The 142,099-nt window shown below is 44.7% G+C and overlaps 5 protein-coding genes across 10 annotated transcripts; 4 read left to right on the top strand and 1 right to left on the bottom strand.

Annotated features, from left to right (window-relative positions):
• The first annotated feature begins 76,191 nt into the window (after positions 1 to 76,191).
• Positions 76,192 to 88,349, top strand: LOC308647046 (dehydrogenase/reductase SDR family member 4-like). 2 transcript variants are annotated; one of them, XM_081290819.1, is made up of 9 exons: positions 76,192 to 76,420; positions 77,975 to 78,152; positions 82,588 to 82,689; positions 84,997 to 85,067; positions 85,166 to 85,217; positions 85,503 to 85,637; positions 86,090 to 86,145; positions 87,827 to 87,970; positions 88,065 to 88,349. In XM_081290819.1, exons 1-8 carry the CDS (start codon positions 76,290 to 76,292, stop codon positions 87,939 to 87,941), a joined length of 840 nt encoding a protein of 279 aa, XP_081146945.1. In that variant the 5' UTR covers positions 76,192 to 76,289; the 3' UTR covers positions 87,942 to 87,970; positions 88,065 to 88,349. The 2 variants fall into 2 exon arrangements, with proteins under 2 accessions (XP_081146945.1, XP_081146944.1); XM_081290818.1 differs by having other exon boundaries at positions 76,193 to 76,420; positions 88,077 to 88,349.
• A 737-nt stretch (positions 88,350 to 89,086) lies between these two features.
• CARMIL3 (capping protein regulator and myosin 1 linker 3) lies at positions 89,087 to 105,820 on the top strand. Of its 3 annotated transcripts, none has more exons than XM_081293223.1 (40): positions 89,087 to 89,256; positions 90,828 to 90,922; positions 91,188 to 91,238; positions 91,326 to 91,385; positions 91,471 to 91,586; positions 91,772 to 91,869; positions 92,105 to 92,175; positions 92,275 to 92,348; positions 92,572 to 92,647; positions 92,723 to 92,811; positions 93,316 to 93,410; positions 93,634 to 93,720; positions 93,931 to 94,040; positions 94,183 to 94,260; positions 94,796 to 94,872; positions 94,952 to 95,056; positions 95,147 to 95,216; positions 95,658 to 95,739; positions 95,838 to 95,934; positions 96,084 to 96,138; positions 96,219 to 96,391; positions 96,587 to 96,655; positions 96,843 to 96,936; positions 97,030 to 97,128; positions 97,492 to 97,620; positions 97,784 to 97,897; positions 98,342 to 98,517; positions 99,269 to 99,356; positions 99,483 to 99,620; positions 99,880 to 99,943; positions 100,083 to 100,291; positions 100,811 to 100,911; positions 101,526 to 101,841; positions 102,191 to 102,319; positions 102,983 to 103,049; positions 103,158 to 103,247; positions 104,820 to 104,938; positions 105,017 to 105,197; positions 105,330 to 105,440; positions 105,554 to 105,820. In XM_081293223.1, exons 1-40 carry the CDS (start codon positions 89,217 to 89,219, stop codon positions 105,577 to 105,579), a joined length of 4,119 nt encoding a protein of 1,372 aa, XP_081149349.1. In that variant the 5' UTR covers positions 89,087 to 89,216; the 3' UTR covers positions 105,580 to 105,820. The 3 variants fall into 3 exon arrangements, with proteins under 3 accessions (XP_081149349.1, XP_081149348.1, XP_081149347.1); XM_081293222.1 differs by having other exon boundaries at positions 89,159 to 89,256; positions 100,808 to 100,911; XM_081293221.1 differs by having other exon boundaries at positions 89,159 to 89,256; positions 100,808 to 100,911; positions 105,551 to 105,820.
• A 1,876-nt stretch (positions 105,821 to 107,696) lies between these two features.
• Positions 107,697 to 114,979, top strand: CPNE6 (copine 6). Its single transcript, XM_081292347.1, has 17 exons — positions 107,697 to 107,782; positions 109,088 to 109,259; positions 109,688 to 109,867; positions 110,992 to 111,066; positions 111,235 to 111,309; positions 111,477 to 111,560; positions 111,658 to 111,747; positions 112,111 to 112,215; positions 112,452 to 112,538; positions 112,780 to 112,839; positions 113,106 to 113,239; positions 113,313 to 113,367; positions 113,456 to 113,507; positions 113,819 to 113,952; positions 114,096 to 114,332; positions 114,508 to 114,682; positions 114,781 to 114,979. Exons 2-16 carry the CDS (start codon positions 109,092 to 109,094, stop codon positions 114,643 to 114,645), a joined length of 1,674 nt encoding a protein of 557 aa, XP_081148473.1. The 5' UTR covers positions 107,697 to 107,782; positions 109,088 to 109,091; the 3' UTR covers positions 114,646 to 114,682; positions 114,781 to 114,979.
• A 1,175-nt stretch (positions 114,980 to 116,154) lies between these two features.
• Positions 116,155 to 132,435, bottom strand: NRL (neural retina leucine zipper). 3 transcript variants are annotated; one of them, XM_081291631.1, is made up of 3 exons: positions 132,392 to 132,435; positions 118,898 to 119,305; positions 116,155 to 118,136 (listed from the first exon to the last, which is right to left on the bottom strand). In XM_081291631.1, exons 2-3 carry the CDS (start codon positions 119,276 to 119,278, stop codon positions 117,804 to 117,806), a joined length of 714 nt encoding a protein of 237 aa, XP_081147757.1. In that variant the 5' UTR covers positions 119,279 to 119,305; positions 132,392 to 132,435; the 3' UTR covers positions 116,155 to 117,803. The 3 variants fall into 3 exon arrangements, with proteins under 3 accessions (XP_081147757.1, XP_081147756.1, XP_081147758.1); XM_081291630.1 differs by lacking the exon at positions 132,392 to 132,435 and having other exon boundaries at positions 118,898 to 119,420; XM_081291632.1 differs by lacking the exon at positions 132,392 to 132,435 and having other exon boundaries at positions 119,213 to 119,420.
• PCK2 (phosphoenolpyruvate carboxykinase 2, mitochondrial) lies at positions 131,508 to 140,331 on the top strand. Its single transcript, XM_081291619.1, has 10 exons — positions 131,508 to 131,826; positions 133,855 to 134,100; positions 134,520 to 134,704; positions 134,790 to 134,993; positions 135,337 to 135,524; positions 135,829 to 135,991; positions 136,254 to 136,472; positions 138,946 to 139,083; positions 139,366 to 139,461; positions 139,729 to 140,331. Exons 1-10 carry the CDS (start codon positions 131,798 to 131,800, stop codon positions 140,181 to 140,183), a joined length of 1,923 nt encoding a protein of 640 aa, XP_081147745.1. The 5' UTR covers positions 131,508 to 131,797; the 3' UTR covers positions 140,184 to 140,331.
• The last annotated feature ends 1,768 nt before the right edge of the window (positions 140,332 to 142,099 follow it).

The raw sequence follows: 142,099 nt of genomic DNA, 5'->3' as shown, positions 1-142,099 counted from the left end.
TCAGGCGGAAGCTGCTGTCTGCTACCAAAGTAGGAGAATGGCATAGGAGATGTGAGCCATGTTCTCAGACCCACAGAGTTCAGAGGAATCTTTGGGATTCAAAATTCTGGAGCACATTTACCCAGCTTTCCCCATGCCTGGTTTTAGAATCATACTCCTTCCCTGTCAGGATACAATTTCAATGTGAGAGATTTGCTAAGATTGCAAATTTGTTCTTCTCAAAAGATCTATTACTTTACAGTTAACTCCTATTTCTAGTTTCCACCATTATCTGCCCTCCAACTACAAGAGTTGAGGCTCTCTTTAAAAATTGTCAAGGAGAACTTTTTTTGCCGTGCCTTAAATTAGTATTTGGCTGACCTGAGCCTGTCATTTTCTTTCTTTCTTCAATACATTAGTAGCAACCATCAATAGTCAACTAATTCCACGGTAATTATAATTTATATTTTCCCCATAACTCTCAAATACTGAAAAAGTCTTCCTTCCTTCCTTCCTTCCTTCCTTCCTTCCTTCCTTTCTTCTCTTTAGTCTTCCATAGTATTTGTTTATCACTATTTACAGTTCTAGATCTAGGCCACTGTGTGTTAATTTATAGGCACTTGGTAAATATTTGTTAAATCGGGTAAATAATAGAGGATGAAGGTGTTTGAAGTAAACATGCCCCCTTAGGTACCTTCCAATTCTATGTAAGCAAAAGCCCATCAAAGGCTAGCTGAGCCAAAGTCAAGAGAAGACCATTTTAGCCCATATCTTGGTTCAACATGTCTCCTGGGCCTGAACTCACATGATTCTGTCTGTATTCCACTCAGCTCCTTGTACGAGGCAGAGAGAAGACTTCAGGTAACATGAACACACTGTGATCAGTTGAACAGCCTTGGCTCTAGCAACTCAGAGAATATTCTCTTGAACCAAGTAATTCATTACAGCAAGAAGGTACAACTATGGGCTCATGACCACAGAGTTTGTAGATAATGCCATATTCTCCATCACCCAAAAGCACCCAGCCTGATAGAATGAAAAAAATAATCTGTTGAAGAATCAAATAAAGAACCAGTTGTAGACAGCACTCTTTGAGATTGGATGTTGGACTCCAGGTTGTAGTATACACACCAAACCAGCAGCTGTATAGTATTTCAAGCTATACTCCTACCAGCTATAATATACAGGTCTGAGAATCAAAGGGTAAAAATAAGAATGGCCCCTACTCTCTCCTTCCATCTAGTAACCTATTTAAGAAACATATTGTTCCCATCCTTATGGCTCAAATAGATTAGTGGTCCTGGTTTCTGGAAAGGGGAGGAAATACTTCCTCCAGGGGATATGAGTTCCACTGAACCAACAGTTGAAACTGCCACCTAGTTGCTTCAAGCTACTCATGCTAGTGAATCATTGGACAAGAAAGGGATTGCTGTTCTGCCTTAGATGATAGACCCTGATTAATGAGGAGGGGGTCTTCACAGAGAAGGAGCTATAAAAAACTACATGTTATATTTACATTGAAATTAAGACCTAGAAAAGAACAGTTTCTAGGGGACTGTGATCTAAACAGAGGTTCTAGAGCTCACATCATACTGAAAAATATGGGCATTTTAGACATCAGGGTAAAGAAAAACCTCAGGAATACATTTAAGACACCCCCCCTCCAAAATCCATGCCTTCATTGTATGGTTACTCTAGACCTGCCCAAAAGAAGTTTAACTCAAAACCTTAACAAGCTATTCTGCCACTAAATTATTTTCCAGAACAAAACTAAAGGAAGACAACAAAATGCAGATGTTCATAACATAATACATATTATGTCCAACATACAATTAAAAAATTACTACTCATAGTTCCCAACATAACAATCAAAACATACCAGAAGTGGGAAAATGTGATGTATACCAAAAAGAAAAAAGAAAAAATAAAAAGAGCCACATTTTACATAGATTTTGGAATTAACATAGAAGAACCTGAAAATTGATTGAAAGGAAATGTATTCCCTTAAGGTGTAGAAAGGAAATGATGAACATAATTAATGAACACAGGAGAAATAGAATGAAACAGAGAAATGAAAACAATTAAAAAGAAGTGGAAATTTACAGTTGAAAAATACAATGTTGGCCTGGGGATATAGCTCAGTTGGTAGAGTGTTTTCCTTGCATGCACATAGGCCGTGGGTTCAATCCCCAGAAACACTAAAAAAAAAAAAAATACAATGTCTGAAATAAAAATTTCACAAGATGGACTTAATAGTACATTTCCTACATCAAAAAAAATGAACATAAGAACATGTAAATAAAAATTATGCAAATTAAATAATAAAATACAAATGTCTTATGTCAGTCAGGTTCTCTAAAGGAACAGAACCACAAATCATATACGTGTATATATATATATATATATATATATATATATATATATATATATACACACACACACACTCATACACATATATATATACACACACATATATGTAAATCATATATATATATGATTATAAAAAGAGGATTTATTAGATTGCCTTATACAATCAGATGCTGCATATTCCCACAGTGGCCATATGCAGGTTGGAGAGCTGGAGGAAAAAGTAGCTGCTCAGTCCAAGAAGCCGGGGTCTCAGAACAAGAGGGATCAATGATGCAGCCCCCATCCCAGATCAAAGGCCTGGAAACTCCCTAGGAAGTCACCAGTCCGAGTTCACTTTGGAGGAGTAAAGGAGCTAGAGTCTGATGTCCTCTGGTGATCACAGCAGCAATTGAAGCACCTGCTCAAGGAGAATCAAGCTTGCTTCTGCTTCCTCATTCTTTCACCATTTTTGTTCTATCCAGGGCCCCCACCTACTGGACTGCTCTGCCAGCACTTAGAATGGTCTCCCCTCAATTTGCTGTCTCACATGCCAATGGTTCCTAGAAACACCCTCATTAACACACCCAGAAGCCTCTTGATCTTAGGCGTCTATTAATCCAATCAAGTTAACAATTCAGACGAATCATTACATGTCTGAAACAAAATAAATATAGTCCCAGTGACTTATGGATCAAATCAGGTGATCTAGGTGAGCACAATTACATACGCCTGTAATTCTAGTTACTTGGGAGACTAAAGCAGGAGGATCACAAGTTCAAGGCCAGCCTCAGCAACTTGGGGAGACCCTGTCTCAAAATAAAATAAAATATATTTTTTAAAAATGGCTGGGGATATAGCTCAGTGGTAGAGTACCCCTGGGTTCTACCTAGAAATGAAAAGAAAAAAATCAAGTGATCTCACCTATGTACACTTGGAGTCCTCAAGGAAAGAAGAGAGAGATAGAGGCAGAAAAAAATACTTGAAGAAATAACAACTAAAACCTTTTTCACATTTAATAAAAAATATTAACTCATATGTCCAATAATCTCAACAAGGCTAAAGTAGGATAGGTATAAACACACTTGGATACCCTATAGTTCAACTGATGAAAATCAAATATAAATAGAAAATCCTAAAAAAGCATTAAGGGGGAAAAGACATATGATGGGCAGCAATTTTTAAAATATTGCTAATTTATCACAAAAAGTGCAACTCAAATTTGTGTTTCTGCTTGGGAGATACAACACGGAGGGGAAAATAACTTTTCTGGAGACCGTCAGAGAGTTAGTTTCAGGCAGTCATGAAACCTGAACCAAGCTTTCCAATAAGAGATGGAACATCATCCTGGATCACCCAGCTGCTGCCCAGGATGGTGGCATGGCTACCATTCATACAGGTAGGTAGAAATCAGCTAAAATTTAATAAGTGGCTAAAGGTCCAGTGTGGGCTGCCATGTCAGTCTTCAATGCCCAGAGACCTTAGACTCAAGGTTTCTTTTTCATGAGCTTTGGATGGGAATCACAAGAAAAACTGGGAAAGGGTTAGAAAACAAGAGTGATTCCCTGTGGTGGCTAGGCTTGTGGGAGATGCTCAACAGTGGCTGGGAGAAAGGCCCCCAAACCCCTCTGACTCTTTGAAACTGTTCTCTTCTATGAAGCAGAAGCCTTATGCTGCTGGCAGAGAGGGAGAAAAATCTATTTCTTCCAAGACACAAGCAAAAACCTGTCACCATTAAGAAGAGCAATATGAGAAAATTCCTCCAGTCCTGGAAGAGGGGCAAAAAAAAAAAAAAAAAACATTCTGGGTCAGGACTCTGTACCAATACCAAGCCAAAAAATATGTATATATATGTTATCATATCAGTGGGGGAAACTCAAACCCAGCACCAACCTCAGATCTGAGTTTGGTTACCACAGGGAAGAAGAACAGCAATGTAGAGCAACCCCAACCCCTAGACCCAGGTACTCAGGCCCAAGCCTGAAGCTAGACCAGAAACCAGTCTCCGTCCCCCTACCATAAGCCAAGAACAAAATAACAAACTATAATAATCTGATACTCAGGAAGGGGAAAGAGTGTTGAAAGAAAAAAAATCATTTGTATAAGCAAATAGGAATGGCTAAATGCTGAAGGAGAGATGAGGGAAATCCTCTGTCCCCCTGACCTTAAGCAGAAGGTAATAGTAACACAGTATTAGAGGAACTTAACTTAAATAGAGAACAGAAAATAAAGAAAACAGCAACAAAACTCAATCACCTCAAATTCTGACTATAATGACACGACCTTCCTCATCAATTGCCTGAATAAAGAAGCATGCCTTTTTAAATACATGAATACTACTTACCTCAATGTGTGCATTTACACCCATGTTCACTATTTATTTAATCAAAATTATTAGACCTACAAATATCAATTAAAACAACTTCTGCAAGGAGATAAAGCAATCAACAGAACAAGACTCAGAGATGATCTAGAAGTTGAACTATTAGGTGAGGAATAACCCAAATGTCTGTCAATAATAGAAAGGATAAATTATTGTACAGACATACAATGAAATAAATATGTGTTACTTTTCAACTGTATACAATAATCATCCCAAAATGTAGTAACTTAAAAATAAGTTATTTAGCTCACAATTCTGTGGATCTGAAATTCAAGCTGAGCTCAGCTGAGACGTTCCGGTCTCCACGGAGCTGCCTTGCCCATTTGATCAGCTGTGAGTGAGCTTCGCTAGTCTTGGCTAGACTCGTTCACATCCCTGAGTCCCAGGCTGGCTCCATATCTGAACTATTGAGAATTGCTCTACTATAAACATGAGTGTACACATATATTACAGTGTACTGACTTAATTCTTTCAGATAAATACTGAGAAGTGGTATAGCTGGGTCACGTGGTGGCTCCATTCCTAGTGCCTGACTTACTTCACTCAGCATTATTATGAGAGTCCGTGTTGGTGCATATAGTAGCAAGTTATGGGTTTCCAGTTCTAGGATAGTTTTCAGTGGTAGATTAAAGTAATGCCTAAAATGCCTTGCTTAATGGAACATTAGTTCTCCTTCCACCAAGAGATACAGTGTAGCTCCTTTTCTGGAATCTGGATGGCATTGTGGCTTTCATTGATCAATAGAATGTAACAAAAGGGACCAGGTGCCAGTTCTAAGTTTAGGCTTCAGGGGCCTGTGTGCTCCTGACTTTGCCATGTGAACAAGCCTGGACTGGACTGCTGGAAAACCATACATGTGGACCAGAGCTGAGTAAGCTTTGTTGTCTGAGCCGAGGACTCTGTTGCCAACAGGTGAATGGATAAAGTCAATATGGTATATATACAATGGAGTTTTATGCAGCATAAAGAAAATATGAAACTATGCCATTTGCAAGAAAATGGAACTGGAGAAGATCATGCTAAGTGAAATAAGCCAGATTCAGAAAGTCAAAGATCAAATATTTTCTCTTGTATGTGGAGGCTAGAGAGAAAAAAAAAAAGCATTTAAAAAGGGAGACCTGTTAAGGAGCAGGTGGAGGGGGAGAGAAGGGAAAGGGAGGTAGTAAGCAATGAAACCCACCAAATTATACGTGCATGTAGGAATATATCACAATGAATCCCACTATTTTGTGTAATTATATTGCAAAACAAATTTTTTTAAATAAGTCAGGCAAAAAAGAATGCATACTATACAATTCTTTTTATATAAAGTTCAAAATCAGGCAGAACTAAAATATAAGATTTATAGATACATGCTTAATAAAGTCTTCTTAAGTAGGGAATTAGTTATCTTAAATGTCAAGATGTAGTGGTTTGGGGAGGATGATTACTTTAAGGATAATGGAAAGGCATTATGATTGGGAAGCTGCACATGGGCTTCTGGGCCATCAGCTGTGTTTCGTAACCTGAGTGGTGTGATGAGGTGATCATTTTAAATCATTAAGTGGTAGTTTTACATTTTATGCATTTTTCTTTGTGTTATATCTTATGATAAAATTAAATATTGTATGATATTGGCACAAGAACAAAAAATGGACAAATGGAATAGAACTAAGAAATAGTTTATACCCATACATGAGAATTCGATATACAGTAAATGTTGCGTCATAATTTAATGACAAAAGAACACATAATTTAGAAAATGTGCTGGAAAACTGTCTCATTAGAGGTTAAAAAAATTTAAACTGGATCCCTACTACCAGAGTATACAAGGAGAACTCCAGAAAGATTAAAAAAACTCTAGATAAAAGGTTATACGTTAATACCATTTGACTCAGCTATCCCACTCCTCAGTATGTAGCCAAAGGATTTTAAATCAGCATACTACAGTGATGCAGCCACATCAGTGTTTATAGCTAATCTATCACCAACGGATGAATGGATAAAGAAAATGTCACACACACACACACACACACACACACACACACAATGTAGTATTACTGAGCCATTAAGAATAATGATTTTATGACATTTTCCAGTAAATGGATGGACCTGTAGACTATCATGCTAAGTAAAATAAGCCAATCCCAAAAAACCAACGGTCGAATGATTTTGCTGATATGTGAAAGCTAACTCCCAACAAGGTGAGGGGGGAAGAATAGAAATTCAGCAGATTAGACAAAGGGAATGAAGGGAAGGGATGGAAATAGGAAAAAGAGAGATAGCGTAATGAATATGACATAATTTTCTTATGTTCATATGTAAATACACCACAGTGAATCCCACCATCAGGTACATCCCCAAGACTGGGGTCCTAATTGGAATAAGATATATTCCATTTTGTCTAATTATATCAAAATGGACTCTACTGTTATGTATAACTAAAAAGAACAAATAAAAAAATAAGTTAATGGTAAATATGTGGGTTAATATCTTCCTGACATCATGAGGCAAGATAGGAACTATAAAGAACAAGTCATAAGGTCAAAGCTGATTAAGTTAATTGCATAAAATTAAGAAAATCTGTTCAATGAAGGACATCATTATCAAAATCTTTAAAGAGCAGATAACAAATTGTTGTGATGGTGAAGAACTAAAGGAAATCCAGACATCTATCCAAGAGGCAGACAGGGGAAAAAATGGGAATATCATGAAGCAGTTAAAAAGAAATAACATGCATTACTCTAAGTGAAAAGAGGAAGAAAAGGGTAAGAGCAACAATATTTGTCACTTTATGTGAATTAATAAAGCAGATTTCTGAAGAACACATACAACTAAAAGCGCCTATATTAAGCAGAATGATTTCCTGTAAGGGGAAAGGAGGCAAATGAAAGTGGGGAATACTGAAAACATATGATCCCCTGTGTCCAAAATTCCTTAAGAAGAAGGGGGAAATGTAAAGAGAAGAGGAAGGTTTGAAATAGAAAAAAATAAAATCGTCCTTCCATGGCTTTTCTCTCCATGGCAACTGCTACCGGGTGTGTGTGTGTGTGTGTGTGTGTGCGCGCGCGCACGTGCGCGTGCACACACAGGTGCACGGGTACATGTGTTACACATTTCCTCAAAAAATGCTGAGTGCATTTACTAGCATGTGTTTTATAAACACAAAATATTTGTTCATATCCAGTTGTTCTGTACATTGTTCTCTTTGCTTCACAATATACTTTGGACATGTTTCCCTTTCAGCACTTAAAAATCTACCTCCTTTTTTAATAGACGTCTTATTTTTATATACTCCAACTTAATTTTCCTACCAATAAATATTTATTTGCTTTTCAAGTTGTTTGCTATTAGACATATTTGCTTTTTAAATTGTTTACTATTAAGCAATGCCCCTGAAAATATTTTTGTATGTTCATTTATGGGAAATTTTATCAAGTATATTCACAATGTAAATCCCAAGTGGTAAAATTTCTCAGTCAAAATATGCATTCATTTAAAAATGTGATAGATACTTTCAAATTATCTTCCCAAAGGTTGCAATAATATAAAATCTCATCAAAACATCTTACATCTTAAAGTATCTATTTCTTTGTATTTTGCTAGTTTGGGATATTATAAAGCTTTGTTTTATTTTTTATCAATCAGGTTGATAGACTGTTTCTTGCTGGTGTTTTGATCTTCATATTTTTAAATATGAGTGAAACTAAGTATATTTCCATAATTTTCCAAGCCATTTATATTCTTCCTGTGAACTGTCTGTTCTTATAACTTGCCTATTTTCTTCTGAGTTGTTTTACTTCCTCATTCATCTGTACAAGGGTTATTTTTGCAAATTAAGGCAATTAGCCATTTTATCATATGTTCTGCAATTACATTTTCACAGTCTGTCTTGTCTTTTGCCAAACAGAAGTTTTAAATTTTTACACAGTCAAATTTATCAATCTGTTCCTTTAAAGCTTCTGGGGAATATATATTTTACATTTTATTTTGTGGGTTGAAAGTTTAAGTGCTTTTTTGAGAGGAGTGATTAGAATGTCTGGGGTGAAGAGAGGGAGAAGAGTAATTGAAACAATTGCAATTTACAAGCAGAATAAAGAATTTAAATGAAGAGGTGTCAAAGGTGCTGGTGGCAGTAGCCCAGCTAGACCAGATCCCGGGCAGCAGCATCCTGCCACCTCTTGTTATAGCTTTCTACCTTGGGGGAGCTCTTAGCTACACCAGTGAGCAGCTGGTCCTGAGACAGGAGATACCATGCCTAGTGCTTTCTGGATCGGCACAGAAGGGAGCTCTCCAAGGTAAGTGGACTAGGCGATTATTTGAGCTTTTGAGGATATTTCAGAATGGAATGTCTATGTTATGAAGTTGATAGAAATGAGCATACTTGTAGTACAGAACGCCACAGTCTGGTTTCCTCCACTGGGGTGATTAAGGTTGAAAGAAATTTTGAGCTTGCTGTTTTTATTTCTTGGTTAGTCTAGCTAAGGTTTTGTCAACTCTGTTTATCTTTTCTAAGAGAAAAATTAAAAAACTCAAGAGTTGCACTGGTCTTTTCTAATGTTTTTATATTTTTGCTTCATGTATTTCTTTTTTTTAAAAAAAAAATATTTCTTTAATTGTCACTGGACCTTTATTTTATTTATTTATATGCAGTGCTGAGAATTAAACCCAGTGCCTCCTCACACATGCTAAGCAGGCGCTCTACCACTGAGCTACAATTCCAGCTCCTGCTTCATGCATTTCTGTCCCAATCATTTTGACTTCCTCCTTCTGCTAATTTTGGGCTAAGTTTGGTCTTCTTTTTTCTAGTTCCTTGAGGTGTGAGGTTAAGTTGCTAACATGACATCCTTCATGTAGGTGTTTATAAACTTCCTTGTAGAGCTGCTTTTACTGCATCCTGTAGGTTTGGGTATGTTTTGTTTTTCATTTTTGTTTGTCTTTTAGATTTTTTTATTTCCTTTTTTAATTTCTTCTTTTACCCATTGGGTTGTTCAGGCATGAGTTGATTGGCTTCCGTGTATTTGTGAATTCTCCAATTTTCCTCCTATTAACCTAAAAAAAATAGACACATTCCTAGAATTATTCATGGGTGAGAATGCTAACACGCATTTAAAGGAGAATTAATGCCAATCCTACTTGTACTCTTTCAAAAAATTGAAGAGGTGGGAACACTTCCAAACTCATTTTATAAGGCCAGCATCACCTTAATACCAAAGCCAGATAAAGACACTATAAGAAAATTACAGAACAATATCCCTAGTAAAGAGATATAACAATGCTAAGAAAAAACTAGCAAAGATGAACAACACACTGCAAGGACCATTCACCATGATCAAAAGAAATTTATCCTCAGATGCAAGAATGTTTTAACACATGCAAATCAATAAGTGTGATACACCATAGTAACAAGAATGAAGGATAAAAGTCAAATGATCACTTCAATAAATGCAGAAAAAACATTTAGCAAAATATAACTTCCTTTCATGATTTAAAAAAACTCCCAGTAAATTAAATACAGAGGAATGTGCCTCAACATAATAAAGGTCACACTAGAATTATAATCAGCAGTGAAAAAATTCAAGCTTTTTCTCCAAGTCAGGAAAAAAGACAAGGATGCCCATTCTTGTCACTTATTCAATTTAGTACTAAAATCTTAGCCAGAGTGAGTAGGCAAAATAAATAAACAAATAGAAAAGGAAAAAGTAAAATTATCTGCTTTGTAGACTACATAGTCTTACATATAGAAAATCCAGAAGACTCCACCAAAAACTGTTATAACTACTCTACAAATTCAGTGAAGTTGCAGGATACAAAACCAATGTACAAAACTCAGTTGCATCTCTATACACTAACAATGAATTATCTGAAAAAGAAATTTTTAAAAATCCCATTTAAAAAATAGCACATATTCAAATGGTCAACAGTGTTCTGAACATCCTAAACATCAGAGAAATGCAAATCAAAACCACAAGGAAGGCCAGGCACAGTGGCACATGCTCATAATCCCAAGGACTCAGGAGGCTGATATAAGAGTGTTGCAAGTTCAAAGCCAGCCTGGGCAACTTAAGGAAATCCTGATCAAAATAAAATAAAAAGGGCTAAGGATGGAGCTCAATGGTAGAGTGCCGTGGGGTTTCATCCTCAGTGCCAGAAAAAAAAAAAATGAAATGTCATTCCTCACATGTCAGTCTGGCTATTACCAAAAAGACAAAAGGAAAGTGTTGATGAGGGTACAGATAGAAAGGAATCCTTAAACACTGTCAGTAGGAACGTAAATTGATACATCCATTATGCAAAGCAGTGTGGCATTTCCTCAAAACATCAAAAATAAGATTACCATATGATGCAGCAAATCAATGAAATTAGTAGCTCAAGACGGTCACAGTGGCACACACCTGTAATCCCAGCAATTTGGGAAGCTGAAGCAGGAGGATCACTATTTATCAAGACCCTAAGCAACTTAGCAAGACCCATCTCAAAAAAATAAAATAAAATAAAAAGCAATGGAGATGTAGCTCAGTGGTAGAGCATCCCTGGGTTCAATCCCCAGTGAAGAAGGAGGAGGAGGGAGGGGAACAGGGAGAGAGAGAAGGAGAGGAAGAAGGAAAAGGAGAAAAAGAAGAAGAAGAAGAAGCTAGGAGAGATACTTATACTTCCGTGTTCAGTTACAGCACTTTTCACAATAGCGGAGACATGGAAACTACCTAAATGCTCATCAATGGATGAATGGATAAAGAAATTGTTTTGTGGGAGTGTGTGCCACTTATAAGGTAAACAAGCTCTGGGGATGTGTTAAATAACTCAACTGTGATTTGTGATAATCATTACACACATACCTATCTCAAATCCTCATGTTGTACACTTTGGATACACACAATATAAGTTACCAATTAAATATTTTAAAATAGAAAGAAAAAAAGTTGAAAAGTAAACAATGCTTTTTTAACCTCACTGGATGAGTGATGTTGAAGCTTACCAAAAATGGGTGGTGACACAGTAGCCCCCTTAGCAGTTTCATTAGAGACCTTCAGCCCCAGTGTGGCAGAAGATGTAGAACTGTGTCACTGGGTTGAGTCCAGCCTCAGTTTTTAATGCAAGGCAGTGGTGAGCACTGTCCTACAGAGAGGGAGGGAACGAGGCTGACAATATCTCCTCTTCCTCTGCTTTACCTCCCCGGCCCTCCCTGACTGCCTGACAGGAGTGAGCACACTCCACAGGGTTAACAGAAAACCAGAAGCAAACTTTCATGCTTCCCACACACTTGCCCCCCCCAGAAGCTTTGCTGTATGTAAATGTTCCAGAACTTGAACCATGTAAGCTAGAAGTGAATTGCACTGTAAAGTTTTTCTATGTCTCTCATTGAGTCACTGTGCCTTTCTCTTTTGTGTTCTATAGGCATATGTATTTCACAGACAAATCCAACATGACAATATTTGAAGCTAAGGTGAGAAGGAAGAGGAAACTCGTAGGCCTATGGACAATATTAATAAAGCCATAAGCCATATGGACATTTCCTATTATTGTACTAATTTCGCTACCTCTCCTCGCCTTGATCCACCACTATTTGTATGTTGTAATAAATTGGTGCAGAATTATTTAACAGAGAAATTTGCTTATGACTGACTAGCTAAACTACTCAGGCCAGTCACTTGCCGTCAGCATTACATCTTCAGGAGGTTTAAACCAATTTCCCAGTATATTTGGCCACCAATGTCAGTACTATAATCTTACCAACAGTGCCAGCATTACACCATTCTGCAGGATGGTAGTACATGTAACTCTGAAAAATTAGAGTCAAAAGATCCTGACACATTACCAGAGTACCACTCACTATCGTCATGGCCCTCACTCTATCATCATTTCACATGATCAAACTGTCTCCCCAAGCAGTACCACTGGGTTTGCAGACTTCCATCCAATCTTGTCAGGTCTCATAGGAAGGAAAGGTTTTTTTTGTTTTGTTTTGTTTTGTTGTTTTGTTTTGGGGTTTATTTGGGGGCTTTGTTGTTGTTATTTGTTTGTACATGGATTGAACTCAGGGGGACTTAACCACTGAACAATATCCCCAGCCCTTTTTTTGTATTTTATCTAGAGACAAGGTTTCATTGAGTTGCCAAGGGCCTCCCTAAATTTCTGAGACTAGCTTTGAACTTGCAGTCCTCCTGCCTCAACCTCCCAAACCACTAGGATTACAGTTGTGTGCCACCACACCCTGGGGAAAGTACTTTTCTATATGCGGTCTCATCTCTCAGGTACCCCATAGGAATTGGGGTAAGAGACAACACTGACTCTTGCTCCAAGTCTGTCTTGAGACATGAGCATGATACTGGATTTCTTTCATTGCATAACTCACATATTCATTCAGTCAGGCTCAGCTACTATTCTTCCATCTCTTTACTTATCATTGTACCCAAATTTTTCCACCTTTGGAAGAAACATGAGGTTTGGCCACTTTTCTGGCCCAAGCTGCCAGCAGCAAGACTGGCCTAGCAAGTGTCCCTACCTCAGTTCCGTCTCATTCATAAAAGATAGTGTTACCTAGGTACCTAGGAGGAGTGGGCTTCATTACCACTAGAAAATAGAGCTGCAACCCGAAGTTTGCCAGATGAGGTGAGGCACGACCTACCCCATCAAGACCCAGGAACTCTGATCTAAAAGTCTATAAGTATGGTTAAACTTTCTTCTGTAGAGCTTATCCCTGCCTCCAGAACCTGCAGTTGAAGCGGTGGCCCTGGGATCACTGCATTGAGTAGGAAAAAAAAAGAAAGTTGAGGTGATTTGGCAAAAAAAAAAAAAAATCTGAGGTGATGTAGGGACGAACTGTAATCAACTTGCCAAGGCCTATGTGAGGGCCCCTGGGAATCTGTTCCATGGCTATCTGTAGTCTCTCTCTCCCTTATTGGCAGATATATTTCCTGTTGGTATTTTGTGCAAGAGGAATGTGCCTAGATTTAGTGCTCTGCATTGATGAAGTACCCCCAGGTCCACTCATTTCATGGACCCACATGGACATGTCAAAAAGCACACCAGGATACACTCTAAAGAGCTCTCATGAGTAAGAACATGTCTGACCTTCATGCTCCCATTAAGTTCCCATAATGATTTCCATAAGGTTGTGCCTCCTTCAGTAGCCATCTCTTCAAATCAACCAATGTTCCATTGACCACCTGATCATAAAGCAAGGCCTTGGTCAATGCCCACAATTCACTAATAACCCATACCAAGGGGCTTTCATTGTTATTCAACTCTCTCATCATTGCAAGGAAAACAGCATACAGCTCAGCTATCTTCTTCAATCACCAGCTTTCCATTTGTCCATTAGTGTGGTGACCTTCCAAATGAGGTACTATCCATCCACCTTGGAACTGGCATCCATAAATTAAGCAGCTTTTTGTTGGTTAAAATGAGTCTGTTAACAGAGCACAATGCAGGTGGCAATAGGATCCAAAAGCTCTTGAGGTGGTTCCAACATCAGTCTTACAAGTAGAGGTTACCTGCTTGTGGATACAATGAGTACAGTTTTGCAATCCCCCAGTAGCATGTTTCTGTATAAATACTTCCATTTTATTCTGGATTTCTCCTCAGGGCACTGTCTTCCTTTTTAGAGTGTTTCTCCAACATGACTCAAGCCATTAGAAGTATTTCAGGTTTCAGGAGTATTTTATATGTTCCAGTCATAGAGGTCATCTCTATGAATGTCCAGGAGCAAGCTAGTAGTTGTCTATCAAATGGTGTATATTTTACTGTACTATCCAGGAATGTTCTGGTACAAAATCCCATTGGTCACCTCTGGGTGGCACTCATAAGCTTTTGCAATAACCTCTAATCTACATAACTATGTGTCCTATACAGACATTTCCAAAATAATGCATGAGTGTGGGTCATAAGGGCCCAAAAAAAATCAAGAAAGAAACTACTTTTTGCAATTTCAACATGGCTGATTTGGGGGAGTCCAATTCAAATGCATTCAAATTGGGGGTATTTTTATGGATAACAGCTAGCAACATGTCCAATGTGAAATATGCCAACTTCAAAACCCAAACAGACCAACCAAACATTAAGCTTCTTGTTTAGACCTAGGGATACATGTTGATAACAGTTGTTAGTTGCCTGTGTAATATTATATGTGGCTCTTGTCTTTGTATTCCTAAGAATTCCACCATTGGGTCAGTCCCTGGACCTATACTGGATCTATCAGCCAGCAACTATGGGTCACATATGTCACCCATGCATTTAAGTTAGTTCTCATTTGGTCTTCAGTTTCAGATATCAGCATGATATCATCAATATAATGTCATTAATCAAAAATCTGAATCAATCTAAATTTCTTCTAACCAAATTATGACAACAGCTGGTGAATTCAAATAACTCCATATAGTATAAGCTAGACTCCTTCACATATGAAGGCAAACTACAATTGGCTATTTTCCAAGATCAGGATAGAAAAAAATATAGCCTTAGCAACATCAATCACTGAGTACTTCCCTCATTTGGCCTACTGTACTTTGTGTACTATTGATCTATATCAGGGACTGCTAATGCTATGGTTGGCACTACTTTATTCAAGCCTCATTCTCTGCTACTACTCTACCTGAGCAAGCCCTGCTTTTCACAGGTCACATGGGACTATTGTACAAAAAATTTACTGATAGCAAAAAATTCAACTTCAGCTTCTAACGTATCATTGATTTCTTCTTGTGTGCCAGATATCCTGTATTGTTCCAGTTTTTTAAAATTTGTTCTTGCCTTCATATTTTTATTTATGCATTATGTTATACCTAGTGGTGGGATTCATTGTTATATAGTCACACATGCACATGATATAACAATATAATTTGGCCCCTGTGATTCCCCAGTATTTCCCCTGTACTGTTTCAGATGAACAAATGTGTGGGCTTTAGCAGCTCTAAGTGGTTCTGTTTAGTGTATCCAATCAAGACTGGCTTGAGGGCAGACTTAGATGTCTTCAAGTTTACAATACTAGGAGGGGAAGCTTTCCCCAATTAGATGGTACCCACCCATAATGCATTCAGGTGGAGGAGACAAATAAAGTCCCTTCAGACATTCTAATTCTTGTCCCACTTCCACCTTAATCCCATCAACCACTGCATGCCCATACCCTCCCCATCTCACTGTGGCCCATTAGGACTTCACCAAAAGATCACAGTTCATTGGATCCCTTATCAAGGACTTCCAGAAAACTCTACATTCCTAGCCACTTCATCCACACACATGAGTTACACCTTGAGCTAGGGGATCTGGTCCACACACATTTCACGGATGGTTCTTGACACATTGGTCCACCACCTCTGATATTGTTATATTAAGACTTTTGCATCAACCCAGGCATGTCATGTCCTTTGGCTTTCCCCTTAGTCTTTCCTCACTTTCATTGAATCATTCTAATTTTCTTTGCCTCTATAAAGATCATCCGGGCAAGCTAAGATAACAAATCTGACAGGACTTCTCTTACCAATGTTCTGTTTTGCAGCAGTAATGCTACAAGCAGTGTCCATGAAAAGGGGCTCCTTAATCTCACTCTTTATCATACAGCCTCTCTAGCATGGCCTTCAAAGAATGCACACCAGCCCCTTTACCTGGAGAGTTCCATTTGGCATTTGTCTAGTTCATTTTGCATTGCTATAACAAAATAACTGAAGTTGGCTGTTCTATAAAGAAATGAGATTTGTTTTGCCCACAATCTGGTGACTGGAAGTCCAAACAACCTGGCATATGGTGAGGGTGAGAAGTAGAAAGGGAGACAGCAGTGTGTAGATAGAGCACATGTTTAAGAGGAATTGAGAGACAGCAAGCTGAAAAAGCCAGACTCACTTTAAAACAAACCATTCTCAAGGGAACTAATCCATTCCCAGGAAACCTGACACACTTCTAAGACACAGCATTAATTCACTTGTGTGGGCGGAGTCCCCATGACCTAATTTCCTTCCACTGAGTCCCGTACCTTAAAGCTTCCACCACTTCAGCACTGTCACTCAGGGGATCAAGCTTCTAGCACAGGAACCTTTGGCAGGACAAACCATACACAACCAGAGCAGCATTTATGGAGGATACCAGGAGGTCTGTGAATCACAAACCCCCTTCTAGACATAAACAGAATTCACAGCACTTTTTTTCCATGTTCTAATCTAGCAGTCCCTGGGGAGCAACTGCTGTGTGCCTGGACCCTCTGCAGCAACCTACAGGTCAATCGTGAGCTGTGAATGTGACAGGGCCCCAAACGTGTGCTCCCGTCCTGCAGTTTCAAAGCCAAGGATGCAGGCCAGGTGCGGTGGCACACGCCTGTAATCCCAGCAACCTGAGAGGCTGAGGCAGGAGGAATGCGAGTTCAGAGCCAGCCTCAGCAAAAGCGAGGCACTAGGCAACTCAGTGAGACCCTGTCTCTAAATAAAATACAAAATAGGGCTGGGGATGTGCCTCAGTGGTTGAGTGTCCCTGAGTTCAATCCCCAGTTACCCTCCTCCACTCCCAAAAAAAAAAACCCACACCCACTCCCAAAAAAAAAAACAAGAATGCAGCTCAGTAGTTATTCAAGCACAATCATTTCATAAAGGTTTTCCAGGAAGCTTATAATAATGATCCACAAAATAAGACAGCTCTCACACCATACCTCTGCTTTCAGTACTTTCTTGGATTCATCTTCCCCCAGCATAGAGAAATTTCCTGGTAACCACAGGAGTTTGCAGACAGGCTGTTTCTTGTCCCACCATAATTATTAGTGGCTTATTAGTGACTTAGTAGTGGCCCTGATACTGGCAGCCACAGTCCAGATTGGCTGAAATCAGAGTTGGGCCTGGCATCAGGATCCAGGATTGAGGCAACCCTCTCTTTCCCTTCACTTAACTATATCACAGATAACAAAAAACAAAATGTATATTTGGCTTATTATTATTATTATTTTGCATTTCCTGTGCATCCCATCAGTCAACTATGTGGGAGCTGAGTTCATTCAACACTTCTAAATTCTATGGTAACTTTCATCTCTAGTAAGAGATTCCTGAGCAAATACAGTACCATAGCATGAGTGGCCAGGCAGCACCCAGGAGTTGAAGGTTCACCAATCCCTGCTCTCTCCTCATTTCTCTTTCTAAATCACATGTTTCTGTGAATCAGGGTTGATCAGGTGAATCCCACTCACAATACTAACTGCAAACGTTACCCAATTGCAAAGTTGGAGGAGCAGTTCATAAGACCACTCTCACTTCTGACACCTACTACAAGCTCAGAGATCTCCAAACCACTCTCACTAGCCATCATTCATTAGGAGGACTCACAGAACTCAGTGAAAGCTATTATCCTCACAGCTATGGTTTCTTACCTCATACAGACTGAGATCAGCCATGGGAAGAGACACCCAGTGCAGAGCCTCATTGACAACATTACTTTCCTGGAATGGATTCATGACAACACACACAGAGTATTGCCACCCAGGAAAGCTCACCCAATCTTTGGTGTCTATGGAGTCTCTACTGGGACCCCATCACATGCTATGATTAAGATCCATGTAGCACAGTGGCACACATCTGTAATCCAGTGGCTAGGGAGACTGAGGCAGGAGTATCCCAAGTTCAAACCCAGCCTTAGCAATTTATCAAGGCCTTAAGCAATTTAGCAAGACCCTGTCTCAACGTTAAAAAAAAAAATTTAAAGGGTTAGGGATGTAGCTCAGTGGCTAAGCACCCTCTGGGTTCAATTCCCAGTTCCAAAAAAAAAAAAAAAAAAAAAAAAAAAAATTCTATGTGGCAGATCTCAGATCTCAGTTCCCAGCCCCTCGGGAGGTTGAGCTGACACCAGGTAAGGCAGAGGCAAAACCTCCATCTTAAATCACATTGTTGGTGTGGCTCACACCCACTCTTCCCACCATAAAGCACGGTGTTACCATCTGGCTGGCACCAGGCACAAGGCATACAAAGGCACACTTATCAGGCAGGACTCAGGGCAAAGCCAGACTTCCTTGGGGACAGGTTAACTTCCTTATTATACAGAAGCCTCCAGCCTTGTTGAAAACCATCAGGAAAGCTCAGAACAAATTTTAATGATATTTTTCTTTCACTCCACACAGCATATGGCTGGGTGAAGCATCCTGCTTCTGAATCTGGTGTCTCTGCTCATTCCAAAAACTTGACTTTGAGAGAAGAATTTTGTGAGTTGGAGTAAATCACATGCGATTCATTCATCTGCCCTAGAGAAGTTCTGGATTTCTGTGAAAAAAAAAAGAGCATCCTGCCACTCACAGGAAAACCTGAACTCTCTGCTCACATTTTCTACTTCTCATACGTATAAGCAAGCTTTCTCTTCTTAAACAACTATCCAGAATGGGCAGATATTGTTTCATTTCCAATAAAAATATAATCCATGTGTGCTTATCACAAGTTTGACCCAGAATTCAGTATTTGTGCATTAAATCAAGCACTACTTTTAGATGAAAGACATGAATTTCATTTTAAATTGTTTGCTTCAAAAATAACACCTTGTATGCATACGTAAGCCAATAAAATTGATCAAGAAATTAATATGGGCTGGGAGTATAACTCAGTGGTAAAGCATCTACCTTTTGTGCCTGAGTTAGATCCCCAGTCCTGGAAATTAAAAAAAAAAAAAAAAAGAAGAAGAAGAAAGGAAGGAAGGAAGGAAGAAGAAGAAGAAGAAAGAGAGGGAAAAAGAAACTAATATGTGTTCCTAATTATTTTGAACCTGCTAGACCTTTATTTGAGCCTCATCAGGTCATTCAGTGAAAAAAAATTTTTTTCAAAGTTTTAATAAAGCAATGTCTCATGAGTATACTCTTACTCATATTGCTTTAACTTATGACTAATTATTTGCTATTCAATACTGTAAACATTTTTTTCCATAAAAAAATAGCATTAATTAAAATAAATGTGTAACACTTATTTGAATAATTCCATCAGGCTGACCTTTCAAAAATTCAATTTAATTTTGGTTTAAGCAAGGTATTTAAGGGAAATATATGATGCTTGACTTAAGAGTTTTTAAAATTTATGAAAAGGAAAGAAAGATTAATTTCAAGAAAGGTTACCTAATCTTTAGCTACCTGATTCTATTCAAGATAGAGTGGCTGGAACAATCCTGTCAGTTCTAGGCAGGAGAAGGAACTGCTCTTGCATGTAGCATGGACCCTGTGCCACGCCTCATTAGCATTTCTCATAGAATAAACATGTGACAAAACTTTTAGGCCTACTTGGATAAGATGCTTTGAGAATCAGGTGGGATATTTTTAAAGGAAAACTGAAGTCTCCTCCTCCACACTGCTGACTTGAAGAAGAGGAGATTTCCCTTGTGGGGAGGGGAAGCCACACAAAAAGAGTAGAATAACAAATCAGCCACAGATCCACAGAAATGTAGCATTCTCTAGCCAAAAATGCCCCCACCTACTGTCACAAGCTTGAACCATGGCTTTAGGTGTGGTAGTGTTTGTGTGGGGATTCCTTGAGAACTACAAATTTACCTCAGGTCTTCCTTCAAGATAGAGAGATTTCCAATGGCCTCCCTAGAACCTACTGCCACTGTGTCGGTGTGCCATGGCTGTCTGTGCCCTCTTGTCTGCTCACTTTCTAATCCCTGAGGACTCTGAAGGGCAAAGTTTCACTGACCACTAATTCCAGGCCACTCAAATGGCAGAACCCATTATGAAATCATTTTGTACAACCTGAGCACCACAGTCTCCATGGGCATCTGCTGGACTGCAGTGTTGAAATGTGGTTTTATTAGTCAGCTTTCCATCACTGTGACAATATATCTGACATAAGCCTCTTAAAGAAGGAAAAGTTTATTTGGGCTTACAGTTTCAGAGGTTTTAGCCCACGGTCCATTGCTTTGGACCTGAAGTGAGGCTGAACATCTCAGCAGGACGTGACGAAGACAACTATTTACTTCTTGGCAGTAAGAAAGAAAGAGAAAGAGAAAGGGGTAAGGGACAAAATATACTCACCAAGAGCATATATCCTCTCCCTTCAGCTGGGCCCTACTTCCTACAATTTTCACCACTTCCCAGTGATCCATTCAGCTAGGAATCCATCAGTGGTTTAATCCATTGATAAGGTTAGAGCCTACACAATTCAATCATTTCCCCAAAGTCCCTCCTCTGAACACTGGGGACCAAGCCTTCAACTCATGAGCTTTGCAGGGCATTCCATATCCAAACCATAATAGTCGTGGCAAGTCTTCCTATATTCACATGAGCTCCTTTAGTCAAAAAGTGCATAATTGCTAATATGTGCTGACCCAGAAAGATCCCTAAGATATAACATAATCCAGTTATGTAGATTTCCAAAATCCAGTGTGTAGATACATTTATATAAACATCCTAGTTACATAATTATGTTCAGAGACATAGATGTGAAAGTAAAGTTATGATATAATAAGAAATACATATTTTTGTCTTTCCCAGGACCTGGCCCTAGCTCCTAAAACCGGTTTTAATTTCCTAAGTAATAAAAGTGATAGGGCATCTTTTGTTCTAATGTTTGGACTTTGTCCAAGTACCTGGCAAAAAGATCTCTTATTGTTTCCTAAGCAATAGGGGTGATTGGAGGATTTATTTATTTGTTTGTTTATTTATTTATTTAGATACTGGGATTGAACCCAGGGGTACTTTACCACTGAGCTACACCCATAATCCTTTTTCTTTTTTATTTTGAGACAGGGTCTCATTAAGTTGCTTAGTGCCTCACTAAATTGCTGAGACTGGCCTCCAACTTGCAATCCTCCTGCCTCAAACTCCTGAGCCACTGGGATTACAAGCATGTGCCAACATGCATGGTTTAGGAAGCTTATTTTAACAGAAAATAAACATCTGTGCACATCACATGCTCTTTCCCTAGCTGAATCTCAGTTTTGACTCCCTGTCTCAACCCACAATGCTCATGAAAACATAAGACTCAAGGCATCTACAGAAGACAGATATTAAGATAGGGGTATGATTTCTGAGAGAAACAAGAAATTGTAAATAAGAAATGACTGAATATAATGTGCAAAGTAGAGAAGTATAAAATGCTGAGTCTTTCCTTAACGTGCTCTCAGCCTAGTTAGGGTTGAGAAGGAGAAAGGATGAGAGAGTTTGGTTGAAGAGAAAGACACTTAAAACCAAACAGGTGCATCTAATGAGAGTTCTTGCAGAAGTAATTATTTCCAGAGGAGATGATGCTTCTCTGAGTCTTGAGGGGACAGAAGGAACAATCCAGAGAATGAGGAGATACAACATGAAATGCAAGTTGATATATAATCAGAGATATGATAAATTATGATATAATGGTGTATTAAGAATTGTAATGCAAAAATTAAAAAATAAATAGTAAAAAATAAAATTCATATATTAGAGAAAAAAACACAAAAATGACAATGATTGGTAATTTTCTTTTCTTGAAGTGATTTTTTTAATTGTTATAAAAAGCTTTTTTATAAAATAATTTAGAACATGAAAAAAAAAAGAAATGCAAGTTGATTCTTATGTTTATAGTAAAAGAAGTTTTGGGGGACAGAGGGAGATAAGGCTGGAGACGGCCAGGGACAAATCAACAAAATCCAGTGTGAGGAACCAGGAAATCAATACTTCATCATAAGAGCCGATGAGATGGACTTGATCAGCTTTTCACCTTGGGATGAGCACTGCAGATGGCTCTGTTCAGAAGGAAGAGCAGAAAAGAAGTTACAGCTACCTTCCAGGCAAAATTCATGCCCACTCCATGTGTTAACACAGAAAATGCACGAAAGGAATCAGGGGTCCTGGCAACTGATGAGTACATTCAGAGGTTTGCTGTGTACCACAGTGATAATTAAAGATCTTACAAAGGCCCTGCCTAATTTTCTGGCAAATGGATGAAACCCAAGAATATCATGCTAAGTGAAATAAGTCAGCCCCTCACCCCCACCCAAAAAAGGCCAAATATTCTCTCTGATATGTGGATGCTAACCCATAACAAGAAAGTGTTATATAAACGTTCATGGGATTACACAAAAAGGAATGAAAGGAAGAGAGGGGGTATGGGAATAGGAAAGACAGTGCTCATATATGAATACATGACCAGTGTAACCCCACATCATGTACAACCAGAAGAATGGGATCAAAATTGTAATGGGTTGCACTCCATGTATGTAGAATATGTCAAAATACACCCTAATGTCATGTATATCTAGAAGCAACAAATAGAAATAAATAAAGAAAAGAAAAATAATAAAGAAAAATCAATATAGGTAGCTAGATACGTAGATACATAGATAACAAAGGCCCCTCCTCATAGACAGATATGACTTGGCATCTTGCAATAGGAACTTAATCCTGGCTTGAATGTTTGATGACTCAACAATGTAAAGCCTGGAGAGAGCAGGGAGATCTCCTGGGTGTGTCCTTGAGGGAGGAGAAAGGAGTGGATGTCCTGCTTTAAGGAGCAGAAAGGAGCAGCAGCTGCCAGGACACCTGAGGACCTGACCAGCTTAAGAACTTCTCCTGTCCCTGGGATTCCCTCTTGGTCTCAGATGGTCTCCACCAAGGAAGGAAGAACTTACATGGAGTATCTTGAAAGATATATACATATCTGTTCTTCCAAACATCCCATGTCCCCGAAAATAGGTGTACCATCCCTTGGACCAAAGAATGCTATAGAACTGTATATATATGCAAAGGTTTTCCAAAAGGTAAGTAAGCACCTGTATTTTAAACAAATCCATTTTCTTATTCATTCAAAATGTTCATAAAAGGGAAATTTATAAAATACATATAGAGAGATAATAGATCAAAGTTACCTAGGGCTGGGAATAGGAACAGGGTTCACTGTAAAGGGAATGGAAATGTTCCAAGACTGACTATTAGTCCATCTTCTGTCCCTGATAACACAATGCCACGGACTGGGTACATTTTAACAAAAAGGAGTTTATTTTGTCCGCTGGTTCTGGAGGTCCAAGGTCAATCATCTACCTCTAGTGATGGCCTGCTTGTAGCAGTCTTGAGGAAATGCAGTGCCCTACATGGTGCGATAGTGCATGTGTCTGAGTGTCTCTGCTGGCCTCTCTCTGTCCTCTAAAGCCACCAGGGCTCAATTGAGGAGGATCCACCTGAATGACCTTGTCTAATGCTAATCACATTCCAGTGGCCCCACCTCTAAACACCATATGATCAGGTTTCTATCCTTTTAATATTCAAAATGGAGATTTTTTTGTTTTATTTATTCTAACTTATTATATATGACAGCAGAATGCAATTCAATTCATATTACACATATAGAGCACAATTTTTCATGTCTCTGGTCATACACAAAGTAGAGCAAAATGGAGATTAAATTTTAACACATGAAGCCTTGGTGATACATTCAATCCCTCTCCAAACCAGAGGACCAACTTAATTGTGCAGGTCACATGACTTGGTAAAGTTACTTTTAAAAAATCAACGAGAGGCTGGAGTTGTGGTTCAGTGGCAGAGTGCTCGCCTAGCATGCATGGGGCACTGGGTTCAATTCTCATCACCAAATAAAAATGAAATAAAGATATTGTGTCCACCTAAAGCTAAAAAATAAATATAAAAAAAAAATCAATGAATTTTACACTTAAATTTTATGAAATGTAAAATAGATTCTGACAACATTTTTTTTCTTAAAAAAAAAAAAAAGAAGAAGAAGAAGACAATGAAGAAGAAGAAGCAACTGGTTTTGTTCAGTTTTGTTTTCCCTGAAAAGGTACCTATTCATAGTTACATAAAATGCCCTGTCCCATTCCCCTTTTTGTCAGGAAAGTTCAAAAAGCAAGAAGGTCACCGTCTTTTCTTGCCCTAATTTTTGCAGTGGTATGTTGGCTCAGTGAAGAAAGCAAGGGGCAACAAAAAGATTCTTCTAAGTACCAGTGTGGGATGACTTCTTTAGTGATGGATGCCTTAGAGCTTCTTGTCTTCCTCAAACTGTCACTTAATTTGGTTAAGAGGGGAGCCTGGTATTAGAAATTAAGTGTTTTAACCTGTGTTGAGATGTCCTGAGTTCTGATATATTGTGAGAGAAGCAGGGATGTGTTGACAGTTTTCATTAGGCACCCCACCTTTCCACACCTTGGCTTTTATCAAAGAACACACATGGGGGTGCATGCTACAAGAGCCCAGCAACAGCAGCACTGACACAAAACATTCAGTGCTGAAACTAGCCTTCCTAGGTGTTTAGATGTATGTAATTCTTTCTGGCTCTCTCCAACACTCATCCTAAGTTGTGTTATTAGCCAGGGAAAAATCACCTTTGAACAGATGAAGCTGATCTGTTCAGTGACACTGCCCAACTTATCCAGATACACTGGATAAAAGCCACAAATAAAACTTTCACTTGCCATTGTCAGATTCAATACAAGTTTTTTAAGAAGGCAGTGAAAGCATATTTTATGAAGTCACATCATGAGATACATAATCCACGATCACTGATCTTAAGTGGGCCCTTGAGGCTGCCCATGTTCATATCTTTGGAAGATGAAAGCATCCCATGTCCCTGAGTTTTTGCTAGAAGAAAAGTTGCCTACAGTGTATTAGACTATGACATGAAAAATAAATTCTTGATAGACCCAACATGACAGCCGGCGAGGAAGCAGCACTTAGTATCTCCACATTAACGGGATCAGAAAGACCCATTAATACTCCTAGATTCTACCTACTGAGGAACTTCTAGCAAAATTCTGCTGAAAGGAGACCTGCCGGGAATTAGTAAGTTTATTAGAGGTGACAATTTGTCCCAGACGAGTGAATCTTGGCCACGCGGCACAGAGGTCCAGTCCTGCCGGCCACCACCGAACGACCACCGGCCACCGCCTGCCCGGCTCTGCAAACGGCCCCGCCCGCCCAGCTCAGGAGGCGACGTGAAGGGAATCTAACCAAGCCTTTATGAAATAGCGAACTGGGAACTAAAACCAGAGATTGAGTCAGACCAGAGACAAGCCAGTTCCACCCCTCCCTTCGGACACTCTGGCAAGGAGCCAGGGGCCCGCCATAGCAGAGAGGGGAAGTCACCAAAGTTCGGCCAACGTGATTCCTTCCCAGCAGAATCTACTTTAGCAGGTGTGTGACTCCCACCCACACCAGATACAAACAACCTGGAAACTTCAAAAATCTCTCCGTGGGCATGACCGTAAGGGCCAAGGACTCCCGACCCCCAACTCCCCCTAATGCCAGTGACGTGGGAGTGACTGTAGGGGCAGAGGGAAGCAGAGAAGACTCCCCACCCCCAACTCCCCCAACCGCCAACTGAGAGGGCGTGATGGTAGGGGCAGAGGGAAACAGAGGACACTCCAGACCCCCAACTCCTCCTACCGCCAGCAGAGTGGTCATGATTGTAGGGGCTGAGGGAAGCAGAGGGGATCCTCAACCCCCAACTCTCATTACCACCAGTGGCGACACCAAAGGTCTTAGCCGCCAGCTTCCGAGGGCGTGCCCACCAAAGGGGTCCGGAAAAATTAAACTATTGACTCCCAGACCAGAGTTCCATAGCACTGGGGCTTAGATGAATGATAGAGAGAGTGCTCAGTCGTTCGGGAAATAGGGCACGCGGGGGGGGGGGCTGAAAGTGTAACCAGATCCTTGGGGAACCGCCTCCGGTGAACAGGACCCGGCTGGCTGGCAGGAGGAAGGGGAGGAGGGGCCGAAGAAGTGAAACGGCTCTGGACCAACAGGATTGAGAGACTCCCAGGAGCTGCCTTACAGGGATTGCTGTCGACACATTGAATGCAAAACTCAGCTCAGAGGGCACAGCTTTGCCTACGGGAAGAGAAGAAATTGGATCTCTAAGACCTAATTTTATTTCTTATTTTATTTTATTTTTTCTCTCCCGTTTTCCCTCTTTCTTTCCCCTTCCAAGTTTTATTGTTCTTTCCATTCTCCTCTATGCTATCTATCTCCCTCTCCTTCTTTCTTTTCAAGAGCACCTTCCTTCCCCTTCTCCCCAACTTTCATCCCAAGCATTACGTCCTCCATTACGTGTAACTGTTTAAATGCAAATAGGTGAATGTTTGGAGGCCGTCTATAGTGCTCCTAAATACCTAGCTACTACCAACACCCTGATCCAATCGACGGTTAGTATCCCCCTTCAGTAGAGCAACCTTCTAAAGTAGCCAAGACATACTAACCCTTATACCTTCATAGCACCTAACCTAAAGTCCTAAGAACAAACAACAAATCACTATATGCATACAGAATCCGGAAGCCCTTTATAAATTGAATGAATCAGCTCTAAAGTACAATAAAGCCCAACATGTCTAGGCATAATCTCCCACCACAAAGGAGAGACAACAGAGATATACAAAGCCAAAACAAATGTATAGGAGAAAGCAGTTACAAAGCAGTCAAACAGAGCTGGAAAGTAATGTGAACAACATGAAAAAACAAGGGAAAAAAGGATTACAGATAATGCAGGACAACTTAAATCTACAGGAGGACCAAGAAGCATCAGAAACATGGACAGGGAAAGAAATCAAGGCATACCTAACTCAGATGGAACGGAATATTAGAGAAGACACGAGACAGCAAGTCCAAGCATTGAAAGTATATTTTGAAAACGAACTAAACAAACAAATTCAAACTGCAAAGAACGAGCTTTACCAGGAGATAGAGATCTTAAAAAAAAACCAAACAGTAATCTTAGAAATGCAAGAAACCATAAACCAGATTAAAAACGCTAATGAGAATATTACAAATAGACTAGATCAAGTAGAAGTCAGAACATCAGATAATGAAGACAAAGTTTATCAACTTGAAAAGAATATAGTCAACACAGAAAAGATGCTTAAATCTCACGAGCAATCTATCCAAGAGATATGGGATCTCATCAAAAAACCAAATTTGAGAGTCATTGGGATAGAAGAAGGCACAGAGGTTCAGACCAAAGGAATGAACAACTTATTAAATGAAATAATCCTAGAAAACTTCCCAGAGATGAAAGATGGAATGGATTGCCAAATCCTGGAAGCCTACAGGACCCCAAATATTCAAAACCGTAATAGACCAACTCCAAGACATATAATTATGAAGATAGCCAACGTACAGAACAAGGAGAGAATATTAAAAGCTACGAGAGAAAGTAGGCAGATTACATTCAGGGGTAAACCAATTAGGTTAACGACTGATTTTTCATCACAGACTTTGAAAGCGAGAAGATCCTGGAACAACGTATTTCAAACGCTGAAAAATAATGGATTCCAACCAAGAATACTGTATCCAGCAAAATTAAGCTTCAGATTTTACAATGAAATTAAAATCTTTCACAATAAACAAAAGCTAAAAGAATTTGCAGCCAGAAAACCAGCACTGCAAAGCATTTTGGGCAAAATTTACAAGAAGAGGAATGGAAAAATAGTGCCTAAAACTAACAGCGGGAGGTATCTCAGTAAAGGGGGAGGAAAATAACCAAAAAGTAAAAACTAGCCAAACTAAAATAAATAAATAAATAAACATGACTGGAAGTACAAATCATATTTCAATCGTAACCTTAAATGTTAATGGACTAAACTCACCAATCAAGAGACACAAGCTAGTAACCTGGATCAAAAAAACAAATCCAACAATATGCTGCCTTCAGGAGACTCATATGATAGGAAAAGACATACACAGGCTGAAGGTGAAAGGTTGGGAAAAATCATACCACTCACATGGCCCTCGGAAGCAAGCAGGAGTGGCCATACTCATATCGAATAAAATCAACTTCAAACCTAAGTTAATCAAAAGGGATAAAGAAGGACACTATATCCTGTTAAAAGGAACCATCCACCAACAAGACATAACAATTATCAATTTGTATGCACCAAACAATGGAGCTGCAACATTCATAAAACAACTCTCCTCAAGTTCAAGAGTCAAATACACCACAACACAATAATTATGGGTGACTTCAACACACCACTCTCGCCATTAGACAGATCCTCCAGACAAAAGCTGAATAAAGAAACTATAGAACTCAATGACACAATCAATAACCTAGACTTAACTGACATATATAGAATATATCAACCATCATCAAGTGGATACACATTCTTCTCAGCAGCACATGGATCTTACTCAAAGATAGATCATATATTATGCCATAGGGCAACTCTTAGTAAATATAAAGGTGTGGAGATAATACTATGAACCATATCTGATCATAATGGAATGAAACTGGAAATAAATGATAAAAGAAGGAAGGAAAAATCCTGCATCACATGGAAAATAAACAATATGTTACTGAATGATCAATGGGTTACAGAAGACATAAAGGATGAAATCAAAAAATTCATAGAGATAAACGACAATTCAGACACAACATACCGGAATCTATGGGACACAATGAAAGCAGTTTTAAGAGGGAAATTCATTTCCTGGAGTTCATTCCTCAAAAAAAGAAAAAACCAACAAATAAATGAACTCACACTACATCTCAAAACCCTAGAAAAGAAAGAGCAAAACAACAGCAAATATAGCAGAAGACAAGAAATAATTAAAATCAGAGCGGAAATCAACGAAATTGAAACAAATAAAAACCATTGAAAAAATTTATAAAACTAAAAGTTGGTTCTTTGAAAAAATAAATAAGATCGACAGACCCTTAGCCATGCTAACGAAGAGAAGAGAGAAAACTCAAATTACTAACACACGGGATGTAAAAGGCAATATAACAACAGACACTACAGAAATACAGAAGATAATTAGAAAGTATTTTGAAACCCTATATTCTAATAAAATAGAAGACAGTGAAGATATCGATAAATTTCTTAAATCATATGATCTGCCCAGATTGAGTCAGGAAGACACACACAATTTAAACAGACCAATAACAAAGGAAGAAATAGAAGAAGCCATCAAAAGACTACCAACCAAGAAAAGCCCAGGACCGGATGGGTATACAGCAGAGTTTTACAAAACCTTCAAAGAAGAATTAATACCAATACTTTTCAAGCTATTTCAAGAAATAGAAAAAGAAGGAGCTCTTCCAAATTCATTCTATGAGGCCAACATCACCCTGATTCCGAAACCAGACAAAGACACTTCAAAGAAAGAAAACTACAGACCAATATCTCTAATGAACATAGATGCAAAAATTCTCAATAAAATCCTGGTGAATCAAATACAAAAGCATATCAAAAAAATTGTGCACCATGATCAAGTAGGATTCATCCCTGGGATGCAAGGTTGGTTCAATATACGGAAATCAATAGTTATTCACCACATCAATAGACTTAAAGATAAGAACCATATGATCGTCTCCATACATGCAGAAAAAGCATTCGACAAAGTACAGCATGCCTTTATGTTCAAAACACTAGAAAAACTAGGGATAACAGGAACTTACCTCAACATTGTAAAAGCTATATATGCTAAGCCTCAGGCTAGCATCATTCTAAATGGAGAAAAACTGAAGGCATTCCCGCTAAAATCTGGAATAAGACAGGGATGCCCTCTCTCACCACTTCTATTTAATTTAGTCCTTGAAATACTAGCCACAGCAATTAGACAGACAAAATAAATTAAAGGCATAAAAATAGGAAAAGAAGAACTTAAAATATCACTATTTGCGGACAACATGATCCCATACCTAGAAGACCCAAAAGGGTCTACAAAGAAACTACTAGAACTAATAAATGAATTCAGCAAAGTGGCAGGATATAAAATCAACACACATAAATCAAAGGCATTCCTGTATATCAGCAACAAAACTTCTGAAATGGAAATGAGGAAAACCACCCCATTCACAATATCCTCAAAAAAAAAAATAAAATACTTGGGAATCAATCTAACAAAAGAGGTGAAAGATTTATACAATGAAAACTACAGAACCCTAAAGAGAGAGATAGAAGAAGATCTTAGAAGATGGAAAAATGTACCCTGTTCATGGATAGGCAGAACCAACATCATCAAAATGGCGATATTACCCAAAGTTCTCTTCAGTTTCAACGCAATGCCAATCAAAATCCCAATGGCATTTCTTGTAGAAATAGACAAAGCTATCATGAAATTCATATGGAAAAACAAAAGACCCAGAATAGCAAAAGCAATTCTAAGTAGGAAGTGTGAATCTGGAGGTATAGCGATACCAAATTTCAAACTGTACTACAGAGCAATAGTAACAAAAACAGCATGGTACTGATACCAAAACAGGCAGGTGGACCAATGGTACAGAATAGAGGACACAGAGACCAATCCACAAAATTACAACTTTCTTATATTTGATAAAGGGGCTAAAAGCATGCAATGGAGGAAGGATAGCATCTTCAACAAATGGTGCTGGGAAAACTGGAAATCCATATGCAACAAAATGAAGCTGAACCCCTTTCTCTCACCATGCACAAAAGTTAATTCAAAATGGATCAAAGAACTTGATATCAAATCAGAGACTCTGCGTCTGATAGAAGAAAAAGTTGGCTCCGATCTACATATTGTGGGGTCGGGCTCCAAATTTCTTAATAGGACGCCCATAGCCCAAGAGTTAAATACAAGAATCAACAAATGTGACTTACTTAAACTAAAAAGTTTTTTCTCAGCAAGAGGAACAATAAGAGAGGTAAATAGGGAACCTACATCCTGGGAACAAATTTTTATTCCTCACACTTCAGATAGAGCCCTAATATCCAGAATATACAAAGAACTCAAAAAATTAAACAATAAGATAACAAATAACCCAATCAACAAATGGGCCAAGGACCTGAACAGACACTTCTCAGAGGAGGACATACAATCAATCAATAAGTACATGAAAAAATGCTCACCATCTCTAGCAATCAGAGAAATGCAAATCAAAACCACCCTAAGATACCATCTCACTCCAGTAAGATTGGCAGCCATTATGAAGTCAAACAACAATAAGTGCTGGCGAGGATGTGGGGAAAAGGATACACTTGTACATTGCTGGTGGGACTGCAAATTGGTGCGGCCAATATGGAAAGCAGTATGGAGATTCCTGGGAAAGCTGGGAATGGAACCACCATTTGACCCAGCTATCACCCTTCTTGGTCTATTCCCTGAGGACCTTAAAAGAGCATACTATAGGGATACTGCCACATCAATGATCATAGCAGCACAATTCACAATAGCTAGACTCTGGAATCAACCTAGATGCCCTTCAATAGATGAATGGATTAAAAAAAATGTGGCATTTATACACAATGGAGTATTATGCAGCACTTAAAAAACAACAAAATCATGGATTTTGCAGGGAAATGGATGGCATTAGAGCAGATTATGCTAAGTGAAGCTAGCCAATCCTTAAAAAACAAATACCAAATGTCTTCTTTGATATAAAGAGAGCAACTAAGAACAGAACAGGGAGGAAGAGCATGAGGAAAAGATTAACATTAAAATGAGACGAGTGGGGGGAGAGAAAGGGAGAGAAGGGAAACTATGGAAATGGAAGGAGACCCTCATTGTTACACAAAATTACATATAAGAGTTTGTGAGGGGAAATGGAAAAAAACAAGGGAGAGAATTGAATAACAGCAGATGGGGTAGAGAGGGAAGATGAGAGGGAAGGGGAGGGGGTAGGAAAGGTAGCAGAATACAACAGACACTAATATGGTATTATGTAAAAATGTGGATGTGTAACCGATGTGATTCTGCAACTTGTATTTGGGGTAAAATAGGAGTTCATAACCCACTTGAATCAAATGTATGAACGATGATATGTCATGAGCTTTGTAATGTTTTGAACAACCAATAAAAAAAATAAAAATAAAAATAAATAAATTCTTATTGGGTTAAACCACTGAGATTTGGAGACTGTTGATCACCCAGCTTAGCCTAGCTTGCCCTGTACCATGAGTTAGAGTACAACCTGGAGGGTCAGGCAGACTGTTCCTTCCACTACTCACACCTCAATCAATCATAAATGGATTCATCAAAGCCCAGAAAAATGAAGAACTGGACTTCCTTGGCAGGTCAGGAGGCAGGACACTTCATGGCCCACAGCTCTCCTGTTGATTGTCTCTGGAATGGCCATGGCTTCTGTAGACATAAAATAACTCTGCTTTAAAGCAAATAAGAAAACGGTCTATTGTGAGCCAAATATGAGACTATGGCCTGGGAATATAGATCTGCGTTACCATGAATGATATGTTACACTGTAGAAAAAGTTATGTGAATTTTTATAGTCACAGAATAAAAGAAGCTCAGGAATCAAAGTGTTTACAAAACACATAGGTGGGGGTCATCGAGTAGGACTTCAACATGGTAGGGAAGCCCCTTCCATAGGATTCAGATGTCATCTATATCAAGGCAAGGAAATCTCTTCTACAGGTGCTGGGGATGGAACCCAGGGCTCATACTGTTCTGGGGAGACTGCTCAGAAAACACACCAAGTCCAAATTTGAAATAATTTGAAGTGTTTTTATTTCGCCACTTTTGTCAATTATATCTGGTCAGGGGCTGAGTCTAACAGAGTACAAAGTGGCTCTCTGAAAGAACAGCAGCCCCCCTCTGAGGGAAATTTGCTATTTAAGGAGGAAAATCACATCCTAAGGAATTTTTTAGTTAGCAAGCAAGCAAGTTACAGAAGCAAAAAAAGCTGTTAGCAGAACAACTCAGCCACATCTTGGGTCCGAACAGGTGTTAAACAACTGTCAAGCAGGTGGTTATAGGGGGCGAGAATCTACTTCAAAGTCATATAGGTCACCAAGACCACTGTATCCTGGATTGAGTACATTTTGTGGGGTACAAAGTACAGAAGACAATTTTTTTATTGTTGTTTAGCAGAAAATAGCTTTCATTTTGTTTTCTCGGAAATGGGTCCTGCAGCTCTCTATGTTTAAATCCTATGTCTTACAGTTGCGTATTTCTGTTATCTTACTTATCAAAGTCTTTATTCCTACAGTCTATAACCTATACTTATTGATTGTATTGATCAGTTCACACCATAACATTACATGATAGGCAACTGTTCTACCACTGAGCTACATCCCCAACATGTCCCCTGTGACAATTTTTATGTTTTCTTTATTGCAGTCTTAGCTTTAGGCTTGGTGGAGGCTAGAAGTGTGTCAAGCTTAGCAATACATTCCAAGAATTGTATCCAGAAGTCAAGAGATGTTAGGTCAGATACAGAGGTTGATATTAAGTGTCCAGTAATGGGGACTAAAGATAGCCCAAGATAACTTTGGCTCTTGATCTATAACATTCTGTCTCTCCAAGAGCATGATGTTTTAGTCAGCCAAGATCAAAGAGCCCATGTATCTTTAATATAGATGCAGCTTCTTCAACTTCAATTCCTGCTTCTCCTTCAAACAAAAGCTATCCTACTCAAGGGCTGGGACCTCACTCGGTTACCATAAGCAACTTCAGGAGAAAGAACAGCTTTAGGGAGAAATAAATGAAGAGAATCAGAAGCCTATAATACTGTAATGGACAGCTATGCACCTGGGCATTATATCTAGGAATCTACTTCCAGAGGTCATCTGGGATATGAATGAAGTAGATTTGCTTATTCCTTCTTTTTTTTTTAATTTGTTTGTTTGGTTTGGGTACTGGAATTGAACCCAGGAGCACTTACCACTGAGCTACATCCCCAATCCTAATATATTTTTTATTTTGAGAAAGAGTCTCTCTAAGTTGCAGAGAGCTTTGATTATTTGCAGAAACTGGATCCAACTTGTGATACTCCCGCATCAGCCTCTTGAGTCACTGGGATTACAGGCGTGATCTTATTCTTTCTCTTTAGAACTTTCTGGTCTCTTCCAGCTCCATTCTACCTATCCTGCATGCCTTCTAAGCATTGTAGCCATAAACAGATTCTCAGATGACCCTCCCATTCCTGAACACCTTTCTGATTTTTTCCACTGCAATAGTGTTGTTTACTAATGGAATATATACTTTCTAAGCCTAAGGCAATGTTAGATAATTTGGCCACTTGATAAATGTCTATTGAACTGAATTAATAGGAATGTTCCAGAGTGCGTGATTAGAGACATAATCTTAACATCTTCAAAATCAAATTTGATAAGAAGCTTGTGACTTTACTAATGCTAAAACAGAGAACTGCTTGATCCCATTGTGGACCAGGAATCACCAACTGCAAAGTCACGAAATTCCAGTTTAGGAAGAAGAGCTCTTCAGTTCTCCAGCCCCATACACCATCCAGTTTTGTTTCCCTGAATCTGAGCCAAAATGCTGGAGACGCAGAATCATTAACCTACCCCCAGTGCCTTGAGGATTTGGCACTCCCTGGGAAGAACTGACATTCCAGGGAAACCAAGAGACAGAGCCTGAGGGCAGCAACTAAATCTGGTAATGCTGTGGCCACCCCAGTCCTGGTTACAGGGATGTCACAGGATTTAGCAGCAGAGAGATTCATCCCCTTGTGAATTTCTTGTACAGGAGTGAAAGGATATTAACTGATGGTGGACCTAGGTGCAAACTGCAGCAAACAGGTCACATCTCTACTCCCCTGATGTGCCCACTGGAATATGACACAGTTCACCAGGCATCCAGACACACCCCAAAATTTCTCTTTCTCTTTCTTACACACTTAGATAGAAACCAAAGGACTTCTGAGAGGAAGGAATCTAAGTTGTTTGGACAGATGGGGTTACTATAGCATGCCTGAGGGGTTGAACAATCCCTGAGACCAGATGGCTGAACTAGTGCTGAGCCCCTGAGAGGGAATCCACGGAGAGGAAGAGAAGGAGGAGGGACCAGACAGCTGCCTCTGACTCCAGGGCAGTGTAGACAGAGAGCTCAGCCCAGGCTTGATATGAGAAGGAAACTTCCCAGAACAGCCCCAGGTTTATGTCCCACCACAAGGGCTCAGCATGGCTCTGAAGAGCAGTAGATTGGACGAGTGTGTCTGTCAATTTGCATGTCGGGCCCCTGAACTGAGTGCTGCCAGGAGAAGGTCGTTATCCCTCCATATCATCACAACACATATGCATGCATGTACACATGCACACGTGTGTGCGCGCACACACACACACCTTTTGTAACTCAAATAACCCCTGAAGATACAGCTCCTTCTTGGGGAGGCAAAGGGGATGGGATGAAGGACTGAGAAGTTTCAGGGTGATTATACTCAAATAGATTCTTCATCAGGATGCTTTGACTTAGAATTTAATTCACAAGTGATTCAAAGCCCAAAAGTAGGGAGCAGAATATTAACCTACCTGCATTTCTCGTCCTGGTTTCTATAGCATTCGTTCATTCTTTTCAAGCAAAAAATTTTGAAGACTAAAATTAAAATGGCTTATGAGACCACTTTCCAGTTACTTGCTATTAACTATTTATAAATGAAAACAACATAATACATGGTTAGAAAAGTCAAATATTATGGAAAATATAAAAATTTTTGTAAAATTTAAAATCTGCTAACTTCACTCCCCAAAGACAATCACTGCTGAAGAGAAGAAGAAGAAGAAGAAGAGAAAGAAGAAGAAGAAGAAGAAGAAGAAGAAGAAGAAGAAGAAGAAGAAGAAGAAGAAGAAGAAGAAGAAGAAGAAGAAGGATATTCCTCAGAAAAAAAGTGTTGTCTGTGTGCATATCAACATGTATATTTATTTTTTATGTTTATAAAGGGATATAATTTTTGCACTTACTAATGCATCTTAGGGACCAGCACATACAGCTCTACTTCATTCTTTTAAAACATGCATAGAGTTCTGTGATAAGGGTAGATATGTCATACAGTTAGCCAATTCTTTATTAACAAATAAATATTAAGTAGCTTCCAGGTAGCCATTTTGTTTTGTTTTGTTTTTAGTTTTACAATACAAATCATTCCAACATGAACTGTCTCATTTATACATTTTGGTATATTTTTGCAAGTATATCCACAAAGTACATGTCTATGTCAAAGGCTTATATCCATTTATATTTTAAGATAGTTCCCATATTGCCCTTTTCATGTGCTCCTCCCTGTTATAGCAGTTCTTTCCTGCTTAATAAGGGTCATTCAATCCTGTCAAGATGGTAAATCAGTGGTGCACACCTGTAATCCCTGCAGCTCAGGAGGCTGAGGCAGGAGGATCACAAGTTCAAGGCCAACCTAAGCAACTTAGTGAGACTGTCTCAAAATAAAATAAAATATAAATATGACTGGGGATGTAGTTCAGTGGTTAAGTGTCCTTGGGTTCAATCCCTAGTACCAAAAAATGATGGTGAATTTTCTATTTCCCTGCTGATCTTTGTCACAAGGAACTCAAAGTATCTAAATGAAGCCACAGCTTATAGTTCAATAAAATTCTTGCCTGTTCCCAAGTGAAAGAATTTCCCTTTGGGATCCAAGACCTCTAACTTCACAGACCCCCAAAGATATGGGGATGAGGATGAAATTTCCCCTGTTGGCCACTGGGAAAAATGACTAACAGGGCCACTCCTGCTTCCTTCCCCTTGATTCCTAGGGGAAAATGTGAGGTTCAAGATTCTGGGTGCATCAACTCTGATATGTTCTTTCCCACCCTGGTCCCTGGCGGGCACAGCAGACCTGCCTTAGTGGGGTTGAACCTTCTGTGGAGCTCCCCTGCTCTTAAGTCCTGAGTCTGATTCTCAACTGTCTCTGTCCTCTGGCTGCAGGAAGTAATAGCCTCTTTACATGCCCCCCAGGAGCTCCTCCAGCATTGACAACATTTACAATAAATGATTAATTACTCTTGGCTTTGTTACCCTTTTCTGAGCATCAATATAATAACCATATCCTCCATATTTCTCAAATGCCTGAAACCTTGCACCAGTTAATGCATTCCCTTCCACAAGAATACAATCACAGCTCATAACCAGTGAGCAGTTGCATGGTCACCTTCTTCAGGTTATGGGTGTCCACGTACCACCACTGATACCAGCTGGGTGGCTGATAATCCAGCTCTAAGACCTATCTCTTCATCTCCCTTCTTAGAACACTCCTGGTACCCATTATCCCCGCTTGGGTTTCTCAGTAAGCGAACTCTGAGGTACAGACCAGCATGCAGGAGTGCTTTTGGTATCAAGAGCTGTGAAAGGGAAGGTGTTGGATACAGAATGAAGTTTAGCTACAATGCAGCCCAGGGATGCCTTGGCCAATCCTGCAGGGAGCTCTGAAGATGGGATGGCTCTTCAGAGCCTCCTGAATAGGGGCAGAAGGGCCGAGTTCTGTGCCATCATTAACCAATCACTGAATGTGGGCTGCTAAGAAGTGGGCATGACCCTGGGCAAGACAACTGTTTCCAATTTAGAAAATTCCTGAGGTGTAATTGTTGAGGGCTTCTGCCAGCAGCACTCCAGCAGCTGGGGTAATAACTTCTCTAGTGCTGAAGGGCAATCCAATATCAGCAACCTCCAGGTAACCCAAGCTTTATTATCTGTTAAATAATAGTCAGACCTGTTATTTAAACCCTTAGCTACTGCTGGGCGTGGTGGTGCATGCCTTAATCCCAGTGACTCAGAAGGCTGAGGCAAGATGATTACAAGTTCAAAGCTAGCCTCAGCAACTCAGGGAGGATGTAAGAACTTAGTGAGAACCTGTCTCAAAATAAAAAATAAAAAGGGATGGGGATGTGGCTCAGTGGTTAAGCACCCATGGGTTCAATCCCTGGTCCAAGAAAAAAAATCAACCCACTTAGCAACTCTTTGTCAATATAAAAAAGTGTTTATGTCATCTGGTAGCCTATACCTTCACAGGGGGCAGAACCTAGTCCAGTTATTTCTTTACAGTTCACTCAAGGCTGCTGGCAGGAAGCATCAGTTCCTCAACACAGAGACCTCTCCTTAGGTCCCCTGGAGTGTCCTCACAACATGGCAGCTGATTCTCCCTAAGCAGGTCCTCTGAGAGAGCAGGGAAAAGGAAGAAGCCCCTACCCATTTCTGCCCTAATTTCAGACATCGTAAATCATCACTTCTGCCACCTTCTATGCCTTAAAAGTGAGTCACCAAGTACTTTCCACCCTTAAGGCAAGGGAAATTAGGCTTTGCTTTTTGAAGGAAGTGGCATCAAATAATTGTAGACAAGTTTTCAAACCACTACACAGAGAGAGAAAGATATTCCTTCAAATGAACAGCAGTAGGCACTTCTGAGAGAAGAGAGGATGAGTGAAATATAGGAGCTTTTGCTTTCTCTCTATTTTTTTAATGATAATATATTCTTATAATATTTTATATTAAAAATAAAAATATTTTGACAATAAATAGAATATTATTGAAAGTATAGCAACCAAAGAAACTAGGTAAGAAGTGAGATGCTCATCCAAGAGGCAGACTATGACTTGCTGCCCTTCTCCACCAGGGTTCCTTCTGCCTGATCCCACCCAACTAGACATAGATAAATGAGGAACACAATAATCACAGCTTCTCAGAGGAGTCATCATTTTCCTAGAACATAAACAAGGAGTCAGATGATTGCACTTTATTGAGAAGTGAAAGGTTGGGGAAAAACATTAGAACCATTAGTCTGTTTCCTGCATCTCCATCCTTCATCCATAATTTCATTTAATGCAGAAATAATCTTATTAGCTTTGATGGCTTGATTGCAGGCTCTGACTGGAACACAGACATCCCAGGAATGCCCAAGAGGAGAGAGCTGGAGATTCATCTATACATTGATGGCCCCTTCAATCCAGACCCAGGGGTCCATTCCCTTTCCTATATCCAACAGTCAGGGCCCACCCAGTATCTCCAGCCAAGTAGGGAACCCTGTGGGAAAAGCTGTCAATGTTCAGGCAGAGAAACCAGAAGCAGCTAGGCAGGAGCTATATCCTGGGGCCAGATGGACTCTTGGGAATGTCTTCCCTGGAGTCAAGATGTCTCCACCCTACCTGGGTCTTTGCTGACCCCTTCAGGCAAGGAATGGAACTTCAGTTGTGTCCACACCTGACCTTGCTCCCATCTCCCCAGGCTCCCACACCCTCCCTCACCTGACCTTTGCAGAGGAGAGATGACAGAGTCCCCAGACTCTACATTTTGTGAAGGAAAACTAGCCTATCAGAGAAGCAAGTAGGAACAAACAGGAATTTCTCCCCTGCCTTCAGGAAATGCTTTGTAAATGTGGGCTATCCCTCTCAATTTACTACTTAAAAACCATCCAGTAGATCCCAAAGTCATTGCTAGAGACACCCAAAACTCAACCACCAGCTATCCCAGTCTATATTCAAGTCTTGAGTCTCTTATTTGTTTCTCCCTCTTTTGGAGAATACCCAGTCTGGAGAAAGTTTTGGACTAGACAGGGCTGCTTCCACAAATGGAGCCTTCTACCAGTATAAGCCAGTTTAGATACAAAGTGGCCACCCTAGAGGGTGTGGGCAACAACAGCATTATTCTGATTCCATCTGCTGCCCCCACAGGGCTTCTTAAGAGGCAAAGTCTCCCTCCACCCTCATTCCCTGAAATAATACATCTTACCTCTAGCCTTCCCCACTCCTCTGAGAAAGATTTCCAAGACCAGGGTCTGGGGTCAACAAAACCCAAGGGTCTATCTGGATGTAGGAGTCAGAGCTCTATCTCAAAGCTTCCCCCAGAAGGGGCTCTACGTGTGGACCCTGATGCTTGCTTTCTAGAGAGTGATCAGGTGGTGAGGATTTTCCCAACACTGGTCAGACCAGGATTGTGATTAAAGAAGAACTAATGAAGGGGTAGAGTGCTGGGGAGTGATACTGGCCAAATCATATTGTTATTTTGTCTATCATGTGCATATACAGAAATATAACAACAAATTCCATCAGCATGTACATCTATAATGCATCAGTAAAAAATGCGGGGTGAAAGACATTAAAAGTGCATTGGGTATTATGAAAAAAAAAAAGATGAGTTAATGAAAGACAGATTGAATCTTGGAAAATAAAGATTAGCTTTAGAACAAATGTCCATTCTTCCCCCTGCCCTTTCTTCAGGAAAAAGCATCATCCATGTGAGAGTAGGCTTGAAACATATAGGCTGCTACACTGAGTTTGCTTTATAATTCTGCACAAGAAGTGGCACAGCTAATGAGTTCTGTACAGTGAGCTTTTTCAGATAGTATCCAACCTGGAAGTTGTTCTCTTCTCTCCAAGAGCCAAGGCTGTTTACAAATACCTCAATGCAAAGCAGAAAAAGAGATAAGTAAGCCATTCCCAGATTTTAAGCAATATGCATTTTCACAGAGTGAACAATGTACCATCTCTGGTAAGTTGAATAATGACCCCAAAGATACCCACATTAATCCCTTGAGCCTGTGAATGTTTTTTATGTGACAAAAAAAAAGGCTTTTTAGGTATGATTAAGTTAAAGATCTTGAGATGGGGAGATTATCCCAGGTTATCCGGGTGGGCCCTGAATGTAATCACAAGTGTATTTATAAGAGGGAAAAGAGAGGAGGAGGTGGTGTTACTAGAAGAAGAGAAAGTGATATACTACAGAGACTGGAGCTGATGCACTTTGAAGATGAGGAAGGGGGCCACAGGGCAGAAATGCAGGTGGACACTAGACGCCAAAAACCACAAGAAAATGGATTATCCCCTAAGACTCTCCAAAAGAAACCAGCCTTGTCAACACTTTGACTTTATGTCCACAAGACTAATCTCACACCTCTGACCTCCAGAACTACAGGAGAACAAATTCACATTGCTGTAAGCCACTAAGTGAGCGGTAGATCATTACAGCAGCAATAGAAACTACTATATTATCTTTAAGCCCTTCATTGCATGTTATTTTAAATAGTTTTTTGAAATAAAACTGACACATAATAAATCGAAAGTATTGAAAGTGCACAATTAGTGTTTGGGGTTTTGGTTTTGGTTTGGTTTTTCCTCTCTCTCTCTTTTATTTTTTATTTTTTTTGGGTTTTGTTTGTTTGTTTGTTTGTTTGTTTGTCTTAGGCATTAGGGGTTGAACCCAAGGGTCCTATGAATCTTCATGTAAAAATCCTTATAGGCATTCAGTTTTCTTGAGTAAATACCTACAAATGGAATGGCTAAATCATGTGGTAGAAGTGGATTTTCCTTATGTGTGTGTGTGTGTGTGTGTGTGTGTGTGTGTGTGTGTGTTACTAGGGATCAAACATCAGGGTGCTTTTCCTCAGCCCTTTTTATTTTTTATTTTGAGACATAGTCTCACTAAGTTGCCAAGCCTAGCCTTGAACTTGTGATCCTCCTGCCTCAGTCTCCCAAATAGGTAGGATTATAGGTGTGCACCACCACACCACACCTGTCTATGTATTTTACTCTTTAATAAACTATCAAATTGTTTTCCAAAGTGGTTATGCCATTTTATACTCCAAGCCACAACAATACCTTGCTTTCAACATTTTTCAAATAATTTAAGTTCTTCACTAATTGAAGCTCATCACCATCCCAAAATATGGTAAATAAATGCAATTTTACTTTGATTAAAAACATGGATAACCAGGCATGGTGTGGCACACACCTGTAATCCCAGAAACTCAGGAGACTGAGACAGGAGGATCACAAGTTGAAGGCCAGCCTCAGCAACTTAGTAAGACTCTGTTTCAAAATGAAAAACAAGGCTGGGCATGGTGGTGCATGCCTGTAATCCCAGAGGCTCAGGAGGCTTAAGACTGGAGGATGGCGAGTTCAAAGCCAGCCTCAGCAATGGCGAGGTGCTAAGCAACTCAGTGAAACTCTCTCTCTAAATGAAATACAAAACAGGGCTGAGGATGTGGCTCAGTGGTCAAGTGCCCTGATTTTAATTCCCAATACCAAACAAGCAAACAAGAATATAAACGACAGAAAGGGGGGTAAAAACAGAGAGAAACATAAAAAATAGTATCAATCAGTCCCAGCAAGAAACTAATAGCAAGCAAACTAAGTTAGTTGAGGAGATTTTAATAAAGGAACCTTTGCAAAGATGTGGGCAGGAGTTAAGAAATCAACATCAGAGAGTACATACAGTCCCTTGGTTGCCCTCACTAGGCCTGAAGGATCTCAGGGAAGGAATATCTGGGCTTCCAAAGAGAGCAGTTATAAGGAAAAGGCTACCCATTAGGAGTGGAATACAGACCACCCAATGCTTGCTTGCTTGCTTGCTTGGTTTTTCTGGTACTAGAAATTGAACCCAGGGCCTCACACACACTAGGCAAGCACTCTATCAGTGAGCTACATCCCAGCCTTTTTAAAATCTTATTTTCAGACAAGTACCACTAAATTGCCCAAGCAGGCCTTGAACTTGCGATTCTCTTGCTTCCTCTGTCCTAGTAGTTGGAATTACACACCCTGGCCACCCAGTTCAGACACCCATCTTAAACTGGAAGGAACTGAGCTATACTAATAAGTCCCTACTAATACCACCAATACCTCCACCTCACTTTGCACCTTGCTCCCATCTCCCACTGATGATTTCCTTTAGCCAAACCCAACCAGAAGCCAGAAAGCATGAGTCTACTGATGTCTGTTCAGGCCGACCTCACTGACCTGTGATGGATGCATAGAAAGGGCTCTGGAGGAGCAAAGAGAAAACCCCCAGGACAGGAGCTAACAGACAAAAGGGACAATGAGCTAAACTTCCTTATTGTCTACCTCCAGCCACAACATGAAAGGATTGAAAAAACAATACATGAAGACTTAGAAGTTGGGTGATGGCTCACATCTGTAATCCCACCTACTGGGGAGGCTGAGGCAGGAGGATCACAATTTCAAAGATAGCCTCAGCAACTTAAGTGAGACTCTGTCTCAAAATAAAAAACAAAAAGGGTTGGAGGGGTATCTCGGTAGCTCAGTAGCTCAGTAACACCCCAGGAGATGTCCCTGGGTTCAATCCCCAGTATAAAAAAAAAAAAGTAAGATTTAGAAACACGCACAGAGAAGATGGTGCCCTATGATGTACAGGGCTGTTTATTCTGTGCCCCAGAATTCAGACTCCATGTGTCAGTGTGGTTCTCTCAGGTCTGATGTCTATTTTGAAGGGCTAAATCACAAAACGTGGTGTGGTGGCTTTGTGCAAAGTGTGGAGTAAGGAAACCTGTGTCTCTTGGCAGATGACCATTCTTCCTCTTCATAGATGATCTGTTTGGGGGTTAATCATCTCCAATTTCTTCATCATTTGGACTGCTGAAAAAAAAAATATGATCAAGGGCATCCATCGGGTCTACTGAGAACTACAAATTCTTCTGTATCCTTTCTTTTTTTTTTTTAATCTCATAAAACCCTAAAATATATCTCTCTTGTCTTATACTTACTATTTCATCTTTTATGGAATCTTTGTGATGTCCATGAACAAGCCATTCATAAGATATTTTTAGAACACCTAATCTCAGGTGGGAATGCTGAGGCCTTTCTCATCTATTTTAATAAAAATTGACAGTATGAACATTTCAGTGCCTAATATGGATAAATGTACCAATCACTTTTTACAAAATAGTCACTGAAGGAAAAACTTTGAAAGATTAATAGGAATTTGAACCTCTGGATATGCAGTCCAGTTCCCTTTAATTGGAACTTTTGAGTGATCTAGATTCCTTGCTCTCTCTGTTCAGAACTTCTGAAGGGGAAAGTTAAGAAAAGTCTGGCTTACTGTTGTCAGTTATTTCTTCCAGTTTCTGCAGTCCAAGAATCAAATAAAGTGACACTAACAAGACAAGTAGTTTGCTATACATATAGACATGTTTGTGGGCAGGAAAACAGTCAACAAAATTTTTTATTCTTTTGCTCACAAATGGGACCCAATCCAAGAGAGCAGGAAGAGTTAGATATGAAGTATGGAGTTTTGGATTTGAATTCCAGTTATTTCATTAACTAACTATATGTTCTTGGGTAAAAATCACTTAGTTTCTCTGTGTCTATTTCCTTTCACAGAATGATTACTCATCAAGACCAATTATCCAACAGTGAGTAACCATCCAACAGAGACAACCCTGAGGTGGCTACAGCCCAGCAGAGGCCTGATGGGTTATGCAGGAAATATCACAAAATGAAAGTAATGAACAGCCTAGAACAGCAGGCAGTCAGCAGAGAAGGCTAGGACATGACACAAAGAAGCCAGCTTTTCGAGAGGGCTCAAAACAGAATAGCAACACAGAATCACCCCACTACAGAAAGCCAGAGCCAACCCAGATTTAAAAAATTCCAGCAGGCATTTGTACAACACATTAGTGTCCTCTGGAATCCAGCTGACAAAATTCCAGAAAAGCAAGCTTTGTGCAAGTACATGAGCAAAGGCTCTGACGTCAGACAGAGCTCTGTACACACTGGCACAGGACAAGAGTAATGAGACCTGGAGAACCAAATACAAGGGAAAGCCAGCCAGAGCAAACACTATTCTCCCAGCCATACCTGGATGAGGGCTTTTGCCAATTCCCTTGGGGAGAAATTGGAAACCAGTTGAAGTCCTTCAACAAAGGTACATTGAGTGCCCTCGCCCTCATAGGTGTTAGGGGCAGAGATACAACCATCAACACAAACAGCTCACCTTATACTTACAGCTAATAGGAACACCTCAGAGAGAACTGGGAGGAAAGGAGCTGTGGTGTGACAAAGCCACAAATCCAAGAGGTTGGGAAGCACCTGATCCAAGCACAGAGTAACAAGGACAGAAGCCAAAAGAGCAGGCCCTTTCCAGAAAGTAAAAGGAGTCTGGGCATGGTGCCTGTAGTCCCAGCTGCTCAGACGCTGAGGTGGGAGGGTCACTAGAGCCCAGGAGTTGGAGATCAGCGTGAGGTACATAGGAGACCCCATCCAAAAAAAGGAAGACGGAAGAAAGAAAGAAGCTGAAAGGCAACTCCTGAGAGCAAGGGGAGAGAGATGTGTCAGATGAGGCTCGATGCAAGAACAGGAGCCTGGCCTGGCAAGACCTGGGAGACCTGGTTAGGGGTTTTACTCTGTTCTAAGATCAGTGGGAGGCCACAGAAGGATTGCAAGCAGGGGCGCAGGACTGGACATGGGTTTTGAAAAGATCACTCAGCTCTAGTTTGCAAAACAAATCAGAGCCCCCTGTACAAGGCTTAAAGCTCACGTAAAAGCATGTCCATGTTACCTGAATTCTCTTGCTGTTGTACAGTAAAGAATTTCTCTGCTATTTATCCTGAGTTCCTGACACAGAGCTTCTAAAATCCTTGGAATTTCCCACGCAATAGAAGTGTCTTTGTTATTCATGAGACACCCCCCCCCAGGATTTATGATAATGAGGAGACTTATTTGGGGCCCCTAGATAACCTCAGGATGGGGCTATTCACCAGAGACACCGACCACATGATTAGAGCACTAGTATTTAGAGCAACACAATGTCAGTTGAACCTCAGGTGAGGGAAGAGGGCTGAAGCTTGAGTTCACTTGACCAATGATTTAATCAACTATGCCTACATAATGAAATCCTAATATAAACTCTGGACATATACCAGATGCAGTGATGCATGCCTGTAATCCCCGCAACTTGGGTAGCTGAGGCAAGAGGATCTCAAGTTCAAAGCCAGCCTCAACAATTTAGCAAGACTCTGTCCCCAAAACAAAAAGGTCTGGACACCAAAACACAGAGGCACTTGCTGGTTGGTGAACACACTGGTGTGCTGGGAAGGTGACATCACCAATTCTACTAGGGAAGGCACAGATGCTCCATCTCCTGAGCCCTCACTGGCTGGGACCTTGTGTCTCTTCATCTCCCAACCCTCCTGGCTGGGACCTTGTGTCTCTTCCTTTGGCTGTCCTAGTGTGCATTTCTTTTTTTTTATTGGTTGTTCACAACATTAAAAAGCTCTTGACATATCATATTTCATACATTAGATTGAAGTGGGTTATGAACTCCCAATTTTACCCCAAATGCAGATTGCAGAATCACGTCGGTTACACATCCACAATTTTACATAATGCCCTATTAGTAATTGTTGTATTCTGCTACCTTTCCTATCCCCTACTATCCACCCTCCCCTCCCCTCCCATCCTCTCTCTCTACCACATCTAATGTAATTCATTTCTCTCCTTGTTTATTTTCCCATTCCCCTCACAACCTCTTATATGTAATTTTGTATAGCAATGAGGGTCTCCCTTCATTTCCATGCAATTTCCCTTTTCTCTCCCTTTCCCTCCCATCTCATGTCTCTGATTAATGTTAATCTTTTCTTCCTGCTCTTCCTCCCTGCTCTCTTCATAGTTGCTCTCATTATATCAAAGAAGACATTTGGTATTTGTTTCTTAGGGATTGGCTAGCTTCACTAAGCATAATCTGCTCTAGTGCCATCCATTTCCCTGCAAATTCTATGATTTTGTCATTTTTTTATTGCTGCATAGTACTCCATTGTGTATAGATGCCACATTTTTTTATCCATTCATCTATTGAAGGGCATCTGGGTTGGTTCCACAGTCTAGCTATTGTGAATTGTGCTGCTATGAACATCGATGTGGCAGTATCCCTGTAGCATGCTCTTTTAAGGTCTTCAGGGAATAGTCCGAGAAGGGCAATAGCAGGGTCAAATGGTGGTTCCATTCCCAGCTTTCCCAGGAATATCCAAACTGCTTTCCAAATTGGCCGCACCAATTTGCAGTCCCACCAGCAATGTACAAGTGTACCCTTTTCTCCACATCCTCGCCAGCACTTGTTGTTGTTTGACTTCATAGTGGCTGCCAATCTTACTGGAGTGAGATGGTATCTTAGGGTGGTTTTGATTTGCATTTCTCTGACTGCTAGAGATGCTGAGCATTTTTTCATGTACTTGTTGATTGATTGTATATCCTCCTCTAAGAAGTGTCTGTTCAGGTCCTTGGCCCATTTGTTGATTGGGTTATTTGTTATCTTATTGTCTAATTTTTTGAGTTCTTTGTATATTCTGGATATTAGGGCTCTATCTGAAGTGTGAGGAGTAAAAATTTGTTCCCAGGATGTAGGCTCCCTATTTACCTCTCTTATTGTTTCTCTTGCTGAGAAAAAACTTTTTAGTTTAAGTAAGTCCCATTTGTTGATTCTTGTTATTAACTCTTGTGCTATGGGTGTCCTATTAAGGAATTTGGAGCCCGACCCCACAATATGTAGATCGGAGCCAACTTTTTCTTCTATCAGACGCAGAGTCTCTGATTTGATATCAAGCTCCTTGATCCATTTTGAGTTAACTTTTGTGCGTGGTGAGAGAAAGGGATTCAGTTTCATTTTGTTGCATATGGATTTCCAGTTTTCCCAACACCATTTGTTGAAGATGCTATCCTTCCTCCATTGCATGCTTTTAGCCCCTTTATCAAATATAAGATAGTTGTAACTTTGTGAATTAGTCTCTGTGTCCTCTATTCTATACCATTGGTCCACGCGCCTGTTTTGGTACCAGTACCATGCTGTTTTTGTCACTATTGCTCTGTAATATAGTTTGAAATCTGGTATCACTATACCGTCTGATTCACACTTCCTGCTTAGAATTGCTTTTGCTATTCTGGGTCTTTTATTTTTCCATATGAATTTCATGATTGCTTTATCTATTTCTACAAGAAATGCCATTGGGATTTTGATTGGCATTGCATTAAACCTATAGAGAACTTTTGGTAATATCGCCATTTTGATAACGTTAGTTCTGCCAATCCATGAACAGGGTATATTTTTCCATCTTCTAAGATCTTCTCCAATTTCTCTCTTTAGGGTTCTGTAGTTTTCATTGTATAAATCTTTCACCTCTTTTGTTAGGTTGATTCCCAAGTATTTTATTTTTTTGGAGGATATTGTGAATGGAGTGTTTTTCCTCATTTCCGTTTCAGAAGTTTTGTCGCTGATATACAGAAATGCCTTTGATTTATGCGTGTTGATTTTATATCCTGCCACTTTGCTGAATTCATTTATTAGTTCTAGTAGTTTCTTTGTAGACCCTTTTGGGTCTTTTAGGTATAGAATCATGTCATCTGCAAATAGTGATAATTTAAGTTCTTCTTTTCCTATTTTTATGCCTTTAATTTCTTTTGTCTATCTAATTGCTCTGGCCAGTGTTTCGAGAACTATATTGAATAGAAGTGGTGATAGAGGGCATCCCTGTCTTGTTCCGGATTTTAGAGGGAATGCCTTCAACTTTTGTCCATTCAGAATGATGCTAGCCTGAGGCTTAGCATAGATAGCTTTTACAATGTCAAGGTAAGTTCCTGTTATCCCTAGTTTTTCTAATGTTTTGAACATAAAGGGATGCTGTACTTTGTCGAATGCTTTCTCTGAATCTATCAAGATGATCATATGGTTCTTATCTTTAAGTCTGTTGATGTGGTGAGTAACATTTATTGATTTCCATATGTTGAACCATCCTTGCATCCCAGGGATGAATCCTACTTGATCATGGTGCACAATTTTTTTGATGTGTTTTTGTATTCGATTCGCCAGAATTTTATTGAGGATTTTTGCATCTAGGTTCATTAGAGATATTGGTCTGTAGTTTTCTTTCTTTGAGGTGTCTTTGTCTGGTTTCGGAATCAGGGTGATGTTGGCCTCATAGAATGAATTTGGAAGAGCTCCCTCTTTTTCTATTTCCTGAAATAACTTGAAAAGTATTGGTATTAATTCTTCTTTAAAGGTTTTGTAAAACTCTGCTGTATACCCATCCGGTCCTGAGCTTTTCTTGGTTGGTAGTCTTTTGATGGCTTCTTCAATTTCATCCATTGATATTGGTCTGTTCAAATTGTGTGTATCCTCCTGACTCAGTCTGGGCAAATCATATGACTTAAGAAATTTATCGATGTCTTCACTATCTTCTATTTTATTGGAATATAGGTTTTCAAAATAATTTCTAATTGTCTTCTGTATTTCTGTAGCATCTGTTGTGATATTGCCTTTTTCATCCCGTATGTTAGTAATTTGAGTTCTCTCGCTTCTTCTCTTCGTTAGCATGGCTAAAGTTCTGTCGATCTTATTTATTTTTTCGAAGAACCAACTTTTAGTTTTGTTAATTTTTCAATAGTTTCTTTTGTTTCAATTTCATTGATTTCCGCTATGATTTTAATTATTTCTTGCCTTCTGCTACATTTGCTGTTGTTTTGCTCTTCCTTTTCTAGGGCTTTGAGATGAAGTGTGAGCTCATTTATTTGTTGGTTTTTTCTTTTTTTGAGGAATGACCACCAGGCGATGAATTTCCCTCTTAAAACTGCTTTCATTGTGTCCCATAGATTCCGATATGTTGTGTCTGTATTTTCATTTATCTCTAAGAATTTTTTGATTTCCTCCTTTATGTCTTCTGTAACCCATTGATCATTCAGTAACATATTGTTCATTTTCCATGTGATGTAGGATTTTTCCTTCCTTCTTTTATCATTGATTTCCAGTTTCATTCCATTATGATCAGATAAAATGCATGGTATTATCTCCACCCCTTTATATTTACTGAGGGTTGCCCTATGGCATAATATATGGTCTATTTTTGAGAAGGATCCATGTGCTGCTGAGAAAAAAGTATATCCATTTGATGATGGTTGATATATTCTATATATGTCAGTTAAGTCTAGGTTATTGATTGTGATATTGAGTTCTATAGTTTTTTTATTCAACTTTTGTTTGGAGGATCTGTCCAATGGTGAGAGAGGTGTGTTGAAGTCACCCATAATTATTGTGTTGTGGTCTATTTGATTCTTGAACTTGAGGAGAATTTGTTTTATGAATGTCGCAGCACCATTATTTGGTGCATAAATATTGATAATTGTTATGTCTTGTTGGTGAATGGTTCCTTTTAACAGTATATAATGTCCTTCTTTATCCCTTTTGATTAACTTAGTCTTGAAGTCGATTTTATTCGATATGAGGATGGCCACCCCTGCTTGCTTACGAGGACCGCGTGCATGGTATATTTTTTCCCATCCTTTCACCTTCAGCCTGTGTATGTCTTTTCCAATCAGATGTGTCTCCTGGAGGCAGCATATTGTTGGATTTGTTTTTTTAATCCATGATACCAGCCTATGTCGCTTTATTGGGGAGTTTAAGCCATTAACATTCAGAGTTACTATTGATATATGGTTTGTACTTCCATCCATGTTTGAATGTTTATCCTTTTTTTAAAAAAATTAGTTTGTTTCTCCTTGATTATCTTTCCCCTCACCCTCTGTCTTTACTGAGGCACTTCCCACTGTTGGTTTTGGTTATTGTTTTTCATTTCTTCCTCGTGTAGTGTTTTGCTCAAAATGCTTTGCAATGCTGGTTTTCTGGCTGCAAATTCTTTTAACTTTTGTTTATCATGAAAGATTTTTATTTCGTTGTCATACCTGAATCTTAATTTTGCTGGATACAGAATTCTTGGTTGGCATCCATTGTCTTTCAGTGTTTGAAATACATTGTTCCATGAACTTCTTGCTTTCAGTGTCTGTGATGAAAAATCCGTTGTTAACCTTATTGGTTTACCCCTGAATGTAATCTGTCTCCTTTCTCTTGTAGCTTTTAATATTTTCTCTTTGTTCTGTATATTGGATATCTTCATAACAATGTGTCTTGGTGTTGGTCTACTGTGATTTTGTGTGCTCAGTGTCCTGTATGCATCTTCAATTTGTATATCTGTTTCCTTTTTTATTTCTGGAAAGTTTTCTGTAATTATTTCATTCAGCAGGTTACTCATTCCCTTGGTTTGAATCTCTGTACCTTCTTCTATCCCAATGACTCATAAGTTTGGTTTTTTTATGTTATCCCATAACTCTTGGATGTTTTTCTCGTGATTTTTTACCAGCCTTTCTGAGTTGGCTAGACTCTTTTCAAGATGATATATTTTGTCTTCATTATCTGACGTTCTGGCTTCTACTTGCTCCACTCTGTTAGTGATACCCTCAATTGAGTTTTTAATTTGGTTTATCGTTTCCTTCATTTCTAGAATTATTGTTTGATTATTTTTTATAATCTCTATCTCCTGATAAAGATGCTTAACTTCTTCTTTTATCTGTTTATGCAATTCATTCTCAGTGTGTTCTTTCGCTGCTTGAATTTGCTGTCTTGTATCCTCTTTAAGGTTCCATTCCATCTGTCTAAGGTGTTCCTTGAGTTCTTTATATGACCATTTTTCTGATGACTCTAGGTCCTCCTGAATATTTAGGCTGTCCTGCATTGTTTGTACTCCTTTTCTTCCTTGCTTTTTGAAGCTGCTCATGTTACTTCTTGTTCTGTTTGACTGCTGAGTTACTGTTAACTCCTATAAATTTATTTGATGCTTGGGAGGAAAGGTATTAGAAGGGAAGGGAAGAAGTCACTAAAGAGAATGAGAGTAAGCAGGTAGAATTCAAGGAAGGGGGGACAAGAAAAATGAAAAGACAAAAGAAGAAAACAATTGGAAATAAAAAAAAGAAAAAAAATTTAAAAAAAATAATAAAAAAATTAAAATTAGAAGAAAAAAATTTAAAAAAATTGTAAAAAAATTTAAAAAACAACAAGAAAGAAAAAAGAAAATGAAAGAAAAACCCAAATCAAAAAAAAAGAGAAAAGAAAAAAAGGAAAAAAAAACTAATAAATGCAGTCTTAGAATTTGATTAACTTCTCTTCCAGTAGGTGGCGCTGTGCCCACCAGGTCAAGTTTCTCCTGTCAATACGCGGGAACCAATCACTGTGCAGCAGCTCCTCCCAGACTGGGCGAGTCTCCGATCCTGAGTGTCTAGGGCCTCCTCTTGTGTCTAGTCACTTCCCACTTTTCCTCTAGCCAGGCCCCTCTCACGGGTGCCGCTCACCACAATACTGGCTACACGCCAGGTCTGCTGCTCCTGGGAGCCCTGTTTTCATGAACAACTGGGCACACTCTTCCAGTTTGCCATTCCCTCAGACCCTAAGTTTGTAGAGCTTGGGGCTGAGAATCCTCAGCGAATTTTACTTGCCCTCCGGTAGCCATGCCTCCAGTAGCTGGTGCAAGAGACCTCAGCTGTCAGCCCTGGTGGGAGCGGTAGTTCCGCGCCGTGGGTCCCGCGCAACCTCTGATTCCCTCGGGCTGGCTGTAGCACTCACGGGAGAGCTGGGAGGGGCCCTTAAGTTTTCCCCCATGTGTGGAGAGGGAAGGCTAGGGGATTACACACCTGTAGCCACAGGTTTCAATGAAGTTATCTCTTCCGCGGCAGTCTGATGACGTCAGTTCTCTGCCATGGTGGTATCTCTTGGAAATGGCGACAGTTCGTTTCCCTTTGCCGGGCGACCAATGCAACAGGTGGGTCCTTACTGTCTCTCCCAAGCCCCGTTTCAAACCTGTGGCCACTACCTATGAAGGCTCGGTAGGCATTTACCTCTGTAGGATCAGAAGGGCTGACCAGTTGTTTCAGCCGGATGGATTAGTGCTGAGTCATAGCTGTTTGTCTGCGGGAAGCAGGCGAACGGGAGCTTGAATTCAGCCGATCCGGGCTCAGTGTGTGTTCTGAGAGGCCCAGACTGTTCGCCCCAGATCCACGTCAGCTCAGCATTGCCTAGTGATCCTGAGCAAACAGATTTAGGTTATTTACGACTCCCTATTCCTGCACAGCTGAAGAGGTCAGGGACTTGATCTCTCTGCGCCCGCCGCCATGTTGGAATCCCTAGTGTGCATTTCTTTAGAGAAATATTCATTAAAAAGTGCTTTCTTGAATTCTGTGAGTCTTCTGGAAAAAAGTGGGGTAGTGGGAACTTTCAAACTTGTAGCCAGTTAGTCAGAAGTGTGAGTGACCTAAAGACCTCTGAATTTCACTAAGATGAGGGAAGTGCTGTGGAGGACTGTGTCCTTTCCCAGTGGGGTCCTCACTGACTCCAGGAGATTAACAGCAGAACTGAACTGCAGTACACCAGCTGCTGTCTGACCAGTTGGGGTTGAAACAGAATGCATTCTCTGTTTTTTTTAATCTTTTTTTTTTTTTTGCTTGGGGGAGGGGGTTGGTACCCAGGATTAAACCCAAGGAATTTAACCACTGAGCTTTATTATTTTTATTTTATTTTTTAATTTTTTTTTTTTTTTTTTTTTGTGAAGGGGTCTCACTGAGTTGCTTAAGGCCTTGCTAAGTTGCTGAGACTGGCTCTGAATTCAAAATCCTCCAGCCTCAGCCTCCCAAGCCACTGGAATTACAGTTGTGCCCCATCACACCTGGACTTTAGTCATTTTTAATCAGCTTCAAATCCAAGAACCCATTGTTTAAGAAAATTTAAAAAAAAAAAAAACTTGTCCCAAAACTCAGAAATGGGCAGATTTGTGTGCCTTTGAGAAAAGCCACTGGCTTTAGACAGCTCAAAATTCAGCCTGCCCCAGCAGGTTTACTGATATCTGTGCTCTTTTGCTATTAGCCCTCAGGTAATTTGGAGGTGAAACTTTGCTATTCCCACTACTGGTCACACTCCTGCCTCTGGTTATTTTCTCTTAAGAAGTGTTTTCCCTCAGCCTGAGAACCTGATAATATCCTATCATTTCACGGACTTCCTTCTCAAAAATGGGTGTGGACTCCATCTTTTAGGACCTTTGAGGTTTAACTACAAGTTTTCATACTTTTTTAAAAAAATTAGCTGCCTATATAAGCATCATTTGTCAACTCTAATTCGGCTCCGTTTTTGTACCCTTTCTGAACCAGCACACCCATTCATTACCTTGCAAACTAACAAACATTGAATTGGGCTTGAGCGCAAGTCATATAGGAAATTTTGTTCAACATGTCCTAGGAATGCTGATGTTAAAAATTCAGGTTAGTAGAGGCAGGAAGTACTGAAACCAAAAGGGAAAAAAAAAAACATAACTTACAGAATACTGACTTAATAAGACCCACTTCAAACCAAATAAATTACAGATCACATTCTCAATATGCCAAACAAAGCACATTAATTAGCAAGATACTGGTGTTTATGATTAGCACATCATTTTAAAATTCTGCCAGTAAAAGTCTTTGGGTCATGGTAATCATTGTGATTCAAATCTGATCATAAAATTTTTCATAACTTAGAGTAATATCTCATTAGAAATTATTTGGGGAGGGGTGCTGGAGATTGAACCCAGGGCCTGTATATGCTTGGCAAGTACACTACCACTGAGCTACCTCCCCAGCACCCATAAATGATGCTCAATAATAGTTCCCACCCATGATGTCCACAGTGACAATGCTTCTGGTCCCAGTAATCAAATGTGTAATAATAATTGTCCAGGAGGAAAATACCCAATTGTCCAAATTCTTTATCATAGATGTTGCTGGAAGAACTCAACCAGTCATGGAGCAATTCAATTTTTTTACTACCCCTATGTAGCAAATGCCTTTTTACCACTTTCCTTTTCCTTCACCTCCAAGAATATTCTAATCACTGCCTCCATAAAAACACACACAAACTTTTTTTATGATTAGAAGTTAGAGCAAGAAAAGGAATGGCTAGCCTTTTCCTCCTTGTGCTGTTGGGTTCAGAGCTCTTGCCAACGCACTTCAGAGTCTCCAGACTTCATCCTTCACTTCAGGATCCACCCCCATAGCCAACACTGTCAGCTGCTTTAGACTGGTTTTGCAAGAACCAGAGGGCAGAAGAGTTGACCCTAGCCTCAGCTTCCTGGTCTATTTCTCTTTATTTTGTGCCATCAAGACTATGCATAGGTTCCCACTCTTGGTCAGCTTTAGCAAGATTCTTGAGAGATCACTTTAAGTATGTCATTATTAATTGTGTTCCTGAGTATAAAGAAAAGAATGATAGTATTCTTTAGCACAGAGTAGAAGGAAGAAAGTGTACGGCACACAGGATGTGTACATAAGCAATGTACATACATTTTAAAGTTTATGTGTTCTGGCCAGGTTTTATTTCCATGTGATTTTTAATGCTGTACTTTCTCACATAACTGTTTGCTTTTTTCCAAAACAAACAATGTTCAGAGATACAGGTGGCATTTACCAGTATGAGGTGTATCCAAACTAATTAATCACAAAGTCAAAGTGCTTTAACAAGCATTTAGAGTTTTCACCTATAAAAAATGCAACTGATCCTTATAGTTATATAAATGTAGCTATATTCAACCTAGTAATGGCATTGATGAAGTTTCTTGTTATTATTTTATCACCAGTAATTGGGCCACTACAAAGCCAAACAGGATTTCTAAGTGCTATTTTCATTCCCCAAAAAAATAGAAAGGTTGAAAAACCCAAGATGAAACCTTCTTGGTCACAGTGAAAACCCAGAGGACTATTCTACCTGTCTCTTTGCATGAATTTCACCTCAAACATACACATACAAAAAATCTACTTCAAACAAACCACTATCATTAACTCAAACCTGATCAATAAAGCTAGCAGAAGGTGGTCTCTCTCCATGCTATTAAAGGGAAAAATACACCACCATTATTTAGGCAACCTGGAGAGAGAGAGGGATCTAATTTTTTTTCCTTCAAAAATAATAAGAAAAGAAAATAGCAGTCTTTTAGATTCTGTGAATTGGACACTATGGCTGGAATTTATTTTGCAAGATCTTCATAAAGTCCTGTGTTACTTGAAAAGTAATATTAGAGTTTTGCTAATCTGATGGTTGGAATAATTAAAACCCATGCCTTTTGAGACAAAACAGTAGATTTCCCTCTGCTAACTGAGATAGACTTTAGTTATCTATGGTGCTGCAGCCATAGGACCAAGTTTGCCTCCTCATCTTTAGAAATCCATTGTTCTTTCCTCAGTTTCTGGAATAAGACTACAACTGTTGATGTAAAGGGCTCAGGGCAAAGACCATCCAGCTGGGACTGTTGGAAACAAGGTCAGCAGGGCCAAGCCCCTGCCCGCCTGGTTTCTTGTTGAAACATGTTCATGGACCAATGGAATCAAATATACCAGGGGGAACATACAGCAGAGGGAGCCCTCCTCTTGGTATTTTTCCTTTTGATGAGATGTGCATTAAGGTGACCTCTCAGAGGGGAATAAATATCTTAGACACACACACCAAGCAATCTCAATCTTAGGTGTCTACTGTTTAGGGGAATTCTCTTTCATATGTCACAGCTTCTAGGACTTGGAGATTTTGGCAGTCTTCGTCCCGTGGGACACTGAATCTGAGAGTTGTCTTGTTGCCAGGCCACTTAGCAAGAGGCCTCAGGGTGGGGGCCATGCACCACATACAGCAGTACATAGTTGTGTTTTTAACATTTAAATTTAATCAGATTGCTTATATATACCTTTTCACACTTGTCTCATAATAATACGTACAACCTAAAATATGTAAGTGAAAACTGTGGACATGTTTTTTAATCCAATCTTGAAACTGCAACCATTGGTCCCCTCAAAGATTCAAGAGCTAATCAGAAGCATTAATGATTATAATCTTGCTTGCCAGCAAAATTGTAAAAAAAAAAAACTCATTTGCATCAACCAGGCACTTCATATTCCATTATTGTCCTAGACTTAAGCACATTAGTCTTGCTTAGGGCCTCATTAAATTACTGAGGCTGGCCTTGAACTTGCCCTTCTCCTACCTCAGCCTCCCGAATCCCCAGGATTACAGGCATGGCACCACCCACCAGCTCCCTTTCTTTTTATTTCTTTTTATTTTTTTTTTAAAGAGAAAGAGAGAGAAATTTTTAATATTTATTTTTTAGTTTTCGGCGGACACAACATCTTTGTTTGTATGTGGTGCTGAGGATGGAACCCGGGCTGCCCGCATGCCAGAGGAGTGCGCTACCGCTTGAGCCACATCCCCAGCCCCCTTTCTTTTTATTTATTTTTTTTATATTTATTTTTTAGTTGTAGTTGGACACAATGCCTTTATTTTATTTATTAACTTTTATATGGTGCTGAGGAACAAACCCAGGGCCTTTCACATGCGAGACAAGTATTCTACCGCTAAGCCACAACCCCAGCCCCATCCCTTTCATTTTTAATAGTTTTGCCACCACTTGGAAATCATAAATCATTTTTGCTTTATCGTCATTCATCTCCCATCAGTCATCAAATGCTGTGATTCTGCTACTGGAGTCTCCAGTGTCACCTCCTCACCAACCCCTGCTGCTGCCTCTGTTCACACCCTCATTGCCCCCATTTGGGCAACTGTAAAAACCCTGTGGGAGTCTCCCTATGACCATCTGTTCTCCATGGTCCCCAGCATTATCTTTCATTCCTCTACCAAATGCTTATTGATCTTTCACCAAAAGTAAAATGAGCTGGGCATGGTGGCACACACCTATAGTCCTATCTGCTGGGGAGGCTGAGGCAGGAGAATCACAAGTTCAAGGCCAGCCTCAGCAACTTATAAAAACCCTGTCTCAAAATGCAAAATGAAATAAAGGGCTGAGGATGTGGCCCAGGGGTTAAGCACCCCTGGTTCTAACCCTGGTACCAAATAAATAAATAAAAATAACAGACTAAAATGATGGGTTACTTACTGAAACCACAAGGATGAATAAAACACCTCCCCTGATCTCAAGGATATCACAATCTAAAATGCATTTTTTATTTTGTCTCTCAGCTGCCTGAAGTTCTTCAGGGGATGCCCATGGCCCATATGTTGAAATCAAACTTAATAACATCACAGTTGCTCTTGCTCACATTCATGGGATATGGCCCCAGTTGAACTGCTGTGTCTCCTCTCCCACCATTCTACCACATACACTCAGGCTATCCTCCCCAGCTGCCTGCAGCCTGTCCCCCTTCCAAGATTCATGCAAACCAGGTCTTCCACCTGGAAGGCCCTGCTTCTAGAAACTCCTAGGTGGAGGCATCCTGAGCAAGCTCACAGACTCAAAGGAGGAAAAGCCTGAATGACAAGTCAGAAATTTTCCATAAGTGCCACAAATGCGTGTACAGTACCTACCATGTGGCAGGTACTAAGGACTCTTACATGATTTAACTCATTGTTCCTCACAGGTATAAGGCAAGTACTAGTTAGCTTCACTTTCCACATGAGGAAACTAAGTCACAGGAAGTTCAGGTAACTTGCTCAAGGTCACCACCTGGAAAGTGGCCAAGCCAGAATTTGAACCTAGTTCCAAAGTTGGTACTTTTTTAACTATTTTAGTAAACAATAATAAATTCCCTTTTATAATACATATACTATACTGTTGGCTCTGTTCCTCTAGAGAATTCTGACTAAAACAGACAACAAATTTTCAGTCTGCCTGAGGGGCAGACTCGGTGAGAAGCCAAATGATGCCATGAAAGGGTACTTGATGAGCATCCACTCAGAAAAGTACCACCATGACTCAAGTGTTCTGTGGGGTCTTAGTAGCCTAATACATCCCTACCCACCAAAATACTACCACTGTCCCTGGGCCCAGAGACACCAAGGGTTCACCCACACCTGAGCAACATGGACACCTGACTCTCCTCTTTCCGGGGCCTGTGGTTCCTCAGCCCTTGTTCTGATGAACAAGTTAATGTCTTCATCCAGGCTCAGGCAGACTGAAGTGGCCTGAGAGTCCCTCTGCCTCTGTAAAGGGACCAGACTCTTCTCTGCTTTGATCCATTATGTTGGTTTTCCTGTTTGCAGCTCAGAGAGCACTTATCTTCCTATTTCAAAGTTCTTGCAGGTGGCCTCACTGTGGCTATCTCATTCTTCCTCCAAAAGGCAGCTAATATTACCCATAGTTGAGAATGACAAAATAGTGATGAAGGTCATGGAGAAGGTCCTCAAAGCAATACCTAAACCTAGACCTTCTGACTGCTACTTCTGTTTTTTCCACCTTATCCCTCATTTAAGAGAAGATCCACAGCTACCCCAGCACCGCTGGACCCAGAACCATTGGGCCAGCCTGGTGAGTCTGCCCCTCCCTGGTTCACATTGACCTCAGCAACCCACCCCAGCAGGATCCTCAGCTTCAAGCTTCCCTAGTGTCCCCCACATTGTGTACCCAAAATGTCTGGCCAGAGTGGCCACCCACTGCATGACCTACACTTTGGTTTCCGTCCACTCTACACCATATCAAGTGGTCTTGGCCTCCACTGACTCCACCCCACATCTCCCTCTCCTTGCCACCCTTCCCCTTCCCACCTCCTCTGAAGCCTTTGCCACTATCTCTGATCATCCTTTGCATCATCTGCTTCCTTGGTCCCCACTTCAAGATTCTTCTACCTGGTCCCCGCTACTTCAGGGGGACTCCTGGAAGACCCTCTCCCTACTGTTCTTCTAGCCTTGGTGCTGTCTCCACTCTCCCATCCTTCCATCTGTGGCACAGTAACCACATGTCCTGAATTTTCCAGTACCACACTGATCTTGACTATTCTGTCTCATCATGAGACCATTTGGCCAATTCTCAGATCAGAAATAAAATCAATGTAGATTTATTGCACCTAAATGTCACTCTGAAATTGGTGCCACCTGCACAGGATACAAAATTCAGAAAGCACCAAAGGGTATAGAGTATAAAGTGGTCACTTCTTAGTCCTGCTTCTCAGGCCCACAAGCCCAGTTCCCCTTCTCAACAGCAGAGACCGCAAGCAGTTTCTTACACTTCACTCCTAGAAGTAGTGTGTGAACCTCTGACCCAAGTAGGATTGTCCAAGTTTCAGTGGCAGCATTAGCAGTTTCTTAACCACTTATAAATTTTACAGTATTTAAAGAACTTTTCTACATCCAACTTCAATCCCACACCTTAAATTAATCCTGTCATTTCTCTAAGTGGCATTCCAATTTTTATTGCAGAAACACATTTCTCATTGTTCAATCACAGTATTGCTAAAAGTTTGGTTGTAGATAATTTCATATACATATTTCATTTTTGTTATTTTTAACAGCTGTATAATATTAATGTGGGATAACATCCAATCCTTCATTCTTTTACTTTAAGTTTTCACAATTATAAATAATATCAGTAAAACCATCTATAACTTTTTCTTCTTTGAATTATTGCTTTAGGATAAGTTCCCAGAGTGGTAGTGCTGTAGTTTGGATCTTCCCCCAAAGGCCCATATGTTAAAGGCTTCGTCCCAGCTTGGTGCTATTGGAAGACAGTGGAAACATTATGAGGTGAGGCCTTGTAGGAGGTCTTCCAGTCATGGGGGCATGCCTTTTAAGGAGATATTGGGAATATTTGCTTCCTAGATATGAGGTGAGAAGTTTTGCTCTGCCATATTCTCCCTACCATATGTGCTGCCCCACTATAGGCCCAAAGCCACAGGGTCAACCAACTGTAAACTGAAACCTCAAAAACCATGAGGCAACATAAACCTTTTCTCTGTGTAAGCTGATTTATTTCAGGTTTTTGTTATAGTAATGGAAAACTGACTTACACCGGTAGTATCAAACCTAGGGAGTGATTTGAACCATATTGACCCAAATAACTCTCTTAGGCAAAAACAGTTTGCCATGCCTCATACAGGTGTGATGACATGCCTTATTTTTATTCCATCAAATATAATAATAAAACTTATTGACAAAAAAATGCTTCATAATGTTTTCCTCTATATATTTCTGTAATAGATAACTCAGGTCAACACCTTCTGTCTCAGCATTAGAAACCAGCTTCAGAGTGACTGGTTGGATTTTCAGGACTCTGAAGTGCTTAGAGGTGTTGTATCCCACCGGAAAGGCAATTTGTCAAGGTCAAGAATGAGGTTGGCACATTCACCCGTCTATATTGTTCCATATCCACTGAGCTTTTTGTTGCTGTTGCAAGAAAAGGCAACAGTCTTTCCAATTTATCTTCTTTTAAAAGTCATTTGCCATTTGCCTACTGTTGCAGATGTGTTTGCCTTATTATTGAAAATGTGTATAAGATTCCTCTTCCCCATACCTGGACTTGAACTTGGGCTCTTCACTTACTAGATGTATTCCTTGAACAAATCACTTAGCTTCTAGGAGTTTAAATTATCAGTGATATGGGAGAAGAGTATCAGTCCACCTCACAGTAAGTGAAAGGATGTATGAGTGTGAGAACTGTCTTGTAAATACAAAGTTTCTCCTCCTATGTTCATAATTACTTAGACTATATGTCTCTTCATTTCAAAGTCTAATCTCTAAATGGTTCTTGAAAAAATGTGTTGTTGCATCTTTAATTATTGATTTAGACCTTTGTGTTTGTTCAGATCATTCAAGATCTCTAACCATTCAGAAATTGCAATGCTAAACTCTCCTTCCAGATCTGCCCTCCCGAATGTTTCATTTCTTAATTTAGTTTCTTTAACGTCTAGATATAGTGCTCATGTCTTTTTTAACTGATTTAGGTGCCCCTGCTTTTTCATGCTTAAATAACATTTTCAGTGTCTTTTGCACCGATCACTACCTTCTTTTTATTCTGATTTTCTCAGAATAAAACAATAAGGAATTATTATTCTTTTGTTTAAATAACAAATTATTATTAAAATGACAGAGTATCTACTTTGTTTCTTTGAAAAGAGGTTCCAAACATTTTCTGAATTCTGTGTGTTTTTCCCTGTGGATTAAGTTTTTAAAAGTTTTCTGTAGATTCACTGCACTTTCTTGAGTTTTTTTTTTATGGAACCTATATCAATATTTCCAGTTTAATGCATTTTCCCTTAAACTATCTTCGTGACTTGTTCTACTACACTGCTGGAAATTCTTCAGTAAATTTTTTAAAATTAGCAGGGTTTAAGTCTATATCCCAGCTACTCAAAAAGCTGAGGGAAGAGGATTTCAAGTTTGAGACCAGCCTGGGCAACTTAGCAATACACTGTCTCAAAATGGAAAATAAAGAGAGCTGGGGATGTAGCTCAGTGGTTGAGCACCCCTGAGTTCAATCCCCGGGAATGAGAAAAAAAATAATTAATTTTAATAGAATTTGGAATTGGGAGTTCGATTGGGCTTCTACTCACACTCCAGTTTCCTGGATAATATTCCTAACATGTCAGGCCTTTCTAGCCTCTTGTTCAACAGATTTGGAAAGAATTCAAAGACTACAGATGGTATTAGAACCAGAGAGCTAAATATTCTTATAGAAAACTGATGCTGGGGATGTAGCTCAGTGGTAGAGCATTTGTCTACAATCACAAGACCCTGGGTTCAATCCATACCACTGCAAAGAAAAAGAAAACTGAAGAATACCTTTTGGGGCTTTGTTATTGATGTTTAAGTCTCAGGCGCAAGAAAAGAGAAACAAGCTCAGAATACTGAAATAAAATTTTATCACAGACCCTTTTAATCACCATTTCTTAGCTAAAGTGTTCCTAAAGTATCTGAACCTCCCAGGCATCTTGCAAGCTGGAGATGAATTAGTTTCCTTAGCTATAAATGAAAAGAATGCTAAACTATTTCCAAGGTCACTTTTCCAGCTCTGAATTTCTATGACATTAAATAATATTTAAGCTGAAAGTTCAGGCATTAATTGATGTGACCAGAATTATGCCCACTTTCTGTTACCCCACCTAAAAAAAGTGCATATTTGTGTTTGTGTATGAGTGTGCACATGTACACACACAACCCACTCTGATGTCCCCAATTTTAAATTTTTCAAACCAGCTATTATTAAGCATAAAATGAAGCAGTGAAAGAGAAAATAAGAGAACAGAATAGAAAATTCCTCCCTTATGGGAGTCTCTCCTTCCCCAGATCTGCTCCAACACATGAGACAACTAAGAGAAGACCCCACAAGGCAGCGCTATGACAAGGTGTGGCTGAGGCACCAAATTTCTGCCCATTCTGGACTGTGAGGGGAGGCCCTGTGGCCCTCTGGTGGACAGACATTGTCATTACCACCTTCTTTGCATTCAGGAAGGCGCTAAGCCCATCTGGGGTGGATGGAAACCTCTAGATGCTCTATACAGTGACCTGAAACTCCCCAAGGACCAACCCACAAGGGACAGACTGTGCCTGCAAAGTGTTGCTTTTGTTACTTTGAGCAACATTATTCTTGAAGATTTAAAAATTGTGGCTTAAGAAAGCTGGTTGAATTCCAAACAGAATAATATTAAATGGCCTACATTTTTACTAGAATACTGGGCACTCCTAGCAGAGGAAAATTTTTTAAAATTTCACACAATTCAGAACAAAGTTGACTAGAATGAAGTTGCCACCCCCAGGGCTTCATTGTCTCCTTTGAACTTTATGCACTCCATTTATACTCAAAACATACATCTCAAAAAGACACAGTGGCAACTGTAGCAGAGAAGTAAAGGATAGAATTGTTTTGACAGCTTATAAATGGGAGGATTGCAACTACTTCAAATTATTGAGAAGCCTTTAAAAAAAAAAAAACAGGATCTGCCTAAGTTGCTGAGGCATGATCCTGCCTCAGCCTCAAGTAGATGGGATTACAGAAGTGCACCACTGCACCTGGCTTAGGCAGCCAATTTTCAATGCTCATCTATATACCTATTCATTCATGCAAGCAACAAATATTTACTAAATCATACTGTGCCGATCGTTGCCTATTTGCTCAGATCTCTTCCTCATCCTTCTGAAACTATTCCCCATTTATTCCTGCCAACTATCATCCAGCTAGAATGGCAGGAGGCAAGGAGTGGCACAAGCCAGAGATTGAGGTCTAGACATAGGAAGTAGCCAGATAAGTTTTTTCTTTCTTCTCTCTCTGTCTTATCATCATTTTCCTGTAGTGGTCCCAGCTTCCCATCCAGTGGCTCCTCTCTTCTGGGTCTTTGGCAGCTCCAACTCCATACTACAAAGGAAAGCTAGTACTCAAATGTGTGGCCAATTCAAGGCACCTGCCTTGAGGAGAGCAAAGTTTAAGAGTCTTATCCTTCCTCCAAGTTCATTGCCTATTTAATGTTGAGTCTCTCTCTACTTCCTGGTTGTTGTGTCCCGAGCTGCTTTCTTCTGTCAAGCCCTTCTGCCTCACCTTGGGCTCGGAACAATGGAGTCAGCCATCTATGAACTGAAATGTCTGAAACTGAGCCCCAAAATAAAATAAAAATTTTCACTGCTAAATAAATAAATAAATAAATGTTAGTCCTTAGTATGTCTGATAACACTAAAACTCAGCACACTCCCCCCACAGAACTCTGGTCTCTCCTTTAAACTCCAGTTACACACAGTCTACACTGTCAAACTCAAGAAGTCCTTACAAGTCAGCTATGGCAACTGAGAGGGGCCAAGAAAAGGAGGGAGTCCAGGTGTTGGTCAAGACTCTTGAACTAAGACCTGGAGCAGCCATGCTGGATCTGGTTCCATGAGCAAATGAGGCTGTACTGCCCAAAGGCATCAATTGAACATAATGACTTAATTTATATCTCTTCTGTCTGTAGGCCGGTACTAGCTATGTTAACATCCTTGGGAGAACTGAGGAAATAGTCACTCAGTTAATATTGTACAGACCTTAATTCTTTCCTATTAAGAAAGCCTGATCCAATAGCAGAAGCTGGTTGCAGTAGTGCTTTTGTCACTCTCTTGAACCTGCCTGGTTCAAAGGGGCACACACAAACGATCACACTCGTGTACGAATGAGATCCATTTGCAAAAGCAGAGGGGAAATGTTTCTTTGAAGGATGTGGGTATAAAGACAAGGCAAGAGAATATGGAAAAGCTACTAGGCAATCCGGGCAGCCCCAAGACACCCAGATCTCCTGATGGCTTCCCATTTCCTTCTGTATGTTGCTTATTGATTTAACAAGGTACATCTGACTCACTCTACTAACCAGGCCCGTTCCATTTAACCTAGGGCAGTCAAAAAAATTCAACCTATTTCATCTGAACGTACTGCTTTGTAGGATCCATCTTTCTGAACATCTCTCTACACAAAACCAATCCCTCCCCTTGCCACCCTCACTGTCCCCTTACGCCCCCCCACCCCACGGAGCCCTGTGAGAAGGGAAGGGATGAAAGAATGCAGCGAAATTATTTATATACAATGACTAAGTTCCATGGGATGAATAATGAGTGGGGCACTAGGGAAAGACTCATATCATCTGTGTAGTGCCCCCAGAGTTCTGCCAACACAGCAGGGTTGAAAGTTCCTGTGGGAGAAAAAGCAATGGAAGGGTGGGTGAGAGGTGTAGATAAATCTTGCTTAGTTTAGCATTTGATGGCGGAGGGGGCAGTTGTTTTCTAGGTGTTTCATTGACATGTCCTATTTCCTTGGCTGGAGTATAAATTCCTTGGGTGCAAGGAGGAGTTTATGCTGTAAATCCTTAATCTCCTACAGTGTTTAGCACAATGCTCCTCCCGCAGATGCTCCATCAGCATATTGTTGATTAATTAGAACCAGCTTTGGGGGGAGAAATGGTGTGTGCTTGCAACAATTACAGTGCAAGGTTTATGTGAAAGTATGGTATGAGGTTCGGGGGGCAGGGGTTGCTCTTTATTTTTTTGTGTGTGATTTGGCAGTACTGGGGATTGAATCCAGAGCCTCCCACATGCCAGGCAAGTACTCCACCACTGAGCTACATCCTCATCCTCCAGTATGAAGAGTAAATGATTTAAAAAAGAATACAGTACACTAGGAGCCGAGCATCTCCCCCACACCCCTCCTCTCTGCAACATATGGGAGGGAGCCACCCATCCTGAGAGCCAGAGCCAGGGAGCTCCCCTGGCTGCTGGAATGGAGCAGCACTTCTCCTGGAGGTACAAACCCAAGTCTCTTTCTCACTGAACTCTTCAGGAACAGCAAGCAAGCCAGAGACAGTGGATAATACTGGTGCCCCATCACTCTCCCACCCTTTGGGCTCCCCAAGGCCAAAGGTTTCTCTCATACCCCCTTTATTCATGAACTCTAGAATCCACTGACATTTAGGACTCACTACTTCCAGCCAGCAATCAGTTTGTACTGCCTGTCTCTGAGTTTCAGCTCATTTTTGGCAAGATCTGCACACCCGCACTCCTTGGTGGTCTTGGAGCCGTAAGATGGGACTGCCCGTTTCAGACTGAGCCTTACATGGTCCTAAACCCCTGGTGTGGCTCTCAGCGCCATCAGCCAAGAGCTTAAATAGACAACTCTTCAGACAGAGTTTGGTACTAAAAACTGGCTCCCGCAATCTAAATTCACAGGAAGATGACTTGGTCCCGAAAGCCAATGAGTTAGCCAGGCACAGTGGCACACACTGTAATCCCAGCAACTCGGAGGCTAGGCAGGAGGATCACAAGTTCGAGGCCAACTTCAGCAATTTACAGGCCCTGACTCAAAATGAAAATTTTTTTAAAGCGGTGGGGGGGGGGGGTATGAGGATGTAGGTCAGTGATAGAGCACCCTGGGTTCAATCCCCAGTTCCCTCCCCCCAAAAAAAGACAATGAGTTAAGTTTCAGTGGGAAATGTGTCATTCCAGTGATGAGAAAAGGTGTTTTCATGATCCATATTGACCTGAAGTACTGATCAGAAAGTACACAGTGAATCAGAAAGTACACAGTAAACGTGTACTTGCAGGAGAGAGGGTGTTGCCTTGTGATGAAGGATTCTCAACTACACAAGATGACAAATCCCCAAGCAGACTTGGCCAACTCTCTCTTACTTTGCAATTCTCAGGCAGACTATACGAAGAATACAGCATCTAAGATAATGAGGAAATAAAACGTCCTGGACTTTGTTCTTTTCCCTCCCATACCAGGATATTTTTTAATCCTTGGCTTAACCATCTTAAGTGTCCCCTAGAGCATAAAATCCAGAGCAGAGTGCATAAAGCCCAGCTGCAGTGTGAAGAGGGCTTCCATCCACCTTTCTGAGCCTTGGGATTCTAAGCTTTTGTTGGTCCTTGCTGCCTGTAATAAAGTTGCTTTACTTGACCTGTGTCATTATTGTCTTACTGAACCCTGCTAGATCTAGAAAACTTCTGAACCCAAGCACAGCACTCTGCTTTATAAAGACCTAGCAGGTGCTGATGAACACCTGGTCCCTACACTGCAGCACAGTGTCCAGAAAGTCATGTCTGTCAGAAAGTGTGGCTTTTCTTCAGGACAATAACAGAGACCCTATAGATTCTTAACTCAGCCCTCTTCATCTTAACTTGGAGAGCTTAGATCTCTTTCCTTTTTTTTTTTTTAATCGTTCCATAAGATTTTCAACATATTTGCATTCTTTTCTAAATATGCAATCAATGTTACATCATGTACTGACCAATAAGGATCTTCCAATGACACCAAGGCTCCTATGCTTCCCTGGTATTTTAGTCAACTTTTTCACTACTGTGACCAAAAGACCTGACCAGAACAATTAGAAGAGGAAAAGTTTATTTGGGGGTTCACAGTTTCAGAGGTCTTAGTCCATAGATGACTAACTCCATTCCTCAGTGCCAAGGTGAGGCAAAACAACCTGGTGGAAGAATGTGGTGGAGGAAAGCAGATCAAGACATCACACTAGAAAGGAGAGAGAGAGAGAGAGAGAGAGAGAGAGAGAGAGAGAGAGAGAGACTGACTCCACTTGCCACATCCAAAATATATACCCCAAAGGCACATCCCCAATGCCCACCTCCTTCAGTCACACCCTACCAGCCTGCAGTTCCCACTCAGTTAACCCCTATTAGGGGATTAATTCACTAATTGGGTTAAGGCTCTCATCACCCAACTATTTCACCTCTAAACCTTCTTTCACTGTCTCACCTATGAGTTTTGGAGCAACACCTATTATCTAAACCATAACACCTGACCTTTCTTTTGCACTGACCCCAAGATTTCATCCCCTCCCCCTGTTCTTTTGGAATTAATGCTCTTGGACTTCCACTCAAGGGCCTCTTTGTAAATTCTGACAGCCAGTAGATTCTGCTCCAGGACCTCCACAGATTTGTGACAGGGACCTGCCCAACCTCTTGGCTAAATTGTTGTAGTGTTATTTTCCCTTCTTTTAATTTCATTGGCTTTCAGGGTAAATGCAGAGCAATTCTGAACACTGCCCCTTTCTCCATTCAAGCCACACCAATGGCCCCAGCTCTGGGATAACTCTCCTGACCTGTGGTCAGTCATGCATCTGCCTCTGCTATACAGTCAACCTAGTCTTCCTGTTTTTGGCTAGTCTGCAAAAAAACTAACCGTCAACTATGATAACTTTTATACCACATTTATCAACTTTGGCAAAGGGAAACCTGGACTTTGAAAGCTATCTGGCAGGGTTGACTGACCAAAGAATTTCAAAGACTAGTCTATCCAATTGTGTCAAAGTCGATGGTGCTCTTTAGACCCACAACTAATATTTCTTTATTTAATACATTTTAAGTTGCTGTGCTCAAATAGGCAAGACCTGGAATCTGATCTGTAGTTCTTTTCCTGGGGCATCCAGAAAACTTTCCAGCTCAGTGAACTATATACAAATGGAAAGACAGTTTAATGTGGTCTAGGTATTGCAATCCCATTTTAACAATTGAAAGCGGCTTTCAAATATTTTGGGTCCTCAGTAAGAAATGCAAGTTCAAGGACAACCTGCTACACACGCATACATACACACACACACACACACACACACACACACACACACACCCCTACATAGCTGAAACAGAATATCCTAAGAAAATGCTTGTGAAAATATTTCCAGGGCAAATACATGGGTGGGCGGGGTGCATGGGATTAGAAAGGGACCAATTAGGATACAATATCAAGCCAAGTCCCATAGAGGACAATCTTGACCCATTCTGAGAGAGGGCTCGGAAGTCCTTGGAAGTCACACTTCAAAGTCAATCCAATAAGAAAACAAAAGAGGTGAAGTATACCCCCACTGCCATCCATCACCAGTTAAGGGCTGTGGGGTAGGAAAGGGACATCAATTCCCAAGCCCTTTTGACTCTCCTGTAACTTCCATCAACATGTTGGCTTTGGGGAGGTTAGGGCACACTGGGATTCAGCTGATACACACAGAGATGGCAAAGGAATCTCAGGTGACATACAGAGGTACAGGTCCTGCTATAAGCACCCCAACCATAGGTGATAGACTATCATATTTTCTATTCTGTTTTTTTTTTAATTGCTGACTGTGGATTTTAATCACAGTCCAGCTACTTAGAGCTGTTATTTAACCTGCTTCAGCTCCTTCCTTCATTCCAAAAATGGAATAACAGTATCAACTTTGCTCATTGTGATGAAATCAGAAATAACATAAATATTCTTAGAAATTAGTAGGTGCTCAAATATTAAGATTAATAAATGTGTACTCAAAATGCCACACAAGAGTAGGACAAAAAGATATGTTTCCTCTTAATGACATTCAAAGTGCACATGCATACAAATACATGTGCTGCCATGTGGGTTCCCTGGCAGAAGCACAGTGGACGCCCCTCCCTCACTGCCTTTGCTCTTTATTCTCTGCATCTAATGCTGCTCATCATTGGAGCTTCATCTTTAATGTGCTTCTTTCATGAAGCTTTTGCAGACCACCCCAGCCAAAAATACTCTTCTTAACTCCAAATTGCCAGGCCCTTTTATTTTATTTTATGGTAATTTTACCACTTTCTTCTGCTTTTTTTTTTTTTCGCAATCTCTATTAAAATATGGACTTGGGAACAGACAGACAAATGAATGGCATGAAATGGAGTCCAGAATATGCTCAAATAATACAGGAATGATAAAGAAATCAGGGCAATAGAAATAGAAGGTTCAACATCTTTTTTTGGTAATAAGGATTGAACCTAGGGACACTTTACCACTAAACTACATCTCCAGTTCTCTTTATTTTATTTTATTTTTTATTTTGAGACATCTCACTAAATTGCTTATGTTAGCCTTAAACTTGAGATCCTCCTGTCTCAGCCAAGCTGCTGGGATTATAGGCATGCACCACCACACCCAGCTACTTGATCATCTTTATAAAGAATTGTAAATTTTTTTTCACCCAGATTGTCAATAATTAAAATGTTTGGTGAAACTGGATGCTATGAAGGTTTAATAAAACAAACACCACCACATTGAATTAAACCTCAGGAAGGTTAGCTGACCTGGGGGAAGCATACAGCTTTTTTGGAGGGCAATTAGAAGTTTCTAACAAATTGTTAAAGACACACACCTCTTGCCCGTTCCCCTTGGACTAGTACAAAGTTCTCCTAGCTATGTATACAAAGATGCTATTGCAACATCCTAATGCCTATTGCAACATACCTATCATAGGTATTAAGGGGAAACTATGAACAACTGAAATGGACTTCAATAGAGAACTGATAACTGATAGTTCATCCAGATAATGAACAAAAGAGTAAGAATTATTAGGTGTGTAAACACCTAATCAGAGTTATACCAATTTAAGAAGCACACATGTGTGATCTCACACACACATGAATTGACTCAAGTTCATGTAAAAATGATGAAAATCAAGTAAGGTCTATATTCCAGTTAACAGTATTGTACCAACATCTATTTCCTGGTCTTGACATTACACTACAGATCTCACCATTAAAAGTTATCACTACTAAGGGCTGGTATTGTGGCTTAGCGGTAGAGCGCCCCCTTAACATGGGCGGGACCCGGGTTCGATCCTCAGTACCACATAAAAATAAACAAGTGAAATAAAAGTGTTGTGTCCAACTACAACTAAAAAATAAAATATTTTTTAAAAATTGAAATGAGTAGCTAGAGCATATGTAACCAGAAGGACAAATCCACCCATTCCCTTCTCTCCTCAAGGATTTTCCCTTTGCAGAGATTAAAGAGAGTGTACAGTTCTGCTCAAGCATTTGATCTGGCTCGACAAAGAGAGTCCAGAAGCAGACTTCTTTGTCCTTTGGCAAAAGGCTTATTTATTTGTACCATAGGCCTCTTACACTGTTCTGAAAGCAGGAGATGGGAACTTTGCGTAATCAGTACAAATGTTATCTCCAGAGAGGACAGGCTGGCCACCTCTAGGGAAATGGTTCTCTTTCTTAATGTGGGTTTAGATAGCATTGTCTCTGAGGATTACTGTTGGCTCTTGGAAAGGGTTTGTGTGTTCAGTTTGCCCAGAAATTTCTGGCAGGAAAATGGAATACTTCAGCAGGAGTGATGGGACATTTCCTTGTCTCATACTGGCAGAGACCTCCGTGAAAACACAAGTGCAGCTTCAGAACTGGACTCAAGATACTGTGCCTGCCTTAGACTGCCAAAGCCCACCCTGCCAATTTCTACTGAAGCCCCTCATTGAATAACTCAAACTGGCAGGAACTGTAGTGACGGGGAATTATTGCTCAGAGTACCCTGAAGTTCTGAAAGAAAAGTTTAGGGGGAAAGATGTGCTGGACACCCCATGTGCTAGGAATGGGGTTTTACACTGTAAAACTCCTGAAATAAGGAGACCAGTTCCCAGCAAAGCTGACACATGGTTGGAAGTAGGATTCCAAAGGGTCTATTTGGGATAACACCTGTGAAAGAAAAAGAGAAGATAGGATTAAAAAAAAGAAGTATTAGATGCAGTAAGCACCTCTGGCAAACACCAGCCCCCCCCCCCACCTGGGGTCTCCAAAGCAAAGACAACCTTCAGAGGAGCCCTGTGGTAGGCAGAAATGGCAAGGTCCCTGTAACTATCCAGCTCAGTGACTTGCTGGGGCCACCCTGAGAAAAGCATGACTTCCCTTCAAAAACTGAAGCAGAGCCAGGCATGTGGCGCAAGCCTATAAACCCAGTCACTCCAGAGGCTGAGACAGGAGGATCACAAGTTCCAGGCCAGTCTTAGCAACTCAATGAGATCCTGAGACCCTGTCTCAAAATAAAAATAAAAAGGGCTGGAGATGTAGCACAGAGGTAAAGTGTCCCTGGCTTCAGTCCCTAGAACAAAAAAAAAAAAAAAAAAGAAAAAGAAAGAAAAGAAAAAAACCTGAAGGAGTTAACGGCTATAATCACACCATAAATCTTCATGTCTGCCACAGGGACTACCTCTGAAGTCATTTTCACAATTTAAAAAAATAAAATAAAAGAGGAGAGGAATTTGGTTGTGCCCGCAAGAGACCTAGTGGGAAGTTATATCAGGCAACCTATTGAGGTAGAGGGATATTTCCCTCTACATTACAATTTATTCTGCCCCAAAATCTTCAGTGAATTTCTTGTATTGTGAGGAATAAAGAAGACAACTGGGCAGGTGTGGCTATCCCATCTCATCCCCATCCTCAAGCCTGTATCTCAGTATCCATGTGGAAACCACTTAAGGACCATAATCCGGGAGTTCCCAGAAGTGACCAGCAGCAGCAGAGAGCACTGAGGCCCAAAATAAAGCAAGCTGCCTCTTGAAAATAAACTGGAAAACTGCAAGAGACCACCCCACTTCCAAATACAGATAACAAAAGCAATCTACAGCATGAGGGTAACGAGAAACCCATGTATGTTATATTATAAGAACTTTCTCCCTGCCGCTGCATGAAGATCCTGAAGAGGACCCGTACAAAGACTGGATGGCTGGTTTCTAAATGGTGTTCGTTAATAACTGCCTAAATACAGGGCAATTGAAAATTGAAAACCCAGACATTGAATAAGCTATACAACAGAGCTACAGAATTCTTGATAGAGCAATATCTCACAAAATTAATAACCCATCACATTTAAATAGGCAGAGGCTGTGTCAGTCTCTGGAACCTACAGATTCGTTCAATTTTGGTTTTTGCTTTTTTTTTAAGTAAATTATCAACATTTAAAAACCAAATATTTTCTATTAACATCCAGATTTCAAGGTTCTGTTTCAAAATCCAAATATCTGGCAATGCTGGGCCAGCATTCTCAATGACAAAGATGGGTGAAACAATTATGCCTCAAGCCTGCCTGTACACTGCAGTTCCGTAGGGGCTACCAATCCTTATAGGTTCCCAGCCACTGAGCCTGGGGTATATTACCTTTTATCGCTCAACTTAAGCCATCAACCAAAGTTTAAACCATATGTATACTATGTGTAAGTGGGTAAGGTAGCAGAGTAAATTCACTTTAGAAAAACAGATCCATAAAAACTGATTAAATCCTTTTGAAGTTAATTTGACCATAGCTATGGATTTAAAACATTTGACCCAAGTTGGCCACGGTAGCACTCACCTATAATCCCTGAGATCTGGGAACTTGATAGAGAGGATGGTAAGTTCAAGGTCAGCCTCAGAAATTTAGTAAGACTCAGTCTCAAAATGAAAAATAAAAGGGCTGGGAACCTAGATCAGTAACAAAGCATCCTGGGTTCAATCCCCAGTACTTAAAAACATTTGACCCAGGGTACAAGTGTATTTATACCAAACATAAAATATAAACATATTCAAAGTTGTTCATTGTAGAATTGTTTGAAATAGGAACACTGTAAGCCATTGAAATTTTCATCAGTAGGATACTGGCTATTTCACATAATGGAAACTGTACAGCTATTTTTTAAAGGGCAGAAAGAATGAAGTAAATCTATTATGTACCACTCAAACATTCCAAGAATATATTTTAAGATGTGAAAGAAAAGAAGGGGGAGGAAAGGGAGAAAGAAAAGAAGCAAGCAATTTGAAGGATAACATATTCTTTATATTTTTCCTCTTAAAAATCATTCATGAGGGCTGGGATTATAACTCAGTGGTAGGGTACTTGCTTGGCATATGTGAGGCACTGAGTTCAATTCTCAGCACTGTATATAAATAAATAAAAGTCCATTGACAACTAAAAAAAATCATTCATGAGAAAGATTTTTTAGAGGGGAAAAATGCATGTACATGTATAGGAAATGTTTAAAAGAATAAACAAGACCAAAAACTATGGGGGAAGCAGGTAAAGAAGCATAGGAAAGCCAGGCAGAGTGGCATAACCTGTAATTCCAGAGGCTTAGAGACTCAGACAGGAGGACCATGAGTTCAAGGCCAGCCTCAGCAACAGTGAGGCACTAAGCAACTCAGTGAGACCCTGTCTCTAAATAAAATTCAAAAAAGGTCTGGGGATGTGGCTTAGTGGTTAAGCACCCCTGGGTACCAATCTCTGGTACCAAAAAATAAAAAATTAAGATCCCATTTCAAAGAGATACTCCTACATGTGCATATTTTCCCCCCAATCCCCATCTCAACAAACCAAACTTGTTGAGCAGAATTTAGAGACCCACATTTCTTTCCTTCTTTCTATCCTTCTTGGTTCACAGATCCTCTCCCTAATGTCCCAAAAGAAATAGTGTTAGAAGCCAAAAAAAAATCAATGATGCCCAGATAAGAAGTGGCCAGGTAATGCTCAGGGAGCAACCAGGCCAGAATTCTTTTTTCACAGAATTCTTTGCTCTTTGAACCTGGTCTACCTCCTCCACCCCAGGCCCCACCCTCACCCCCTGGATCTGACCATCCACCTCTAGAGAGGAAGGTAAAGAGGATCAGGTCTGCCTGCAGGCCTGTTGCTTTGAGCCAAGCCCTGAGAATTGCTGCAGTCCTATGCATCCTTCTGCAGCCCCACACTCAGGTGCAGAGCTGGGAAGGGTTCCCACAGTGCATTAGCTCCTAAGAGTGAAGGGGAAAAGGAGTGTGGCACTATCCAGCCTCTGTCAATAATTCATGAGGCTCAGACTGAGGGGCGCCAGTCAGAGAGTCAGTTTTCCCCCCAACATGGGGAAAATTAGACTTAAGCTCTCTTATCTCATCCGGATATGCTGAGTACCACAATTGTAACTTCTCGGTTGAGAAATACACCATAAATCCAGTGCATGCCTCTTAAATCACTTGCTATCCATACGCCCGCTTTTGAACGCTGAAACCCTTTCTTGAGACACTCAGCAGACCTACAAATGTACTAAATGAGCCTTTAGCAAGTGTGAATCCTAATACAAAGTGATCCCCATAACTGGACTTCACAAATTGGGATTATCTTCCCTCTAATTGTAGGGATTGATATAAGGTTGACAAATTGTTGGTTGCACAAACTAACAACACTTTACTAAGTCTATCCATCTGTTTTCATCATCTTTTCTGAGAGAAAAGACTAACCGAAAGGAAAAAAGAAAGAGCAAAAGCACATTCCAGAATAAAGGACTATCTGTTAAGTTAAATATGTTTACCGTTATGAAGCTCACTATATTGTCTTTATTTTTCTCATTTTGACTCAGACTAGTGAAAATATTGCCATGGACCAGCACTACTTCTCAGCCTGGCATTTGGAAGTCACTGAGTTGAACTGATTCACACACTTGCACTGGGGTCTGTTGGGGCCTTTCTGTAGTGTACCATAAGCCACCCAGATTTATTAATTCTCTCAGAAACCCAGGAGGGAGATCATTTCAACCCACTTGGCAGAAATGGAGGCTGAAGTCTTGAACATAGAATTTATAGCTGGTGAGGACTTTATTCATCATCTACTCCACATCCTTGTTTGCAGATGAAGAGTTTGGTCTGTGGCAGCAATAATAATTAATTACTATGTGTTTAGCAGTTTACAGTTCATAACGCGCCTTTGTATTCAGCAAATATTTATTGAACTAGGATGGAGGCTAAGACCTGGGGACATAGTGACCATGGAGATCTTGAGCACACTTGAGCTCTCTGTACTCCTACCACTGATTGGGGGACCCTCTAGCATCCTTGTTACCACTTACTCTCTGTACAATGGAAAGTCTTCTTGGACAGAGCCAAGACTCTTATCGCGTTTGTCTCCTGGGCTCAACTCCGTGGGGGACCACAGGCATCATCTCCACAGCTGATCTCAAAGCATTTGCCCTCCTCTGGGCTGTTGCCTACATAAACCCAGACTTTCTTGAAGGAGGAATTCCATTTTGAGGCTTTGGGAAAGAAAAAGAAATCAACCCCAAACCTCATCTCCCCCTTTACCCCAACGCTCCCTGCAAATAAATAAATAAATAAATAAATAAATAAATAAATAAATAAATAAATAAATAAATAAATAAGACGTGAAAGGAGTGGTTGGAGCGTGGGGAAGGCGACGGGTTCCTTGCAGCGGTGTAAGTCCTAATGGAAAAGCACTGAAAGCACTTTCCCGCTGGGCCTGGGGAGAGCAAGGGGGCAGAGAATAAGAGAATGCAGGACGCGGCGGCCATGCGCCGGCAGGGGGCGCCCGCGGCCCGGACCGCTCCTGGGTGGCGGGAGTCCCCACGGAGCAGGCTCTGGCAGGCAGGAGGAGGGAGTAGGCGAGCGGGAGGCGGCGCGTCCGGCCTCCTGCCCCTTGCCCTACTGAGCAGAGTGAAACCAGCGGTGCAGACCTGGGCCATGCAGAAGGCAGGACTACTGCTAGGCGGCTCTGGTCGAGTTTGGAAATCTGTGAGGATGGTCAGCTCGGGGGTGACCCTCCGGAACCCGCTTGAGAATAAGGTGGCCCTCGTAACGGCTTCCACCGAAGGGTGAGTGCCGGGGCAGGATTCTCTGAGGCCTTAGCTGCCTGGAGCAGGTACTGGCCTCTTAGCAGTCCCTTCTCCTCAGGCCTCCCACGTGTCCAAAGCCCTGCCGGGAGGGTGGGGGAAGACCACGTGTTCAGCCTGAAGTCCTTCTGGATCCCCTGACCCTGGCCCCTCCACTGGCCCCTCCACTGCTGCCTCTGGCACAAGACTCGCTGTTGTCCCATTGATCCAGACCGCCAGTGCTCTGGGCTGCCCAATTAACAGCTCCACCTAGAATATGGGAAGACCAGAAACACAAGAGTTCAGATTTCAAAACTATTTCACTGTTTCCGTCCACCATGAAAATGTTCCAGATACCCATTTGGGCATCTGACAAGTCTCCCAGAGCACCCCCACCCCTTACCCAGATGGGACATAGAGCCATGTCGCCAGATTATTGTTTAGGTCAGTACATTTTGGCCCACCCTACCTATAGCCTGTTTCTTCTTACCCACTACTCTTATCCATCCTGTTTCTTTATCCCACAGGACTTTGCTAGATGCCAACTCCTCAAGAATCTGAAATACAGATGTATGTGAAACACTAATGGCTGGCAATTGTAAAATGTGTAACCCTTGCTTCCCAAGCCTACATTTAAATATTTAAATTTTTAGCCATCATTCCTCATGTACCCCAAAACATAACTAAGGATAGACTGTTTAACAATGATGTAGTTGGCCCAGTGTGGTGGCATGTCCCTGTAATCCCACCTGTAATCTCAGAGGCTGGGGAGGCTGAGGCAGGAGGATAGCAAGTTCAAAGCCAGCCTCAGCAACTTAGTGAGGCCCTAAGCAACTAAATATTTGTTATTTTATTTAGAGACCCTGTCTCTAAATAAAATACAAAATAGGGCTGGGGATGTGGCTCAGTGGTTAAGTGCCCCTGAGTTAAATCCCCAGTACCCTCCCCCCCCCAAAAAAAGATGCCTCTAGTAAAGGAGATTTTGGAGGATAGGGTAGCTCTCCAGTAAGACCCTCAAAGCACAGACACAGCTGCTGCAGCAGCACACCAGCTTATTTCTCTCCCCTCAGTCTGCACTGGGTATGAGGCCTGTCAACAGGGTGGGGCAGGAACTAAGGCTGTTCCTGGGAACCAAGGCTGAGGGACAAAATCATAATAAAACGAGCTAAGCATGTCCACCTGCATGGTATTGACAGTGCCATTAGGCCTATGTTACACCAAATAGAAACACCAAGGGCCAAGCACGGTGGCCCACACCTGTAATCCCAGCAGCTCGGGAGGCTGAGGCAGGAGGATCGTGAGTTCAAAGTCATCCTCAGCCTCAGCAACTAAGCGAGGACCTAAGCAACTCAGTGAGACCCTGTCTCTAAATAAAATACAAAATAGGTGATGTGGCTCAGTGATGGAGTGCCCCTAAGTTCAATCCCTGGTACCCCCCAAAAAAGAAGCACCAAGTCATATAAAGAGAGATCTGGAATCCAAACCCAAGCAGAGCCCATCCTTTCAGCTTCCTCCCCTGTACAGGCCTTAACAGTCTTTGTCTCTTTCTGCCCACAGGATTGGCCTAGCCATTGCCCGGCGCCTGGCCCAGGATGGAGCCCACGTGGTTATCAGCAGCCGGAAGCAGCAGAACGTGGACAAGGCCGTGAACATGCTGCAAGCGGAGGGGCTGAGCGTGACTGGCACCGTGTGCCATGTGGGGAAGGCCGAGGACCGGGAGCGGTTGGTGGCTATGGTGAGCAGCAGGGATATGGGCACCAAGCCAGGAGATGGCAGAAGGAAGCCAGGCTGAGCCTCCATTTGTGTTTTCCTAGCTAGTATTGGTGAGATCCAACATAGTACTGTTAACATAACATGCATTTCATATGCCTGTACTGGTCCACTAACACATTTTATTGTGTGCCTTTCTGCTATGTCTATATCCTGAAGTCTGAGAACCATCCCATCCCAAAGAATCCAAAAACTACTCTAATGCTTCAGCTCTGCCTCATCTCTTGGGTACTCCCCCAAAAATCCATTCGGCCTCATTACCTAGTACTTTTCAATGTAATGGTACAGATGAGAAGGGTCAATATAAATATAATCACAAAATAAATGTTCTCACCCATGAACTAATAAACAATCCCCTGTTCTCCAATTTATAGAGTCTCTGGGAACTCATCAGAGGCAGCCTACCATGTTTCAGCTGTCTACTATGTACCATTTACTGTGTTCAAAACCTTACAACCTGACAACAACCCACTCAAGGGAAGAACTGTTCCTCCTGTTTACAGAGACTGATTCAGATAGGTGGAGCCACTTCCCAAGTTTCCACAGCCAGTAGAGAAAGAGTTGTGATTCAACCCTGACTTCCTTTTTTGGCTGCCTATGAACTACCAGCACTTCCTCATTGGCATAGGGCCAGGCTTTAAGTATCCATATGGACTTTAGTCTCAAAGAAAGTGCTAAGCCAAAGACAAGGTTGGTACTTGATGCCAGCCTTCCAGCTGCACAAGAAAATATGGACCATCAGGCTCCTCTCCCCTCAAGCCTTGGGGCACATGCTTTATTTCACAAGAGTGAATGAGAGAACCTACGGGAAGGTACAGGATTGTACTAACAGACTGGAAGGTTAGCAGACATAATTTGGGTGATTTTCTTAGAAACGGAGAACCTTAAACAATAGTAGACAGTAGTATGGCACACAGAACAAGGTAATTCCATTTTTAAGGAACAGTTTGGCAAATGTTCAAATGCTTTGCAAAGGGTCAAATGTGAATCTAAGAAGGTCACCTTGCTGGGCATAGACTACTGGACAGAGCCTAACACTGGGGCCTTGATACTGAGGGTAGAGGAGACTGGGCCATTAATGACCAACCATTTGAAATGTATATAGTTGGGGAGAGGGGGGTGTTTGTTTGTTTCTTTGTTGTTTTGTTTTGAAGTATCAGGGTTCGAACCCAGGGCCTCATACAATTTAAGAATTGTTTGTTTGTTTTTACAATATAATATTTTAATGTCAAAGTCCTGTTGGGAATACATCCTCTGGAACCCATCAGGTCCACTTAACAAATCCTTCAGCCCTGGCCCAGAAGTGGGGCTTGAGCTAGACCTTGATAAATGAGTGGGAGTAGACAGAGCAGGGATGGGGTGCCAGATGACCCTGCAAAAATGAGCAGACAGCCAAGAAGGGAATGAAAGGGATGGGGAACACTGTCAGTACACAGCAGAGAGCACAGGCTCAGGAGTACAGATTCCCAAAGGGGTTTAGATGTCAGTGTAGGAAATAAGAAACCATGTGAGGCTTTAAGCAAGATAAAAATGATTATTGAGGAAGGATAATCTGACAGTGGTGGGAGGAATAAATAGAGAAGACCCTGAGCCAAGGATATTAGTGGTGGTGGATCACCCAAGAGAACTTTAGTGGAACCAAACAATATTTTCCCAAACACATGTCAAGAATGAGAAATAGGAGAGAAAAATCAAAACCAACTTTCTGGGAGTTTGCATGGATATTGTCAGGATAGAGAATGATAGGATAATTGTCAGCAATTTGAGATGTGTTCTGCCTGTTGCCAGCTGTTACCATGTGATGAGAAAAGCTGCTGCCCTGAGGATGGTTACTACTGGTAGCCTCCTAATTACACCGAAAAGCTCTTCAATGGTGTGCCAGTGAGCAGACACCAGATTAATAGTAGCTTCTCTGCTTGATTATACTTTTTCTAAAAAGAAAAATACCTGTCAAAATACAGACAATTCCTAGCCACTTTATAATAGTGATCACACAATGTAGAGCAAGACTTAGAAGACAACCCAATGGTCATAAGTAATGTCCTCATTCATCTTTGCTGTTTCTGTCATTGTTCAATCAAAACCCAGCCTTCTCCCCCTCTCTGTGTTGACAGGCCTGGAACGGGAGGAAGACAGGGTGCACAGCAGAGTGATTCTAGTGCAATCTACCATCCTCTCACCACCCCAGACAGGCACACACAAAGCATAGCACACACACGCATCACTTAGCAACATCTGTGCTTTCCTTCTCACAGGTCCATACACAGAATTGAGGCAGGTGACTGGGGCTTCAAGCCACAGCACCAAAATTTAGAGAATACAAGAAAGTATTGGTACTGGTTTTAAAAGATTATGTGACTTTAAATTTTGTTAAATCTCCATGTTGACAGCTCAGGCACCCCTTTAGCAGCAAAGAAACAACTAAGCTTAGCACCTAGTTAGCAAGAATAATTAGTTAAAAGGAGAAACTAGCAGATGGTGTACATTGTTAATAACACCCCTCGTGTGCCAAATCTGAGGCACAAAGTTGATTGAGGGCCCATTTAGTGCTACTTGCCCAAGGCATCAAAATTGCCAGTACTGAGCAAATGCAAAGTCTGGTTTCAGGGTAGCTCAGTATTGAAAACCCTTGTTGGCAGGTTCTCCTTGGCCATTTGTTACTCTAGCACGTGCCTCTCCACCTACTTACCACTTATTAAGAAGATATCTCCCTTTCTTGGCTTTCCCAGTTTAAATCTCAAATTTCTGCCTTGAATTTCCCATGTCTCCAGTCCAGAAAGATGAGAGAGAAATGGCATCAAAGTTGAGTGAGGAGCTCCTTTAAACCCAGGCTGGTTTAAACCCATCCTTTAAACCCATCCTAACTCTCCTGGGCAGCCGGTTTCATAATCTCAAATCACTTTCAGAGGGCTCTTATAAATTAGCTGTGTGCTATAAAATAGGAGACAGGCCTCAGTTCTGCCAACTAGTTTTGTCCCCTGAGCAAATCAAATCCCTTTACCTTTCCTAAACATGGAATGATCTGGCCTCCTGTTCTTAGCTGATCCTAATGTGTCATTACTGAGTTATACAGTCACTTGAAGAAGTCTCAGGAGTTCCCGGAGAGGGGTCCTCAACTCTGGGCAGTGGGGTTCTTGACAAATGTTGCAGATATGAATTTAAGGACGTGTCAGTTAGAAGCACAGAGATTTATACAGGAAAGTCATGAGTGTACATTCCAGGAAGAATGTGGGCATTTTGGGAGTGAGAGATGTTTTTGGGATTTTTGGGCTCTTCTTTGTGAGAGATGGGCATGTGAGAATGATATCAGTCTAGTGATCACAAGATAGTTTATGGTGGTCTCACAATTTCAGAATCCTTAGGCTGACATGGTCTCCATTTTCTGATCAGTAGAAAACATTGGAAAGTACCCTAGGTTACATGTTTCTTAAAATATCGTATCTCTCTCTGTTTTATCTGTTTATTACATGTGCTAATTAACAGTGCATAAGGTAATTTTCATAAATGGGTGAATTTACAGTAAGTCTAATGCTTACAGATTCCCAGAAATTTGGGAGTGACAGGCCTGGGAGAGAGAAATGACGTGAGAAGTGACAGGTCTAAGAGGAAAAGTATGGCTTCCAGATTAAAGTTATATTTTTCTTGTCCTTCCTTTGGTCTCCTTTCTACCTTTCTTTTCTATTTCTTCTCTCCTACCTTAATATGGTATTTAAAAATTAACTTCCCTGGATCTCAGTTACATATGGAGTTATACCTCCACCAGAGGACACTGAGCTAGATGATCAAAGGCCCCTGCAGTGGTAACTTTCCATGGGAAAGCTATTTAAACAGTTTCTCCATTCAGGTAAGTGTGGACAGCTTTACTCGGAGATAATGGCAGCTCATTCAAGGAGAATGGACAGCAAGCACTGGGGGAAATGGGGCTAGAGCTTACTGTGAAGTGGAAGGGTGTAGAAACAGATTTTGAGGTGAGGGTCGAGAATGAAAGAGCTCCCAAAGAGAAAGTATAAAGGCTAGAGTAAAGGGTTATGGACACTTTTAGAAGAGAACAGACAGGCTGGAAACACTGTAAAAGAAATAAGACAACCTTACCTGGTTAACAGCAGAGCTTAGGGTAACTTTGGAGAGAAAATGTTTCAAGGAAAAGAGATCATTTTTAGGACTGGGGCTGTGGCTCAGTGGTAGAGCACTTGCCTAGCACATGTAAGGCACTGGGTTCAATTCTCAGCACCACATATAAATAATGAATAGAATAAAGGTCCACCAACATCTAAAAAATAATATTTCTAAAAAAGAGATCATTTTGACAACTGTTCTAAGAAGAAATTTCTTATCAACATTGGTAAATTCACTTCCCTTACTAACCTGCAGCCCTGACCAGACCTTCCTTCACTCCCTAGGCTGTGAAACTTCATGGGGGTATTGATATTCTGGTCTCCAATGCTGCTGTCAACCCTTTCTTTGGAAGCCTGATGGATGCCACTGAGGAAGTGTGGGACAAGGTGAGAGAGCATAAAGCAGCAGGGGTCAGTCAAAAAACATTTAGCACAAACTTGGTCTGTTTTTAGATGCCTTTGTCAAGTGTCACATAAATGTGATGTTCCACACACCTGGCATGCACCTTGTAAAGGGCAAATAAGGGGGCGGCTTCCTCTATACTGTTATTCTTTTTCATTTCTGCTTTGAGGCTTTTTGGTTGTTGTTGTTTTGTTTTTCAGTCCTGTGGGCCTTATGGCAAGGCAAGGGTTCTACCACTAAGCCACACTCCCAACTCATCTCAGTTTTATCTTCTTCCATTTGCTCTGTGCTAGCCACCTTCTCTTTCCCTTCCCAGCTCTCTCTCCAAGCATACTTAGCCACGCCCTTTTTCCTGGTTTATTTCCAGCAGAGACAGGCAGCTAAAAGGCCAACAACTTACACACCCACCCATCTCTTTTCAGCTGCCAAAAAAGAATGCTTTTTCATTAGTTGAAAAACGTTAATAGCTGTTAGTTAAATGAAATACCTATTCTGGTGAAATGACCAGAGTTTCTGCTGTTTTATAACAGGGAAAGATCTGGAGTTTTTTTGTTTTGTTTTTTCTTCTTTAATATTTTGTCCCTTAGTTGTTGGTAGATCTTTATTTTATTTACTTATACAAGGTGCTGAGAATTGAACCCAGTGCCTCACACATGCTAGGCAAGTGCACTTCCGCTGAGCCACAGTCCCAGCCATTGTTTTTTCTTCTTAATTGCAGTATTAAGAAAATCTGAGATCCAGATTTCTAAATCCAAGTGCTAGAATATTTGTTTTTATGTGAACATGTACGATTGCATCATGCTCATATTTTACACACCTACATCCTTTAATTATAAAACTTTAATTAAAATATTTATCTTAATTTACTAAGACAAACATTCCCACATGATTTGAAATGCTAAATTTCTTATGATCTCCTCTGGTTTTGTTTTTTTACTCAGATATAATTTCTCAACAGTAAAGTATAAGAAACTAAAATATTATAATTTATCAACTTTGCACGCACATAAAGACCAAAGTGCGAAAATGTTCCTCAGTGAGCCAGATCCTGATGTTGATATTCTTTAAAGAAACATCTTTCATGAAGTCTAAATAGAGACCACATGAAAATCAGCTTTTAATCACATAATCTTTCTTTTTAGTTTATATATTTTTAATATAATGGTGCATCAAACCTAAATGCAATGACTGATCCTTAATTATACTCTTAATTTTTAAAAAATCTTTGTTTTATTTATTTATTTATTTTATGTGGTGCTGAGGATCGAACCCAGTGCCTCATGCATGCAAGGCAAGCTCTTTACCACTGAGCCACAACCCCAGCCCCTATACTCTGAAATTTTTTAAGAAAGAAATTTGGGGGACATTTGGGAAAAGTTTATTATGGGCAATGCAATAAATGAAATGTATTACTGTTAAATTTCTCAAGTATGATAATGAATTGTGGTTGTGCAAAAGAATCTTCTTATTCTTTAGCAATGTGTGTTAAAGTATCTAGGGATAGAGCATTATCATGTCTGTAGCTTACCTTCATTGGTTCATTTTTTTTAAAAAACTATGGATACATAGAAAAGGGTAATGGAGCAAGATGTGAACAATGGGTGAATCCAGGCAAGGGACAGCTGGATATTCACTACACTTCTATTTCAACTTTTTATAAGATTGAAAATTTTCAGAATAAGAAACTGGCTTGGGGGCATAGGAGAGAAATGTCCCAGGAGTGTTTAGAACACTGTAAGCAAGATCATAATACATTTGCTTTAAATTTAGGATGTGGGTGTTTTGATTGCAGCCTGTGCTTCCCCAAAAAGTACTTCCTCATGATCCCACTTTCTGATAAATGACCAGCCAGACAGTCCATCTTGGAGGGCCAAGAGCAATCCATTCCCTGCACCCAGAAGCCAGAAGAGTGCTAAAACTACCCTGTGCTGCCCACTCTAAGGCAGGTCCAGGAGGCGATCGAATTCCAGACTCTCCCTACTTTGAAGAAACATAGAAAATCCAGCTCAAATCCAAAGCAGCCTGGAGAGTTTTCACTCATTCTGAGCCAAATCACACTTGGCTAGTTAGAAAGGATTAACTCTCTCCATTCTTCTACACTTGAACATAGCTGAATGAGCTGGTGAGAAGGACCTCCCCCTAAGCCCAGGGTTCTTCCCTTGTCAGGTCCAGGTAAATGATCCCTGAAGTCTCTACCAGCTCTAACCAGCAGAGCCAGGTGCCCACTGTGCCTGCTCATCATCTGCTCCTCCATGTCCTTCTCATGCTATCTCCCCTTCTTTCCACTTCAGGTTCTGGATGTTAATGTGAAGGCTACAGCCCTGATGACAAAGGCAGTGGTGCCAGAGATGGAGAAGCGAGGGTACCATGAGTGAGAGGGAGCCTGGGTGAGATGGGGCCCTCCACAGGCAGAGGGCAGTGGTTTCTGCCAGGAAGATGTCAGTTTTCTTTTTTTTCCAGAAGTGGCTCAGTGGTGATTGTGGCTTCCATAGGAGCTTTCACTCCGTTTCCTGTAAGAACCCCTTTGTCTGCCACATTCCTCCCACTCTCCATCCCAAGTCTTTCCATTACTCCAGTTTCCCTAAAGTATGTGTCCCCTTTCAGAATCATACCACCACACCCCTTCCCACAAAATAAATGACTTGCCTCCTGAACTCTAACCTAGAGGTAGAAACAAGATGGTTTCCTCCTACCCTCCTTTACAAGAGATGCCTCATTAACTGTTGCCCTTGATGTCAAATGAGAACCAAGAATGACCTGGAAACTAAGAGACCAACCTGTTCTCTTCTCTCCCCAGGGCCTGGGTCCTTATAATGTTAGTAAAACAGCCTTGTTGGGCCTTACCAAGAACCTGGCCTTAGAGCTGGCCCCAAAGAATATTAGAGTGAATTGCCTGGCACCTGGACTCATCAGGACCAATTTCAGCAGTGTGGTGAGGAAGGGGAGCCCTGCATCTCCCTGGGACCCCTGGAAGGGCATTCATCTTTTTGGATGGGGAAACCCAGTACCTGAATCCTGAGCTATCACCCATTTCCATACCTCCTTCCTAGGCTTTTCTGTATTCCCTCTTTATACCAGCCACCTTCCCCAGACCAGAGTCCCACACACTCCTTTCCTGAGCTGTAGTAATTCTGACTCTACTCACACTGTTTCATGTCTTCTGAAGTTGATGAGAACTGGTGAGACCCAGCAAGATGCCTCCCTAACTCCTGAAAAGAATGAAACAGAGAAGGGCAGTGGGGAGTTGGGAGCCAAGAAGGAACTGGAAATGAAAGGGGGGCATCTCTCCATCCTTCCTTTCCACTGACATGGGAAGACAGTTTCTTTCCCTCACTGCCCCTCAGCTTCCTCTTACCATAAACAGATTTCCCTTTTTTCCTGCAGTTGTGGAAAGACAAGGAAAGAGAGGACAGAATGAAAGAATTCATGCATATCAGAAGGTAAGCTGTCAGAGAGGACTAGGAGGGATAAAGATGAAAAGTTCTGTCACAGCCCATAGCTTACCACCTCACTCCCATAAGGAACACGGGCATCCCCTCCTCTGCCTCCCAAACTTCTCAAGTTCATAAACTCTACTCTTGCAGTGGTCTGGCCAACAAGGCTGCTGTTTCCACTGCAAAAAAAAAAAAAAAAAAGCAGAGGCATTAGGGTTTCAGCAGAATGGAGCTCTAGGACAGGTCCTCCTCTTTACTGTCTACCTCCACCCCTGGGCATTCATGGAGACTAGAAACCAAAATCAAAACTGTGACTATTGTAGTTCTTCTTGAATAAAAAGTCACATTTCCAAAGCTCAAGTTGGTGATCCCACAATCCAAATAAAAGAAATGAAGAGCTTTACTAAGGCTCAAACTCCTCTTCCCTAGTGGGCTGGCTGAAGTATTCAGACACCTTTGTTGGGTTCCCTTTATTAAGTGACCTGCCTTTCTCCACCTTCTGGCTTCTGAGCACTCTTGTCTTTAGCATCTCCAGTTTGACCCCTCAAGGACAAATGCCAGCAATACCTACCTCTTTACTGGTCTAAACATCCCAGAATCCCTCAAGTTCTTCCAAAGCCATTCTGATATCAGGCATGAGCTGCAGACCTAGTTCACAACCCATTAATAAGTCAGTATTATCATTGTAGAGCCCCAATGAATGATCTAGCCCTATGCATCTCAATCTTGGATATATATTGACTCTGATATATATATATATATATATATATATATATATTTTTTTTTTTTCCCCATACTGGGAATTGAATCTAGGGGCACTTTACCACTGAACTACACCCCCCAGCCCTTTTATTTTGAGACAGGGTTTCACTACAATGCCCAAACTGGTCTCCAACTTGTGATCCTCTCACTTCAGCCTCCCAAGTTGCTGGGATTATAGACAGCCCTGGCTTAGGGAGTTTTTTTAAACTTCAGTGGCTCAGGCCTATTGCCCAGATATTCTTCTTTAATTGATCCATGGTGGTGCCTACAAATCTTTTTTCTTTCTTCATTTATTTGTTGTTGTCATTGTTTTGTTTTGCCTCCCAAATGATTGCAATGTACAGGTAGCTCAGAGAACCACAATCCAAGCCTTCTAGGTTTGAGTTACTTACTCTACCCACCTCAAGAGTATTCTACAGCAGTTTAAGTGTTTCCTAACTATGAGATCACTCATACAAACAATGAGAATTAGCACATTCTTACAAAGCAAACTAGACTTTAAGGGACAAAAATAGACTTGAAAAAGTCCTGAAGACCTTATAAATGGAATCATTTTAAACCACTATTTATGTCTATATGTGAAACAAATTATTTTGAAGTGTGAAATAATTACTCACCATTTAATCAATATAACTTTGGATTTTGGTGTCCTGAGCTCTCTAAGAAACAGAATGTCTATTATTTAAATATAATGTGTAACGGTTTTTTCAGAGTATAGTTGTTACATTTATACTAAATCATAATGGTAATTATAATTTTACAATTATGAAATGGTAACCCTATTTAATAAGCAGAAAGCTTGTACACTCTTTCTGAAAAATCAACTGGTAATTCTTCTTTAAGCAAATTTCATTTCCTGTGGGCCAGGTGAGGGGGGCCTGGCCTGTTTGATTTTAACTCCCTTCCTTGTTCTGCTGTTCCCCAGATTAGGCAAGCCTGAGGACTGTGCAGGCATCGTATCTTTCTTGTGTTCGGAGGACGCTAGTTATATCACTGGGGAGACAGTGGTAGTTGGAGGAGGAACCCCATCCCGCCTCTGAGGAACAGAAGGCAGCCCACTAGGGCAGAGGTTAGTTCCAGCTCCTGGGGGCCATTCCAGCATTCTTCTGCTGACCTTTCCCACCTCTGCCCATCTTATTGCTCATCGCGCAAAATCTCTTCGGCCCTGTGATAAGGTCCAGCCTTGCCTGCTGTCAAGATGTGGTCTGATGAGGATTCCCACTGTTGCTGTGGTGTGGATAAGGCTTGCCGGAAAAACACTGTGAACCTGAGAAGGCTTGTGTCTACCTTGACAAAGACCAACAAGTATTCCCCACCACCACTCCCCACCCTATCCCGGGAATTTGAAGGTAGATGGGCGAGGGGAGAAGGAACCCGGAGTGGAAGGAGCAGGGCTGGAAATTAACAACTTGCAAATGAGGTGCAAATAAAATGCATATGATCGCGTTGCTCTGAATCAGCGTGTTCATTTCTGTGCCGGGTGCTTAAGTATGGAACTGAGCACAGAGCAGAGGTCCGGACAGGCTAGATCTCTGCATCCCCTCAGCCCTCCTCCTGGTCTACAGGACTTGAGTGTGACGCTTGAGGGTGGAGGTGTCTGCAGAGCTGCCAGCTGGGAGGAGGTGGTTCGGAAACTCCCTGGTGCTACTCCGAGGCTCACAACCCAAAGGATGTGCCAAGGACGCTACGGGGATCCCCGAGCCTGGGCGGGCAAGCAGAGAATAGGGACGAAGTCCCCCAGATCCCGCCAGGTCCTCTCCCAGGATCGCCCTTGGTTTGGAGTTCCCTCCAGGGTCAGCAAGGACGAGCTGAATGGGTCCTGAGCTGCCGGGTGGGGGTGGGGGGGGGGAAGGGAGGGGCTCTGCAAGAATGGCCCAAGGAGGTGTACCCAGGCCCGTGAACAAAGAAATTGGGGGTTCTGCCCTAGGTGCCCAGTGAGTAGGTGGCACGGAGAGCAGGAACGCTGTCCTCGGCCCGGGAGATACCCCAAACACCAGGCGACGTGCTCTGGGCCTCTCACTAGGTAGCCCGCAGGAGGGGTCGGCGCGAGCGCGCGCGGGGTCTCACGCGGCTCGGCAGCGCAGCGCGCATGCTCAGTTCAGCACTTCTCCGGGCGGGGCGGGAGACCCGGCGCTCCGAGGCTGGGGGAGGAGCGCTCGCGCAGCCGCCCCTGACTGGAGCGGGCTCGGTCGCTGCTGCAGCGCTCAGCGCCCGGGCCCTGCCGGAGCCGGGACTAGCATGTGCCGCGGCTCCCTGGCGGCGGCGGCTTCTCTGCAGCAACAGCAGCAGCAGCAGCAGCAGCAGCAGTGACCGCCATGGCCAAGGCCAGCGTGGAGCTCACCCGCGAGTTGCAAGGTAGGAGGCTGCCTTGGTCTCCGGGACGCCCCGTCCGGGAGCATCCCAGACCAGTGCTTTCCTGCCCGCGGTCAGACCCAAGCCCGGCGCCTCCTGCCCCCCTCATGCATCCTCGCTCCAAGGCAGACCCCTACTCCTGCATCCCAGCTCTGGCATCGCTGTCCCCGGAGCATCCTCCTCTGCCCCGCTCGCCTCACCCTACCAAGGACCTTCCTATCCTGGAGCCGCCCGTCCCGCTCTTGGGTGACAGGTGCAGTTCCCTTGCGCTTTCTGGGGCTGACGCTTAGCGTTCCTGACCCACCCCTCGGTGAGGTGTCCAGTGTCCCCTCCTTAGAGTCCTTGCTTTCCCCCACCCCCGCCGGGCGGGGCCAGGCCCGCCCCGCCAGGCGATGGGAGCTGCCCCTGGTCCTGACCGCTGCTTGTCTTAACACCCTCCCTCTTCTCGGCCCCGCCCCGGAACTGACCCAGGAGAGAGCCCCCCTAGATGCCTGGCATCGACCAGGCCAGCGGGGCAAAGAAGGGAGTCAGGAAAGAGGCTCTGGACTGAAGCTAAAATCAAAAGCAGGGTCCCTTCAGCTTACCTCCCACAGCCCCCTTCCCAACCTGCCCTCTTCTCATTACCCACCACCCACACTTCAAAGCCTCTTCTGGTTTCATAGGTTCTCATACTTAGCCCAAACCAAGGCCTGCCCTCACCCCCAGCAGTGCCACAACCCTGACCCCAGAGGCTGAGCACAGGCTAGCCCACGCAGAGAGCAGGAGCTCAAGGATGCTAAGAGCCATGATGCACTGTGGCGATTTCCCACAGATACCCTCACACACTGGATCACAATCATGAGATGTGTGTATACACATCTTTACAGAAACTGTACCTCCACCACACACATGCACCCCCACTGCACACGTGTACATATGCACACTATGGGATATCCGGATGGTTCTGCCAGCAGATGGGTATGTGGGTATGGGGCTCATTTAAACATTAAATCCTTCCCCCACCACCACCAACACACACATACATACATACACACACACACACACACACACACACACACACACGAACTGTCTGGCACTGTGCCCTTTCACAGTAGCAAGCTAGCAGACTCATTCACACTTCTCTGTCCCTGCCAATGCCACACTCAGGCTCCCTGGCATTGTCAGAAGGCATACATACACACTTGTAGTAAAGTCAGACTCCCACACCCAGACCACCTAGGATACAGTCAGGGGACACCCCCACACCCCCACATACTGACTCACTGTGTATGTATTGATGGGCTGGAGAAATCCTTCACACCCTCAGAGGTGTAAGACATACCCTCCCACAGGCAGTGCCACTCAGCTACTGTCCCCTAACTCAGGGACATCAGGAGCCAGAGTTTTCTCCATTCTCCATTCCCTCTCCAATAGGAAAAGTCACCCATGAAGGAAAAGTCTCTGTCCCATACTTCTTTGTCCCTGTTTCTCTCTCCTCGAATCTGCCCCTACCTCTGCCTCTATCTGAACAACCCTGAGGGAGTGGGGGTGGCCAGGGTGAGGGGAGCTCTGAGCAGGCCCCCACCCATCTGCAGACAGCATCCGGAGGTGCCTGAGCCAAGGGGCTGTGCTCCAGCAACATCGAGTGAAGCTAGAGACAAAACCCAAGAAGTTTGAGGACCGAGTGCTGGTGAGGGCATTGATCTTGGTGGGGTGAAGGGAGTTGGTGAGAGCAACTGAGCTGTAGGGAGCTAGACAGGAGAGACAGAAATGAGAGAACAGGTGAGGAGATAAAGCCTGGGGGAGGGGCAGGGCGGGCTGGGCTGATGTCTAGGAACCTAAGGTAGGGCAGGAAAGAAAAGGAGACTCCAAGAGCAGAGTTGAGGAGGCTAAAGGAAGGCAGGGTCACCAGGGCCCAGGCAGCTGCCATGAGCAGCTGATACTCTTCTCTGCAGGCCCTGACCTCCTGGCGCCTCCACCTCTTCCCCCTTAAAGTCCCTGCCAAGGTGAGTTGAGCAGAGAAGACTAGCATGCTCCCTTCTCAGCCTGGCAACAAGGTCCTAATCAGGAACTGAGCATCTCCATCCCTCCAGGTGGAGAGCTCCTTCAATGTCCTGGAGATCCGTGCATTCAACACGCTCAGTCAGAACCAGGTGATCACCAGGGTTCTACATCCCACTATTGGGCCAACTGGAGAAGGGAGTCAATATCTAAGGCTCTGCCGCTCCCTCCCCCCAGATCCTGGTGGAGACGGAGCGCGGCATGGTGAGCATGCGACTGCCATCAGCTGAGAGCGTGGACCAGGTGACGCGACATGTGAGCTCTGCCCTCTCCAAGGTCTGCCCTGGCCCTGGGTGAGTGGCAAACAAGGGGTATCTCAAGGGATTAGACAACAATGAGACTTAGACAACTAGACAACCTAGAAAAAGAGTACTCATGTTCCCCTCCTGCTTTTTCCTGGGGGCACAAAAGCTATAACAGGGGAAATAACTGAGAGCCTCTTTCGATCCCACTCTTGGATGATTTGTTCATTTTCCAGGTGTTTGATCCGACGTGGAAATGTGGACACACCTGAGGGCCCCCGAGACACATCCCCCAACTCTGAGACTTCAACATCTACCACCCATAGTGTGTGTGGTGAGCAGGGGCAAACACAAGGAATGTGGGACCCAGGTCACTCTGCCCCATGTCCAGAGCCCTTTGTGCATGGGATTTTGCCTTGAGGAGTCTTTGCCTGCCTTGATGTTCCCGGATCGCAGGAACTTCATGATGTAGCAGGAACCTAGGATACTAGCACACATGGTGACCTTGAACCCCGAGCTGTTTCACATCCCCTTGCCCTTCATGGAGCCAGTCCATCTCCTCTCCACAGGTGGCTTCTCCGAGACCTATGCTGCCCTGTGTGACTACAATGGGCTGCACTGCCGTGAGGAGGTGCAATGGGTGCGTTGAGCAGGGACTTAGCAGGGAGCCAGTGGGACCTGGAGGGAGGAGCAGATGAGGGGGTGGGGAGCAGGTGTGAGCTAGTTCCATCTCTTCAAGGATGTGGATACCATTTACCATGCTGAGGATAACCGCGAGTTCAATCTTCTGGATTTCAGCCACTTAGAGAGCCGGTAAGCAGTTGGGGCAGAGACTCAACCCCCAAATTCCCCACCTCTGTTCAACCCTGGCCCTTCCCAGGATCTCCCTTCTGGTCCCACCCAGCCCCTGCTCTATCTCCCCAACTCCACACTCCCAACTCCACTGCTATCTAGCCATCTTTCCCCATCATTGGTCTCTTCTTTCCTACCCCAGCCACCTACTTACCACTTCCTCCTCTCTTCACTATCCCCACAGAGATTTGGCCCTAATGGTGGCAGCCCTGGCCTACAACCAGTGGTTTACCAAACTCTACTGCAAAGACCTGCGGCTGGTAGGAAGTAGGAGAGAGGGGAGGGCAGGGGAGTGTCCTTCTTGGCTCCTGATCTTAGAACCTTTCTGTCCTCAGGGTTCAGAAGTTCTAGAACAGGTGCTACATACCCTGAGCAAGTCGGGGAGCCTGGAAGAGCTAGTGCTGGACAATGCTGGACTTAAGACGTGAGGCCAGCTTCCTCTGTGGGCAGTGGTATCCCCTTCATGTAGTCTTAAGAGTTCTAAAACCTCAGAGCATGGGGTCCCTGAACTATCTCATCCAGCTCCTCACTTTCCAGAGAGGAAGGAAGCTGAGACCCAAAGAGGGCACAAAGCAAGTTAGTCATCAAGCTGGAACTCAGACCTCAGGCTCCCAATGCCCAAATTCATTGGCCTTTCCCTAGTTCTTGCCATACCTTATCCCTGTTTTCCATCAAATGCCAAGCAGGGTGGCAGTCTTGAGGACTCAAAGCTGGGCTTTGTCTCAGCACAACTTCCTAAGGTGTGGCATGCCCTCAGGTACTCCAGAGAGGTGACAAGGTCCCTGGCAGGCCCCAAGCTGCTCCCCTGTTCTGAGGGCCTCTGACCATTGCAGCGCCAGCCAGACAGGCAGGTAGAGGAGGAGGGGAAGCCCACGGGTTGGGACCTGGGGCTCAGCTCCGGACAAATCCTTCCTCCCCTTCCCCGAAGGGACTTTGTCCAGAAGCTGGCCGGGGTGTTTGGGGAGAACGGGAGCTGTGTGCTGCATGCCCTCACTCTGTCCCACAACCCCATCGAGGACAAGGGTGAGCCCCAGCCCTGAATTCTATCCCACCACAATGCAGACCCCTGTCCTAGCCCAGAGCCCAACCCGGGTCTGAACAGTGGCTCTTCAGCCTGATGGTAGCCCCTGTCCCAGCATTTCTATCCTTGACCCCAGGCCTGCACCCTACTCAAGCCCCCATCTGACTCTACACCACCTGCACCTACTGCCCAGCTCTCACTGGGCCCATTCTCTCCACTCCTCAGGTTTCCTCAGTCTGAGCCAGCAGCTACTCTGCTTCCCCACTGGCCTCACCAAGCTGTGCTTGGCCAAGACTGCCATTTCCCCCCGAGGTACTCACACCAGAACCCCTAACCTCTGATTGCTGACCTTCCCCAAGTGCTCCCTGTGATGCTGAGCCTCAGAGGTGCACCCACACATCCACATACCATTCCAGGGATTGAGGGTGGAAAATAGCCACATTTAGGAATGGGGAAGGGTCATGTATTGAGGGGAAGAGATGGGGATGAGGGCCAACCCAGCCCAGTGCTCGCTGTGCTCAGGGCTCCAGGCACTGGGCCAGACATTTGGGGCCAACCCGGCCTTCGCCAGCTCCCTTCGATACCTGGACCTGAGCAAGAACCCTGGGCTGCTCGCCACCGACGAAGCCAATGTGAGTCCACAGAACATTAGCCCCACCCTTTGCAGAAGCATGCTCAGGATTCAGGGCCAGGGAGTTTTCACCCTGTTGCCCCTGGGGGTAGAGAGACTCTATCATCTCTTCTCCCGTAGCCTGTCTGTCCTTTCTTCCTAAGGCTCTGTACAGTTTCCTGGCCCAGCCCAATGCCCTGGTGCACCTGGACCTGTCGGGGACTGACTGTGCTGTTGACTTGGTGAGGGGTTGGTGACGGGGAGTGCCAGGCTGAGGGGATTTGGGGAGGCTATGGTGGATCTCTGTCTCACCCCTGCCCCTTCTCTGAGTACAGAGGTGGGCAGGCTGCCAGGATGAGTTTAGCAGTAGCTCATACCTATGTGCACTATATCCAGGTCTCGAGATTGCACCTGCTATGCCAAAAGCCAGCCCTCACTCCATTACCCAGCTGTGCACCCTAGCCTAGGGCTGAGTCTCCACTGGTGGGAAAGGATGTTTCCCCTAACTTGAGTAAAGACACCTTAGGAATAGTGGTGGCCCTGCTTTACACATCCGCTGCCTGTGAGCCTCTCCATAGCCCAGGGAACCAGACAGGGAATGGACACAATTTCTACAGAGGACAAAACTGAGGCTTTAAGAAGCTGACTGTGCATCCACAGTGGGCCCTCTCAGAAAAGGAACCTTCCAGACCTTGGTGGGGAGGGCGGAGGGAGTCCTTGACCCACCACACTCCTCACTCCTGGCCCCTCTGAGGCCCCCCATGTCTCTCACCACAGCTTCTGGGTGCCCTGCTTCATGGCTGCTGCTCCCACCTCACCTACCTCAACCTGGCTCGCAACAGCTGTTCCCACAGGTGGGGGCAGGAGGGGCAGGGAGGGACAGGGCAAACTGTGGTCATCCCCCTCCCTTGCTGACCTCAGGGATCTCCACAGGAAGGGCCGGGAGGCCCCACCAGCCTTCAAGCAGTTCTTCAGCAGCGCCTACACACTGAGCCACGTCAACCTATCAACCACAAGGCTGCCCCTGGAGGCCCTCAGGTCTGGTGGGTGCAGGGTTGGGGGTGTCCAAGGGAACCAAAGGGACCTAGAGGAAGGGTAAATGTGGGCCTACTGACCTTCCTCCTACAGGGCGCTACTTCAGGGCCTCTCCCTCAACAGTCACCTCAGTGATTTGCACCTGGACCTCAGCAGCTGTGAGGTAAATCCTCACCTGTCACCCAGTGTTCATTTCTCCAACCAGAGTCAAACCCTGGCTCCATCTCACCTCTCACCTCTGTGCTACTCCTCGGCAACCCTTTGCCCTGACCACACCTCTGCTTCCCCTCTCTGGCCCCTTTTCCAGAGACCCTTGTGTTCTCCCCACCTAAAGCTTTGGTGGGTGGGAGATACCAGGCTTTTCCAGCAGAGGGCAGGAGCAAGCTGTTTTAGGAATAGCAGTCTTTCTGACAGGGAGAGAGAAAGAGCCTTGAAAAAGGATGGGGTATAGATAAAGGACCTCCCTGGTTTTATACCCACAACCTCGTGTGACTTTGGAACCCTGGCATTACTACTCTGGTCTATGAGGATTAAAGGTTCCCTATTCCCCCACTCCATCTCTTACCCCAATCCTGGCCTTCCCTGCTCTACCCTGTCTCTGCAGCTCCGCTCAGCAGGAGCCCAGGCCTTGCAGGAGCAGCTGGGGGCTGTCACCTGTGTGGGCAGCCTAGATCTGTCAGACAATGGTGAGTAGGAGCACCTCTTTGAACTAAGGGAAGAAGCCCTGAGGGGACCCCAGTTAGCCTCGGGCCTCAAGGCCAGTCCTGTCCCATCTACTGACCAGGGTTCGACTCGGACCTCCTGACCCTGGTGCCTGCACTTGGCAAGAACAAGTCCCTCAAGCACCTGTTCCTGGGCAAGAACTTCAATGTCAAGGCCAAGTGAGGCCCCCTTCCCACGCCCAGAGATCCTCATCCTTTCATCCACCCATCCTCTTGGCTCACTGTATTACCTCTGGCCACCTCTCTCCTCCTTCAATAGTATGACCCCAGCCCCTTCCCCTTCTACTCTGAGCCCCAACTCCCCACAGGACCCTGGAGGAGATCCTCCACAAGCTGGTTCAACTGATCCAGGAAGAGGACTGTGTGAGTGACTGGGCCTAGGAGGGGACCTCCAGTGGCAGGGGACTGTGGGGACTGGACCCAACCCCTGCTTGCCCACTCAGTCCCTGCAGTCACTGTCAGTGGCAGACTCCCGACTGAAGCTCCGTACTAGCATCCTCATCAATGCTCTGGGAAGTAACACCTGCCTGGCCAAGGTGGACCTGAGCGGCAATGGCATGGAGGACATCGGGGCCAAGATGCTGTCTAAGGCCCTGCAGATAAATTCCTCCCTCAGGTGAGATCCACACCTGGACTCTCTGACCCAAAATTCCAACCCCCCACAACACACACATATGTATGTACACATTCTTGCCTCAATGCCCTGTATTCCAACCTTTGGAAGACCCCCATCCCAGAACCATCACTAAGTCAGGAAGGGAGGGAGGGCTTTAGAGGAAGGGGTGACAAACCAGTGCTCACCTTCCCTCAGAACTATCCTATGGGATCGGAACAATACATCTGCCCTGGGCTTCCTGGATATTGCGAGGGCACTGGAGAGGTAAGTGGACCAAGGCCCTGCCCTGATCCAAGCCCCCTTGCCGGGATCAGGCCTAAACTACCCCAGCCCCAACCAGTCTCCTCCACAGAAGTGTAAGGAAGGACCATGAAAGAGGGGAAATGATGCACAAGGGGTGGGCTTTGGGGAGCAGGGGTCCTGCCCTACCCAGCCATTCTGTGTCCCACAGCAACCACACACTGCGCTTCATGTCCTTCCCGGTGAGCGACATCTCCCAAGCCTACCGCAGTGCCCCTGAGCGCACGGAGGACGTCTGGCAGAAGGTGGAGGGTGCTATCTTAAGCAGGGTGAGAAAGTAAGGGGCAGAGGGCAGCCCATGACCTTAGCCCTGATCCTACCCACTTCATGGTCTCCAGATCCAATGGTGCCTGGTGAGGAACAACCACTCTCAGACATGCCCCCAGGAGCAGGCCTTCAGGCTACAGCAGGGCCTGGTGACCAGCAGCGCCGAGCAAGTAAACGTTTCCCTCTGGGACACATGGGGCATGCAGGGTACAGGGGTAAGGTGGTGAAGTGCATGGGGTGGGGGCAGGAAGAGGCATCATGTAATCACATAACTGGATTGAGCATGTAGGAAAGCAAAAGGACAGGGTATTCAAAACGTGGGCTCCAAACATATGTGGGAAAACAACAAGTAGCCCCAGACAAGAGATGCACAGGGTTCTGGGAACTTGACTGAGCATTCAGGAAGGGAATTCTAAAGAGGGAGACTGGGGCTACCCAAAGACATCACTACCACCACTGCCAATGTCAGTACCAGTTGCATGGACCAAAGGGTCTGACCTGGGACCCCTGACAATCCTGCCACTGTGCTCCAGATGCTGCAGCGGCTGTGTGGACGAGTGCAGGAGGAGGTACGGGCACTGAGGCTGTGCCCTTTGGAACCTGTGCAGGATGAGCTGCTCTATGCTCGGGACCTCATCAAGGATGCCAAAAACTCCCGGGCGGTGAGCCCTCTGCAGCCCCACCCTCCCTGACAGTCTGGAGAACCCAAGAAGGCCAATCATACTAACCCAGGAGTGTCTAGGCACCTGCTCTCCTAGCCCAAAGCCCCCAGGGACTTTTTAGGCCCTGATTCTGGTCTCTGAACCTAACCCCTTCCTTCCATAGCTGTTTCCCAGCCTCTATGAGCTGGGCCATGTGCTGGCCAATGACGGACCTGTGCGGCAGAGGCTGGAATCAGTAGCCAGTGAGGTGTCCAAGGCTGTGGACAAGGAGCTGCAGGCAAGTCCTTGGGAAGGGAGGAGGCCATGATGGGAACCCAGTGTTGACCAATGTCCAAAGCTAAGAACTGAAGTCAGAGAAGGAGGGTAAAAAGGAAATGCACAGTTGAGACTACCCACAGTACCCCTGTGCAAAAGCATTACAACAATATGGGGCTTAGATTTTTCTGCTAGCTTTGACCTTGGACCCTAAACTGTAACCTCCCCTTCTCTGAATTCTGATCCTGGGACTGTTTCTCCCCCTGTCTATGTGGTAGGATAGAAGAAGCACTGATTATGAGGTAGGGGAGCCTGAGTGTCCAAGGCTCTAATAGATCTGTGACCTTAGGCAGGTCCCTCAGTATCACCATGAGGAACTGGAATAGACAGGCTAACGTTTCTTGCACTGAAGTGCCAGCCCTGACTGCTCCCCTTGGGACTCTGGCCTCCCTTCTCCCCACACTAGGTGATCCTGGAATCCATGGTCAGCCTAACACAGGAGTTATGCCCCGTAGCCATGCGAGTGGCTGAGGGGCACAATAAGATGCTGAGCAATGTGGCAGAGCGCGTCACTGTGCCTCGGAACTTCATCCGAGGGGCACTGCTGGAGCAGGCGGGACAGGACATTCAGAACAAGCTGGAGTGAGAAAGAGCATGGGGCTGGGGGTAGGGCTGGACTTGGCTTAGAGTGCATAGGGACTTGGGAACTATCAGCAATGAATAATGAATGGCATAATCTCTGTTGTGAGGGATAAATCTTTAACCAAATGCAACCTTGCTATTTAGAATCTGACTGGTCTTTGCCCTAGTAATCGTAAGTGCTGAGCTGGGGTTTAGAAGCCCCGGTGGTACACAAACAGGTATATACAGCATGTACCCACACACATATACCAGGAATTGTTTCCTAGAAACAAAACCCAACTTCCTCAAAGACGTGAGCAAAGTGATGTATGTCAGACACCTGGATGCCATGTTCTCTTCCTCCCTGTCTTCATTTTCCCTAAAGTGCTTTCACTCTGGGTCTGGGTGCCACCACTCACCAAAGCAAATAAGTAAATGAATCTGAAACAGCCAGGCTCAAGAAGTACAGGTTTCTACACTTTCAAGGTTTATTCAGCACCCAAGTTCACCTAGCTCTGTTCCACTGGGGCTCCTGACCTAGAACCTCCTTGCTCCTCCTTCAATTCCTCTTTGACCACATACATGAGGGCTGGAACTAGACATATGTTTGTGGAGACATGACTGTGGTAGACATAAGGTGCCTCCTATAGCAGCCACATTCTCCATGGGCAGCCAAGCCCACTGACCCATTCTCTCAGGCATCTGCAGTAGGGAGGGGCTGAGGCTCCATGCCAGGCGAGGGGTGACTGAGCAGCCCCACCTATGCCTACAGTGAGGTGAAGCTCTCAGTTGTCACCTACTTGACCAACTCCATAGTGGATGAGATCCTGCAGGAGCTGTACCACTCCCACAAGAGCCTGGTAAGTCTTCTGAACCTGGCCAGGCTGGGGCATGCCCTCCACCTTGCATCACCCCATCCCAACCTCCCATATCCCTGAGAGGTGGGCAGCTTCCTTGGGATCCTAGTCACACCTATCCTTTCCCAGGCCCGGCACTTGACCCAGTTAAGGACGCTATCAGATCCACCAGGGGGGCTGGGCCAAGGGCAGGATCTGTCCTCCAGAGGCCGAGGCCGGAACCATGACCACGAGGAGACCACAGATGATGAACTTGGGACCAACATCGTGAGCCACCCCCCCTTAACCTGGGTCCTGCCTTTGAACCTATATTACTTTGCCCCCTCCCAAGACTCCACTCTCTACCTCTCTGTGCCTGGCCTCCCCTCAAACCCAATCCAGCCCAGCCTCTTCCCTGGTCCCAATGCCTCAGCCCCCTGAGCAGCAGGAGGGAGGATAAACTCCAAAGAAAAGGCTTTAATGAGGAGTAAGAGGCTCCAGTTGAGGGTTATTAAGCCCTGGCCCCATCCTGTGTCCATTTCTGCAGGACACCATGGCCATCAAAAAGCAGAAACGCTGCCGCAAGATCCGGCCGGTGTCTGCCTTCATCAGTGAGTCCCCAGCCTCAGTTCTCATGTCCTCCGGGCTCCTATGCCTTCCTTAGGCCCTCTTTCCCTTTCTTCTCTGTCTCTGCATCCTCTCTTATCCCTATCCCTCCTGCTAGTCCCTCTAATGCTGCTGTACCCACAGGTGGGAGCCCTCAGGACATGGAAAGCCAACTGGGGAGCCTGGGGATCCCCCCTGGCTGGTTCTCAGGACTCGGGGGCAGCCAGCCTTCAGCTAGTGGCTCCTGGGAAGGTCTATCTGAGCTGCCTACTCATGGTTATAAACTAAAGCATCAAACACAAGGGAGGCCCCGGCCCCCCAGGACCACCCCACCAGGACCAGGTCGGCCCAGTGTGAGTCCCAAAGACCTTACAAAGGACTGACTTTCCTTAGCAATGCTGTTGTCAGGGATTCCAGCTTTAGGACCTAGATGCCAGAGATATTAGCTTTGGGGAATTGGGCAGGAGCCCAAGCAAGCCATTAAACAGTTAAGGGATTATCCATTTTAGATGGGAGCTAGACCTTATTGCAGATAATAAATCTCCATCTAGCTGGGGATGGTGATACCCAGCTACTCAGGAGGCTGAGGCAGGAGGATTTCCTGAGCCCATGAGTTCAAGACCAGCCTGGAAACACAGCAAGACCCCATATCAAAAAAAGAAAGAAATGCAGAAAGAAATCTCTGTCTACCAGGCAGTGACATTCTAATTTTTATGAAGGACAAAGCCAAGAGCCACCAAGCTTAGGAAATGCCTAGGTGAATCAAAGTCTAAATTTCCATTGGGCCAAGTCCAAAGGGAAGGCTCTGAGAGGTTGGGAGGTGGGACTTCTGACCCAGATGAGCTATCCCACAGGACTCTTCCTCTTAGCAGGTACCAGTACCTGGGACTCGTCAGGAGAATGGAATGGCCAGCCGCCTAGACGAGGGGCTAGAGGACTTTTTCAGCCGAAGGGTCATGGATGAAAGTTCCAGGTATGATGCCTAGACACACTCCCATTTTCAGTTCCTATCCTCCCAATTCCCCTGAAGTCTTTCCAACAACAGTGTCCCCACGACAGTCTCTCTGGGACATTTTTCCACATTCTTATCCTTCTCCCACATCCTTTAACTCCTATGCCTCTAAGTCTCCTCATGACAGTTAAAAAGGATGGAGCCAGCATGAACTACCAGATTGGGATGGTAGGGACAGGGCAGGGGGTAAAAGGCCCTGGGATGGGTGGCCCATTAGTAGTATGAGGCCCTGAGGCCAGTGGCCTCCATCTCTGTCTTACACAGACTCCCTAGGATATGTCCAGGAAAAAGCCAGGACACTTGGAGGAGAAAAATTGTTGCCAAGGCGAGGGGGAAGGCAGTCTGGGAGGAGAGAGTCAATTTAAGGGAAAAAGACTACTGGAGGTTTATGATGGGGAAGAAAAGGACACCACCTCCTCTGAGACCTAAGGAAGTGGAAAGGCGCACAGGGCAGCAGGAGAGACCAGATGAGAGAGAGAAATAGGATATTCATTAGACCCAGGATGAACCAACACCAGCACCACTCTGGGCTCTGCATCTAGCGTTTGTCACTAACTCACCCCAACTCTGCCCAGCTACCCCAGGACTCTGAGGACTGTTCGGCCAGGCCTCTCAGAGGCACCACTGCCTCCACTCCAGAAGAAGAGGCGCCGAGGCCTGTTTCATTTTCGGAGGCCCCGGAGCTTCAAGGGGGACAGGGGACCAGGGTCCCCCACTGCTGGACTCCTCCTTCCTCCACCCCCACCCCCACCCCCAACTCAGGAGAGCCCTCCCAGCCCAGACCCCCCGAGCCTCGGCAATAACTCTTCTCCCTGCTGGAGCCCAGAGGAGGAAACCAGCCTCCTCCCTGGATTTGGTGGGGGAAGGGGACCTTCCTTCCGTAGGAAGATGGTAAGTAAGGCAGGAGGTGCTGCGTCCTCCCTTTCTTCTGTCCCTCACATAGCCCATTCGCTAACATCACCCCAACATTAATGGGAGAAGGTTAGGACTCAAGGTACTGAGGAGCACTGGTCATTCCAATTCTCCTGTCCTTGAGAATGGACTAATATCTGGTAGTCCAGAGCATGCCGGGAGTGCTGTATGAAAATGATGACATTGGAAGGACTTCTCTCAGGGTCATGGCAGGGCCTCCCCAGGGCCAGTGACTCAGTGGGTTGGGGGGTGCTCCCACTGCTCCCCTGCTGCCGGTGTAGTTCCTTCTCCATCAGGAACTGCTTGTAAACAAGAGACCTTGTTCCAGGGCACCGAAGGGTCAGAGCCAGGGGAGGGGGACCCAGTTCCTGGGACAGCACAGCAGCCAAGGGCCCATGGTGTTGCCCTTCCTGGGTTGGGAAGAGCCAAGGGTTGGAGCTTCGATGGGAAACGAGAGGTGAGAGGAACCTGGTACTACAAGCTGAGGGTCCTGTGGGTCCCTGTCCACCATCCCCCTTCCTGCTCCCTCATTGCTGGTGATTCCACAGAGAATGCAGGTGCTTTGGAGTTGGAAGTTGTTGGCTGCAGTTCTCTGCACTACCCATGCTTGCCATGGAATTTGGGACTAGCTACTAAACCTCTTGGATATTGTAAAATACGTGGTTGGAGGAGTCATAAAACTACTCACCTCTAGTGCTCTTCTTCCCAAACTTTGGTAACTTGATTGCAGCCCATTTATGACTGATTTTCACCTTATCCATGTGCCACCTGAATTAGTATTTATGTAATATTTTTATTTAAATCAATTCACCTTTTTTTAAACTTAGTCTGGACATAAGCGTTATCATCTTTAAAAATCTCAGGAACTTTGTATAAGTTATTTTTCTATTATACATAAAATAAACATCTATCTATTAAGATAGAAGTATGTTAATTTGTGTAAGCCATTTCTTGTGCCCCCAGGATGGTATGGGTGCCACTTGGGAAACATGGTCCAAGTATCTAGGAAGTAGTGACATGAAAATGACATGAGATGCCAGAGCAGAAACCATTTGTCAATTGCAGTCCCCCATGGAGGGGGCTTTTCTCATGACCTGATCTGACTTACCCATTCTTTCAGGGCACAGGCCCAGACCTGGATGACAGCACCCAGGCTTGGCAGAAAAGGCGCTCTTCAGATGATGCAGGTGAGATTGCTCATCCTTGTTCCCCTCCTTTGACCCTTCTCTCAGGAACCCCTCCTAATTTGCCCTTTCTCTTTCTTCCTTTCCCTTTCCCATCTCCTTCCATTCCAGGGCCTGGAGCCTGGAAGCCACCCCCTCCACCTCAAAGCTCCAAGCCAAGCTTCAGTGCCATGCGGCGAGCAGAGGCCACATGGCACATAGGTATGGAGAGCCCCTTCCCAGGCAGCAGCACCAAATATCCAGGGCATGTCCAAAGAAACAGAAGCTGTGGCTTCTGAGCTGGGGAATTTCCCACCAACATGGGGCAGTGAGAAGTCAATGAAAATGTTTAAGGGTATTTTACAAAGCTACATTCAAAAGAGACAAACAGTTCCATCCAAAGAAAACATCTCCAGATCAAAAGTGGTTTCACTGCAGCTAACAGACAGGAGCAATGTTTTATGGATGGTTCCAGCAAATCCTCTAGGATAGGTGCCGCCTCAGACCACCATCAGCACAGCAGTGCCCTCTATAGAGAAGTTCCCATTCTACTCCTTAGGGAGTGCCAGCTATGCCAAGCTCATTTCAAACATTTCAGCCTCCTGTAAAAATACCTCATCGACCTATCATCGGGTTATTCAGAAAGGTGCCCCAAAGGAGGGGCAAGAGCACTGCTTGGAGGTCAGACGCCCTGGATATTGGTCCTGCTCAGCCACCCATGACTTTAAATAGGTCATTTATTTTCTGGTCTCATGACTGGAGGAATAAAATGGAGGAGGACTATTCCAGGTATGATATTTCCCTCCTGCTGGGTTCAGAGTAACTTAAGTATAAGGAGCCACTAAAGAAAAGCTGACCAGCTCAGCATTGACTTGAATTTCCAAGGCCTGGAATATGAGCCCTGACAATATTGACATGGACAAAATCTTCCTGTAGACATATACACCCCCTTGCCCTCCTCCACTCCTACCCCTAGACTAATACATACAGGACCAGAAGGAGTTACAAGATGGGCAGGCAGGTCTGACTTGGGCTGCCTGGTCTCCATAGTCCCTTCCTGCCCCTTTCGGCCCTTGCTCCTCTCTCCCCTGTAGTGCCCAGAGCCAAGCTGACCTGGGCATGACAGTGCCTGTGTGCTTTCCCCATCCTCCAAGGCCAACCCAGCACTGGGGCATCTGTGCTGATTTCCCATCCCTCACACAGACTGGGTCAGGTATTCAAAGCAGGGCTGCATCCTTCATTTAGGAAACCACAGTCAGAATAGGCAGATACTTCACTGCACGCATCCCTCATAGTGACGCATATAGACTCCATTTGCCAGGTGTTTACTCATGCTGCTTAAAAGTTGGGGCAAGGAGGCGCGGGGAGGGCAGCCATGTGCCAGTGTACTCTCCTTGAGTCTGTCTCTAAATCAGACTGGCAAACAGTTCTGGGAATGTCAGGCTGCAGTATTGGCAGAGCCCTGGGGCACTGCAGCTCTGGATGGGCAGCCATGCCTGTGGGTCTAACAGGCCCCATGTCCTGGCTCTGCCCTGGTAGGAAAGGGCCTGGGTTCTGCTCTGCAAGAGAGGCATCCAGGCCAGAGGCCCCTCAAGAGGTGATGACCTCAGGGTGATCCTGGAGCTAAGGAAAGGTGGCCATTGGAGGGTAGAAGGGGACATCAAAGGCAGAGATGGAGCAAATGGAACTGAAGGGGGAAAGTCTTGGCCTATGGGGCTTCCCCAGAGGAGGACACCGAGGAGGGCTCTTCAAGCATGCCTTTTCCTGGAGCTTCTTCTGTCTGCCATCCCCCAGCTGAGGAGAGTGCCCCCAACCACAGCTGCCAGAGCCCCAGCCCAGCCTCCCAAGATGGGGAGGAAGAAAAGGAGGGAGCCTTATTCCCAGAGAGGATGGTTCCAGCCAGGAATGCCAAGGTGAGGGCCAGCAAGGTGGGTGGGGAGGGTGCTTGGATGGGGCAAGAGACGAACCCAGCACCTTCCTTCCTCTGCCAGCTACAGGATCCCCCTTTAGCTCCACGGCCTCCCAAGCCAGTAGCTGTCCCCAGAGGTCACCGGCCCTCTCAGGTACCAGGAGGCAGGGAGGAGACCGAGGCTGGGAATACAGCCTCAGGAGTCAACAAGTCCCGGCTGAGGCTGGGCTCACAGCAAGACCAAGAGGAGCCTGAAGTCCAAGGTCTGCTTCCCTGGCTAAGTGAGGGGCTCAGGGAACCCTCAGAGACCTTGCTGCCCACATCGGTTCCCCTTAAAAGGCACCCCAGCCTGTGATCTCCCACATATGCCAAGCTTGCTATGAATGTCATTTCAGGGCCCCCTGATCCAGGCCGCCGGACTGCCCCACTGAAACCCAAGAGGACACGGAGGGCGCAGTCCTGTGATAAACTGGAGCCTGATAGAAGACGGCCCCCTGACCCCTCAGGTGCCAGTGGTGAGAGGGCAGGACCCCTTCCCACCTATCTTTCAATCTATTCAACACAGGGTGCTGGCTCTCCCTGCCCAGGAAACAGAGTTCCCTGAATTTGTCCCCAGCAGGAACCAGTGAGCCAGGAACAGACTGACAGCTGCCACAACACCTTCCTCTCCAGCCTTCCTCTCAACATGTGCCTCACAAGGACTCAGACCCCTATCCATCCCTGTTCCCCCAGACTCCTTGCCAGCCCTGTCCAGCAGGCATAGGGGAGCTGGAGGCCAGGGACTGGAAGGGAGGAAGCAACCTGGAGAGAGGGAGGCTCTCAGTGCCTGCCTTGATGCCTCCAGAGAGCTTCAGGGTGGGGCCTGTCTCCTCCCCTGGGAGGGTAGATCTCTATCCCTGTATCCCCAGGGGCTTCTCCCCACTTGTATAGAATAAAAAAGAAAAAAAATGTCTGCCTCCAGTCTCTGCTGTCTTCCCCATTCACTTCCCACACTCCCACCATCTGCTCCCTTCCCACAAGCCTCTGGGGCTTGGCCTCAGTGGAGGAAAATGAGGAACACCCCACAGGTATGGGGCTGAGGCTCTGAAAGGAGAAGGGGAATAACAAAGCTGCTCAGAAGGGGACTTCTAAGTCCCTCTGGGAGGGTGGGCTGTTAGTGCAGGGTCAGGGCTGCAAAATGAGACCAACATAGTGTGTGTCCAGCTTTGGAGGACGCAATGGGATGGAAAGGCCCCAGCATACCAGGGGGAGATTGGGGAGCAGTGGGGTGTGCGTGTGTATATGCATTCACACACATGCTCACTATCAGTGTCACACGTGTCATCCTGTGAGCACCCTCAATAGTCAAAAATCTCAACAGTAGAGTAGCTTATAGGTGAACAGAGACTCTATGACATGAGGAAATCAATGATTAAATTAATCATTTCCCTCAGTACCTTTGATATTCAGAGCCTCTTAATAGCCTCTTCCTCTGTGTGGCCTTCTTGATGTCCTCCCCACTCACCTGCATTCAGCCCCTCCTCACAAGGCCCCACTGCCTCCTCAGCAGGTCGGTGATGTTGCATCGGTCACACTTCATTGCATTTCGTATTGGTGTATCATCTCTGCATGTGCGCCTCTCTCTTCCAGACACTTCTGCCTCCCCCAGGGAAGAGGCTACATTCAAACCACCTGGTTAGCCCCAGTGCCTGGTATAATGCCTGGCACCCAGGAGATGATTAATAAATAGTTGCTACCTTAATAAATGAGCAGCTTAAAGGAAGATGTCCTGGTGAATGCTCTTGTGTTCTTATCCCAGATCGCCATGTGTTCAAACGTCTTCATGTGTGACTTATAGCTCCCCGGGCAATTAATTGTTCACTTCCCCTGGTATCACTAAGAATGACTAATGTCTTGCTTCCTTAAGATCTGCACATGGCACGGTCACTCCCACAAGGATGTGGCCCTACATGCGCAGTTGGGGAGAGGGGTGGTTGGGTACACTGTGTCACCAGGAAGACGCCTTGGGTATCAGTCCTTTAGCACATGCCCCCACTGTGCAGCCCTGTCCTCCAGGGCTTCATGCCCAGGATGTGAGTCTGTGTCCTAACCAATCATGTCCGTTTCCTGTTTCTCCTTATAAAAAGGTGGCTAGGAAACTGGACATCATTCTTAAAGCCATGAGGGTCTGCGTGGTGTGTGGTGGTTTTTAAACAGCACGTGAAATCAACATCCTGTTGTATCCTGGGTTGGTGTGAGTGAACCTATATATATGTGTGTGACAAGTAAAGCCCAATGTTCTTTGATATGTGACTGCAAATATCCTTAACAAGTGTAAAACTGTTGAAAGCACTGAGACTGGGTGTGTTTCACACTGTGTATGGGTGGGGCTGTAACTGTCATGGTGTCACAGTGAGTTTACGTACTGGCGCCTGTGTGTGTCAAGATATGTGTGAGCCGTGGGTGCACGTGTCGCCATTCTTTCTGTGTGGATGTGTGTGGATGTGTGTGCATGCACCACTGCGGCATGTGCATCTCTGTGATGCTGGGTGTGGGTGTGGTGTGAAGAGGAAGACGTGTGTCACTGTGTCTGCGGGGGTCCTGCCTCTGAGCCACCCCCAGCCCGCCCTCCTTCCCCAGTTCTGTGGCTCCCTCTCAGGCAATGGCCCTGCCTCTCCCCTCTTCTCCCTCCCAACCAGTCTGTGCGGGGGGAGCTTGTGCTGCGGCCCCCCCATCCCTCCCCATCCAGGCCCCATAAATAGCAGCAGAGCTGGAGCCCGAGCCGGCGCCAGCGGCTGGAGCAGCAAGGGAGTCAGGGCCAGGGCTGGAGAAGAGAGCCGGAGAGAAGAGCCCCCGACTGAGAGCCCAGGTGAGCCCACCCTTTCTCCCTAGAGCAGCCCTGGTCCTACCCAACCTGGCCCAGTCTCCATAACAACATCTCCTCTGGCCCCCAGAGAGGTCCCTCAACCCTGCCTGATCCCCTCACCACCAAATGTCCCTGCCTATATCAATCAGGAGACCCACAAGAGTGGGGAGACTCATAGCTACAAGGCAGAAAACCCCAGCCCAGACCCTCACTCACATACCTACAAGGATACATTGTAAGAAGATGGGTACCAACCAGGGAAGGGTCTCAGTTTTGAAGGAGGTACAGAAACTGTCACACCCTCCCGGAGATGGACACATGACAGAAAGGGGCAGACACAGAGGGTGGGGCACTCAGACACACCAACACACACTCACTCGGGGAAAGCACGGCATGAGATCCGACAGTCTCACCCTTGAGACCTGGACAGACACAGATAGACGGACTGACCGGCCATGAACTCGGGCTGGCATACCCCTGCCTGCTGCTGCCCAAGGTTTTGTAGCAGCGCTGGGGGAGGATGGAGCGCATGCATCCCACGGGCAGCATGGAGGGGGCTGTGGCTCCCCCAAAACCCTGTCGCTAAGAGACAGCGCCACTGTTGCCAAGAAGTGTGAGACCAGAGGAGGGGGGAGGGCTGCAATTTTTGTCATAGTGAGAGCCACTGCCAGGAGCCTGGGGGAGCCTTCAGCAGAGCTCTGGTCCTGAATCTAATTCCCAAGCCCACTGCCCCTCCTTTCCCATCAGGCAGCCAGAAGGTGAGTGGGGGTAGGGAAAGGACAGGGACAGCCCAGCAGAGCACCTTCCAACCTGTCTCCTCCTGCCTACTGCGGACTTCATTCCTGAGACCTTTTCTCTTCAGACCTCCAGGGGCCTCTCCAGCCCCTGCCCACCCCCTTGCCCCAGTTCAGCTCGCTCATGCCAAGACTGAGTGCAGTGCTGGCTCAAACACCAGTCGGGAAATAGCAGAAGATGCTGAGCCAGCAGACAGCATGGATCAATCGATGGCCTGGAAGCCAGGACTGCCAGGAACTCTGCTGCGTCCCCCAACACTTTCCAGCCCCATCCCCACATACCTAGGCTGGTAGCTGACAGAAGCACAACAGGGAGAGGCTCTGCTCCTCCATCCTACCCTGCTCAGAGTTCTGGGGAAGTCAGGCAGAAGGCAGGGGAAGCAGGAAGTCCATAAGACCCCAGGGCCTCAGTAAGGAGGGCAAGGTGGGGGGGCGGGGATCCTGGGTCCCCAGAGAACAGTCCTCCTCTTCTGGTTCTCCTTCCAGTGTCCAAGCCATCTGCTCATCCCCACAGAGACATGTCGGACCCTGAGATGGGATGGGTGCCTGAGCCCCCAGCCATGACGCTGGGAGCCTCTCGTGTGGAGCTACGCGTGTCCTGCCAGGGCCTCTTGGACCGAGACACACTCACCAAGCCCCACCCCTGTGTGCTGCTCAAGCTCTACTCTGATGAGCAGTGGGTGGAGGTGAGAGGGCTTGGATTTTTCCTTAACTAACCTTCTGGGTTAATCTGGGAAGAGGGAGGGCGGTTGTGGGCAATGAAAGCCTAGTGTAGGGAAATGCAAGGGCTCAGGGGACCTTTTCTAGGCCATGTGGGTAACCTTGGAGACGAGTATGCCATCATGACAAACCCAAACCATTTTACAGTTGAAAGCTCACAGAGTCCCAGAGGTTTCTGATGTTGCCCTTGAGGCGATGGAAGAGATCCCAAAGGCCTTGAGAGCCCCAGAGCGCTGAGGGTTCTACAGCCCCCTGAGCTTAGGGGTCAACCTAGGAAAAGAAGAGCTTGTTGTTGAGGATGTAGTGGCCCAAGGAGAGCTGGCATGACCTGAGCAGTCAAGGGCAGGGAAAAGTAACCTCCATTCTCAGAAAGCCCTAACCCCTCCTACTGCAGGTGGAGCACACAGAGGTGCTTCGCTCCTGTTCCAGTCCTGTCTTCTCCCGGGTCCTGGCCCTCGAGTACTTTTTTGAAGAGAAGCAGCCCCTGCAATTCCATGTGTTTGATGCTGAGGATGGAGCCACCAGCCCCCGCAATGACACCTTCCTTGGCTCTATGGAGTGTACCTTGGGCCAGGTCTGCATTCCTGCTCATCCCACCCCACTCTTATCAGTTTCTGTCTCTGGAAGTCAAATTAAGAGACAGCATTAGCTTTGGAGCTAGTTTGGTGATCTGGGGATGAAGGTGGAGGGAGACAGCTGTAATGCCTTCACCTGCTTTGGCCAGGGTATGAAGGGTAGAAGAATCAGTGCTCTCTGTGTGTCCACAAGAGTCAGCCCTTTGACTAAGTTAGTGGTGGACTCAGTTTCTACAGCAACCTTTAGAGGGAGTAATAGGCCTAAGACTTGGGAGGATGAGGCAGGAGGATTGCAGGTTTGAGGCCAGTCTTGGCAATTTAACAAAATCCTCAGCAACTCTGTGAGACCCCCCTGTCATAAAATAAAAATAAAAAGGGCTGGGAATGTAGCTCAGTGGTAAAGCAACCCTGGGTTCAACTCCAGTATCCCTCACCGCCGAAGAAGAAGAAGAAGAAAAAGAAGAAGGAGGAGGAGGAGGAAGGAGGAGGAGGAGGAGGAAGGCACAGAGGACTGGAGTGTAGTTCTGGACCTGGATCCCATCTCTGCCATTCAGTGCCTGTGCAGTCTAGGGCAAGATACTTAACCTCTCTGAATCTTAATTTCCTCATGTAAACATTCTCCCTGTAGGAGAGAATATTATAGTGCTTCCTTCTCTTTTGTTTTTTATTTGTTTGTTTTGGTGCTGAGGATTAAATCTATGGCTTCATGCATACCAAGGAGGCACTGTATCACTGAACTACACTCTAGTCCTCTGTGCCTTTCTTCTTTTTTTGGGAGGAGAGAGGTACTGGAGTTGATCCCAGGGGTGCTTTACCACTGAGCTACATTCCAAGCCCTTTTTATTTTTATTTTTTGACAGGAGGGGGCCTCACAGAGTTGCTGAGGATTTTTGCTAAATTGCTAAGACTGTTAAATTCAAACCTGCAATCCTCCTGCCTCACCCTCCCAAGTCTTAGGCCTGTACCTCCCTCTAAAGGCTGCTGTAGAAACTGAGTCCACCACTAACTTAGCCAAAGGGCCAACCCTTGTGGACACACAGAGAGCACTAATTCTTCTACCCCTCATACCCTGGCCAAAGCAGGTGAAGGCATTACTGCTGTCTCCTTCTACCTTCATCCCCAGATCGTGTCACAAACCAAAGTCACTAAGCCACTACTGCTGAAGAATGGGAAGACAGCGGGCAAGTCCACTATCACGGTAGGCAAGGTCACCTGTGCTCACCCTTGGGCCAGGTAGTCAATGCCCCTGCATGAACATCCATAAGAATATCATGTCCGGGAATACATTCACCAGTCGGGAGGGTATGGGGTGGCCCTGGGTCGGCAGGGTGTGGGTGGAGTCCTACCACCTGTGTCCTCCTTGCAGATTGTAGCAGAGGAGGTATCTGGTACCAACGACTATGTGCAACTTACCTTCAGAGCCCACAAACTGGACAACAAGGTTGGAACCCCAGAGTCCAGTCCCCTATGTTCCCTGTTAGAGAGCTCTACACCTCCCACTGGAGACAAATCCCAGAGTCTCGGGCCTATTTCCTTCTCAGTGTTAGCACCCTCCAGTCCCTCCTTGCAAACTTCATCAGCTCATGGGCCCTCACCTTGCATCCCCAGGACCTGTTCAGCAAGTCTGACCCTTTCATGGAGATCTATAAGACCAATGGGGACCAAAGTGACCAGCTGGTCTGGAGAACTGAGGTCGGTGCCTAGAGCTATGGAAATGGGAGGGACAAAGAGAAGAGCAAGGAAACCGAGAAAGGAGGTAATGAGCTCCCTCCCCTGGTGTCTCTCCAAGGTGGTGAAAAACAACCTGAACCCCAATTGGGAGCCATTCCGCCTGTCCCTGCACTCTCTATGCAGCTGTGATGTCCACCGGCCCCTCAAGGTGAAGCCCCAGCCAAGCAAGCATAACCTACTTGGAACGTCCAGCCTGCTGTCTGAGACCTTCCCCACCGAGTGTGGCAAGCTGCCTCCCTCTCCCCCATGTGATAAGCACTTCTCACTGTGGGATAAATAACAGTTCACAGCTCGATTTTAAGCTTCCCACATGTGTGATTTTTATCAGAGGCCAAAGTCCCTGCCAGATTGAGCTAAAGAACCAAGTTCAGCAGGTAGCTCTCTGGGCCGGTCAATATCTGTGTGGGTCTAGAGACTGTGCAGCTCCTACCACCCTGAATCCCCCACCCCACTTAGAAAGCACCACAAAGCATCCCTAACCCAGATCCCACCTCTCCCCCTCCCTTTTCAGTTCCTGGTGTATGACTATGACTCCAGTGGGAAGCATGACTTCATTGGCGAGTTCACCAGCACTTTCCAGGAGATGCAGGAAGGGACGGCAAACCCTGGGCAGGAGGTGCCACAGAGACCCTACCCCACCTCAGAATCCCACCCAAATTCCTGGGAAAATCCTAAGGGTGACTCTGAAGAGACCACCATAATTGGCTGGAGGTGGAGAGGGTGGAAAGTCCCCAGATTTGGTCAAAGGATGGAGCCATGGGGATCTTGCTCTAGGAGGCTTTGCTGGAAAGGGGCAAGAGAGGCCACCTGATGGACTTATGACCCTGTGTTTGTGGGGTGCATGTGGTCTAGATGCAGTGGGACTGTATCAATCCCAAGTATCGGGACAAGAAGAAAAATTACAAGAGCTCAGGGACGGTAGTCCTGGCCCAGTGCACGGTAAATTCTTGTTTCAAGTGTTGCCTCTGCCCCTTCCCCTGCCACAATCTGATTCAACCCTTCCCTTGTTTCAAAGACTAACCATTTCTCTGCTCCTGGGAACTGGGAATCCCTGCCCCATCCTACCTCCAACTGCAACCTCAAAAACTCTGGTCCCTCCACCTTTCCCACAGAAGCTCTATCCAAACTTCTTCCCCAAAAGACCATGCCCCCACCTCATTTTCTCTCCTCCTTCTGCCAGGTGGAGAAGGTGCACACCTTCCTGGATTACATCATGGGTGGCTGCCAGATCAGCTTCACGGTAAAGGCCCAGGGAATAGGGGCACAAATAAGAGGGAGAGTCTAAGTCTGCAATGAGCCCATAATCCCACTGCCCCTACTCAAGCTTCTTACGAGTCTTAGAAATGTTAGCTTATACCACATAGCTCACCACACTGAGACTACCTGTGGTCCCCCAGACTCATCTCAGTCCTCCCTACAGTCCTACTCTAGTCCTGGCTAGCCTCTGTGGCAGCTCTCATAGCTACAGCATGATCCTTTCCTCACCCTCACCCTCATCCTCACCAGGTGGCCATCGACTTCACCGCCTCCAATGGGGACCCAAGGAGCAGCCAGTCCCTCCACTGCCTCAGTCCCCGCCAGCCCAACCACTACCTGCAGGCCCTGCGTGCAGTGGGAGGCATCTGCCAGGACTATGACAGGTAAGAGGGAGTTGGGGAGGAACAGGAAGGCCAGCCTTGCCCCAGGAGCCCCACAGCCTTTTCTTCTCTCCAGTGATAAGCGGTTCCCAGCTTTTGGCTTTGGAGCCCGGATCCCCCCCAACTTCGAGGTAGGCTGGGTGTAGGGGAAGGGAGGATATGGGGGTGTCAGACAGGAAGAAGACTCACCCCCTTATTGTGCTCACCTTATCCACACAGGTGTCCCATGACTTTGCCATCAACTTTGACCCAGAAAATCCTGAATGTGAAGGTAAACTGGGAAAGTCCCACCAACCTACCTCCTACCTGCCACACATGCTTGCTGCGCATGTCTGTACATCCCACACCAGAGCACAGACTCCAATCCCATGGGCTCAGCGCCCTGTCCCTTTCACCCATCCAAGGACTGGCTTCACTGGGTAAGACTCCTTCCCAAAGCCCAGAGTCTACCCATACAACCCTTTCAGCCCAGGAAACTACCCAACTTTCTTCCTGTTTTAGTGAGGAAATTGGGGTGGCAGGTCCCAAGAACAGAAGCACCTCCTGATCTCTGCTAGTTACACCTCTTTTCTTTGCCCTCAGAGATCTCAGGGGTCATTGCTTCCTACCGTCGGTGCTTGCCACAGATCCAGCTGTATGGCCCCACCAACGTCGCCCCCATCATCAACCGTGTTGCTGGGCCTGCACAGCGGGAACAGAGCACCGGCCAAGCCACGGTGAGGAGATAAAATAGACAAGCAGGTGCTGCCTGTACCCTGTGTGTCCTCAGGTGATATCAGATCCAGGGCCTGGGCTGGGGATAGGCGTCAACATCCTTGCACACAGAGACGACCTTTCTTCCCCCTCTCTCTGCCCTCAGAAGTACTCAGTGCTGCTGGTGCTCACGGACGGAGTGGTGAGTGACATGGCTGAGACCCGCACAGCGATTGTGCACGCCTCCCGCCTGCCCATGTCCATTATCATCGTGGGTGTGGGCAATGCCGACTTCTCTGACATGCGGCTGCTGGACGGCGACGATGGTCCCTTGCGCTGCCCCCGAGGGGTGCCGGCAGCCCGTGACATCGTCCAATTCGTGCCCTTCCGGGACTTCAAGGATGTGAGTGCTCGGTGCCCCTCCAGCGGAAGGGCTCCTCAGCTCCTCTTGCCCTCAGATGTGACATCTATGTCTCATCTACTTGATGTCCTGCGAAGTGCGCTGGAGCCCAGCTGACCACTCCGCAGTCCTTCGCTCATCTGATCCAGCCCCTAACCATGTCTCCGCCCCATCCCAGGCTGCCCCGTCTGCTCTGGCTAAGTGCGTCCTGGCTGAGGTGCCCCGGCAGGTGGTGGAGTACTACGCCAGTCAGGGCATCAGCCCTGGGGCTCCCAGGCCCTGCACGCCAGCCACGACTCCCAGCCCTAGCCCATGACTGCCTCCCATAGGATCGACACACCCTCCACCTCTCAGTGAGTCCTGGGGCCCGAAAAGGGTGCACACAAAGGATGTGCAAAGTGGGGTCTCTAAGGAGACTACTTTGGCTTATGACTATTCCACACCTTCCCAGGTGCCTGTCCTGACCCATGTGACTCAAGTGACTAGTGCCTCTGCCTCTTGAACCAGCTGTGCCCCCTGGGTTCTGGAAGTGAGTGGTGGGCCCTGCCCCCATCTTTCCAAGCCCCATATCCCTCTAGTTTGTGGCCCTCAGTGACTTCCTTCAGTAATCCTGACTTTCCTGCCATTAATAAAAGGAACCACTCCTAGCACCTCCATCTCTACCTATCATGTCTCGGATGTTCATTGGGTAGTCTGCAGTACCCACACAAACCATAGAAAATGTGGGCCAGCACCCTTCAAAATCTGAGCCAAAGCTCCCCAGGCAGGCATGGTCCCTGCAGTCTTACCCCAATCATGTGCCAGTGGGCTCTAAGGAGCCCCCACCCTTACTTCCCAAGCACAGGGGTCCAGACACTGTGGGGGTTAGTTATAGGAGATGGGGAGGTAATAAGGAGCTGTCAAGAAGGGGCAGGCTGATGCTTTCTTACAGCTGTCTACAGAGAAGCATGCTGAGTCCCTGAGGGTTGAACCCCTGTCTCCACACAGCTGTGGGGTAGGTCAAGAAAGATTGTTGGGGAGGTGACTGAAGGAGGGCAGCAGATCAGTTAGTGAAGTCGGAGCATAGAGAGGGCATTTAAGGAATGCACAACCTGATTTTCCTGGGTGTGTAAATGTATGTGCTTTAATGCACCACATATCCCTGGCCCTCCATGAATGTGGCTTCAGTGGTTCAGGAAGCCCAGCTGTGCACTATTGATGATAACATTAACAACAGCAGCAAAGTTTATTCTTTAGCATGTGTCAAACTTTGCTTCTTTAAATGCATTCATTCTCATTAATAGTAATCATCATTTCCCCCATTTTTCTGACAAAGCAAGTGAGGCTTGATTTTTAACTTACCCATGGCCAGAGAATAATTTGTAGAACTGGAGCTTGAGTCCAGGCCCAGCTGACTATAAAACACCCACACTCTTCATCATTACAATGTGCAAACTTTATTTGAGGTATAGCCCTCTGATCCAGCTTTATCACCTTGAGACTCAGGTGTATGTATATATGACCTAGTTGTATGCGCAGGTATATGTGGATGAGTATCTCAGCCCTGTTGTGCAATGAAGGTAAGAAAGGTCTGCAAGAGAAGCAGAGAGTATGGATTAAAGTTCCGGGGAGCAGGCAAGGACACAGGTGAAATTCAGAGTAAAGGAAGAAGAGCTGAGCTCCTGAGGGATCTTCTCCATCCAAGTCCCTCCTTTCAACGAGAAGTGTGGAAGACGATGGAGGAGAGAAGTTACCTCTCCCATGAGCCCTCAGAGGGGTATGAGAGCCAGAGAGGATAGCCATTAGCCAAAGGTAGGGAAGGGAGAAGAGAAATTCTGAGGGGGGATGGAGGAAAGGACTCCTGTTGCAGGCTCCTGAGTGGAGGAGGGATGAGCTGGGCTAGAGGAGGAGAGGGAACAAGAACTGTGAGGGGAAGAGAAAAGACAGCTGGGGAGGGGGTGGATAGAGGGGGCAGAAAGGAAGAGAGACATATGGGAGCCGCTTCCCCCATACCCAACCACTTCTCCCATTTATTATGTCCCTTAGAGGACAGACAACTGTGGCTGATGAGGTGGCTGCTCCCAGCTCAATGCCTCTGCTCTGCCCAGAGGCCCCACTGGCCCTCCCCATATGCTGCGGAACTGGAGGGTTACCATGGCAACTGTGAGACCTTGAGGATAACCACAGGCAAGCCTAGCTAGACCACTGCTGCTCCTGGGCTTTTGTGGTGGCGATGGTGGAAGGTAGAGGCTCCATCTGGACCAATTCCCGCCCCTCTACCCCATTTTCATTAGCCCTTCAGTACTGAGATGTGCCACTCAGTTCCAGGTGGTTTCTCCCACCCTCTTTCTGATATACACACAGATGCACAAAATAGTAACATGAAACAGGGATAGAGAACGAACATTTCTTAATTGCAAGAACATTTAGCCAGTAACGTTAGAATTCCACCTGGGCTTCAAGTTTAATTCATAAAAGCTGCACTCAGCTCCCAGTCATCCTGGGAAGTCTCACCTCAGCCCTCAGAGGCAGGAAGTAGCAGGGACACCCTAGGTAGGTCTGGAGACTGAGGCAGCTTGGAGGAAGTAGCAGAGGCCCAGTGCCTGTTTCCCAGTGCATGCTTCCCCTCCTGGATTGCTCTCCCACAGCTTAGGCTGCAGCCAGGAAGCTGAAGCAGGACAGGAGGGCTTTCTGTAAGCTTGTCTTAGGGACCTCTTGGGGACACCATTGGGAGTCCCTCATGGATGAGGTGCCAAAACTGAAAAAGTGCCAGAAGTCATCCAATCTAAGTGAAAATTAGATGAAGTGTCTAAGTCCCAGGGAACAATTGATTAGCTCAAGGTGACAAAGGGCTCCTAGGGCAGAGCCGTGATTAGCACCAAGGGCTCTTTCCCAGTTGACACCAAACCACTCCCAGGGTTTACTTCTCAGACCTGTACTGCTCTGGACCCTGCAGGCCACTGGGTTGGGCAAGGAAACACATATTGGGTAGAGTTCCTAGTCTTGCTGTTGAGAATTATTAAATCTTGAAAATGCAGTAGGCCTAAAATGGGGAGGTTACAGTCCTTCAAGTGAAAAAAAAAAAAAAAAACAGTCTCATTGCTAATTGTAGTCTTAATGCACTACAAGTTGAAAACCTTGAATTAAGAACTAAACTGAGGGGGGAAATGTACCACTCCCTCTCCTTCCATTCACTGTGCCACCCAACCATCCTCCACACCTGCACCTTCAGTGCCTGTCATTGGCCCCTGCAGAGCTCAGTATGCTTGCTACTCATGAAAGCTAAGGTTTATGGCCTGAGGAGGTGTATGAGTGGAGGAGTTACCTCTCCCAGAAAATGGCCAGGCTAACTTCGGGCGTGCCTTGAAGGTCCAGAATGATTGGGGTTATTTGTGTGGTCATACGGGGAGTGGATGGGACCAGTGGACAGGGGTTAGCTGGCTGCTAATCTCCACCTCAACCACCTCCACGGCCCACGCCCCCTGCCCCAGCTGCTCAGAGGAGGAGGTGGGTGTGGTCCCCGGGCCCGGGGCCGCTAGATGTCAACCGGTCACAGCGAGCCTTGTAGAGGTCGCGCTCCCGAGACAGGCGAGCTACCTCCGCCCGCAGCGCGTCTAACTGAGCAGCCAGGCGGGCGCGCTCCGCCTCCAGCCCGCGCCGCTGCTGCAGCCGCTTGGAGCGACAGGCCTGCGCGTAACCGCGGTTCTTCAGCGTGCGGCGCCTCTGCTTCAGCCGAAGCGCCTCGTCGCGTCCGCAGCCGCGCAGCTGCCGGTTTAGCTCCCGCACAGACATGGATACCAGGGCTGCGTCCGAAAACCGCTCGGCCAGCTAAGGAGGAACAATGCAGGGACCTGGTCGGCTGTGGGTCCCACCCTGCTCCATCAACAGGTGGGAACTCTGGGTTAGCCCCGCTGTCGAGAAGGCTTCGACCCCCGGTTCCCACTTTTACCTGAATGCCCCCTTTTCTAACAGAATCCATCTCAGTCCAGACTCACAGGTCCTAGACACCCGACTCCCACCCCTTGGCACACCCTGCAGAGCAGGCCCCGCCTCCCACTGTCAGGCAAGCTCATCTACTACACTCGGTGCCCGTCGCAGCATCCCGCTTCAGGCCCAGTTGTGTACCAGGGACCCGTGCCCAGACAGTCCCCTCCCCTCCAACAAGCCACGTTTCCATGTCCTGAAGACCGCAACCCGGTGACCCTCAAAAGATTTAGATTATGCCCTAATGCCCTCAATACCCCCATCTGTGTCTATAATTAATAGGATGAGTTCCAATCCTTCCTGAGAAGGTTGGGCATTGGGAAATCACAAAGCCTTGGAAAGGCCAACCTCAACCACTGTCCTAACCCGGCTCCATTCCACATGGGGCATCTATTTACTCCCCTGTAATCCCTCTCTGGGGGCCTTTTCTAACTTATCTCTGTTCCTTCTGATTCAATCTATTCGTTTCTCTGATTTCTTTTAAGAGCCCTTCTTCCCTTCTCCTGCCCTCTTTCCCCAGTCCAAAACCCTCTCCAGGAACTCTCCCTCTCTTGGACCTCCTCCTTCAGCCTGCCTCCCCTCAGACCAGCCTACTAGTCACTCACCTGGGCATGCTGGGCTCCTGTTTCCTCTAGGTTCTCTGGGTAGTAGCCATGGGGCCCCTCAACAGGGACTGGGCCCTGACCCTGCAGCAACTCCACAGCCTCATCAGGACTCAGCCCCAGCACTTCCCCAGAATCCAGCTGCTGCTGCAGGGTGGCCAGCCAGTACAGCTCCTCCAGGCCTGCCCGGGGGCCCTCAGTGGCCCCCACCACGCCTGACTCACTGAAGGTTGGTGAAGGGGGCACTGAGCTGTAAGGTGTGGAGCCCAGAGAGGCTGTTGAGGCCACTGATCGTCCCTCTGGGGGCTCCCGCTTTACCTCAAACTTCATCAAGTCAAAGTCATTGACATATTCCATGGCCAGGGGGCTGGGGGACAGTGCCATTCTGTGTCTGGGCTAGGAGATGTGCACCTGCAAGAAAGAGAGGTCTGGAGTACGTGGAGGCTGCCTGTCATCCTCTTCTACCAAACCCTCTTCCTCCAAAGTTCAAATGTGCTGGAGCCAGAGTTCTGAAAAACCAAATTAATGGTGCAGTCCTGTTCCTCCAGACCCGGAGGCAACTTTTCAGTTAGCATGGGATCCTGACAGGGGCAAGCAATTGAAGACCTGATGGAAGAAGAGGACTCTCACCCCAAAGGAGACTCTGGAATTAATGAAAAACAAGAGTAATATGCAGTTTTCCCAACCCTAGTGCAGAGACATACTGAGAGGCCCTGTCATCTCAAGAGACAGCATTCCATTTCCAAGCAATTAAAAAATTGTGCTTAATTAACTGTGACTGAATGTGTGTGTGTTTTAGGACAGTGGGAAGGCATGTGTGCTGTGAATCTTAAGATATAAGGATACTGTGCTGTTACATCTCTATCTTATCTGTCTTTCAAGGCACTCAGAACAGTGTCTCAGGAAGACTCTTGGTGCTCATTCGTTCTATGGATTAGTCATTGATTCCCTGTTATAGAAAAAAAGAGACTTTCTAAGAGAAAAATAAAAGTCCTAGAACTAGTTCTAGAAAGATCTGAACTGAGTGGCCACCATCTTTCCTCAAAACCAGTCTCTCCAAGGAAGAACCCACCAACTCTGAATTTCACCCCTTTGATTCAAATCTGCTATATTGAGCAGATGGCCTGGGCTTTTCTAACCCACTTTCCTTTTTTTTTCCCAATGAGGGCATTTAGACTTTATAACATCTCCCAAAGAGTGTTCTGTTAAACACAAACTTTAAGAAATACCCAAGAAGAGGTCTATGCTCAAATAATTTTAGAAAGGCTGCCTCCTATCCCTACCTCTCGCAGAAGAGCAATTAATCTGAGAAGTCCTTTAGCAAACCATCTGTTCAACTTCAACACAGAGTGTCCCAAACTTATGACACCAAATAACTCTCTCTTCTCTGTTACCAACCACAGAGCACGTGTGCACTTGGGGAACCTCTGCCTTTCAGAGATCCTTCCCAGCCTGAAAGTCCCGGCTCTCGCCCAGCTCCCAATTCCAACAGCTCCACTCCCACCCTCAGAATGAGCAGAGCAAGGAGTGTTCATCCCCTTAGACTTTGGCTCCCTCTTGATGCCCCAAGCCTAGATAATTCTCTTCTCGGTCACATCTCAGATCCCCAGACCATACCTACAGAGGTGAAAGGAAGGACAAGACCTCTTTTTTTGTCTCAAAAAAGGTTCTGTATTCTCTATGGAGCTCTTTGCCCTTAGAGCACAGAGGAGTTGAAAACAAAGACACGATTGAAGGAACTGGTCTTTGACTGGAAGGAGATGGTGAGACCTGAATCAGGGTCCAGAGAGAACTGGATGTGCAGAGAAGAGGTAAGTGGGGAAGATTGATTATCTCTCTGATATGATGGCAGCCAGTACAGGGGTGGGGTAGGGTGCAGAAATTTGAGGGTTCTAGAAAACTGACAAGAGGAATAGCAGGTGTCTGAGGAAGGAACTACAGGTGAGAAGTCTGACACCCAGGTACCCAGACATACTTACTTTAGGGATGGCAAGAGATGATATGGTCAGTGTCAGAGCCAGACAGGCACAGCTTCCCCAGAGATTGGAGGCCCCATGGAGCAGGGCCTGGTACCTCTGTGTTCAGAACTATGGGGCTATAGGCACAGAGCCCAAAGGGCACTCTTAAAAGGCCAGCTCTCTGAGCTCATCTTTGGTCCTGAGGCCTCAGCCAATAAGATAAGGGAATAATTTGCATATCTCATTGACATGGGGTGGGGGATTGGAGTGGAGAGAGACAGAGGAGAGGACAGGCATGCCTATTCTCAAAGGAGAGGGACCATCTACCCCTACAAAGCTGATCACTGATGGTCCGACTCATGTATGCTTCATTCCCACAATGGCCCCAACCACTACTCCTCTATGTGAATACAACTCTCAGCCCTCTACCCTCAAAGCCTGGGCCTGGGAAGGAGGGCCAGACAAGCTCCCAGCAGCCCAACTTCTAAGTCTCTGAGCCCCTCATCCATGTCTGTGGGAAGTACAGATTCTTCCAAGCCCATTTTCACCTGTTGGGTCTGCTTCCCTTTTTCAAGTATACTCATATTTCTGTTCTTTGTCTACCTTAACCCTATATGGCCTTATGCCTCTCACAAAAATTGCAGCTTTCCCCATGAGGAATCTCCAGGACTTGGCCATCCAATTCTCAGTCTCTCCCACTCTTAATAACCCAGCCCCAGACAGGTAGCCCAGCTTGGAAGAAGGTGCAGAAGAAGAGAGAACAGGAAACTCTGCTCCTCCTTCCAGGCCACCAAAGGACACTGAAATCTAATCACCAGTCTATCCGATACACTTTTGTAACTGCCCTCACAAGCCCTCTGCTTTTTCTCACCTTTTTCCTGTGTCTCTGCCCCTCTCCCTCTCTCCCACTCATCATGGTTCCCAGATGGCTAGTGAATGACCTATATTTTCAGCCTAATCCCCTAACACCTCTTAGAGCTATCATCCCCCAGTAGGAGTTGGAATAGAGATACTAGGAATTAGCCAAGGAGATGTTTAAACCTGTCCAAAGCTGTTTAAATGGGGTCTCTACTAGAATAGAACTCCAAGAGTTTAAAAGCTATTCCATGCCTTCTGAGGACTCTAGGTTTCTCTTAGCCCCAAAGGTCCTCAGTTTTTTTTTTTTTTTTTTTAGAGAGAGTGAGAGAGGAGAGAGAGAGAGAGAATTTTTAATATTTATTTTTTAGTTCTCGGCGGACACAACATCTTTGTTGGTATGTGGTGCTGAGGATCGAACCCGGGCCGCACGCATGCCAGGCGAGCGCGCTACCGCTTGAGCCACATCCCCAGCCCCTCAGTTTTTTTTTATATTTTAATTAGGTATCTATGACAGCAAAATGCATTTCCATTCATTGTACACAATTGAAGCACAACTTTTCATTTCTCTGGTTGCATACGATGTAACATTACACCAAATGTGCAGTCATACATGTACCTAGTTTAATGATGTCCATCTCATTCCACCATCTTTCCTGCCCCCATGCCCCCACCCCTTCCCTCCCTCCCCTTTGCCCAATCAAAGTTCCTCCATTTTTCCTATGCCCCGCCCCCATATGGATCAGCATTCACTTATCAGAGAGAACATGCGGACTTTGGTTTTTTGGGATTGGCTTACTTTCCTTAGCATGATATTCTCCAACTCCATCCATTAACCTGCAAATGCCATAATTTTATTCTCTCTTAATGCTGAGTAATAGTCAATGGTGAATACATACAACAGTTTCTTTTTTTAATATATATATATTTTTAGTTGTAGTTGGACACAATATCTCCATCTTATTTTTATGTGGTGCTGAGGATCAAACCCAGGACCCTGCATATGCTAGGAAAGTGCTCTACCTCTGAGCCACAACCCCAGCCCCACAATAGTTTCTTTATCCATTCATCTATTGAAGGGCATCTAGGTTGGTTCCACAGTTTAGCTATTGTGAATTGAGCTGCTATAAACATTGATGTGGTTGTGTCCTTGTAGTATGCTGATTTTAAGTCCTTTGGGTATATACCAAGGAGTAGGATAGCTGGGTCAAATGGTGGTTCCATTCCAAGTTTTCTAAGGAATCTCCATACTGCTTTCCAGATTAGTTGCATTCATTTGCAGTTCCTCCAGCAATGTATGAGTATGCCTTTTCCCCCACATCCTCACCAACACTTATTATTGTTTGTATTCTTGATAACTGCCATTCTGACAGGCATGATATGAAATCTTAGAGTAGTTTCGATTTGTATTTCTCTAATTACTAGAGTTGTTGAATATTTTTCCATATATTGTTGAGTGATTGCATATCTTTTTCTGAGAAGTGTCTGTTCAGCTCCTTAGCCCATTTATTGATTGGGTTGTTTGGGGGTTTTGATGTTAATTTTTTTTTTTAGTTCTTTATATATCCTGGAGATTAGTGCTATATTTGATGTACATGTGGCAAAAATTTGCTCCCAAAATGTAGGTTCTCTCTTCACCTCATTGATTGGTCCTCAGTTTTGAAAATTAACTGGCCCCAGCCTTAGGTGTTAGGAAAGAGCTGGTAGATGAAGATTATTAAGACAATATTTCTCAAAGTATTGTCTCTAGGCCATCAGCACCAACATTTCCTGGGAATTTGTTAAATAGATAAATTCAAGTTCGGTGCAGTGGTACAAGCCTAGAGTTCTAGCACTCAGAAGACTAAGATGGGAGGATCACTTAAGTCCAGGAGTTCAAAGCTAGGAAATGTAGGGAAATCCTTCTCAAATCTCCCAATTCACCTACTAAATCAGAAACTCTGGAGGTGGAGCCTAGAAATCTGTTTTAACAGCTTCTTCTAGCAATTCTGATGCACACTAACGTTTGAGAACAACTGTTCTATAGTTTTCTGCATTCAACCCAGCTTCTCTTAGTGTATGCTTGCTTGTGAGCATGTGTGTGTGTGTGTGTGTTTGTGTGTGTGTGTGTGTAGTCTCTCCTACCATGCTGTGTTAATCAGCTTTTTGTTACTATACCAAATACCTGGGGTGATAAATGTATAAGTAAAGAAGGTTTATTTTGGCTCACAGTTTTGGAGGTTTCCATGATCAATTGGCCTTGTTGCTTTGGGTCTGTGGTGAGGTAGCTCATGGAAGGGAGAGCATAGTGAAAAAAGCTTCTCACCTCCTGAATGGGAAAAGAAAAAGAGAGGAAAGGAAAGAGGCTGAGTTCCAACCGCCTCCTTCAAGAGCACATCCCCAGTGATCAGAAGACCTCCTACTAGGCCCCACCTCTTAGTTTCCACCACTTCCGCAAAGCACCAAGCTGGGGACTAGGCCTTTAACACATGGGCCTTTTGCAGACATTTAAGATCCACACTAGCCAGCACGGTGGCGCATGCCTGTAATCCCAGTGGCTCGGGAGGCTGAGACAGGAAGATCTCCAGTTCAAAATCAGCCTCAGTAAAAATCAGCTAAGCAACTCAGTGAGACCCTAAATAAAATACAAAATAGGGCTGGGGATGTGGTTCAGCAATCGAATGCCCCTGAGTTCAATCCCCGGTACCCACCCCCCAAAAAGTAGATCCATAATATAGCATGTACTTTCACACATTTGTTAGAAGACCTAGATCAGATTAGGGCCTCCATTTTATAGAGCAGAATCCATCATCATCATTCAAGTTGAAAGGCTTCTCTGTGTGATTGCCTGCTTCTAGAGCCATTTTCTCAGAAGAAGCAAAAAGCTCAAGGCCTAGAAACCAGCTAAAAAATAGGAATAGGGATCCTGGAGACAAGAAACTCCATACTCGGGGGTGGACATCAAGAAACAGGCTCTAGAATTTCCCTGAAGAAAGAAGGAATAGGAAGTGTTGAGTGCAGCCTCCTTTTCATGCCTGCTCTAGGCTGGCCAGACACTTGCCCCCACCTGACAGCTGTCAGGTCTTCCCTGATCCTCTTGTTTACTGGAGGGCTCACAGGAGAGGTGGGAGGGCTAAGCTGCTAAGGGGCTAAGGGAGTTAGACTAAACAAGCTCAGGCGAGTTGAGCTGCTCACGGCTCAGACCAGGCACCACAAACTAGGGAAAGGAGTTGGGGGAATGAGGGCTGGGCTCAGGCTGAGCCAAAGGAAGGGAACACGGGCACCAAGAGGAGAGGCCATGCCAGCCAATGGGAACCAAGGGGGCAGAGCCCATCCCAAGAGGGCACAGAGACTTGGAGATTGGGAAATAGATACTGAGAATAGAGAGACATCTGGGGACAGGGAAATATGGGTGAAAAGGATGAAACCAGGGTGAACACTAGGAATGACAGAACAGAATTAAGTAAAGGAGACTAGCTAAAGAGGCAGTAGGGGTAATGCTGGGATAAGTCAGGGCTCCACAGGGGTTTAGATTAAAGGAGACAGAAGGATACGGGCATATAGAAGAGATGAATAAGGAGCCATGGGGGAACTAAAATTAAAAAAGGGGGGACAGTTTCTGGGAGACAACTAGAAGACAGTAAGAGACAACAGGAGAGATAGACAGGAACAATGACCTAGAAGTGGTAGATAAAAAGGAAGGAGACAGATAGTTTGTCATGCTGCAGAGGAAGAGTGGCAGCCATAAAAAGTAGAAAGATTATGGACAGAAGGATGCTGGACTGTGGGGTAAGAGGGACAGACAGGCAAAGGAAGAGGAATGGGAATGGGATCCAGGATGCTGCCCCAACCTCATCTGTTCCGCACACCCATTTTGGAACCCTAGAAGGCCAGTGTCACTCCTACTTCTGGCCCTTGCTTATCTAGATCTTCAGTAATGGATCCTAATCCTCAAAGCTATTCCTGGTGTACCTCCCACATTTATTTGACAAATATTTATCAAACACCTATTCTGTACCAGGCACTGGGTTAGGCACAAGGGATACCTCAAGGACTTACACTGTCAGCTGGTCTACATGCAGCTGACATGGAGCATTAAATTACTGCCCTTAGGTCCAGACAAGAGCAGATCTACCCTGGCCCATGCCTTAGAAGGCTCCAGGCTGGCAGTCTTCTGATAGAGCACTCCCATGTTGTGAGAAGTCCAATACTCTTTTGCCCATATTCCATCCTTCTTAGAACCATACTCCAGATATCTAGGAATTTCCTGCTCAAAGAGCCCAAGCTCACATCTAGGATGCACATGATTTCTTTCCTGGGTGTTCCTTCCCATAGCTAGACACTACTGGTACACACATCCCTAAGTCAGTCAAGGGGTGATTGCTTGCAGGAGAGTGTGGACAGAGCTGGGATGGGAAGGTAGCAGGCCCACGTGTTTATAAACACAGCTGGGCACAGTCCACAGTGGTACTAGGGGCAGGTGGGAAGAGAAGTGGTTCCAGCTGAAGACCAGTGGCTGAAAGCTGCCTCTCCCCCAAAAGTTTTATACAGAACCCTGAGGATTCCAAACAAAATCTAAAACTGAACCTGGCCTTCCAGAGTGTTATGAAGTATGTATTTGTCAAGGCATAAAAATAAAACACATTTTAGCTGGATATGGTGTCACACACCTGTAACCCCAATGACCTGGGATGTTGAGACAGGAAAATCCCAAGTTTGAGGCCAGCCTTGGCAATTTAGCAAGACCCTTTCTCAAGAATAAGAAGTAAAAATGGATGGGGAAGAGGCTTAGTGGTAGAGCCCCTTGTTTCAGTCCCTAGTACCACAAAAATAAAGAGAACTTTTTTAAAAAAATTAGAGGGGCTGGGGTTGTGGCTCAGCAGTAAAGTGTTTGTCTAGCACGTGCAAAGCCCTGAGTTCCATCCTCAGCACCACATAAAAATAAATAAAATAAAGGTATCATGTCCAATACAACTAAGAAATAAATATTTTTTTTAAAAAATTTAAAAATAAAATATCTTATTTAACAATTTGTTACTTTGCATTATACATTTTAAACATTTAAACATGAGCTTCTGAGCCTTGGTTTGTACTCTTGCTTTAGGCCTTACATATGTTAGAAGTGTATCTACATAAAAAACAACTCCCATTTTATTTTTAGGAATGGGGTCTCACTTTGGTACCTGGCTGGCCTCAAATTTCTGTACTCAAGTAGTCTTCCTACTTCAACCTCCCAAGGAGCTGGGACTGCAGGTGCAACCAAATGAGATGAGTGCCATGAGGGAGCAGAGAGGGTGCTAAGAGTTTTTATCATAAAGACCTACTCTTGGGCTGAGGCTGGGCTCAGTTGCAGAGTGCTTGCCTGGTACATGTGAGGCACTGGGTTTGATCTTCAGCACCACATAATAATAAATAAATAAAATAAAGGTATTGTGTCTAGCTACAACTAAAAATATTTAAAAAAAAAAAAAAAAAGACTCCTCTAGGACAGAGTCAGGGAGCAGGGAGGGTGTGGCAAGGACAGGTTGCCTGAGGAAGGTCACATTAACCTGAGACTGGTCAAGTGAATAAAAAGTGACCATGCCCGGAAATATGAAGAAAATGGGGATTCCTTTGCAGAAACAGCATATGCAAAGACTGAATCAGGAGAGAGGTAGACATGTTTAGGAAACTACATGTCCAATGTAGCCAGAGAGAGAAAGTAAGAAAAGTGTACAGAATGGTGGTAGGTGAGATTGGAGCAGTCTGCAGGGGCCAGACCAAGGATTAGGGTTTAATTTTAAAAGCAGTGAGAAGCTACTAAAGGGTGTCAATGGAGATGTGATCAGATCCGTATTTGAAAAGATCACTTTGGCATTTTGTGGAGAAAGCAAAATGGAATCAGAGAAGCTGGGTGCGGTAGCCCATGTCTGTAATCCCAGTGATCGGGAGACTGAGGCAAGGAGGATTGAGAGTTCAAACCCAGATTCAGCAACTTAGCAAGGCCCTAAACAACTCAGGAACACCCTGACTCTAATAAAACGTAAAAAAAAAGGGCTGGGGATGTGGCTCAGTGGTTAAGTGTCCCCGGGTTCAATCTCTGATACCCAAAAAAAAAAAAAAAATGGGATCAGAGTCCAATGCCGGAAGACTGCCATGTCCAAGTTGAGCAAGTTGAGTTTGGGGACTTCTTAAACAGGTATCTGTATCACACTGTGGTAGTGTGGGAAAAGGCAGCTTATGGCTAGATCGGCAACTGAGACCACTTCTCTTTCTAACCCTGTCACCATTGACACCATCTTGGATTTCCAGGGGCTCTGTCTGCAAACATGTGGCCATTCCATCTACCCATTCCAATCTGTGTATAAGTGGCTTATTGGGGAGACTTTCAAGAGGAATGAGAGAAGCAGGACTGGAGAGAGAGAAGCATTGAATGGCACTGCAATTGCAATCAGCTGATCCCATAGGAGCTCTGGAGCTCCAATGGACCTTCCGAGTTGTCACAAATTAAGGCAAGGGAGTAGGCCTTTGTACTTCTATAATTAGACACACACTGCCCCTGGGAAGGGGATATTGCACTTGGCAAGACATCCCTTCGGCCACATCTAGTGCTCAAGGAAGTACAGTAGGATCCCCGTATTGGCAGTTTCACTTTCTAAGGCTTTGGTTACCTATAGTCAACCATGGTTCCAAAATACAAAATGGTACATTCTGGAAATAAATAAATAATTCATAAGTTTTAAAGTATGCACCATTCTGAGTAATATAATGATATCTCCACTCAGGATGTGGAGTCTGTTCATCCCTAATTAGTATATCCATACTGAATATGTACCTGCCCGTTAGTCACTTAGTAGCCATCTTACTTACCAGATTGACTATTGTAGAATCACAGTGCATGCGCAAGAGTACCACATAGAAGTGATGCTGGGTGATGATCTTCCTGACATATCATCAGAAGGTCAATAGGATCCCAACACTGTTACAATACCACACTTCATCTTATCACATAGGCAATGTAATACATCTCACAAGAAGGATATGTACAGTACAATGTGATATAGAAAGACCCCATTCACATAACTTCTTATTGCAGTATATTATTATAATTATAATTATATGTTGTTATTATTATTAATCTCCTGCCAATGCCTAATAAGTAAATTAAACTTTATCATAAGTATACATGCGTAGGGAAAACATGGTATATATAGGATTCAGTACTATCTATGGTATTAGGCATCCAGTGGTGATCTTGGAATGTATACCCCTCAGTAAGTGGGGACTGTGTTCAGTTGGAACTTATAGCCAATATTTAGCTGCTGTGATGTGCACCAGAATCCTAAAAGGGGGATGGCCAGGGTACCACAGTGTCCAGTACAGGGAATCTGTGAGACATCAAAAGGATGGACCTAGAAGGCATCTATCTAGGAAGCAGAAAAACAGACAAGGTCAAGGCTGGTCACACCCTGCCCCCTGGTGGTAATCCTTGGACACTGGGTCAGCTGGTGGGCCAGGCTGGGGGTGAAGAAGGAACTAAACAAGAGTATGGCAGATCAGGGGGAATCAGCAATGCAAGGAAAGCCTCACCTGAGCCCCCTGTTTGGTCTGCTCAAAGCTAAAGAAAGAAGTAATTGTGGGGAAAGAGGATTCAGAAACGTGGGACTCATTCATTCTTTTAATTCAACCAACATTAATTTTTAGGTCAGATATTGCTAGGATACAAGAATTAAAAACAAGACTAAAATTTGGATGATCTGTCTATGTAGGCGAAAAGACCACAAGTAGGGAAGTAGAAATTATAATCCTGGATAAATAAGAGCCAGAAGATCTTGAAGAACAGTAGATGCCATGTGATAGGCCTTGAAGGGATGCTAAGCATAAGAGGTATAAACTTATTTTTATCAAATGATAAATTAAGGGGAAATATATAGGATTACAATAGGAGGAAAGGAACCTTGATAATCAGAACCAGAAACTTAGATTCAGATTCCATTTTTTCCTGCTGATGAGATGTGTGATTTTGAGCAAATGATTTAACCTCTCTAAGCCTCCGTGTCCATATCTGTAAAATAGATTTGTTGTTAAGCTGAATGACACAGAGCCTAGCACCTGCTGTCCACACCATAAACATTATTCCTCTCTTAACTTTCCAGAGTGAACTTATATGTACAGTGGGGTGGGGGTAACTTAGTAGAGGGAGAGGGGAGGTGTTTGAGGGGTAGGAGGCCAAGAGATATGTGTTGGAAGACATCACCTACAACCAGGTGAGAGATAAGCCCTGGACTAAGGCAGTGACTATAGGGATAGAAACAGATTTGAGAGCTAATTGTGAAGAAAAAATTCAAAGGTTCTCTAGTATCTGATTACTTATAAAGGATAAGAAAAAAGTCTAGACTAATTCAGGTTTCCTCTGGGGTAACTGGCTAGATTGTGGTGCCATTTGCTGAGATAAGAAAAAATGGAAGTAGGCACATTATGAACAAGATGATGACCTTCAGAAGGTCAACAGTCCTGGCACCAACAATGCATAACTTTAGACCCAATGGGTGCCCAAGAGTTAGCAGTTTGTAGCAGGGTGGATGTGGATGAATTTGGATTCAAGGACTAGGAGGGAGAGTTCCAAATACATGCATGAGGTTGAGTGCAGGCTGTAGCCTGAGTGGGAAGTCAGGGACCAGCTGCAAGCCCACAGTTGGAAGCCAGCTCTTCTTATGTCACTATGTTCCAGCATAGAACTCAGATATCTGAGAATCAAGATTATTTCTATGGAAAGTGTAAGAAATCCACTTAAAATTAGCTTGAGCAAGAGAATAAATTTATTAATTTCTATAACTTAAGTCAGGAATTCTTTGATCTCCAGCCTCGTACTCTGGTTTCTCTAGGCTGGTTTCTGTCTCAAGCAGTCTCCTGCTTTGCAGTGCTAAGCTGTTGCCCAGCAGATCCAGGCTTATAATTCTACCCGCTCAGCAGGCACAACAGAAGAAAAGCTTATTTCCAAAGTTTACAGAAAAAGTCCCAGAGAGGGATATCACGCCCCCACCCCCAAACATCCCTGGTTACTAAGACCAGATCAAGGAATATGTAAACTCACCAAACTGACAGCCTACCCCCCAAGCACAGTGAGGTCATACACATATCACCATGCAGACTGAGGAGATTGCTCCCCAAAGGAAAACCAGGGTGCTAATATCAGAAAAGGGAAAGAATACTGAGCGGATACCCACCATGCACATGTTGAGTTTGAGGTGCTGCAACCTTTGCAATAGTGGATATCCAGTGATCTCAAGTTAAAGAGAAATGTCTGAATGGAGACATGGCTTGAGAAATTACCCTAGGACTTTATGGTAGGCTGGGTGGATCAGATGAGTTATTGGGGGAATGTGAAAAGAATGACCCCACAAGGGAGTGTGAAAAAAAGACCAAGGAAGAACTCCTGGGGTGGAGAGGCACCACCATTTTGTAGTAAGGCAGAAAGGAACACTGACCAGGAGAAAAGAAACAGGGGATTTTAGGAGTTGAGGACTAAGGGGACCTCAGCATTGGTCTTAGAAATCAGAAAAGCCTGGGGCTGGGAGTGTCCATTCCCCAGGAAAAACTGGAAAGGCAATGCCCAACCAGAGAGCTTCTCCACGTCCAGCACGCACTACACATACACACGTGGGCTCCCGCCTCTGGCTTCACCCCTCATTCCTGGCTTGTTTGCCAATCTGTCGGTTGGTGACTGAGTCTCTCGGTCGCTAACTCCCGGGAGCAAGAGTCCTCAGAGTTACATCATATGCAGGGCAACGTGGCTGGCCAGGAGGCGGGGCCTCGACGTAGGCGGGACCCAGGAGCAAACCCAGTCCTCCAATGGGAGAGATGGGCTTGGGGGCTTGGATGCTGGGTTGGGACCACGGTGAGGACCTGGGGTCGCAAGCCCCAGAGTCCAGGGCCCAGGAAGCGGGGCTGCGGTAGGGGCGGAGAGATCCTGCTAGGTTCCGCCCCTGCGCTTGCCCGCCTCCCTTTTTAAGCACCTCCTGCCCAGCCTCGACTCCCGCTCGCTCCAACGCGTTCCCTCCTTCCCCGCCTTCCTTATCTCCCCGACTCCGCACGGTTCCTGTGGCCACCCCGCAGCCTCCGCCCAGGTGCCATGGCTGCTGTGTACCGCCCCGGCCTGCGGTGAGTGACCCCCAGCCTGGGGCCCACTCGCACTTCCCGCTGCGCTCCCCGCCTCAGGCTGCCTTCTCCTAGTTCCCCATCCTAGGAGGAAGCAGGCAGGGCGACTGTTTCTCGATGCAGGTCTCACGCGCAGCGCGTGCCTCCTACAGCCAGCTGCACTGGGTCTCCAGGTTCTGGTGCGCTCCTCCCCCTCCCTGCTTCGCTTGTCTGCCCGCGCCATCTCTATCTGCCACTCTTAGAACTTCCTCCGCTTCTCGCTCGCCCCTGCGGAGCTCAGTCTCCGCTAGCTGCCTTTCCTTCGCGGATGTAACTTTCAGACCCCTGACGGGGTTCATTCCACGCCCCAAGGTGTAGTGGAAAGCAGTAGCACCCTGGGGCCAAGGGACATGAGCCCCGTGGGGTTTGAGCTCAAAGCTCCCTAAAGAAGGTAGAAGGTAAACATCCATTCCCAGCCTTCCCGGGTTTGGAACCTGGCGGGAAGCCCAGCACTGCCAGACGGACCGGGGTCCTGGGGAGGGAGGGAAGCCAGACGGGAGTATGGGGCCAAGTTGCCTTCCTTTCTTACATGGCTGGCTTCTTCCTCTGTGTAGGCCCGGAGCTCCAGTCTTGTCCTGTCTGTCCTCCCTTTGTACAGCCTCCTCTCTTCTCTATGGACGCACCCCCCCCCCATTCTCCCTAGCTTTTGTCTGAACTGTTCCCATATCTCTCCCACAACCGTTCTACTTGTCCAGCCAAGTGGGTGGTTTATTGGAGGATAAGAAAAAGGTCCCTCTTAGGGGACTGGAGGAGAATGTAGGGGTCTCACAAGAGATAACCAGAGCCAGGCTCCAAACAAGAAAAGCTCTCCCGAAGACTGTGCCTTTAAAATCAACGTGCAGGGAAAACTCTCCCAGGCAGCAATAGACCCAGGTCCCAGGAGTCCTTCTTCCCTGCCAGTAGGCCACACTGGGCATCCATCCTGCTCTGACTGCTGGAAACCACCCCAGCTCCCACATCCATGGTCTGAGTTTTCTCCCTTCCCCAGGCTTAAAGTCTCTGAGTCTGAGCTTCCTGCCATCTGATGTTCCACTCTACTACCAACCCCAAAAGTTCTCTAGGCATGTGGATTCTACGAAAGAAAGCCAGGGGAGGCTTAGGCTCAGGCTATCCTAGTATGTGATGGGCTTCTGGTGGGCTAGGCCTTGGCATTTTAGAAAAAGATCACTAACTTCTCTGGCCTTTGCTCTCTCTGGATCACTCCACCCTGGATCCCAGCCAATCAGAACAGACCCTGCTTCTCTCTGTCCCAGGGGCATGACAGGACACACAATACAGGGACCCTGCCCTTCTATGAAGCAAGGCAAAAACCCCAGCTAGTAACACTCATACCTCAGTGTTCAGTCTTTCACATAGTTCAAAAATACCTGTCTAGTAAGAACATTTAACGTAACCCTTGTTGACACAGGTAGGCAGCAGCATATCTGTTTCCTAGAACCCCAACATCCAGTCCCCTATCTCTGTGTAAGAGCCCCAATCTAAGAACCTGGCACTGGAAAAGACCTGTATCTTCTCACAAAGTGGGGCCTTTTGCTTGAGGCTTTCACAGTCTTACAGCATTCACATCAGAAGAAATAAATAAATAAAAACAGCTTCCACTTTAACTTCCAAAAACTATACTTGCGAATGGAAAGACCATGCCTGGAAATTTAAACACTAGACCCATGCAACTTATCTGGCAGTTTCTTGACACTTGGGCCAAAGGGCACCTGCTCATTTATAAACATAGATATAGTGAAAAATGGGTGTGGACTATGTATCAGCATGCCTACACATACTTCCACAGCCAGGTGTGTACCTTCATGCTCATTTGGTCATATTTGTCTTTGGATGATCAGGACATATCCTCTTTAAACCTCATAAAGGTCACAGGATGCATATGGCCTGAATCTATCCCACACACCACAAACAATTTGCTCTTCATTGTGCCTGCACCAAAACATGCTTCCTGCTATCCCCCAAGCACTTGTCTCCCTGTTTCTTCTCTTATAGGCTTAGCTGGCATGGGCTGAGTCCCTGGTGTTGGTCATCATGCCGCAGCATCCAGACCCTGCGTGTGGTCAGTGGAGATCTGGGCCAGCTGCCTGCTGGAGTTCGAGACTTTGTGGAGCACAGTGCCCGCCTGTGCCAACCAGAGAGTATCCACATTTGTGATGGGACTGAGGCTGAGAATACTGCCACACTGACCCTGCTAGAACAGCAGGGCCTCATCCGAAAACTTCCCAAGTACAATAACTGGTAAGCCCTGAGCTCAGCACCTCTCAGGATGGGGCAGCTGCTTGGATTAAGGTCAATTTTGAGTTTATCAAGACAAAATCAAATTGAACTAGACCTCCCAATGGAAGGAACAGAATGGGAATTAGGAATGATTGATGTTTTTGTATTAAAGGAAGAAGTTAATACAAATAAAATTATTTGGGTTCCTGCCCCAACCAATTCAGGAGTCATTTGCCAAGGATAAAGTCTACCAGAGGACTAGGGCCTTGGGAACCTCCTCTTAGATGGGACAAACCTTGGAGAAAGGGATTAAGATATGAATGGATAGAAAAAAATTGAGTCAACAGAAGAACTATAGACAAAATTGGACTTGAAAAAGCAGTTCTGGGAATGAAGGAGACTTGCTGGCCACACCTTCCTGACAATCCCCTCTCTCCCAGCTGGCTGGCCCGCACAGACCCCAAGGACGTGGCACGAGTAGAAAGCAAGACGGTGATTGTAACTCCTTCTCAGCGGGACACGGTGCCCCTCCCAACTGGTGGGGCCCGTGGGCAGCTGGGCAACTGGATGTCCCCAGCTGAGTTCCAGCGAGCTGTGGATGAGAGGTTTCCGGGCTGCATGCAGGGTAACCAGGGCAGGGACACAGGCAGGGGCACAGATGGTATGACCAGGTTTGGTACCCTTTATCCAGGTGATGCTTTCCTCCACAGGCCGCACCATGTATGTGCTTCCATTCAGCATGGGTCCTGTGGGCTCCCCATTGTCCCGCATCGGGGTGCAGCTCACTGACTCAGCCTATGTGGTGGCAAGCATGCGTATTATGACCAGGTTGGGGACACCTGTGCTTCAGGCCCTAGGAGATGGAGACTTTGTCAAATGTCTACATTCTGTGGGTCAGCCCCTGACTTCACAAGGTGAGCACCTGCCCTGCTTAGGGAGGACACAGAGGTCCTCTTGTACTCAGAGAGAACCCCAAACTCCACTCTCAGACCCTGAGAACCTGTCCTCTGCAAATCCAGGGTAGCATTCTTGGCAAAGGGTGAGACTGTGTTTGGAGAGCAGTTTGAACAGAGTTGAGAAAAGTCAGTCTTCCTATCTAGTAAAGACAGGAGAGCTGATGAGGCAGGGGGCTTGAGCCATTCTGGGCACAACCACTGCTCCCAAGTGTTTCTCAGTTTGCCAAATCTTGATCCCTCCAGCCCTGACACCCAGTTCTTAATGCCATTGCTAGCAGTCCTATGACCCCATTGTTCCCAGGGGAGCCGGTGAGCCAGTGGCCATGCAATCCAGAGAAAACCCTGATTGGTCATGTGCCTGACCAGCGGGAGATCATCTCCTTCGGCAGCGGCTATGGTGGCAACTCCTTGCTGGGCAAGAAGTGCTTTGCCCTGCGCATCGCCTCTCGCCTAGCCAGGGATGAGGGCTGGCTGGCGGAGCACATGCTGGTGAGGGCCTGGTGAGGAACTGGGCAGCCGTGGGGAGGGGGTCAGGGCAGGGGCGGGCCTGGCTAGTCTGCCTTAGCGTTGCCTCCTTCCTGCCAGGTGTCAAGCTGGTGTGCAGAGACTCTGCCCAAATGCTTGAAGCTTTGGCTCCAGGTTGCTGAACACTGCTACCCAAGTCTGTGGCAGAGCAGTACACCTGTTCAATGAATAAACATTGTTCCCCCCTTTTAGCCCCTAGCTCTGTTTCCCCATGCAGGCCATGCTCTGATCTTTGGTGACCTCCTGTTCCTTCTGTCCCGATGCACAGATCCTAGGCATCACCAACCCTGCAGGGAAGAAGCGCTACATAGCAGCTGCCTTCCCCAGTGCTTGTGGCAAGACAAATATGGCCATGATGCGTCCTGCATTGCCAGGCTGGAAAGTAGAGTGTGTGGGAGATGACATCGCCTGGATGAGGTTTGACAGTGAAGGTGAGGAGCACTCAGATCACAATCTCAGTTCTGGCTCTTATGGACCCCTCCAGTGTGGTGAGCTTTTTCAGTGAGAACCTGTTCCTGAACAGCTAACTCTGTCCAATACCTGCACTCAGCCACCCCAGAGACAAAAAGCCTTTCCACACTGGATCTAGGGTCCAGTTCAAGGCAGGGAGGGGATAGAGCAGGACCTTCTTCAGCCTTGCACCTCAACTTTTCCTGGTGGGTCCTTCCTTTCTTTCACTTCTTCTTCTGACAGGTCGACTCCGGGCCATCAACCCTGAGAATGGTTTCTTTGGGGTGGCCCCTGGTACCTCTGCCACCACCAATCCCAATGCCATGGCCACAATCCAGAGTAACACTCTTTTCACCAACGTGGCTGAAACCAGTGATGGCGGCGTGTACTGGGAAGGGATTGACCAGCCTCTTCCACCTGGTGTCACTGTGACCTCCTGGCTAGGCAAACCCTGGCAACCTGGTATGTGGGGTAGGAAGTCATGACATAGTCCCCAGGGCCCAGACCTTAATGATGCAAATATTCCTCCACATCCCCCATCTATCTTCTGTTCCTTTGGGAGGCACAGGAAATTATGAATGTTTGCAGTTTCCAATCCCAGGCAAGATCTTAGGTCATGTCCCAACTCCACTAATCATTGGTTTGGAATTTGGCTAAATTTACTCCCTTAAGTTTCTCCACCAGTGGATGAAAATGTTTGTTTGGATGAGAATGTTTGTTAAATACTGGTCTCAAGATTATTGGAGAACTAAATAATGCATAAAAGGGGTTTAGTATTACTGATGAATATATACTAAGTTTTCGATAATAAAGCTGGATTAAAAAACAAAAAAAAAGAGGAAGAGGAAGGACTGTCTTGAAAATTGTTACAGAAGGAATTGAACTCAGAGCAGAATCCATAAAGTTTGGTGCATTAGGAAATATGGAAGCCTGCCCCTCTTCTGCCCAACTCCTCCTGCCACTTGGCTCCCACTGTCCCCTGCATAATGGCCATTGTTTTTACTTAATAAATGTCAGTGTTGTTACTGTCACCCTTCCCCTGTACTCTAACCCTTCTTCCACACTAAATCAGCCTAGCACTTTAGTGTTTCCCAGAAGCTAGTTTCTCAACCCTGTCATTTCCCAGGTGCCTCCCTGAGCCCTGCACTCTGGACCTTCAGCTTTCTGGCCTTCTGTAGTCAGAGAGCCCAGAGACCAAGAGGTAGAAGCAGAGAAGTGTGTCGTATTAGGAAGGTGGCCTTGTGGTTGCTAAAACCTGTATTCAAGTTTGCCAGGCTGGCCTAGCAGGCACCTTCCTTGTCTAATCGCCCTTCATTTTCTCTAACACCATCATTAAACCCCCCTCATCCAACTGAGAAATCCGAGAAACTTTAATCTTTCCCCACAGGCTACTTCCCCAACCCTTTCATCAACTCTGGATTCAGGGGTATAACTAGGGCATCTTACACCCAGCTTCAATTCCCAGAATAAATACCCTGTGCTAGGGTCCTACAATGGCAGCTAATGAAGGATGGCTCTTATTTGAGAAGTAGGCAGAGACTGGGGAGAGGCAGGGGAGTGTTGACTTTTTGGCTCTCTTGCTCCCCAGATCTGACCAGCAATCTCAATAGAGAAGGCACTGTGCCCATTCAAGGTCCCCATGTTGGTACTTCACACATGCGCCTGATTTGGTCCAAAGCCCTCTCCAGGGCACCTAAAGGTGCCAGGTGATCAGGGCTTCTCAGATTATACTGCCTAGGCTATGTCTCTCTCTGAGTTACTCTAGTCCTACCATTCTGTCAGGCTCAAAGCAGGCCTAGGGAAATCAACAAAATTCTGGGAGCTTTGAAACCAATTCCTGTATAGTGGGGCACCGTGGCACATGCCTGTAATCCCCAGCAGCTTGGGAGGCTGAGGCAGGAGGATTGAGAATTCAAAGCCAGCCTTAGCAAGGGCAAGGCATGAAGCAACTCAGTGATACCTTGTCTCTACATTAAATACAAAATAGGGCTGAGGATGTGGGTCAGTGGTTGAATGACCCTGATTCAATCCCCAGTACTCCCTCCCCCCGAAGAAAAAAAAAAAAGATCAGTTCCTGTTTGCATTTTGATAGCTCAGGAAGTTCTGTCATCTCTAGTTTGCTGATAGAAAGTCAACTGTCTGAAATACAAAACTGTTATTTTTCCCCTAGTGAATGCAGTGTTTGCTTTAGGTCTGGGAAATAATAATCCTATAAATAAAAAATTCATAGGGGAGGGGTTGGGGTTGTGGCTCAGAAGTAGAATGCTTGCCTAGCATGTGTGAGGCCCTGGGTTCGATCCTCAGCACCACATAAAAAATAAATAAAGGCATTGTGCCCAACTACAACTAAAAAAATAAATATTTTTTAAAAAAAGTTCATAGGGGAAAAATTATTGTAATCTCACATCAGTGTCTAGCCCTATTCCCATGAGCCCTGGTCAGTGCCAAGTACCTGTAGCTTGGCATAAACATTAGTGCCCTGTAGAACCCCAATTCCTCCTCCACTCTTTTTCTCTGGCAGCACCATTATGGAAAAATAACCAGACCTTGCTGGGCACAGTAGTGCACACCTATAATTCCAGCAACTCAGGAAGCTAAAGCAAGATAATAGAAAGTTCTAGACCAGCTTCAGCAACTTAGCAAGATCCTGTCTCAAAATAAAAAACACAAAGGTCTGGTAATGTAGCTCAGTGGTAGAGTGAGTGCTTGCCTAGCATGTGCAAGGCTTGTGGGTTCAATCTTTAGTACCAGATGGAAAAAATATCTGATCTTTTGGGGGCGGTCTCCTGGCTCCCTTCATCCTGTTCTTTACCACATAAAGCTGTAGCTAGCTTATGAGGCAAAAAGAAATTATGCAAGAGTGTACGCACACGTATGTGTGTGTTGGGGGTGGACATAACCTTGGAAGTGACAGTATTTGTATTTCCTCTGCCAGGTGACAAGGAACCCTGTGCACATCCCAATTCTCGCTTCTGTGCCCCGGCTCGTCAGTGCCCTATCATTGACCCAGCCTGGGAGGCCCCAGAGGGTGTCCCCATTGATGCCATCATTTTTGGAGGCCGCAGACCCAAAGGTAACACATGGACTCTGTGCCTTCTTGGTAAAAGGCCTAGCTCTAAACTAGGGTCCACTGTCCCTCCTGTACTTAAAGTTCAGGGAGCCTCAGCCTGGATCTCCAACTGTAGCTGGCTGTCTCCAGAGTTTTTCCCTGGTAAATGCAGAATTTGAAGGAAACAATAGGGTCTGAAAATGGGATAGCTGAGGTATTAGAAGAATGAGATTGTCGTTATCAGAAGGGACAGAGTGAGGATCCAAAGAAAAGGGCTGTCTGTGACCCTGTTCATTGGTGTTCTAGGGGTGCCCCTGGTATATGAGGCCTTCAACTGGCGTCATGGGGTATTCGTGGGTAGTGCCATGCGCTCTGAATCCACTGCGGCAGCTGAACACAAAGGTAAGTACATTGCTCATCGCTTCCTCTCATGTGTGCCCACATCACCTTCTGTCTCCCTTTCTGAGCCAGATCTTCTTGCCCTCCCTGGAGTCTTCAGGGACTCCACCTCTTTCTACTTCTACCTTTACCCCCATTCTTTGTCTTCACTTTCTCTGAGGACATTCCAGAACTGTGAACCTTTTAAACTTCCTCCAACTGGATACAGTGTGCCCTTCCCTTCCTTCCTTAAAAGAGGAAGATTCTTTACCCATCCTTCTCCTGCTGTAGGGAAGATCATCATGCATGACCCATTTGCCATGCGGCCCTTTTTTGGCTACAACTTTGGGCGCTACCTGGAACATTGGCTGAGCATGGAGGAGCGCAAGGGAGCCCGGCTACCTCGCATCTTCCATGTCAACTGGTTCCGGCGTGATGAGGCAGGCCAATTCCTGTGGCCAGGCTTTGGGGAGAATGCTCGGGTTCTAGACTGGATCTGCCGGCGATTAGAAGGGGAGGATAGTGGCCGAGAGACACCCATCGGGCTGGTGCCAAAAGAAGGAGCTCTGGATCTCAGCGGCCTTGGAGCCATAGACACCACTCAGCTGTTCTCGCTCCCCAAGGACTTCTGGGAACAGGAGGTTTGTGACATTCGGAACTATCTGACAGAGCAGGTCAACGAGGATCTGCCCAAGGAGGTGTTGGCTGAGCTGGAGGCCCTGGAGGGACGTGTGCGCAAAATGTGACCCGACTCATACTGGCAAAATAGCACAATACCAACATCTGGGAAAAGGGAGCCCCAGGCTTGCAGAAAATATGAGCAGTTTGGTGTTAACATCTGAGACCAGACCATAGACCTTCCCCATACACTGTCCAATAATAAGAGATGCTCATTTATTTTATATAACATTTGTACTGTTTTCATTTCCTACCTACTTTACAGGTTTCCCTCTAACATCAATCTCACCTCTGGGTCACATAAGTAGAAACTGTTAGGAGAAGGCATTGCCCTCATGTATCCTGAGATCTTAAAAAGATGTAGGCCTGAGCTAGTTCCTCAAGACAGTCTCCAGGACTAAAATTCTTGATCTCCCACTGAGACATGCAGAAGCTTCTGTAGCTCCATTTACCAGTGACAGTGGTTCCGGTGTTCTCAAATCTGTTCTTACTGGGTATAATGGCACAGGCCTGTAATCCAGCAACTCACAAGGTTGAAGCAGAAGGATCCCAAGTTCAAAGGTAGACTCAGCAACTTAGTGAGACCCTGTCTCAAAATGAAAATGACTCGGAGTCAGGCATGGTAGTGCACACATGTGATCCCAGCAGCTCAGGAGGTTGAGGCAGGAGGATTGTGAGTTCAAAACCAGCCTCAGCAACTTTAGCGGGGCCCTGGAGGCCCTAACAACTCAGTAAGACCCTGTCTCTAATAAAATACAAAAAGGGGATGGGGATGTGGCTCAGTGGTTAAGTGCTCCTGGGTTCAATCTCCAGTATGAAAATAATGATAATAATTTTAAAGTAATAAATAAATAGGGCTGCAGATGTAGCTCAATGGCAGACTACCCCTGGATTCAATCTCTAGTACCTTAAAAAAATTTTTTTTGGTTTCCTACTATTCTTCAAAAAGATGACCAATTAGTTATAAACACATGTACACCATTATACACTCATGAACTTAAACACATTTAGTGTTTAATAAATTACCTTTATTAATGCTTGAATCATCCTTTGGCCATGGGAGCTCAACTCCTGAGTCTGTTTGACATATTCTATAGTTCCTACTTGATTCTTCCACGTCTGGTATGGTTAACTGTTCCACACTCATATATTTCCTGCCCCAGACCTGGAATCAACTACTTCTAAAAGTTCCAATTTCTTTCAGTTGAGAATGGTATTTTTTTTTTTTAAAGAGAGAGTGAGAGAGAATTTTTAATATTTATTTATTTATTTTTAGTTCTCGGCAGACACAACATCTTTGTTGGTATGTGGTGCTGAGGATCGAACCCGGGCCGCACGCATGCCAGGTGAACGCGCTACCACTTGAGCCACATCCCCAGCCCGAGAATGGTATTTTAAGATTACAATCTATATGCTAAGAGTGTTTATTGCTTCTAGATTGGTGGTTTTTACTAGACTTTTTTGGTGGCTTGAGATAGGAAAATGAAACATCCCATGAAGTCAAATTGATATTTCCACTTCCTGTCCAAAATTAGGGCTAAAGAGTTTTTACTTCTATATTACATCTGCAGCTCCTATCCTACACACACGGAGAAAAAAATCTGATTCTTAAGGACCTAAGACATGAGAGATGAGAGTCTTGGCATATCTCATAATTACTCAATTGCTTTCTAATGAACACATTTTAAGTCCCTAGGTAAATTATAATACTCCTCCCTTTCCGTCTACACAGAGTGATACAAGAAGACAAGGTATAAACACATGTGTGGGCACCAGTCACTTCAGAAGATGGAACTTTGCCTAGATTAAACTGGGTATACTGGCATACACCTATAATCCCAGCTCCTCTCGAGGCTGAGGCAAGAACCCTGTCTCAAAAAAAAGAAAAGGGCTTGGGGTACAGGTCAGTGGTAGAGCATCCCTGGGTACAATCCCCAGTACTGAAAATATAAAAAATATAAAGTCACCTAGAGATATCTCTCTG

This window comes from Spermophilus citellus (assembly GCF_964194105.1).
Source record: "Spermophilus citellus genome assembly, chromosome: 4".
Classification (NCBI taxonomy): domain Eukaryota; kingdom Metazoa; phylum Chordata; class Mammalia; order Rodentia; family Sciuridae; genus Spermophilus; species Spermophilus citellus.
Note: the sequence above shows the minus strand (reverse complement) of the source record. Positions and strands in the feature narration are given on the sequence as shown.

Excerpts from the sequence above, each read along its gene's own strand:
- CPNE6 (XM_081292347.1), top strand. The coding sequence starts at position 109,092 with ATGTCGGACCCTGAGATGGGATGGGTGCCTGAGCCCCCAGCCATGACG. Across the intron at positions 112,539-112,779 it reads TAGTCCTGGCCCAGTGCACG|GTGGAGAAGGTGCACACCTT; the intron begins GTAAATTCTTGT and ends TCCTTCTGCCAG. Across the intron at positions 113,240-113,312 it reads ATCTGCCAGGACTATGACAG|TGATAAGCGGTTCCCAGCTT; the intron begins GTAAGAGGGAGT and ends TCTTCTCTCCAG.
- LOC308647046 (XM_081290819.1), top strand. The coding sequence starts at position 76,290 with ATGCAGAAGGCAGGACTACTGCTAGGCGGCTCTGGTCGAGTTTGGAAA. Across the intron at positions 76,421-77,974 it reads GTAACGGCTTCCACCGAAGG|GATTGGCCTAGCCATTGCCC; the intron begins GTGAGTGCCGGG and ends TTCTGCCCACAG. Across the intron at positions 85,068-85,165 it reads CCAGAGATGGAGAAGCGAGG|AAGTGGCTCAGTGGTGATTG; the intron begins GTACCATGAGTG and ends TTTTTTTTCCAG.
- PCK2 (XM_081291619.1), top strand. The coding sequence starts at position 131,798 with ATGGCTGCTGTGTACCGCCCCGGCCTGCG. Across the intron at positions 134,101-134,519 it reads CTTCCCAAGTACAATAACTG|CTGGCTGGCCCGCACAGACC; the intron begins GTAAGCCCTGAG and ends CCTCTCTCCCAG. Across the intron at positions 134,705-134,789 it reads GTTTCCGGGCTGCATGCAGG|GCCGCACCATGTATGTGCTT; the intron begins GTAACCAGGGCA and ends TTTCCTCCACAG.
- CARMIL3 (XM_081293221.1), top strand. The coding sequence starts at position 89,217 with ATGGCCAAGGCCAGCGTGGAGCTCACCCGCGAGTTGCAAG. Across the intron at positions 99,944-100,082 it reads GCCGGTGTCTGCCTTCATCA|GTGGGAGCCCTCAGGACATG; the intron begins GTGAGTCCCCAG and ends CTGTACCCACAG. Across the intron at positions 100,292-100,807 it reads CAGGACCAGGTCGGCCCAGT|CAGGTACCAGTACCTGGGAC; the intron begins GTGAGTCCCAAA and ends TCTTCCTCTTAG.
- NRL (XM_081291631.1), bottom strand. The coding sequence starts at position 119,278 with ATGGCACTGTCCCCCAGCCCCCTGGCCATGGAATATGTCAATGACTTT. Across the intron at positions 118,137-118,897 it reads CAGGAGCCCAGCATGCCCAG|CTGGCCGAGCGGTTTTCGGA; the intron begins GTGAGTGACTAG and ends GTTCCTCCTTAG.